The sequence below is a fragment of the Mixophyes fleayi genome, chromosome 5, assembly GCF_038048845.1.
Source record: "Mixophyes fleayi isolate aMixFle1 chromosome 5, aMixFle1.hap1, whole genome shotgun sequence".
In the NCBI taxonomy this organism is placed as follows: domain Eukaryota; kingdom Metazoa; phylum Chordata; class Amphibia; order Anura; family Limnodynastidae; genus Mixophyes; species Mixophyes fleayi.
Genome location: NC_134406.1, coordinates 217,689,972 through 217,834,150, shown reverse-complemented (window position 1 = coordinate 217,834,150; position 144,179 = coordinate 217,689,972). Strand labels below are relative to the sequence as shown.

Sequence of the window (144,179 nt, the reverse complement as noted above, 5' to 3'; positions counted from 1 at the left end):
TTTAGGGATGGATTAGTGGTGCTGCCAACAATCTACCAAATATTATCCTGCACTGATTTCATGTGTTATTCTGAAGTCATTTCTTTCACATTAGTGTTTCAATGAATCTGTTTACTGTGCTGGACAGATTCACCTAGATCACCATTAGAATACACACAGATTTGTTATTCTGTAATATTATGATCCATTACTTTTTGTTAAACTTTTTAATGGAAGTAAGAAATTGCTACCTCAAAGAAATACTAATAGTCTATGTTATATATCTGGTTGGATGAATAACCATATAGAATGGACCTCTATATTACTGTTCAACTGAATCTCAGCTCACATGTCATAATACAATCCTTGGGATGTTGGAGCCAGCACTGTGGGTAGAAATAATGAGGTGCATTTCTGAATAAACACTCAGAAAAATGCTGCTCACTCATGATGTATTAGATAGATATACAAACATCCAATGCAGGAAGGTGGGTGTAGGACTCCAAGGTTTGTACTTACCAGTGGCAGATCTGTGGCCAGTGGGGCCTGGCAATGATGGTCCACCCCCATGGGGCCCCCATTCTGCTCCAAGAAGAGCAGAGCAGGGGCATCTTCTAAGCATAAACCGTGAAGCCCCAAACAAGGTCCCACATGCTGCAATATCACATGTGATATCAGTAAAAAAAAATTATAAGGTATAAAATATGACATATGCACTTGAATGCATTATAAAATACATACATATTTTCACAATTCTTTTACAATCCAATGATTAATCATCATTCCATGTCCATTTTCTCCAAAAATCCTACTTTAAACAGGACCTAACTATTAGAAGGTGGTGATAGATTAATTGGGGGATCTGCAGAGACCATTCTTAGCTTGAACCATTCAGTATTATGGAAACTGTTCCAAAGTTGTGTTCTTATAATGTGGGGTAAAAGAGCCATAAAACTCTCCAATGTGTCAAAGATTTGTTTTACTCTAATCTCTTTCTGCAAAGACGTCTCTATCCAGTCCATTCGAAATATATGATAGAGTTTTTCTTTGAAAAGGGAAAACATAGGAGGGGAATTCTGGGGCCAGACTTGGAGTATGCTTTTTCTGGCCGCAGCGGAGATTGCCAATAATAGTTTTCTACATCCTTTACTGACTTTGCAGCTACCTGGGAGTATTCCAAATATCTCCCATTTCGGAGACAGGGGTACAATTTACCAGGTGTGTATTAGAGAATCTCCAAATCTGAGTCCAAAATCGTTTAATTAGGGGACATTCCCAAAAGCAATGTGTCAAGTCCGCCCTTGGAGACCCACACTTCAGACAACAATGAAACTCTGATAGTCCTATCTGAAACCGGCGAGATGGAGATAGATATGCTCTATGATAAATATTAAGAACCATTTTTGCATAGATCATGGCCGGTAATATTTTAATTGAGTTGGTCAGTGCTTTTAAGAGAACCTCTGGTGTCAAATGAGGGAACCATTCCTGCCATAATGAGAGGCCAGTTTTAGAATGGTTGTAATCAAATTGAGTTCGTAACAAGGAATAATGTTGTGAGATGGCTTGGTGAGTTAAGGGAGGTTTTGAGAGCATAGCCTCCAAGGGGTTATCCCAGTCCAAGGGAGAAATTTTGCGTAGTACTGTGTTGATGTAATGTTAGCATTGAAATAGAGCTAGGTGGTAAGGAGCCAGCTGCGGATAAGTAGTAGAACTAATCTGAGCATAAGTCATAGGTTTAAGCTTGTTTGTATCAATAAGTGATCTTATTTTAGTAATTCCCAACTTCGCCCAATTTGTAAATGGGAAGGAAGCTGATCCATTTTGAAAGTTCGGCTTATTTAGCAAGGGAAGGTACATTGAAGTATAGGGCCTTAAATGGAACATGTGACAGAGTTTATGCCAAAGTTTACGTATGGTATATAAGATAGGATTATGTATGGTCTGGATTGGTAGTTCTTGCTCGTGTAGGTGAATAAAGGCCAATAAACTAAGATTAGGAATAAAGCTCTGATCCTATGTAGTATTAGTATAGATATCTGTCTTATGCAACCAGTCTCTAAGGTGTCGTAATTGGGCTGGTGACATTTGGCATATTTGGCATATTCAGGCCCCCCTCTTGTTCCACTACACTTATCACCTTAGAGATATTGAGATCATATAAAGAGTGAATATTTCTTGGTAGTCGGATGCCCAGGTCTGACATGGTAGATTTTGTCCAAGTAATGGGAATATCCCGTGCCCAGGCTGGGGTTATGACTTCTTTACCCAGATATATAGCAGTGGACTTCTCAAAATTGACAGAGAACCCTGAGACAGATCCAGACTCAACTATTCGGTTCATCAGAGGTCTAAGCAAGGCCTCAGGGTTAGATATGTATATAATTACATCATCAGCAAAGGCTGTAATTTTGATTTCCTGATCTCCAATTTTTATCCCTTCCAGTAGTCTCCAATTTTGAAAAACTCTAAGCATAGGGTCTATTACCAAATTAAAGAGTAATGGAGAGAGTGGACATCCTTGACAAGTGCCTCTAGACATTTCCAGTGGGGAACTGGTGATTCCATTGACCAATAGGCATTTCTTGGGAGGGGTGTATAGAAAAGCTATCAAGGCGCTAAAATCAGTGTCAAAACGTCTATATGACAGAATTTCATTCAAGAATGGCCATGCAACAGAATCAAAAGCCTTTTGGGCATCTAGACTAAGGTGCATGTTAGAGGTAGGTCTCATATTTGAGGCCACAATTGCTGAAAGGGCGGTTCTAATACCCTTACCCGAATGACGTCCTGCTACAAATCCCAACTGATGAGATGTTAACAGCCCAGGAAGGATAGTTTGAAAACGGTCTGCCATGATTTTTGCTAAAAGTTTGGACTGTATGGGCCATGTTAAATGAAGGGTATAATGGGCGCTCTCTATATATCTTTGACAACAGATCTGCTAAAATATGTGCCAGGTCTCCCTCAAGAACCTTGTATTATTCTGCCGTAAAGCCATTTGGGCCTGGTCTTTTATTGAGTTTCAAGTAACTGAGGATTTGGTGCAGAACCACTATATAAGGTCGAATAGTAAGTTTGAAAGGATTCCAAAATCTCTTCCGATTTAGTGAGGATCTTAGAAGAGTTGGGGGCTCTAAGGGCAACTATGTGGCTCTTAGGTTTCTGAGGATTGGTTATGTTTGCAAGTAATTTTCCAGCTTTATTTCCCCACCTGAAAAATTTATTTTTTGAAAAATCAATTTGTTGCTTTGCTTGAGAAGTTAGAAAACCTTCTAAGAGTTGTAGCGCCTTACGGTAGGCCGTCCATGACTGATCCGATTGATCAGAGGTAAATTTAGTATATGCCTCAACTGATAATCTGTGCAAATTGTCATAGACTTCTTTCGCCTTTTTACGATGTCTAGACACATATGCAATTATATGGTCCCGCATAACCACTTTTGAGGCGTCCAAGAAAATAATCTTGTCATCCCAATGGTCAATGTTATCATCTAAGTTTTCAGCCCATCTGTGTCTTAGAAATTGTTGAAAATGGTCTGAATTATATAGACAAGCAGGAAATCTCCAGTGTCTAGATCTGTGGCTCGAGCTTGGACTCTGAATCTTAAGAGAAATCATTGCATGGTCTGAGATAATTATGTCAGCAATGTCTGCCTTACGAACCCACAGCATTAGAGTATCCGCGACCAACAAATAATCTATTTGTGAAAAAAATCCATGATCCACTAGAATAAAAAGAATATGACCTGTCTGTTGGATTTAAGAGGCGCCATGGGTCAACCATGCCACACCTGGACATCAAACCAAAAAAGCACTCAGAGTCCCCTGAGCTAGTTGTGAAAGATGCACTTGACCTATCATATTTTGGATCAATGACTGAGTTAAAGTCCCCTGCAATCACAGGGTTAGGGGTATCTCGTTGCAGGACCAGCTGGATCAGAGACTGGTAGAAATCCCGCTGTGATCCATTGGGGGCATAAATGTTCAAAAAAGTACATTTCTCATCATTGATTTGTAGATGGATTAATAAATATCGTCCCTCAGGGTCTATGACTGTAACCAAAATTGTGTATTGAAGATGCCTAGCAATTATTATGGCCACTCCCCTGGATTTTGTTTTATATGAGGCCGAGATATAATCTCCAATCCAACCAGCCCGCAGAGCAAAACCATAATCCTTTCTCCAATTTGTCCGTATGGGCTCGCTTAAGGTGGGTAAGGACCTTTTTATGTGTAATGGGAGAATTGAGACCACCCACATTCCAGGATGATAAATTAAGGGTCTGCGGAGTATCAGGCCAGTGAAAACCTGATTGTGTAGGCTGCATTTCTAACCTATCCACACACTGGTACGACTAGTCAAATCAAAGGTATGTAAGAGGAGAGTATAAAGAGACTCCTTCAAAACCATCAATGAATAAACTTGGCATAAGTAGTGGGCTCATTGTCTCGTGCTTGTAGAGTAGGACATGGTATGTTTAGCAACTTTGTGAAAATTAAAAACAGAACACATGATGCATTACAATTTTTGTACCGCAAACCTTTTCTTAACATTCCTAACCAAACTTTGTGTTTGATCTCTGCGAATATTTCCAGAGATCATAGAACCTTTAACCATAAACATTTGTAATAGACCTGAGTCTATACGTGTATACATATATACATATATAGAGTTCACATATTCATAATGAGCAAATATCACATAGTCATCATGCGTTTTATTAACCTTTTAATATCTTGCTAACTGAATTTAGAGTGTTATATCATTCAAGTTGGTGCCCTAGAAGGCAGGCTAGTACTAGCTGGTGACCCTGAATGTGGAGTCAGCACCCGAACGTGATTTTTAGCTGCCTCCGGCTTATCAAAGATTAGTGTTTGACCATTCTCCACCACCCTAAGCTTAGCTGGCTACATAAGGGCAAAGCTTTTATTGTTGTCCGCAAGGAATTTGCAAACCGGAGCAAACTCCTTTCTTTTCTGTGATAACATAGCCGATTAATCCTGAAATATTAGTATTCTATTGCCCTCAATCTCCAATTGTTTCTTTCGCCTGAACGATATCAATATTTTTTCTTTATCTCTCAAGTCTAGGAATTTAGCCAAAACCGGTTGTAGTCTAGCAGAATTGCCCTCTTTAAGTGGGCCTAGATGATGGGATTGTTCTATATGTGGATTGTCTATTTCGTCATGCAAATTAAGGGCAACTATTAGGTCTTGACTAAGATAAGAGAACAAGTCAAGTCCCTTCACCGACTCTGGAATACCAATAAATCTTAGATTATTCCTTTGGCTACGATTTTCCAGGTTATCCATTTTTTTCTTGCATTTGTGACCATTTTCGTAAATCCTGTTCAGAACCATTTTGCAAAGCTAGAATGTACCACTGATCTTCCACATCATTGGTACGTTGTTCCAGCGTGTTTATTCTGGCCTTATTTTCTGCTATTTTAACAACAGCTGCATCAAAGGTGTCCTGAACAGCTCCAAATTTTTTATCTATGGTGGGAAGGAAGATATCTAGAATAGTTTGAGCCGTATCTGTATTTGTAGTATTTGCGGGTCTAGTAAGAAGAGTTTGGTCCCCCTCCTCCACGTCCCCCGTAGAGAGGGGCGAGGAAGGAGGGGAAGCACCCCTACCCATTCCAGGTTTGTTTCTACCCGGTTTAGCCTGGTCTGGCTTACTATTTGCACGTTTGATGAATTTTTACTTCAATACTTCACCATGTTCTAGCCAACCAGATGCTAATGTAAGACACCAATCTATAGGTCTGTTAAAGATTGTTATATCGGGATTTCAGTAACATGTGACTGTAGTTATATTGTGAACTCTCTCATCTTACATTGAATTGATCACATACTAAAGAGAAAAGTGTTAGAAAACAGAAATAACAAAATAATTTTCTAACCTTAATTAACTACCCCAACAGCATCAAAATTATACCAGAATGTAAGTATATCTGTATGAATTATCAATTTAAACGCTTATATCGCTAATTCAATGCTAGTAAGGAATATATGGAAGTAAGCAACGTAGCTTATATAATTATACGTTTCCAACTTCAGGAATGCTGTAGTATTTGTCTATGTTCCGTAGGCCCGCTTATGTGGCCGGACTCTGGGGGTAAAAGGATAGGAGGAACTCCTCTTAGCATGCAATCGTCTTTCCAGTTGAGATGATTCACGTTTCCATCCCAACACCAACTGTTAAAAGGAATATGTTTTATATCTTCCAAAGTTAAAGCTGATAATGGAAATGAATTGCTTGAAGAGATTTGTTAAAACGCAGTCATCCAGGTGTACCGTCCGCCGGAAGTCCCTGTATTAAATTTTTAGTCAGTCATCTGAGCAGGACGAGTCTCCAAGGCTCTATTTGTTGTCATCTTAGATGAATGGACTGATGAAAATGCGGAGTTAGATCTAGCAATCTTGTCTAGTACAAACTGACCAGTCTCTGTTTTGCTCAGTATATGTTGCTGTTAATAATGTCAACATCAGCATCAACATCAGTATTATTAATGAGGAGATTTGATAATAGTGGATGATGGAGAATGAAGCCTGTGTCTCAAGAAGGAATCTGTGTGCACAGCCTCAGTGCATACAAAAGAGTCGTCTTATTAAGCCACAGTGATTACTGTAACATCCACCAGATGGCATCAGTCCACCTTTCAAAATAGTAATAAACAATAATGTGTATAAAATCCAATACAATGGAATATAATGGCTTGAAGGCAATTAGCTATTTTCATCAGAATAACCATCAGAATAAAGGGAGTATATAGATAGAATCTAAGCAGTGTGTTATAGACTTGCCTTTTAAGTGTCATATGGCGGCATGACTCTCTCTTTCAGGTCCTCTATTTCAGGTCCCCCACAAGTGAACCCAGCCAGGTCTTGTTCCACCTGTAGCATTGAGCACTTCTTTTTATCCCCGGAGATCCACGAACTCCCGGCGTTCAACCGGAAGTCGGGTTGGCCAGTCTTCTGTTTTACTGGGGGCTTGCGGCTATAGATCTAATTGTAGCTTCGGAAGCGCTGTTGGAGGGTCTGGAACCAAGGACGGATCTAGCGACTCCAGTAGCAAAGAGTTTACAGGCAGCACCAGGTATCAGATGTACAATTAGGCCAGCACAGGCCGGAGGTCGAGTGGAGTAGATATGCAGTCACCGGGCCACTTGCGCATCTGGATGGTAGGTTTCAGGGGTATCCGCAGACGTCAGGAGTACTTAGGTCTTGGTATAGATTTCTGGTGCTGGGATTCGATCCCTCGGGTTAGCTTTAATGCAAGGCTTTGCGGTGTCTCGCCTGCTTCCTTAGCCCAGCAACGTGGGTGCGGCCGCTGCGATGGAGTTGAGCCTGTGATGTCCATGGAGGGGAACCCCCGGTATACACTGCTTTCCGGAGTCCTGTGCAGAGCGTAAGTGGCTTTGTCACCCAAAAATAGGTCTGCTGACTGGGCCTGGTCGAGACCGTGATATCAGTAATTTAAGATCTCCATATATCTTAGATATGCTCATAAATTCAGGAGCAGGTGACTTCAATCTGCCTATGTGGTATCAACTGCTGACCACAGAAGACACCATGTGATTGAGGGATAAGACCGGACATTAAGTGACCAACTTAATCTACTGTTGGCTTGCAAGTAGCATGGCACTTTGGAATAAGACACATCTGTTGTATCAAATCCCTTTAGAGATAACACTGGGAAATGGGAGCTAAAGTTAAGTCCAACAATAACATAAATGCTTCTTTTGTGTAGTTACTCATGAAAAGAATTTATGCAATACAGGGAACCTATATGTATTTGTGGTATTATGATGTGTGTATCGTCGGAGCATGACTTTTAATCTACTCTTAATCTTATTTACTATGGTTGGGTGTTTTGATGTGACCATCATAAGTGCATCTCCTCTCTCACTATACTGGATGTTGGTGCTTGACACTACCCATTGTGGTATGAAAGAATTGACAACTAATGTATCACCTGCTCTGTGAGACAGGACAGTAGATAAAGGCTAAATGTGCGAGTACTTTGCCTTTATCTCATATTGAACATACAGTCACCAAAAGTGGACTTTGACCACTTGGATACAAGATAAAAAATACTGTTGCAACAAAGACACTTTATTAAACAAAATAACAATTTTCAGCAAGAGAGCAGAACTGAATGAAATAAGTAATAGCAAGGACACATAGGAATTGAGCGAACAATTATTTTAAAAAGCTTAAAATGTTTTTGTGGGGTAAAAATTGTAGTTTTGTTAAAGCTAAGTATTAATACAAACATTATGTGATATTGTGATTATTGTTGCACTTATTTTTTTTTACTTGTTCATCATACTGTATCTAAAGTATTAATGTTTATCTGAAGTCATACAGTGTTCATAAGGGTGATTGTGAACAAGGCAACAAGTAGTGAAGATAAAGAAGACATTGTCCACACGTGGCCTTTACTAGGGACTCTCTTCTCACATCTATCGCCCACATACCACCAATCTCCGGAGGTTATGCACCTGTAGAATACAAATGTTCAAACATAGATATATAAATGTTTTAAAGGCATTTAATTATGAAAGTTTCTCACCACCACATAAACATATAACTCTAATTAGGACAATTTATAGGGCATGTCAATAAGTTAGTAAGGGTTCCCCAACATTGCTCTCCCTTTTCCCCCACTGTAGGACAATGAAGGTATCTCAGAGTTTGCCTCACTCCGTAAAGCACTGTGACGGGGATGTTTTGACATCACCACCCTTGGTTTGGATACAGTAAAAATATTGTAATATTTTGTCAGCTGTAATCAAGTTTTTTCAATCCACGTTATAATGATTTTACTTTAGGTGACAAATTTAAAAATTCATTAAGAGAACCCGTCACTTTCTTATTTATATAATACTACAGAATTATTAAATATAAGCAAATAAATGTTTTACAGCTCCATTCCAGAGCTCTTATCCATGTCGCAAATTACTTATGAATTCACACTTGGAAGATTGTTTCCTAAATGAGGAAACAGGAAAGATGATTACTTACTATCTGCACACAATCTAGCCTCTCCTATCTGGTGAGCTGTTTAACTGACTATTTGACCTCAAGTACAGTGTATTTGTAACCACCATTTGATAAGCACAATCTACTATTCTTCGCATTGCATGCCTTGAAGTTGGAAATATGGAGCACACAGACTAATTCTTTTTATTAACCTAACAATTGCTGGAGAAAACTGGAAGTTTTCTGCAGCTGATTGACCTAGAAGGATACTGTTACCTAATTAGCTAGAATGGTGACATACCTGAGTGGAGGAGAAGAAACAGGTTGGTTATTAGGGTTTCAATAGTTAAAAACAATTAAAAATAAAGTTGGAGCTCATGAGTTTGTATCTGTGCAGAGTGTGTATTTTCTCTCTGTGTTTGAGTGGGTTTTCTCTGGCTGCTCCACAGTCCAAAAATGAGCCTGGACTAGTATCCACTAATTTTGTTGTAGAAGTTACAAACTGGAAAGCAATCAGACCTTGGTGCTTGACTGCCGCTGTCCTGAAGAGGTTGGACGTGGTGAAGAAGAGGAGGAGAGTGACATTTTCATTATTCGAGAGGTTAGCTTCCAGCCCACTGGAGACACAGACTGGAAAGAGAACAACTACACTTTTGGCCCTTTCTGCTCCATGGGAGGTTTCTGTCCTCTCTGAGCTCGCCTTAGGACACCTGTGTTATGGTTTGACAGATGTACCACTCCAGTCAAACTCCCCACCTTCCACTGTCCTCGGAGCAGGTCAATTGACTAGGTTAATTGACTGATGACTAAAACGGACATAGTGTGTGTGCGCTTGTGTGCTAGGAAATTTAGACTGTAAGCTCCAAAGGAGCTCTGTACAGTGCCACATGATGTGGTGGCACTATATAAATAAACAATAATAAATGAATACAAATATTTTTAGAGATATCAGGTTCACTCAACAAATAACACACAGAAATTATACTATTTTACTTTTGTTGAAAACATTGTTTGTCTTTGTTGGTTAGTAGTATGGGATCCTCTAAGATAATAAGCTCTATTGAGCTGTTCATTTGAATTATATGTCCTAATGTGTAACTTATTTTAATTATTACCTGCATACTGATTTCCAATTCTCCACAACACAGAGTCCATTATTTTCACAAATATTTTCTTTGCAAAGTACTGGAACAATGGGTGGCGGGATGGGCGATTGAGGCAATGGCTGAGGCTGTTTTAGTTGTGAAATATCTGTAGAAATATCAAAAGCAGTTAGTGAATAACAAATTCCATGCTATTTAATTATTTATTTACTACCATGACAGGTATTCTTCTTATTATTATTATCCTTTATTTGTTAGGCGCCACAAGATTTCTGCAGCACCGTACACCATACAAACAGTACACTATACAGGGTGAAACAGTACAAAACAATAAACAGAGATACCAGTACTTCAGGAGCTCCAGGCAGGTTAAAGCAATAAACACGGAGCCGAAGAACAGGTGAGGAGACAGGAGGAAAGAGGGCCCTGCTCAAGTGAGCTTACATCCTAAGGGAGGGAAAACAGAACAGGCACAAGGGGAGCCAGATGAGGCAAGGGAGAGAGCGAGTGGAGGAGATGAAGGGGTTATGCGGATGGTTGGTAGGCTTTAAGGAAGAGGTGGGTTTTCAGCGCACGTTTGAAGGAGCACAGAGTAGGAGAGAGGCGGATGGAACGAGGGAGGTCATTCCAGTGAAGGGGGGCTGCATAGGAAAAGTCTTGGATTCTGGAGTGTGAAGAAGTGATAAGAGAGGAGGAGAGGCGGCGATCATTGGCTGAGCGCAGGGAGCGGGCAGGAGTGTGTATGGAGAGGTGGTTAGAGATGTAGGGGGCAGTAGAGTGGGAGAGAGCCTTGTATGTGGTGGTGAGGAGTTTGAAGAGGATTCTATAGGGGAAGGGAAGCCAGTGTAGGGTGAGGCAGAGAGGGGAGGCAGAGGAGGAGCGGCGTGAGAGGAAGATGAGTCTTGCGGCCGCATTGAGTACAGATCGGAGGGGGGAGAGATGCGAGTGGGAGAGGCCAGTGAGGAGGAGGTTGCAGTAATCCAGGCAGGAGATGATGAGTGCATGGATGATAGTCTTGGCAGCATCCTGAGAGAGAAAGGGACGGATGCAGGTGATGTTGCGAAGTTGGAAGCAACAGGCTTGGGCAAGGGAGTGAATATGGGGGGCAAAAGAGAGAGAGGAGTCGAGGGTGACACCCAGACAGCGGAGTTGGGTGACAGAGGAGATGGTGGTGCCGTTGACGACAAAAGAGAGGTTATCGTGGGATGGGAGTCTGGACGGAGGAAAGACAATGAGTTCCGTTTTAGAGATATTGATTTTGAGAAAATGCGCGGACATCCAGGAGGAGATGGCGGAGAGGCAGTCAGATACACGAGAGAGGAGGGTGGAAGAAAGAAAGAAAGGTATATTGTATACCGACTATATGTGGCTTTATTCCATTTTGAAATGTATTAATATACATCTATAAAGCACATTGCACGCACCGCATTTATATATTTAGTGTGTGCAAGTAGACAGTACTATCTCAGTGCAGTCCAGTGAGTATTTCCCACACTGTCATATGCAACATTGTTCAGAGTGTATTAATTAACAGTACCCATTAATAAAAGTGACTTGGTCATGGCTTCATGTACAATTTGTATTACAAGTTTCAATCAAATGTTAAGGTTGACTTGTGAAGTTGCAAAACTACTGTGGGTGCAGACGATGAGATAACGATGGGCCTGGCTAGGCTGGTGTCCCCCCTTCTAGTCTCCTGCATGAGGCACCACACACCCTTGGGTCCCAATATAAAACCAGAGGCTACCAGTCTCACACATGCTCAGTAGAGGCCCCATCTTTGGTCTTTTCAAAGTAGGCCCCTTCCCAAACTGTGCTATGAGTCCCGGTGATGCACTGTTCCGGCCCTGACTGTGTATTTGTATAAATGTATGTTTTCTCTTTTAATGTAAGCACAATTATTTTTCGTTCTTTCTACAGAATCTCACACATTTTACATTAAGGACAAGTTTGTTTTCACCTATCATGTATTAGCTGGCCGTGGAAGGCCAAGTGACGGTATGAGCGTATTAGGGTGGCTTGATCCTTTAATGACCCTGCAACTACTGTATTACATTTGCTATTGCCCACCAACATTATTCATCCTGCTGTGCCAGGTGACTTTTCCCCAATTGGGTGAGTAAATACTGTCCATGAGTCAGGTAGGGATTGCCAGAGTAAAAACCCGGTAGGAATCAGATGATACTACCACTCAGAGGGCCGCAAGCAAGATTTTGAAGGAGGCGCTACATCTATCAGCATACAGTCATGCACTGGGATGTGCTGATTGGTGAGACATTTCATAGTAACAAAACTTCTCAGCACTTACAAAAATATTATAAGTCTAGGTAATCAGGGGCTGGGTTTCAGACGTTTACCAGCTCCGGGGGGACAGAGATTAAAATATTCACATTCCTCTGAGTAAATCTGTATACAACAGAGAGCGCGAAATTACAAAAGGGGTCTGTTTAATTTGAAAAATATTAGATTTTACTTTTAATATCCTTTATGGGTTACAAATGGGATAGGGTTACACCTGGATAGACAGTAGAGAAATTAACTAAAGTTAATGGAGTGGGAGTGTTATATGTTTTAATGAAAAACGATATTTAAGAAATGCATACTGCATTCAGATTGTTTGATCTCAACATCCAGAACCCATATTGCTGTCTATATATTCTTCTTATTATTTATTATGAAGTCAAATGGTAAAGTGAGGTAAGAATAGATTTATGTAACAACTGTTCAGGAGCCTTGCAGAATTTTGCACTTTTACCTGTTCCCGAACTAGTCTACCTGTTTGGAATTTAGTTGTCCCCAAAAACTAGTTGCAATTATATATTATATTGCTGGTGCAGCACCAGACGCGGGCTGGGAGAGGCGTGGCCGGGGGGCACACAGGCGGCCGCATCTCATGAAAAGGGATACGGCCGCGTCATTGATGACGCGGCCGCATCCCCTGTCATGTGATGTGGCCGCCTGTGAGCTGACGCGGCCGCATCTGGGGGGAAAGAATTGTATTTTGCAGCCGGGGGGCGGCCGGTTGGCCTATTCCCCGGCCCTAATAGCGGCCTGACCGAGCGGCCCGGGGGGGGCGATGCCCCCCTGCCCCCCGGGCCAGCCCGACACTGTGCAGCACCCTGGCTCGGTGGTTAGCATGTCTAATCTCACAGTGCTGGGGTCATGAGTTGGTTTAGGGCCTTGTTTGTGTGGAATTTGTATGTTCTCCCTGTGTTGCATGGGTTTCTTCCAGGTGCTCACACCCCAATCCCACTTAATTGGCTGCTGAAAAAATTAACACTTGTGTATGTGTTAGAGAATTTAGACTGTAAGACTCAATGGGCAGAGACTGATGTAAATGACAAATATTCTCTGTACAGCACTGTGGATTAGTGGTGCTATATAAGTAATTAGTGATGATGAGTGATACTATGTGACATACCTTCCATGGATATGAGAATAAATGCATCTCCTCCTTTCAAAAAGTCTCTTCTGTAGAGCCATTCTTCAGATGTAAATAGAAACATCCCAGACCCTCCAGACCGCATATACAAGGTTCCATTGGGGAATTGGTTCAGGCTTCCAACTATTGAAGGATTATCCCACAAGTAGGTATTATCTGTTAATGAACATTTGTGATATAAATAAGTTATTAACTTAAGTAACAGACATGAACATCTAATACTGAAGTGGAAGCTGCTCAATCAATTTATAGGTTCATAGCAGGTGCTTGAAAGGGTGGGGTTATCCTAAAAGGAAGAAATACAGAGAAAATCCCCCAGCACACTGCTTTAACCAGCAAAGGAGCTGTCATTTCTACTTGTACATAAAAATGCAGAAGTCTCAGTTGCACACACTTGCAAATATATGGAAACCCACCAGCTACTCCACGGCGCTTCTGCTAATAGGGTGGTCCTAATAGTGAGAGTCCCTATATTGGGCCATACATATATATGTTTTTAAATTGAGAGATAACTTATGAAGAGGTACCCAAAAGCCTCCAAATGACAACACAGCACCAGGACGCCCCATCAGCTACTGATACAAACATGCCTCTCAAACAAACAATACAGAAAAGGAAGTTGCTCAATCAATTTATATGTTCATAGCAGGCGCTTGAAAGGGTGGGGTTATCCTGAAAGAACAAATATAGAGACAATCCCCCAGCACACTGCTATAACCAGCAAAGGAGCTGTCATTTCTACTTGTACATAAAAATTCAGAAATCTCAGTTGCACACATTTGCAAATGTATGGAAAACCACCCGGCACTCCACGGTGCTTCTGTTAATAGGGCGGTGCTCTTTTCTATTTATTTGTTCCTTTCATGGATGAACATCTGCCAAATTGCATGGTCTAACAGTATTATGAGCTGAATTGTCCCAGGAAGAGAACTCCAAACTCTAAACAAATATAATATATATAAAGCATTAATTGTTTGAACGCATATCTCAGATATAGGAAAACCAATGTTGTATTCATCAAGTCAGATTGTACAAAAAAATTTGTTCTTTTTAAAAGAATTAATGATTTCTTATATTATTACTTTAGATAGAAAAGAACAAGAAAAGGGTAATAATACTGAATTTTAGTGATTAAAATAACTACACTATATCTTAGAATGCAAGTTATAAATTGCCTATCAGGACTGATTTATAGAGTCTAACCTGATGCACGTTGACTTGGATCTGTTGTAATACTCTTCATACTTGAGGTGCGCTGTTGTGCATTTGGATGTTTGTCCAGGAACTCTATTGTAGCTTGTCTCCATGGGCAGGGCCATTGGAGGGCATAGTCATTAGCTCCAGATGTCAGATGCAGATATGTTGCAATGTTGAATGATAAGTCTGCCATTGGATATTTCAGTAATGCGATCTGATATGCATAGCCATCTTTAGAGTAATAGGGGGGGCTGTAAATTGCTGTTTCCTTCAAATTCTCCATGAAGTTTCTGATGTGCCAAACATTTTGTGGACATTCTGTTTCCGACAAGTTGATGTCATCAATTGAAAAACCACCATTGGATATTCCATCTCCTTTTATTCCTTCAAATACAAATCTAAACTTTTGTGTTGCATTTAATGATGAGTGATGGAGCTGCCAGTAATCAGCTGGTTTACCTGCAATAAATATAAAAAACCCTGAATAACAATGGCATGATATTTTCACTGTGTTAAATACATGAATGAAGTTGGTAATTGCTTATCATTAATTCACATTGCAGACTAACTATTGTTACCAAGAAATGAGTTATCACTGTCATCAGTATTTATGGAGCAGGAAATTTGAAAAGGAGCTTCATCATCATCATCATCATCATCATCATCATCATCATCACCATTTATTTATATAGCGCCACTGATTCCGCAGCGCTGTACAGAGAACTCACTCACATCAGTCCCTGCCCCAATGGAGCTTACAGTCTAAATTCCCTAACATACACACACAGCCAGAGAGACTAGGGTCAATTTTGATAGCAGCCAATTAACCTATTAGTATGTTTTTGGAGTGTGGGAGGAAACCGGAGCACTCAGTTAGAAGGCGGCACATGATTTTACCGCAAATACATCTAGCCAGTAATGTGCCACCTTTTCCATACAATGGTATCTGCCGTTTGATTGTACCATAGACACTGGGAGGATAGAGTTAACTGTATAGTTAACTCTATCCTCCCAGTGTCTATGGTACGATCAAACAGAGAATACAATCAAAAGGAGAATTTCACCAAAAACGAAAAACTTAGTATTGGGTGAAAGTCGGTGTGATATGTAAAATACTGATATGCCAATTACATGCAATATCCTGATCATCCAATCAAGTGGTCTCTGTTATGCTTCTAATGGCCAGAGCAGGAGACCATCTCTCCAACCTGGGGCTGAATTTTTTAAACTCATAGCACTATTGTCAAAGCGCCTCCCTTGTGGGATTGCTGTGATGAATAAGAAACTCACTGGGGAATGTCTAGACAATGCAGCTAGTAAAATGGAAAAAGGATGGTCCGAGCAGGTGAGAGGATATTGTGCTCTGACCATTGGAGATATTGTGGGACAGCCGGATAAATCAGTGGAGAGCAGGTAAGTGAGATTTTTTTATAGTAATATTTTGTTGAGAAAAGGTAAAAATGCAGACATGTAGTAAACATAGTAAAACTGACAATTATATACTGTCTTCACAGAGGATGTTGAAAGCAAAAAAATAAAAATGTAAAGTATTGTATAATATCCATAAGAAAAATAAAAACACATTTGTAAAACACATCTATTAAATTTTTTAATACAAGTGTTTTACAAATGTGTTTTAATTTTTGTTTAAGAAATGTATTTTTAGAAACATTAAGAGTGTCCTATATGGTGGTATGCAAATATCTAGAACGACATTTGGATACCACCAAATGTGCTTCTTATAGTGTATGTGTTTCTTTTGAGATTGTTTTGTTGTGTTGAGACAACAACCGATTAAGAAGCAGCAATAATTTATTTCTAGGCCTTTAAAAGTGTGTTTTATGTAACTGATCTCCTCAAGTGTTTTAAAAGGTCTTAATAAGTCTTTAGTCAGCTCCCATTAAAATTGTTTTTAGGATAAGACATCTTTTGCTATAACAATTGTTTGCAATCAGGAGCAACTGTGAAAATGTATTTTATGTTTATTAGACATCCTAATAAATGAATTTCATGTAAAAAAAATATTTATTTAAAAAACCCACATTGTTTTATCACTAATGCCTATATTATTACTAGGTAACATTCATTAAAAAAGAAAATGTCTGCGTGTTCTTTTGCGAACTTATAATCCAAGTTTCCCATAGGATTCAAATTTTCTCATGATAGGCCAACCCACGTCATCAAACACTTTCTCGGCATCGAGGGCCATCAGTAGGGAGGGAATTTTGGTAGAGTTAATATGATTGACTAAATTAATCTCCTGGTGTTATCCAATACTTGCTGACCAGGGACGAATATAGATTGATTAACTTTGGAAGCAATACATTAAGTCTGTTAGCTAGTAGCTTCTGCAAACATCTGCATTAATGAGATAGATTTGTCTATAACTTAGACATAGCAACAGATCCTTACCCTTTATATGAATTTCAGAGATTGTGGAGGCGGTGGTAGTGGCTGAACCAATGGATATTACTTATTTTATACATACGACATATAGAAAGGTTGAGTTTATACAAATATCACAATTTTACAGTGGCCCAATATTATGAACTGAATGAAAAGATGTTTGCCCATTTCCATTTGTAACCACTGTCATTTTTACAGATTTGCCACTAGGTTCCGATCCACCACCTCCGCCACCGATCTTAGTTCAGATTTTTTATTGTTCTGTTGACTATTCTATTTGGTTCTTATGCTAAGGGAAAAAAATGTCTTGTTATCTTTCTTCAATAAAAGTGCTATACTATAAATCAATGATCATATAATATACTGTATGATTTCAAGGGACTCACGTACAGCCATCGGTCACTTACTGGGGCTTCAAATTACATTTTATAGATAAATATGGATATTTTCATGGCACCAATGCTCCAATCTCTGCTAGAATTGTAGCCATTACTTGGTATTACAGTACCAGGTTTAAATGTTCACAGCTTACACAGGATTTTAATGCATGGCTTACTAGCAGTCCTGATCAATGAGAGTACAGAACAGGTTAGAGAATGCACAATGTTTAGAATACTATCAGAAATGTTACAATTGAGCATCTTGAAGTGTGCTTGAGGGTGATATTGTTTCTAATTCAACCTGGCACATGTCTACTACTGTGAATTAAGTTTCACACCATGGCATGGGATAACTGGCAAAGGCATTCTTTATCTGTCAGCGCCTACCTTGTGAAAGTTGACTACATTTATACTTGGCACTAGGTGTCCTGTAAAGACATATGTATCTCCCTGAGGATCTTACATGAAACTAGGAGTACTACCAGAAGATAGCAGTTAACAGTTCATCTCAGTTACTGCTGAACACCACATTACTTAAACCATTTCTGATTGACTGAAAAAAACATTTATTCTGTATGGGCAGCATGGTGGCTAAGTGGTTAGTACTTCTGCCTCACAGCACTGGGGTCATGAATTCAATTCCCAACCATGGCCTTATCTGTGTGGAGTTTGTATGTTCTCCCCATGTTTGCGTGGGTATCCTCCGGGTGCTCCGGTTTCCACCCACACTCCAAAAACATACTAGAAGGTTAATTGGCTGCTATCAAAATTGACCCTAGTCTGTCTCTCTCTCTCTGTCTGTGTGTGTATGTTAGGGAATTTAGACTGTAAGCTCCAATGAGACAGGGACTGATGTGAATGAGTTCTCTGTACAGCGCTGCAGAATCAGTGGCGCTATATAAATAAATGGTAATGATAATGATGATGTACTGCCACCACTAAAACAAATGGGCAGTTATTCAGTCACCTTTAACAACTTTAGGACACTTTAGGATAGTACCATTTAAGGGCAGTAGGCCGAATTTGATGTTTGATCGTATTCAATGACTTATCTTAGAGCAGTGGTTCACAAACTATGGAGGATATTAGTGTTGCACAAATATACAGCTATGTAAGTATTGTATATGAAATAACTATGTTCTTACCATCTACATGGTCCATTAATTTCAGCGTGCCATTTGGGGAGTCGGCAGTGTATTCCTTGATCCAGATGTTCATCCGGTCGTTCGCATTACCACTGTGATAGTAGAAGAATTCCAGGCACTGAAATCCTCTTACGGGGTAGAATAGTCTGCTTTCAAGTATAGCTTTATCCCCAGTCTTACCTATGCTGGTGTTGAAGTGCATGAAATAGCCGGAATCTGTTCAGTTAGGAGAACAATAAAATGTTTATGTAAAAACTGATATTTAGGTTATATATTGCATTGTACACCTGCATACTATACAATGAGAGAAACTGCTTGTCCTGCACATACCTGTTGTACTGACAAGCTGCTTGGGTGTGGCAGAAAAGGTCAATTGTAAGGTATATGTATACTCAGGGAGTATACCAGTAATGCAGAGAGTTTCTATCTCAAACCCTGGTGTCCTAGTAAGACCACAGGCCCTTTAGAGTGATAATCTCATTTAGAGTTACAAAACAACTAGGCTCAGCTTTATAATGTAAACAATGATACTTATATTGGACAAACATTAGCCTTATTCCTATATCTGATCCTACATTATGATCCAAATAAAGTACTAATGCAAGCCTAACTATACACCTAGCTCAAGTTCTAAAACTACCCTTAATCCTAACAGATCTCTGATTTCTACACTAAAAAAATAACACTGACTACTTTGGCCCAGTGGAAACATTTTTGCTCACATGAAAACTTAATACATTTAATTTTTAGGATAAAGTCGCAAGTGGCCCTATGTATACTACAAAATGTATTATACAGGTGGAATGGATTGTTAATATTAGACAGTACATTAAGGTACACATCCTGTTTAAGAGCTGCCAGTAACAAGGATGTTGAACATCATTTATTTCTGGAGCCAATTTATTATGTATTTTATTTAAGCCAGTGCACTAAAATAATACAAATACAGTCAAACTCTATGATAATGGTATTTTGCAATGCACTCAATAGAACACTCGATTTTACCATTTTCTTTTCCTAAGGTTGTGTGGTCAGAACTTGGTCCATTTGGAACTTTAATAACACGCTGCCAATCATCAGTGTCACCTGAACTCTGCAGCATGCCACAAATGTCATCAAGTTCAAAGCTGCATGAATCCAGGAAAGTTAGAGAAGAACCTATGCAATAAAGATGAGAATAATGGGCATAAATTAAAGAGCCAAAATATTCAATAAAACTCAATTCTATAAATATAAGGGGAAAAAAGCTTTAAATACATTGAACAAATGCATTTTGTTTTAGATTTTAAGGGGTATATTTACTAAGCAGTGGTTCCGACAAACTGCCGATTCTCCAGCCCTTTGCCGTCATTTTTTATAATGGCAATTTTATTAAAGACAAAGCCACTTAGTAAATATACCCCTGAATGTGAAGTAGCAGGAAATTAAGGGTCATTGATTAATTGAGACTTTGTCTTATCACAAGGCCATCAGGTTCAGAAGTTAGTATTTTCTTATTGCAGCTTATAAAAGGACAGTTAATGGTTTCCGTTGGGGCAGTGATGGGAATTCTTTTTTTGGTGCTATTTGTATAGTAACTACTTGTAATGTGAACTGTACAGTAGAGTTGCATACCAACCACTAGAGGGCATCATGATCTACTGTATTTGGGTAAATAGTAAGAAACACTGTAATCATAATCCAATCTTGTACATTACAAGTGTTTGCACATTTACAGTATTTGTGAATGTGACTAAAGCGTGGGCACACATTCTACAGTTTGGTTGATCAGTTTGGCATATTTTTGACCAAATTAGTCTCGCTTAGCAGCGCTATGACCCAGAAACGACCAGTGATCCAATTGCATGATCAAAATCAAATCAGATCTTAAGAGGAGCATGTTACAAACAATGTATATACTACGATATAAAACACAATGTAAAGATGCCCCTTACTAAACAAACTTACAGTCTAAGAAACCGACGTAACCAGTTATAGTGTGATTATTGTGCTATTAACTAATGTACATGTAGGAGGACCCTTTTGTTCCAGTCACTTGCCCCGATCTCCTAACTACCAGATCTGGTGAACTGAGGTGCAGCACAAAATCCTCTATGGTGCATTTTTGCGCTTAGATTTCCACCAAAATAAATGGGATTGCAAAATTGGCATTGGTGGAGCATGCAGAAGCAGGCAGTGCACTGAGTCAATGAGGTCCATGCTGTGTATGACCATCTTAATAGTGATAATTGAACTTCTGTATTTCATTGTGTATATTGGTTTGATGCACTCACCCTGTAGTATTTCTCTGCTCACACCTCCCTGGTCCAACCACAGAACACAATTTCACAACCTGTTTCACATAATCTGCCAATACCTGTAAATGCTCATTGCTCAGTATATACACTTCCCTGATACTGACAAAACAGGAGCTACTGGAAAACTAATAAGCAAAAACTCTAAATTTAGTTGTGAAAAATAATTTGAGACCCCAGAATCACATAAATATTAACGTGATAAATTTGCTTAACTCATTTCTATGTTAATTTTAAAGTTACATTTTATATGGTTGCTTGTATTTTTGGGTAACAAACCTTTTCTAGTTTTGAATTAGAAGTGCACAGACGCTTGGAAAAGCATGTAGGACAGCAGAGGGAGTAACATACCGACCAGCAGTAAAATGAATGAATCAGAACAACTCTGTAACCCCCCTAATGGGGGCATGGTTACATCATCCGGATGTATACCTAGCACTTCTGAAACACCGGTCAGCCTAATATTTATTATGGCCAAAGCTCTGTTGACTGGGGATTGGTAAGACTGTTACAAACATTTACAGTCCAACATAAGTCAGTATATGATATGGAGCCGAAATTGTGCTACATAGGCTGATATATCTCTACAATTATATCAGTATCGGGTGTATGTTACTTTCTGATGCCTGTATCTGTCCCACATGGTGCGGTGTCCGCAAGTCTTTTATTTTGTAATTAGGTGTTTCTAGCGGTAAAGCAATAGCAGGTGTTTATTGCATTAATGCGTACAGCATATGTCTACCAGTTTAATTTGAAACCTTTGTCAGTGTAGTGTTGTAAAAAACAACGTTTCATTTATATGTGTAATGTTTATGTCTGCCTTCTTAATTATAGCTATATGTCACTTTATTGTACACTCAATACACATTAATAAAAATGAGAACGAATGTACACTGTACCCGTGCTAATGAATGTATGAAGAAAACGTGTTACCTTCGCTTTTTTATGAGGTTTGGGATGGGTACTCCCCTTTATTTAAATTTCTTGGGGATATCGTTACATGGACCTCATGTAACATATTTACAATATCTGATAATTTAGTTAAAAATCAACTAAATTATCTGATCAAAGTCCAAGTTTGTGACTAGTACTGGTGTTTAGTCAGGAAGTACGAAATGACATTAGATTAAAATTGTTGCACCTTTGCTTTAGCAATAAAGGAAGTAGCAGTACGAAATGAATAATACCATTTATTACCTTTGCTTATAGAAAAACTCAACATAGTTAGAAACCAATATATTTCGTAATGAAAAGTCAGTTAATATGAACTTACTGCAATTGTAGAGTCGGTTTAGCTTTAAGACATCACTGTCACTTAAATCCATTTGTTTTCCAATGATATTAGTGAATCGAGGCTTCTTGGGTATCACTGTTGAACCTGTTCCATTCTGGAACGCTGTGCTGGTATAGTGCATAAGGGATGTATAATCATACGGGACATTTAGGAAACTTGTTACTTTATCATCATATGATTTGAAATTGTTTTCTTTTCCTATAAAAATTACCACAGAATTATTACTTTAACACTCAGTTATTACTTATCTACAATTATGTTGCATGTATTTTGTAGGTGTGTGTTACATAAATAAGCAATTTACTAGGTTGAACCTTTATAAGAGCAGACTAGCACTAGGAAACAGCCGTGGTAGACAAGACACACCAGGCTGCCCAGAACCAAGATTTTTTTTTATTATTAATTTTTATTTATAGGGCGCCACTAGGTGTCCGTAGCGCCGTACAGGGACAAACAAAATTACAATAATGTCCTCGGTCTTATGATAACACAGAAGGCATGGACTGGACAGTCCACTCATTTGTTTATCGAAACAATGGCTAACAATTTCCAATAGCGGAGTGTGGAGAACACAATGGCTGTGGCCCACAGCAGCTGGTAGCTCATCTAAGAAGAGTCTAACTCAGCCCCACTGACAAATGCAAGAATTGCCAGATTGTTAATGCAGGAGAGCTTTTTCATTAATATTAGAGGGCTCCTGCTCAAGACTTTATCACAAGGACCTTTAAAGATGTAATTAGTATTTATTGTCAACATTGAAAGTAAAAAGTCCCCAAATTATAGCAATTACCATAAGGTTGTAAAGATATATATACAATGTAAGTCCCATGACTCTTGCGCCCCATTTTCTACCTTGTTTACATTTATTAATTCCAACTTGTGTCAGGTGAGTCTCAGGTGTCCCATGGCTGCTAGTGCTTGGGAAAGTCTTGCCTTTAAAAGCTGTGTGCAGGTAAGCCTTAAGCCCAGGTAAAATAGCATAGCATTTGATCATGTTAGGACTGACCAGAATGGGAAGTCTTTGTTGGTCAGCTTAACATATATTGCAATATGTGGAAGTAACATTCCCTGTTTTTAATATGGAACAGTACTTGGTATAGCATTAATTATGTGTTTGGAGAGTGCAGAGTATCCCTGTTTTCATATACCTATATATGTATATATATATATATATATATATAGAGAGAGAGAGAGAGAGAGAGTGAGAGAGAGTGAGAGAGAGAGAGAGATATGTATATAGATATATGTGTGTATATATATATATATATATATATATATATATATATATATATATATATTAGTCCACCCACAATCTAGACCCAATGGCAGATGTGTAGATCGCTATATATTCTCATGGAAATAAATAATGCTAAAGAACTGAGAAAATAGACACCATAACCCTTCTGATGAATGCATCAACGTTTTAATCCCATCTGTATTTTTTTTAAATTAATTTTACAATTAACAACTTAAAATATGCTTGTTTTAAATTGAACCACATATACATTTTTTTATATTTCTTATACTTTTACAGCATTGTATTACATTTTCTTTGCAATTAAAATAGCATTATAAGCAACTTAAATAGATGTATTCCATAACCTATTACATTTTAGAACACCTTATGCTTTTCAATGAATGCCATTCACAGAAATATGTGGAGGCACAATGTATTTTTTATATGCAGTTGTGCTTATTTTGCTTATCCATGCTGCATTTCATAGTCAATCAAAATCTACCTCTCCTCCTCATTGTCATCACTGCTAATTACACAGAGCTGAGCAGTTAGGAGAACACACAAATGGAATATGCTATGGGCCATAGCACCGTTTATTAAATGACAACAAACTAACCAAAAGAGGATATGTAACACTAATCTTTACCATGACTGAATGCAATAAAACTAATTTTGCAAACATTTCTACTTTCCTGTGTTCAGGAGAGGACACCATACTGAATTACATGTCTTTATTTAAATTAGCAATGAGACTAGAAAAAAAAACCACAATTTTTCAGGGTCACAAACTAGTATAACATAATTTTTTAAACTTTTGCTAAACCACTTTCCCAAAGTCACCTCACCAGATAAAAACCATCCACTGAATAATTGAAGATAATGTTAGTTCCAGAAGTTGTAGGAATAACTATATATACATACCGTATATACTCGAGTATAAGTCGACCCGAATATAAGCCGAGGTACCTAATTTTACCACAAAAAACTGGTAAAACTTATTGACTCGAGTATAAGCCTAGGGTGGGAAATGCAGCAGCAGCTACTGGTAATTTTTTTAGATTTATTCATTATTATGTTTTTAATTTACATCTGTATATGCATTTTTATATCATGTGTGTTTTTCAGTTTAATGCTATTTTGTCATTTTGATGTATGCTTTCACCCCCTATGTACATTGTTGTGGAAAATAAGAATATGTATACACATAAAATACAAATAAATTATTAAGTGTGTAAGTTGTGAAATTTGCAAATCTATTACTTGCAGTTTGGTGGGGTTGTCAGTTGTCAGGACTTGAGTTCCAGGGTCACTCTCACACGTTTGCAGCCACTATTAGAAAATATTTTGCACTCAACTGTTTAGCATCAGCAAAATAAATCCCATACACCCTCTGTAGTGTTTCCTGTGTAGGATCCCCCCTCCAAAAGGCTGACGAGTTCTGTTATGAGATGTGATGTGATGAGGCTAGTGATCAGATTAGCGTGTCACAAGTAGGATCTAATTTGTCATTTCAACGTTTCTAAGCACAATCTAAGAGCAGCTTCCTTACCGCTTGTCGTCAAAGCTCCACAGCCGGGTTTAAAGAGTTCTGCCTACAGCCTTATCCTTCCCCCGCAGTGGAACGCATGTGCGTTCCACCAACAGGAAGTTCGGCATTTGGAACGCAAGTTTGCGTTCCAAATGCCGAACTTCCTGTCGGTGGAACGCACATGCGTTCCACTGCGGAACTTAACAACTGAGGAACGGGACACCAGGTAAGTTCACCCGTGTATAAGCCTTTTTCAGCATACAAAAATGTGCTGAAAAACTCGACTTATACACGGGTATATACGGTAATCACTTTTTTTTTTTTTTTTTTTTTTTTAATATACTCACTCAGCGTCCCTTGAACTAAAAAATCAAATCCCCTTTACTTACCATTCAATCGTCTTGTTCTCCGAGTCTGACCCCCTTCTCTTCTTTTCTCTGAATCCTCTCTGAGTCGCTGTCGCTGTTTTCCGCTCTCGCATGTGGCTCCTCTGTACTGCGCTCCTCAATGAAAATGTCGCCCATGATGATGTCATCACGCTCCATATTCACTGCAAGGCAGCACGGAGGAGGGGACCAGGGAGGGAGCCGGAACGCCACTTGACCTGACCAGCTTTGCGGTCACGTGGAGCACATAACCGTTCAGGTTATGTGCTCCACGTGACCGCAAAAGGTACGTTGTTTTTTTTTCTACAGAATTTTTTATTTTCATTGAGAGCCCGGCCTGGGGCCCCCTTGGCCGCGTTGCCCCCTGCCCATCGTGCCCAGTCGGAAAGACGGCCCTGATTTTAGATGTGCCTCTGACATGCCTTGTCTCCTCTCTAATAACCACCTCTCACTTCCATTTACAAGACTTTTACTGTACAGCTATCCACTTATGGAATTCTCTACCAGGCCTAATCAGACCTCTGACTTTATATTTTTAAAAGATCTCTGAAAAACCACCTCTTTAGACATAAATACATAAAATCTACTACATATACAACTCACACTGGTACACCTTAGCTGCTGTCCCATTCTGAGACAGACTAGTTCCTCTTGTCTGAGCTTTGCCCTTTTCCCACTAAATTTTAAGGTCTCATGAACAAGGGTCCTTCCTACACTTTGTTTTAATTTCTACACTTCTTTTGTGTACCTTGTATATTTTATGTATGCTCTGTTTTACCCACTGTCTGGCTCTGTGGAAATAAACATGTTACAGATCTCAGGGTCTTACCACATCATACAAATGCTATAATATAAGGACTTACCAGTCTCAATATTTTCAAACACAATAGTCAGATAATCATCACGGTCGGATCGTGATTGCTCGTGATGGAAACCCAGTGCATGGAGGAATTCGTGTTGTACTGTTTCGACTGTATCACAGCCTGACCCAATGGAAAGCTGCTGTACTCCACGCTGAAGGTTGCCAACATATGAATAACATCTAAAATGTATTATAACATTTCATAAATGTTTTGGATTGACAAAAAGCTGTTTTTACTAGTTTGATTTGTGGGATACAAAAACAGTGTCATTTATAGGAGAACACTTTAAAAAGGCTGCAATGAAACTTAATACAACTGAAAGGTTCATATATATCAGGCATGCAGGAAGAATGTTTATTGGAGAATAGATTGAAAAACAAGTGCAAAAGGTGTATATGGTCCAATGAGTATTTTTCCTGGAATGTCCTGAACTGCTGCCATGGGTATCCTAGCTCAGGCTGAAGGCTATTCTGACTGACCGCTTTGTATGAATGCGCCGTCAATCATCTATTTATACCACTAGATTGGCAAATACTACAATACGGTCAATCTTAAGATTTTGAAGTTACATTGTAGAATTCATCAATCTTTTGGACAAAGCTTGTATGAGATGGAATGTGTGATGTTTGGAAACTCTGCCTGTATAAAAAGGTATGCAAAATTATTATTATTACTATTATTGTTATCTGTTATTTATAAGGGTTGTAGTGCCATAAAGAGAGCATACAGCCAAACAGTAGAATACAATATAAACAAAAGTGAACAATACACAGCAATAAATAGCTGAGCCAGCATATCAATGAGGTGCAAGCCTCTCACTATAACTTAAGGAGAGGGATATGAGGAGAGGGAACAAGATAAGGTGAAAATCAGTAAAAGATGATTCTGTGCCCAGGTGGATGGACAGACTGATTTAGGAAAGGATGGAATACACAGGTGTGCTGATGTCATAGGTCAGTGGATCCCAAACTTTTTTAGTTAAAGGCACCCTTAGACATTCCATAATTTTTTCAAGGCACCCCATAGCCAAAATAATTACCAAGTAGTCCTCGCCTTGCTTACCACCAGCCCTGGCCGAGGCACCCCTGTTAGATCGCCGAGGCACCCCAAGGAGCCTAGGCGCACAGTTTGGGAACCACTGTCATAGGTAATGAAACAGGAGGACACGAGGGAAGAGGACCCTGCTCATGAGAGTTTATAATCTAGAGTGGTGGGTGCACAAACGGGCGTGGTACAGAGTAGGTGGGAGCTTTCTTTACTTGACCATGTACAGTAAACAGTGCACAACTGGAGTATAAGCCAGTCTCTACTTGTACAGTACTTCTACCAACTCATTCTCCAGTGTCTACAACTCCTCTTTTATTTCAATTAAACCTACTTTGATTGTTTGTATTTTCTTCAATTACCAACAAGTATGCAGTTTTTTTTGATAAATCCACCCATTGTGCCATAGTCAGGTGCATCAATAGCATCTCGTCTACAGGCAACAACTGTGTTCATTTGGCCTTTCTCAATATGATACTAAATGCATGTTAGATCTATGTTGTGGACTAGACTAGCCTTAGATGTTTCACTCTTTAAGTGACTGCTATCAATTGGAAGTAAGGAAGGAAGTTTAGAAGCTAGGAAGCAGGTCAGCAAATGCATCAAACCCCATAATTAAATGTTTAACTCTAAAATGAAAATAAAAAAAAGAGTAAAAAAATCTAAATATATTTTTACTTACCCATTATCTTTAAATACTGAAATATAGTTTCTTTCACCATTCCATGGGGTAAAATTGATACATGTTTTCAGTCTGTAGCGTTCAAATGCTTTCAGTATAACACCTTTGGCATTCATTTCTTTGAAGGATAAAAATAGACTTTTAAAAGTAGTTGTGATGTAAAGATCCACAACAGAAAAAACATAGCCAGTGTTAATGCACATTCTTTATTAATCACATTATATTTTACACAAGCAATTAAGTACAAAATTTTTATGTATAGGCCAATGCTGCACAGGATTATTCATGTAAGTATATAGGTAGTCTTATACTGCTGTATATAATGGGCAGTGCCACTGTTTTCAGTATCTAGTTGAACTATCCTTTTGAAGAACATGGTTTCTATAACAATGGTTGTCCCACTGATCAAATGCACATTGTGATTGCCAAGTCTATTTAACTTCACAGAGTATTAGTAACTGGCAAACGTGACCTATTTGTTTCTCGTGGCATAGCAGTTTGGGGATTGAGAGTGGGTTTAGACAGCTACATGATGGTGGAAGAGAGGCAGCAGGACTTCAAAAGACTGTTGATTTTCACATGGCGTAGTGCAGCTGGTGATGGGCTTATACATAGAGGAATCACCTTTGTTCGTATTGAAACCTTAATTTTACTATAAGCTGAGTTTGAATTTATGACATTTTCATAAGAAACACTGACCAAAATAAGACATTCAATTTTTCTCTGCTTTTTCCGAGTTCTATCTGCGCCAGGGTTGGTATCTTACGTCTACAGTTACTCCTTTGTAGAACAGATGCACTATAACTGAATAAAATATGAGGCTATTTGCCCATGTCCGACTGTAATGCAATGTATCATTCCCGGCATTGGTCTTTTATTTCTTTGCATTCACCTGTGTCTCACTTGCTATTAATACAGAGGAAAGAAATATTGTAGTTCATACCAAGGCTATCCTCTAAGTAGTATGGGACCGTGAGAGGCCATCTGTATTGGTCTCCAGTTACTGTGTTTCTTGCCTTTTGCTGTGGAGGGAAAACAATGAAGTTAATGTTGTAATATAATTGTTATTACTTATTTATAGAACACCATTATATTACACAGTGCAATATAGAGAATATTTAATGAACCACTGTGCCACTATGCGGCCCATGAATGTTACACAACAATATAAGCAAAAACACCATTAAAATAAATTTATTCTGGACAAATATGCTTCAATAAATGTCTTTTATTCAGGAAAAAAATGTGCTTTACAATGTTCCTGACCATAAAGGTTCCAGATCATTAGAACATTTTAGAAACCTATTGAAAAACTACCTCTTACCTATTGCCATTTTGCAGCCTGAATTTAGAATGCAGACCTGAGTGAACCAGTGATAGTTCCTAATAAATTGTTAGATTAAATATTAATTTAGCCCACAAAATGGCTGCATACACTGAGAGCAAGTGACAGATGCACTTAAATAATTATCAATGGTTGTTGTAACCTGAAGACTCATTATGTAGACTATAAAGATGTCTGCTTCAGGAGTAGTAGATCCCTATATTTTGGAGAGCCTATAAATAAGATAATGAGTGGTATTCTTTCAGATTTGGGAGATTTCAAGGACCTTGAATCAATATGCAAATGAAGCATCGTGATTATCATTGTTTTATAAGGCATCAGAAAACTCTGCAAAGCCAAACAGTCGGTGCAACAAATCATAGAAAAAAAAAACAATCATGCACAGAGACAGAACAAGGACATAAGAGTTTGTTGGAGAATGAAACAAAGCGTAGAGGAGCCCATGCTCATTAGAGCTCACGGTCTAGAGGGAGATGGTAATGCTGAGACAATAGCAGCAAGAGGGACATGATGGTAGCTGGTAGTGCACAGAGGGAGTATTATCAGGTGGGGATAGGCTATAGTGAATAGGTGAGTCTTGAGAGAGTGCTTGTAATATTGAAGGCTGTGGAAAAGTCTGGTAGGGATTTCCATAAGAGGGGAGCAGCATGGAGAACTCATGGAAGCAGGAGTTAGAGATAAAATAAAAGAGGGGGTGAGGCATAAGTCAGAGGCAGTTCTAAGAGGGTGTGAGGGAGTAAATATCATGGCAAGGTGAATGATGTATGAGAGGAAGCTGTTGGTGAGGGCTTTGAAGGTGAGGGTGAGCAGGTTGAATAAGTTGAATTGGATTCTGCAGGTTATGGGGAGGGGATCCAGATATGCAGAGTTGTACAGTGGATGTGGAACAGTGAGAAAGGAAGATCAGCGTCGCTGTGATATTGAGAACGCATTGGAGCAGGGATAGACATTTGTGGTAATGTGCTGAGTGAGAAATGGGCATATTTAGGCAATGTTTTGAAGGAGAAGGCGACATGACAGTGTAAGGGACTGAAAGTGAACCTGAGGAAGTATTGCAGATGTTAGAATTTACCTTTAATTTTTGTGCCTTGTCTAACAGCCAAAACAGAAGTGGAAGTTGCTCAATCAATTTATAGGTTCATAGCAGGTGCTTTAAACTGAGGGGTTATCCTGAAAGGGACAATCACAGAGAAAAATCTCTCAGCACACTGCTATAACCAGCAAAGGAGCTGCTATTTCTATTTGAACATAAAAATGCAGAAATCTCAGCTGCACAGATTTGCAATGATGGCTCACCATACATTTGCAAATGTGTGCAAATGAGATTTCTTCATGTTCTGTACAAATAAAAATAGCAACTCTTTTGCTGGTTATAGCAGTGTGTGGGGGATTTTTCTCTGTCCTTGTCTAACAGCACCTGGCTTTCACACAACTCCTCTGTCCTTCTAATATCCATATTATTAACATAAAGCAGTGCATTATCCTAAATATTATGCTCAGGTTGTGTTTTAGGTGTCAAATGGTGAATCTGGTAACAGCTTCAATGACACAAACTTTCTCAGTGGAGAATCTTTGAGTTATTTCAACATGGATATTACCAACAAGTAGATTTTCTCACTGTAATGTGCAGAAAATGTTGTGTCCAATACAGAAAATGAGGGTTCCTATGTACTTTATTACTTTTATAATGTTTTCATAGAACTGAAGTTTGGCACAGGTCAGACCAGTTTTCCTGAGCTGAAAATGTTACTGGCCTCAGGTCAGTGGTCAAATTTGAGAAAAAGAACATGAGGATTTACATATAATAATCTACTACAATTTCCTCTGGGAACAGGAAAACCTCAAATTCTCTGCCTATATGCCTCTTGGTAACCCCAGGCTAAAATAACAACCAAACCTAATGCCATTAGATGAGCACTGTAGACTTGGCTCAGAATCTCGCCTTGACTAAAGACGCTAGGATACTACTTTCCAGGGCATTTATTCTTCTTCCAGATGTATCTTCTTCTTAAGATTATCTGCCAAGATATGTTAAACAATAGAGAAATACCCATCTCTTGTTGGACATAAAACAGCATATCAATATCCCAGGTGTTGCAATCATTAATATACTCATGGCTGAAATCAAAAACCCTAATGCAAACACAATTATGTAGAAAAATAAATTGCCTGTTAAAGATGAGCTGCACACAAATGCCAGTCAGGAATGGCTGCTGTAATATTGGTAGCTGATTATGCTCATGCTTTACAGTAGACACACACACAAACACACACACACACACACACACACACACACACACTTTACCTGCCACCACCTACAATTTTTATTCTACTACTTTGTGTACCAACTCCCTACACCTCCTAGATTTTATCTGGGCAGGGCAATCTTTACCTTCTGTTTCATGTCATTGTAAATTATTTATTTGTATTATTATCCTCTCAATGTACAGCACCGAATAATAAGTTGGTGCTTTATAAATAAATAATAATAATAATTTACTCTCTTATTGTGTCTCTGCAGCAACCAAAAATGAATGGTATCTCTTGCTCAGTTCTCTACACTTTTACTTATTTAGTAATCTGGCTCTCAAATACCATTTTGTTCATGCATGGTTGTCCTGTGCTATGTCCAAAAAAATGTGCCTGGCCAATTACACCCATAGCCGACCATGACCTGCCCATTGACCTGCCTAGTACAGTGCATGTATGCAAAGCCTCCATGGAGAATTTTGTAAGGCTAGTTCAAGAGACATTGAATATTTTTCAATAGTCCTGTTTTGGGATAATAGATCAGATTTTTGGACCCGTAATGCAAGTGGCCTATCACAACTGAGGTGTAGTTTACTAAAGCGGGCAATTTGTCAACAGCATGGCTTTTAGATTGGGGTGGGGTTTATTGGTCCCAATTTTTTATTTTCAAATATTACCAGGTATGCATTGGCTCAGGATGAGTTCCATGCACACTATTATTTTAAAATTCTTTGGCCTTTTATGTGATTAGGGAAGGGTTAACAATAAAAAGTTGATATCTAAACAGAACATTAACATTACATAGATTATAATAACACTGTTGGTACAAATGTAACAGCTAAATAATGTGCTTATTTCAGGACTATGACTGTATCGAAGGGGTCTGGGTTGATCAAGAATGTACTTGTCTATGTAAGGCACCAAATGGAGCTGCACTCCACTGCATATCGGTCACAGAGGGCCTTATTACAACAATGCAGATTGCCGAATGAGGAGCCTCCTCTTCAGTTATTATCAGACCCTCGATGTGGTGCTACAAAAGGTCCACAGGAAGGAGCAGAAGAAGTCTGCTAATTTGTAGGTTTAACCTTAGGGAATGAGGTGAGACATTGACTGAGATGAGTGGCAGTGAGTGACCCTGTGGAAGGATGCAAACAGAGCATGTTGGTATGGGCTCTGGGACCTAATAGAATTGTGTAGTAATTGAAGCCAAGTGTGTTTATTGAATTCAGAGAACTTCTGTCTGAGGTTTTACCCAGGTGGGTAACCCAAAATTGGAGATATTTGAATTGTAATCTCTCCTCCCCAGGGCATGATGGAAGTGCAGTCATTCAGCTTCAGTGCTAAACTATGCTCCCTCCCCCTCAAAGTATTTTAGATGCATTGAATAATCTAATGAGAGCGGTCATTGGTGAATGTCATGAGGAAGCTAATTTCTATAAATATAAATCTGCAAATATGTGTTTGTGAATTAATTCCTAGAAATAGTGTAACATGTCTCAGAGGAGCTGTTTAAATCAATGTTTTTGATTATATTAAACTCCCCAGAGGGTGCTGGTAGATAAGAGACTAAATCCATTGTAGCACCTTGTAAAATTCAGGGCAGGTCATAAAAGTGAAAGTTTTTGAAAATATCTCTTTCAGGACAATGAAACCTAACACACCTCTGGGAAGCTTCAGACATGCCGACTGCAGAGACAGGGTTATATGTGAATGACAAATTCAAGTTCAATAGGGTCACAGGAAAATATCATATAATTTTCTCCAATATCATACTTACCAGGGGCAAGTGTGGTATGTAGATGAAGGGGAACTTATGACATGTTGTGTGGAGGTAAAATGATGTTTGTACGCCATACTGGTGAAGAGTTAGGATAGGGTTACATAAACCTGGCTTAGAAGGTATTATCACTCCAACAGAGTCATAAAACCTTAATTTGCATTGACACAGACCTTTCAGTTCGGACATCACAGAAAGGGGGGGTGTGGGTCCTGCAGCTTGGTTTTAAAACTACACTGTGACTACACTGTTTTTGTTCACTTTTGGGAGTCAATCTGATATTGAAGAATGTCCCATTTTTCTGCTTCTCCCAGCACCAGAAAGTTGATTATACGTGATATCAATTCTGTGTTTTATCCTTTTTATTTTATATGTATTTCCCATATTAAATTACACTTAATAAGTTCAAGAATCTGTGTTCTTACGAATTCACACAACAGTTTGGTCAAAATGCTACATAATTAAAAACCAGGGGGAACATTGTGGTCAATGTTAACAAGAGACATGTTTTTAGTAAAGTTCCATTATTGCACAATATCTGGATATGGCCAAAGAAATATTGGCTCCTTTAAAGGTCAAGATGACTGTCCAGTGAACATGTAATTTAATTATATAGACTTAGATTGCCAGCAGTGATGTAAGCTGGGAAGGTGTGTTTTAAACTAAGGAGTAACATATTCTGTAAAAGAATGAGTTAATCAAATATAGAGGGTCAATTGGCATTTGAGACCCTGGGCGTATGTCTGCTACGTCCAGTATGGCTGTATCTATGTATAATATCATTTTAATAATAAACTATAGAAATATTATATTTTGGAAACCTGCTCATCTCATTTATTATTTAAAGAGACGGAAAGAGAAAATCTTATACAGTTCTAAGGGAGAACCAAAGGTTTCCTAAATAAGAGTGTCAGCTCTTCAGAAAAAACCTTGATAGTGGCATAGTTAATACAGCAAAGCTAGATAGGGAAGGATTTAATAATTTTAACTCTTTGTCACACACAAGTCACGCAAGCCCAGTTGAGTGCTATTCGTGACAGTGAAGTTAACAATTCACCTTCCATATCAAACTAACATAACAAAGTAGCATATGTACCTATTGTTCAAGAACCTGTAGTAGATAAATGGGACAGGTACTGTTAATCATTTTAAGCAGATGAAGATGATATCTAGCACATGCTGCATATCCTCAAAAAATGAATGCTAACTTGATAGGATTCCAAAGATCTCACACCTTATTTTGTAAGGATTTACAATATTTCATGGTATGGAATGTCTGTTTTATGCTGGGTTGGACATAGGTGGCCCTAGGGTAAAGATCTCAATAGTGGGCCCTCATAATCTGAATAATACAACTGTATCACAAACGTTTATTGTGTATTTTCTATAGAGCAATACAAGACAAAATATTTTTTCTGTATATTTACACTGGGACAAGTTATGCTTTGTCTTGGGATCTTCCTAACAAAGCAAATTGCCTATGTATATGGTGACAAAGAGGGTTATTTGCCACATCTCTCCGGCATAGGGACAGGAGAGATTCCAAAGTGTCTGCAGGTACAAGCTGCAGACAGGGTTAAATTCTTGCAGAGTGAGACTTCTAGGTTTAATATACTCAGATGGAGGACAAGTTCTGATGAAATAATTAGACTAAAGGGAGGGGTTTATTGCATTTAAACCTGTATTGTTCTATTGTACGGCGTGACTGGTGCCAGCTAGTTGGCCAGTAACTAGGCAGAAGGACTTTGTCTAGCCAGAAGAGATAGGGTTGTCTGGTGTCCAGACGAAAGTGTGCTTATGTTCTCAATAGCACATAATATTATTATCATAGTTTTGCCTACGTAACTGCAAGACTTTCAAAGCTAAAATACTTGCAATAATGGTACTCACTTTTCCTGTTATTTGCATCCTATCAGTCAAAAATGGCAATGAGAAAGATAGTGAATGATTGTGTAGGTCCTAGTGAACAAAGGACTTGATTGCTATATCAGTTTTATTAAGATTGATATTGTTACAGCTAATTTTCTCTACATTACTGTTCATATTACTGTTTGCTGTATTGCACATTATGGGGTAGATTTACTAAAGGTTCTAAAAAGGAATGTGGAAGTTTTGCCCATAGCAACCAATCAGATTGCAGCTATCATTTTCTAGAAAGTACTAGATAAATGACAGCTTGAATCTCATTGGTTGCTATGGGCAACACTTCCTCTTTTTCTTTTAGAAGTGTTAGTAAATCTACCCCATGTCTTAGGTAACCATTTGACATGCACTAACTCTAACATCCAGTAGATGCAACAATTCTATATTTATTAATAAATGCACATACACAGGATATATACAATATTATTAAGACAATCTATAGGCGCTTATAAATATTCGCTATAAAGTAGGTAGTATAGAATAGGGGAATACTTAAATTGTGTGATGGTAATCCTCCAATTCTTACTTCTCACAAGTTGTTCATGTGGTCATAGAACAAAGAGAAAAGAGCAACATAGTGTAATACAATCAAAAATTATACATAGATATATACATAGAACAATTAGACTATGTTATATTATATTGAAACTGAAGATCTTCTTTTATATGTAGACACCACCTTGAGGTGCATAGACTATGCACCTTGAGAAAGACCAGTTCAGGTCGAAACATGTTGGAGCTTGTTTACTGATGATTTTATTATATCTCCTCCATTGAATGGATGTTTATTTCTGGCTGTTCTACACTGTGACCAATTTGGAAGCTCTGTGGACTTGTACCAACTGCCTGAATACTCTGTTTATCTGGTAGGAGTAGATATACTTTGTTTTATTGTTTTATTTGATATCTTTGTGATTATATGAATAAATTTTACCAAAGCAATATCACACTAGATATATTTTTTTAATTTTTTTCTGCTGGCGAAACACATATGATGAATGTCAATGGAATTGACTCGCGGACTAAGATCCTGTAAAAAGAAAAGAAAAACCACAATTTGATGGGCCTATATTTCATCTAACTCTTGTGAGTACCCCACCAAAGGGGGTGTCTACATATAAAAGAAGATCTTCAGTTTCAATATATTATAACATAGTCTAATTGTTCTATGTATAATTTTTGATTGTATTACACTATGTTGCTCTTTTCTCTTTGTTCTATGACCACATGAACAAGTTGTGAGAAGTAAGAATTGGAGGATTACCATCAAACAATTTAAGTATTCCCCTATTCTATACTACCTACTTTATAGAGAATATTGATAAGCGCCTGTAGGTTTTCTTAATACTATTGTATATATTCTGTGATTTGTTGGGAATTTGTGTATATTCCCTTTGAATTCCAGCAGGTAGCTGTTAAAAGTGAAGCGCTGTTTTGGATCTCACTATTTATCTAATACTTTAAATACACACTTTAAAGTAATCTATTAGCATAAGCTTTGGCATTAAACACAATAAAATTATAACTTTTTGTATGAGGGTCATAGCATTGCTTTCAGTTTTTCTAATGGATTTATGGCTTCCTCAATAATATCTTGATCCATAACACATAACTAATAAACCGTTAAATTAGTTATTTTCATTTAGATTTTATTTGGTCTTAGTTTATATTCATAATTGTGGGTTTCCAAGTGACAGTGCATATCGTCTATTTATATTTTTTGGGCTAAAAAATGAATGTTTAGTGCAGGAAATGTATACAAAGTAGCTCAAATAAAAGACAATACAACTGGAACTTGCTCACCTCAAGCTTAATGTCTCCTTCAAACAGATCCAACTCTGAAGCTGAAATATGTAGAAAGCGCAAAGAATATATTTGTTTTTTTAAACAAATGTTTGCATGGACTTACTATAGACACATATATTTGGGATATATATGAAAACAAATTTGATTAGACACCTTTGATTAGACAAATTAGACACCTTTGATCCACCATGCCAGATTCACTAATGCAATGGCCATTTCTCACAAGGCCAGCAGGACATGACCTTTTAGACCTCTGAAATGTGAGATACTATACCCATCCCTGGGTGTTACCTTCCTTCACCCCCCTGATCATGAGCATTTATGGGGCTGAGGTACTGTGATGTAGGAAGGCAGTGCCCTGGGGTGAGTATAGTGCAGAATGAGCCCTTGAGGGGGGAACAACAAAAAACAAGCTTTTGTTTTTTTTAACACTTACTAAGGGGGGTATTCAATTGTTTCTTCTAACGCGCTAAAACAAAAAAAAACGAGCGCTCTAAAAATATTACCGTTAATACGGTAATTACTCGCTAAATTTCATCTCGCAGCTCCCTGAGCAGCGAGCTGAAATTCAGCCCGCTGGCAGCGAGTAAGTACCGTATTAACTGTTTACGCGCGCAAAATTACCGTATAATATGAAGTTTTTTTAGAGCGCTCGTTTTTTTTTGTTTTAGCGCATTAAAAGAAACAATTGAATACCCCCCTAAGGGTCTTAGGCACTACATAAAAAAATGTTATATTACATGTTATCTAAACATAACAGGCTCTATAATAAAGTGTTGCTTTGCGTCAGTCTTGTCACTACCATTGGTGTCCTGTGGGATGAATCCATTTGCATAACATGCTTTCAACTACACAACAATATCCTGACGATATTTGTGATGATACTTACTGAACGGTGAATGCAATTTTTTATGCTAAAATAAACAAAGCCTTCACTCAATGTATGTCTGTAACTTTGACAAAATCACTATATTACTGATGTCAATGTTTTGCCTGTAAAGTAAGATTATATGGTGTGAAAAATTGCCCACCTTGGTTTATGCTGATGATATCCACATATTTTGGAAGAAGGTTGTTATATCCTGTTGGGGGAAAAGGGAAAATATGCGATTTAACCAGAGATAAAAATATTAAATCATGTACATGTTTGTGGTATGTGTTGCTCACACAGAAATCTAACATTTAAAATCTTATATAATTGCAACCTATATTAATTATACCAAACTTCTTTCAACCTACACATTATTTATAAATGTCAATATTTCTCTAATAATATAGTTAAAATCAGGTTTGACATACCAGATCTGACTTTGAGAATTTGCACCTGTACAAGCCATGTTGCAAATTAAATTATTTTGCATGCAGGGAAAATGCTGCCTGATTTTACATGTTGTAGCCCTCACGTAGTTATACATCAAAACGTATGATGCGTTATGAAATATCTGACAATCTATTGATAAGCCAATAACTCCAATAAAATGGGGGGGGGCAGGAAACAGTGAAATAATAATATTGATATTCAGACCAGGGCAGATGGCAAGATTGAAGTTATTTAATCTGATGGTGGCAGTGCACATAATGACAGTGTACAAAATATGTCATAGTAGCATTTAAAACATTCAAGACAATCATTATTTCATAGACTGGAGAAGTCTGTGTATGTGATCAGATGTGTGCAATAAGCCAACCGTCAGACTGTGTGTGATCTGTGATCAACTCAGCAAGTTACAATACTATCGGGGCATATTCAATTGTCGGTGGAAACGGCGAAAAATCTTGCGGTCCGTGCACTATTACCATTATTACGGTAGTAATGCGTGGAAAAACCGTTACTACGGTAGTTTTCTCTCTGGATTTCAGCTCGCGGCTCAGGGAGCTACAAGCTGAAATCCAGCTAACTACTACCGTAATAACGGTAGTAGTTTTACCGTTATTACGGTAGTAGTTAGCTGGATTTCAGCTCGCGGCTCCCTGAGCCACGAGCTGATATCCAGCGAGAAAACTACCGTAATGTTTTACAGATTTAGGGGAATATTTACTAAACTGAGGGTTTGAAAAAGTGGAGATGTTGCCTATAGCAACCAATCAGATTCTAGCTGTTATTTTGAAGAACGCACTAAATAAATGAAAGCTAGAATCTGATTGGTTGCTAAAGGCAACATCTCCACTTTTCCAAACTCGCAGTTTAGTAAATCTAGCCCTTAGAGTTCATCAAAAGACAAGAAGAAAGGGTACTATTGTTGGAGGCACATTATTTTAAACTGCTAGTTCTAAGACTCCTAATTACTTTACAAGGTAATTACATTTTGAGATATTAAAAATTAATTTTATTTCTGGAGTTCTTAAATTGTATATTCAATATACAGTATATAGTGTCCTGTGATCTCCAACGAAATATTAAAGTAAAACTGTGATATTGTGAGATGTAGAAACAGAATTCTCTGCGTGGAACAGATTAAAACCAAAGAGGAGAAGAGACTTCTAAGAGATATCTGGCATTCCATTTGTATTTTTTTGTGTATAATATAATATACCTGACTGTGACTCACTCCTAATATATATATAGGAGTCAGTCACATATAGTGCCCCCAGGACACTTTGGTTCACCAACAAGAACTGATGACACAATTAAAATGCTGAAGAGAAAATGGCTTTGCTACACAAATCACTGATGCGTCGGCTATAATGTCATTAGTTTGGTTAAAATTACAATAAATAATAATAAAAAAAACCTTAGTAAACAAAATATAGCCAAATCTCAGCAGATTGACATATGTCTAATACTTTGCAAGTATGGGGGTAAATGTATGAACATGTGGGTTCTTCAACACCTGCGTGTTCAGCGTGTTCGGCGATTAAATTTCAAGCGGCGCTGCATTGTAAAGGGAAGTTTCCCTTTACAATGCAGCGCCGCTTGAAATTTAATCGCCGAACACGCTGAACACGCGGGTGTTGAAGAACCCGCATGTTCATACATTTACCCCATGGTCTGATTTCAGATGGTGTGCCATTGCCTGAACATTTTAATATTTTAGAATTTGTGTAAACAGTAAATGATTTTAAATTCATTGTTACTGATGCCAAAATGTCATTATCAGCTAGCTAGGTTTGTGTCTATAAAATTGTTCTTGAACTCCAGGCTATCTGCTGTTTCATCATCAGTAAGACATTTATAACAAGTTACTGTTTAACTTTGCCTTTAATAAAAAAATCTTCTCTGCTTTTTGAGCAATTCTCTGCTACCTAGGTAAGTGGAGATCTGTCATCTATGGCAAAGTTAACAAACGGGAAAGCTGTGATTCTGTGAAAACAATTGAGGAATAGAAGTGGCATAAGGCTATATTACATAATCTCATATGCCTTCATATACTATATATATCAGTGGTTCCTAAATTCATTCAAGCCACCCCAATGTTTCAGGTTTTGAGGCTATCCATGTTTGTGCACAGATGATTAAATCAAAATGATTTTGGCACTCATTAAATCAACTGTATTTAACCATGAATATCCTTACAACCTGGACTATGAGGGGGCCCTGAGGACTTGAATTGGGAAACACTGCTGTATAGCTTATATGTTAAAGAGACAGCATTTTATTGTATCACAATGTTTATGAGTTAGGATTATACCTTGCGTTACCATGTTGTTAGCACAAGAATTAATTGCGTTAGAATTGTAGAACCAATACTAGCTGCTTGGTGGACTCTTACAGCACATTGTGACATTATATTTATTTGTAATATTTAATTTCCAGCTATTTGGATGGTGCCTAGTTCAGTAAAAATAAATGTAAATGGACAGCATATCCTTCCCTTAAATCCTTAACCAGCATGAGCGCTAGACAGTCCAGGCTGTTTTCACTAAAATAGAGAGAATAAAGATCAGGGACCCGCTGCTATAATGGAAGCCAATACCAAACTAGATGGGCAGGTTACAGAGAAGCCCCTGTTATAGTGTGAACCAGTCCCAGGCTGACCAGCACAGGGCTGGACCCTCTCCCTCCCACAGACTACCAGCCATGGCCGGATTAAGTGGGGGGCACAGGGGGCACGTGCCCCGGGCCCCCCTCTCTCTGAGGGCCCCCCGCCGCCGGCCACCAGCTGATCGGATCACCTGTCAGTTGGTGATCTGATTCTGCTGCTTGTGCATGTGCTCATCTTCCCCCATGTGTGGCTGCTATTGGTGTCACATGGGACGTGCACCACATGACAGGTGCCGTCCCATTTGTGAAGAGAAACAAGGTCATACAGCGAGCGGATAAAACAAAGTTAGTGGGGGTAGTACGTTAATATAATGTGTGTGTGAGAGGGGTAGTATGTTAATATATTGTGTGTGTGAGGGGGGTAGTATGTTAATATATTGTGTGTGTGAGGGGGGTAGTATGTTAATATAATGTGTGTGTGAGGGGGGTAGTATGTTAATATATTGTGTGTGTGAGGGGGGTAGTATGTTAATATAATGTGTGTGTGAGGGGGGTAGTATGTTAATATATTGTGTGTGTGAGGGGGGTAGTATGTTAATATAATGTGTGTGTGTGAGGGGGGTAGTATGTTAATATAATGTGTGTGTGTGAGGGGGGAAGTATGTTAATATAATGTGGGAGGGAAGGGGGGTTCTTAATTTAACTTGGTTGCAGGTGGATGCTAATTATTTAATGGGTGATCTTTTATTTGTGGAGTGAAGGTGGGGCAATTTAATATAATAGTGTTGGCTATCAATTTAAGATGGGGTGATTGGACCTTTAAATTTGATGCTGGGGTGGTTTGGAAGCTCATAAATAAATGTGTCGTGTTTTGGGGAAAATTAGGTCTGTTTATTAAATGTGAATATGAATTATTTAATGCCGTAGATGATTGTGGAAAATGGTTATATATTTTAAACATAAATGCCATTTAATTTATTGATAGGGCTTTTTCGAGGGAGGGAAATATGTTTATATATTAAATGGGAATACTATTGATTTAACATCGGGGTTGGTTGGAATTTTCTAATTTTCATGTACCCATTTTTTTTTACCAAATAGGGCCCACAACATTCCAAGATCCAGACAAGCAGCAACTGAGCTAAAGACACCAGCAGCCACAGGTGGAGAAAGTGACAAAAACAGGTAGGAGAGAACAGGACAGTCTTCCAACTGTTCTGAATCTGGTCCGGCAGTCCTGAATTTGGGTGACTGTCTCGTGTAGTCAGAATTGGGTCCAACTACAGGAACAGTTGGAAGGTATGTCCTGCTTCACCCTGTACTGGTCGTGAAGGCAGAGCTGCGTGCACCTAACAGTAGTGCACACAGCATTGCCTGTGTGTTTGTCTAAAATGATAACCATGTTACATCATAGGGGCCCCCCTGCCTAAAGTGCCCCGGGCCCCCCAGAGCCTTAATCCAGCTCTGCTACCAGCCCCACCTTGGAAAGCTCAGGGCTCTTCCCAGCACCCCCAAGCTGTGAGTGCCAGGGTTATGGGGTAAAAAGTAGAGAAAGAAAACAGTTTTCCCATTAATTTCCATGGGGTTTCCAATGTGCACACAAAGATCTATTACTTCAATTTGACACCTGGTGGTAGAAAAAGGGCACTGAATAGAAAAACAGGTAGTTGAACGCTTTAGCAAACACACTTGACACCATGGGATGTAATTAAGTGCTACAGTGTGTTATATGAATAGCAAGTGCCCTATAACAGTAACTACCAGGGCCGGATTTACCGCTAGGCAACCTAGGCACCTGCCTAGGGCCTAGCGGCTCTCTGGGGGCCCAGATGGGGGGGACAATTGAGGAAAAAAAAATCGGCCCCTCCCCCCGCGAGGCTGCTTGATGTCTATGGCAGCTGTGCAGGAGCTTCCATCATTTCTGTTCCTGTAAAAAAAAAAAAGGTAAGAACAAGAAGGGTTGTGTGTGGCTGCGTGTAGCTGCAGGGCACAGGGGGGGCGGGGGGGGGGGCATGTGTGTGTGTGTAGCTGCAGGGCTCAGGGGGGGCATGTGTGTGTGTGAAGCTGCAGGGCACAGGGGTGCATGTGTGTGTGTGTGTGTGTGTATGTGTGAAGCTGCAGGGCACAAGGGTGCATGTGTGTGTGTGAAGCTGCAGGGCACAGGGGGGGCATGTGTGTGTGTGTGTGAAGCTGCAGGGCACAGGGGGGCATGTGTGTGAAGCTGCAGGGCACAGGGGGGGCATGTGTAGCTGCAGGGCACAGGGGGGGCATGTGTGTGTGTGAAGCTGCAGGGCACAGGGGGGGCATGTGTGTGTGTGTGAAGCTGCAGGGCACAGGGGTGCATGTGTGTGTGTGAAGCTGCTGGGCACAGGGGGGGCATGTGTGTGTGAAGCTGCAGGGCACAGGGGGGGCATGTGTGTGTGTGAAGCTGCTCTGGCACAGGGGGGGCATGTGTGTGTATGTGTGTGAAGCTGCAGGACACAGGGGGGGCATGTGTGTGTGAAGCTGCAGGGCACAGGGGGGGCATGTGTGTGTGTGAAGCTGCAGGGCACAGGGGGTGCATGTGTGTGTGAAGCTGCAGGGCACAGGGGGGGCATGTGTGTGTGAAGCTGCAGGGCACAGATGGGGGGCATGTGTGTGTGAAGCTGCAGGGCACGGGGGGGGGCATGTGTGATGGAAGCTGCTCTGGCACAGGGGAGGCATGTGTGATGGAAGCTGCTCTGGCACAGGGGGGGCATGTGTGATGGAAGCTGCTCTGGCACAGGGTCGGCATGTGTAATGGAAGCTGCTCTGGCACAGGGGGGGGCATATGTGATAGAAGCTGCAGGGCACAAAGGGGGCAAGTGTGTCTAAAGGTGCTGGGCAGAGGGGGGGCATGTGAGTTAGAAGTCTGTTCCCCACACGGCCCCTCCTCAGCCAACAATATCCTTACAACACTCACCAGATTTTCTTTGATATTCCCCATGACACGTGCTCATTATTTATTCCCTCACATGACCCGCTGCCTCAATCCTGACACCTCTCTTACCTCAAAATTAAAAGAGGCACCCTTTATATTAATATAATATGTGTGTGTGAGGGGCCAGTGTATTTATATTATGTGGGTGTATGAGGGGCTGTTTGTGGGAGGGAAATAGGTTTATTTTTTAAATGGGAACACTATTAATTTAATGTTGGAGCTGGTTGGAGGGAAATAGGTCTATTAAATGTGTATGCTATTAATTTAATGTTTTGGTTGGAGGGAGGTCTACTTATAAAATGTGGGTGCTATATTGATTTAACACTGGGGCTGGTTGGAGTTTACTAAATTTCGTGTACCCATTTTTTTTTCCAAATAGGGCCTCCAACATTCCAGGATCCAGACAAGCAGCAGCTGATCTAAAGACACCAGCAGTCACAAGCCGTGAAAGTAATGAGAACAGGTAGGAGAGAGCAGGGCAGTCTGCCAACTATCCAGAATCTGGTGGGATTTATATTATGAGGAGGTGTGACTTGTTTAAATGTTGCACTATGGGATTCATGCAGAAGACTGACATATTAACATGATTATTGCATTCCAGCGCTTTTTCATGTTTCTGTAGGTAGAGGGCTGCAGTCAGTAACTGTAGTGGCAGACGGTCTGTGACGTGGTAGTGATAGGAGACTGCTGTTTTTTTATTACTGGGCTTGCTAACCATGAACTGCAGTTTCTTGACATGTTAATTATGATTAATACCTAAGTTTAGTTAAAGATAAAGTACAATTTGTGTGAATTGAAAGGTAAGCAGTGGTGGAAGTGGGGTGTATATGGTAGTATGCCATACTGCTACTTCTCATACTGCCTTCATTGTAAAATAACAAAATTCCATTCACTTGATTACATTCTCATTACATTTTTCATACCGCCACTTTTAAATTTCCACTTCGACCACTAAGCTTAATATTCATCGTATGGAGCATATGACCAACATAATTCAAAATTCTGGTAGATCATTTGACAAAATATGGGGTCCATGGACATTATTTTTTAACTGCTGGGACCACAGTGTGATGCAGTGTAATGATAAAGGAGGGCACAGTGTGATGAGAGGGACAATAATGAGGGGCCGCATGGTGATGTAGGAGGAGCAGCGTGATGTGCGGTGGCACATAGCTTACCCTTCTACTTAACTATAGGAGTATATGCTATGCTAAAAAAAATATAATGCTATGGATTGTTTCAGGGAGGCGGGGGGTGTTGGGGGGCTGGGGGGAGCGTGGGGGAGCGTGGGGGGCTGCGTAGGGGGGCGGGGTCGGCCTGGGGGTCGGGGGGGCGTAGGGGGGGCTGGGGGCAATATCTTGCCTAGGGCACCATGAGGTCTAAATTCAGCTCTGGTAACTACATATGTAGTAACATGTGAGGCTATTTATAGGTAGAATAATTTTGGCTATATGCGCCTATTGGCTATGTGGTTGCTTGTGAGGCTATATGGAGGTATACTGGCTATGTATACAATTACAAGTGATTACAAATGAATCTTCTATGTCTTCAAAAACAACAGATTTGTCTCTCCTGTACCTGTGCTTTAACAGCCTAGTGACACAAAAGGTTAAAGTTTATGGCCCTTTAGATTAGGGATGTGCACCGGCCACTTTTGGTGTCTCGTACCCAATTTGGTACCTGGGCCACAATACCTCCTCCAACTTTCAAGTGTAGTGTTTATAATTTATAAAAACTACAGTAGTTATAGCACGTCAATAACTCTTGTTTTAGACGACCATGGTACAGAGCATTCATCATTGAGATCCCATCAAGTATGTGAAAGACAGACAGCGTCGAAGTGTTATTTGTTGACTTTGTTAACAAAAAACTGTCCCTATTGCAAATATTCGTGCAATGAAGAGTGACTTTTTCATTTAAAGGCTCAAGCTTTCAAGTGTAGTGTTTATAAGTTATAAACACTACAGTAGTTATAGCACGTCAATACCTCTTGTTTTAGACGACCATGGTACAGAGCATTCATCATTGAGATCCCATCAAGTATGTGAAAGACAGACAGGGTCGAAGTGTTATTTGTTGACTTTGTTAACAAAAAACTGTCCCTGTTGCAAATATTCGTGCAATGAAGAGTGACTTTTTCATTTAAAGGCTCAAGCTTTCAAGTGTAGTGTTTATAACTTATAAACACCACAGTAGTTCAAGCACGTTAATACCTCTTGTTTTAGACGACCATGGTACAGAGCATTCATCATTGAGATCCCATCAAATATGTGAAAGACAGACAGGGTCGAAGTGTTATTTGTTGACTTTGTTAACAAAAAACTGTCCCTGTTGCAAATATTCGTGCAATGAAGAGTGACTTTTTCATTTAAAGGCTCAAGCTTTCAAGTGTAGTGTTTATAACTTATAAACACCACAGTAGTTCAAGCACGTTAATACCTCTTGTTTTAGACGACCATGGTACAGAGCATTCATCATTGAGATCCCATCAAATATGTGAAAGACAGACAGGGTCGAAGTGTTATTTGTTGACTTTGTTAACAAAAAAACTGTCCCTGTTGCAAATATTCGTGCAATGAAGAGTGACTTTTTCATTTAAAGGCTCAAGCTTTCAAGTGTAGTGTTTATAACTTATAAACACTACAGTAGTTCTAGCACATCAATACCTCTTGTTTTTGATTATGACAGGGCATTTTACTTTTGGTTTAATTTGTTATAATCCTTACCCCTGCTTATTTGAGCTTTACATAAGCTACATATGGCCATACATTGGTTGTCCGGATTTGGATAAAAATAACTCCAGACCGAAGAGGTGCATTTTTTGGTCTTCTGACCAGGCATGACGATGGGCTTTTTCATCCCATGGACATCAGCTGTTTCCCCCCCTGGTGCCTCATTTACAATAACCACATCACCATCCTCATCATCAAGTTCCTCCACAGCGCCAGCTACATCAATAGCCTCCTCCCGGTGTGCAACATTGACACCTTGATTATCCAAATCTGGATCTACACTGTGGGTGATCCTTCCAACATATGCAGAGGGTGTGCTGCAAATGCTGGATGGAGTCACCTCTTCCCGTACAGTGATGGGAAGGTCAGGCCTCACAACCACCAACACCCTTGGACTCGCCTTGGGGATTTGTGATGTCATCTGTTTAGAAGGCAGAGTTCTTTGCTGTTTTGTTGTTGTTGCTGACAGCATAACTCTCTTAAATTTTTTGTAGGGGGGGAGGAGGAGGGCTTAGATCCTTGGGTGAAGCTGGACCACTAGTCATGAACACGGGCCAGGGCCTAAGCCGTTCCTTGCCACTACGTGTCGTAAATGGCATATTGCCAACTTTACGTTTCTCCTCAGATGATTTTAAGTTTCTCTTTTTGCTACTTTTTGAGAACTTGGGCTTTTTGGATTTTACATGCCCTGTACTAGGAGATTGGGCATCGGGCTTGCCAGACGACGTTGATGGCATTTCATCGTCTATGTCATGACTAGTGGCAGCAGCTTCAGCATTAGGAGGAAGTGGGACTTGATCTTTCCCTACTTTATCCTCCAAATTTTTGTTTTCCATTATATGTAGCACAAGAGAACGTACCCCTAAGCCACACACACTCGGCAAAGCCTTTAAAAATTATATGCGGCACAGGAGAGTACCACTTGTTATGTGCGTATTGTCGCTAACCAATAACGATTGTCGAACCTCGATTTGTGTTTCCAACGCATAAAGATTTATTTCGCAACAAGTAGAATAATATGCTCAAGCGAAGTAATAATAAATACAGCCGTTACTTATCGCAGGCGCTCTGGATCCAATGTGCAGTCATTCAATCCTGAAGTCTGGGGACAAGATGTCTGAACACTAGATGTGAAGCTGCTCCTTATATACACACAGAAATACAGTAATACAATGAAGGTTGTATAGCTTGCATCTATTGGTCCAGGTCTCAGGAAGGTCCAAGGGGTTGTCAATCATTGGCTAGTTCATCCTAAGGAATCCAAAGGAGGGGGTCACCTGTCCAGGGGGTATGCTCGGCTCTTCCCGCCAAGATTCCTTAGTCTTAAGTAGTTCATAATTCCCTATCATTCATAACTTGCGTATGCACTCTGCGATTCCCTCGCAGAGTGAACCAAACAGTAGGATATGTAAAGAGGTTTATTATGATACCACTCATGATATGATTCCTTCAGCCTGTTCCGTGTATCTCACTAATGTGCATGTAACTCTAATATAACATATAAGTACTACTATATTTCGACATAACTGACTATGTGTTGTAACTACCATTAATGTGTACTATTTTATAAGTATGCGTGTTTGTGCGAATGCATGGTAAAAGACCAATTACTGTTGCTGCCACGTGTAGTGGATGCGTACGCCCTTTCACGCCGTAGCGTGCCCTTGTATGTCGTAGCGTACCGTACGCATCTTTTCAGACAAAGACAACCAAGTTTGCTCGACTTTAATTGAAATTACTTTATCCAATTTGCTGACTTCGACACACTGGACTTATACTGCTGAATCAGTGAACTTTGTAATATAGCAGTACCACTGGACTTATACTGCTGAATCAGTGAACTTTGTAATATAGCAGTACCAATGGACTTATACTGCAGAATCAGTGAACTTTGTAATATAGCAGTACCACTGGACTTATACTGCTGAATCAGTGAACTCTGTAATATAGCAGTACCACTGGACTTATACTGCTGAATCAGTGAACTTTGTAATATAGCAGTACCAATGGACTTATACTGCAGAATCAGTGAACTTTATGATATAGCAGTACCACTGGACTTATACTGCTGAATCAGTGAACTTTGTAATATAGCAGTACCAATGTACTTATACTGCAGAATCAGTGAACTTTGTAATATAGCAGTACCACTGGACTTATACTGCAGAATCAGTGAACTTTGTAATATAGCAGTACCACTGGACTTATACTGCAGAATCAGTGAACTTTGTAATATTGCAGTACCAATGGACTTATACTGCAGGATTGTTTTTGGATATTTTTTTTTTTTTTTTTTAGAATTTTTTTTTTTTTTTATATAACTTTTTTTAAAATTTTTTATAACTTGGGAATAATGGGTAAATAACAATGCCCTTAGAAGGACAGAGCACAGGACACAGCACCACTGGACTGAACAGGACACAGCACAGGACCCAGCAGCACCACTGAACTCAGAAGGACAGAGCACAGGACACAGCACCACTGGACTGAGCAGAACACAGCACAGAACTGAACAGCACAGCACAGCACGAGATATAGCAGGACAGAGGACCACCTAACACAACCTCCCTCTACCCTGATCAATGCCCGAGTGAAGATGGCGGCGGCTAGCGGGGAATTTATAGCATACGAGTATCGCGAGATCCGCCAGCGGGATTATGACTCAGAGCCTCGGTTTCAGTTTTGCAATTGGCGGGAATACCCGGATCTGTCTCGGATCCGGCTCGGATCGGCAACGTTCGGGTCGGATCGGATTCCAGATATCCGAACCCGCTCATCTCTACTTTAGATAAATGGTCTGGTCATTTTAGTAATGATTAAAGCATATAATTGAGATGTGACCTTTTTACGTCATTATGTAGTCAAAGGTTACATTGAATTAGAATAACAAAAGAGCGCTTTAGTATAAGAATAAACAATTACTTCTGGGTGTGGTTAAATTTAGTCTTATGTACCCCTAAAGGGGCCTGACCATCTGTTAAAAAAATATTTTGATAGAAAAGTGCTGTTTCTACTCCCCACTATTATTGTGACTGTTGTAAGAGGAAGCTGTGCTTAAAGCAGAAGAATTCCTTACATAGAGATCATTGTAAGAACCATTATTGGAGTGCCACCTAATATATATAAATATATTTATGTCCAAACAACGTGTTCACTTAACTGTTTTGTTTTAACATAATAAATTGCTATTATGAAGTGTCACTCTGCCACTATCCAGTATAGTTCCCCTGTACATTATAAGTTATCCTATCATTTAGTCACTATTACTCTCACACCCATCTTACTCATTAGGGAATGATTTACTCTATGTTATATCAGTCACTTCCTGTATGCTGTCATATAAAAGGGTGTGTTTTTATAACCTGCCATCACCTGCTCTTTTCTCTTTTTTTTTTTTTTTTGTAGGATGTAAGGTTAATGTTTATCTCCAAAAAATGGAAAGGTGATTAGTGGGAAAAGTAATATAATGTAATTCCTAAGACCTGTCTACTAACACTGTTGAACCAATTCGTTAATTGCATTATTAATTTTTTCTCCCAAAAGTCTGTTTGGTCGAGCCTAATTAATGTCTTAAATAAATTATGAGAGCAAGGGGACAGTAAGAATGTCTGTATTACAGGTGTCACATTTATACATTTGAATGTGTCTATCATCATCATCAGCTATTTATATAACGCCACTAATTCTGCAGCGCTGTACAGAGAACTCATTCACATCAGTCCCTGCCCCGCTGGAGCTTACAGTCTAAATTCCCTAACACACACACACACACACACACACACACACACACACACACAAAGAGACTAGGGTCAATTGTGATAGCAGCCAATTACTACATTCATATATATATATATATAGGGTTTCCAAGAGAGGGAGGGCCCAGTGGTGGTGGATTATAATGGGACAGTTAGGGCCTATTCACCACCCTGTCATACTTTAATACTGGTTATAATGTAAAGCCCCCCCCCCCCCTCTAGGCTTGGGTGGTCAAGAATCAGCACAGTACAGGCTCCTAAAATGACTCTTATCAGCCCTGGATATATGTGAACAAAATCAATTGCATTCTCCAATCAAATGTGCCTGGTTATGCAAAAGGCATCCAATTGGCACCACTTTCCTTGCAACATGGTCAGGTCCAGTATGTCAAACTTGACTTGAAGTTTAATATTAGAGAAAGAATGACATTAAGCTTAGTCCTACTTGCAGGGGAAAGAAGGCTAAAGTCCCTGAGTGAAGACATGACAGTGTGGAAAAACTATCAAGCAAGTTAAATAGATTACATAAGATTTCATCATATTCACCGGAGAAAGAAGGATTTTATTAGTCTAAAAACAAAGTCTAAACTTGATCCCATTTTTGTGGAAACAAATGTCTTAGCTGGTTCTGACTGCTTGAGACCTATTGCAAAGGCAAACAGGAGGGGAGACATCTGGGGCCTGATTCATTAAAAAACATAAACAAAAAAAGAGAAAAAGAAAGTTTTGATGTTGGAGGCACTATAACTCATAGTTGCCAACTCCAGAGGGGGCGAGACTGGAGGGCGGGAGTGGGCGGGACGAGGCCAATCACGTCATTTTGCCCCCCCCCCCCCGCGAAAACGTAACTTGCGTCGCTGGGGGCGGGGCCAAAATGACGCGATTGGCCTCGTCCCCTCCCGCCCTCCATAATGGCGTGATTCACCGAGAATCGCGTCAAATGACGCGATTCTCTGTGAAATCCGGGATGCGGGAGAAATGCCCTTTCACCATCACCTCTGTGCTCATCACCATCACCAACTCTGTGCCAATCACCATCACCACCTCTGTGCCAATTACCACCTCTGTGCCCTTCACCATCACCACCTCTGTGCCCTTCACCATCACCACTTCTGTGCCAATCACCATCACTACCTCTGTGCCCTTCACCATCACCACCTCTGTGCCCTTCACCATCACCACTTCTGTGCCAATCACCATCACCACCTCTGTGCCTCTTCACCATCACCACCTCTGTGCCCATCACCACCTCTGTGCTCATCACCATCACCACTTCTGTGCCCCTTCACCATCACCACCTCTGTCCCTCCGTTGTTTTACTTACCTTTCTATTGCCTTTCTTCTCCGGCGCGCTGCTCCTCCTCGGTCAGTCCTAACAGATTAAAAAAAAGAGTCATGTGATCGCTCGTCGGGTCCCGGCAGCATCTCCTCCTCTCTCTATCACTGAGACACTGAGAGGAGAAGAGGCTGCCGGGACCCGACGAGCGATCACATGACTCTTTTTTTTAATCTGTTAGGACTGACCGAGGAGGCACCCGACCCCCCCCTTCCCCGATTCGCCCCGGGGGGGGGGGGGGGGGGGGTGCCGCGAGTCGGGGGAGGGGCCGGATTTTTTATTTTTTTATTTTAAATTGCTCCTGTCCCCCCCAGCTGTGCACCCGAGAGCCTCTAGGCCCTAGGCAGGTGCCTAGGTTGCCTAGCGGTAAATCCGGCCCTGGCTTTCTATATCCCTCATTCACCCTGAATGCTATTTTCGGAGCACAGCACCACAGCTAACCTCCTTCCTACAAGCTGTCTGTTCCAAAATAGCACTATATATATATATATATATATATATATATATATATATATATGTAAGAAAACAGGGATACTCTGCACTCTCCAAACACATAATTAATGCTATATCAAGTACTGTTCTATATTAAAAACAGGGAATGTTAGTTCCACATATTGCAATATATGTTTAAGCTGACCAACTCACGCCAAAGTATATATATATATATATATATATATATTGTGGGAATAGGGGCAGTTTTCACATACCAATAGAGGAAAGACTGCTGGTGGTTTCCCTGGGAATCTGCAGGCTGAAGATGCAGACAGGGTTAACTTTGTACACTTTCACACACACATGGCACAGGAATACAGGTGAAAGGTGGAGAACCTGGGCCTAATCAATTAAGGAATCAGCTAGTGTGATGCTTTGACAGGAAGCTTAAATAGCTGGGTTTGTGCTGTGGTTGGAAGATTGGTGCCAACAAGTGTCCAGTGAGGGAACTAACTATAATAGCCAGTGTTAGGGCTATGGGACTGTAAATATTTTGAATATGTTTGGTGTGATTGCTGAAGACACTGCAGAGGTTGTATTATCAATCCTGACAAGAAAATAAGCAGCAAAGTGGTTCAGAAAAAACTGTGTGAGGAGCAGTTTGTTTGGCATGCTTTTCACTATATATATATATATATATATATATATATATATATATATATATATATATATACAGGGCCATCTTAACAACATTATGGGCCCCCGGGCAAAGCAGTGCACCGGGGCCCATAGATATATAGATGTATACAGATACAGATATAGATATATAGAGATAGAGATAGATAGATGCACTTGCTCAGTGACCCTTGTAGTTTATTTTTGCAGGTTTTTTTCTTTTGCAGGATTATTTATTCTCATTAAGAGCCGTGCCTATGAGGCCCCCTTGCCCGTGGGGCCCCTGGGCAGCTGCCCATCGTGCCCAATGGAAAAGATGGCCCTGTATATATATGTGAAACAGATTTAAAATAAAGGGATTCAATTCTGAGTATAACTTACAGACCAGTGGTATATTCTGTGCTAAGGGAAATTGGCTTGAAGATGAACAGCTTATCAATGACTGATTTCCCAAAAGACTGACAGTTTGTCCCTTCACAACACAGGTTTTTAAGCAAAATCAAATGGGACGGCATTCACAGGGGCAGTGTGGATGCTAATGTGGGGGCGATAATGTCCTTTGGGTGTAACCTAGGGTTTGTTCAAGACTATTTCTAAATTTTGCCCTGTCTTAACTTTTCTCAGATATGTGTCCTGTAATATCAGTATAGATACTAAACTATGTATTGAACTTAAATGTAAGTACTGAAGTACTGATATGCACAACGATTTTAGAAACTAGTGTGTCTGAATACTAATTGGATACAGTTTCTTTATATATTTTAAAATTGTATGGATAGTTTTTAATAAAGTTTTTTTTAAAATAAAAACCATAGGATGAGAAGCCTTAAAAAGGCGCTCCTAATTAACAAATTATACTCTTTGAAAAATTCCTTGCGATCAAACACGTTACAGGAAGCACATTGCCTATTTTGCCTCATTTTAACACCATACAGGAACTCTGCGTTCTAGCATAACCGCGATCACAGACTGCTGGAGAAAGACGATGAAATTGGGCACCGAAAGACTACAAGCAAGTTCCTTGGAATGTGACAGAGTAAGATTTATAGTCAGATAGCCTAATAGGGAAAGTGGGCCTGCACACTATGGGCCTGATTCATCAAGGTACGTATCTAGCGATTTTGAGTGTATCATACGCGAAATCACTCTGTGCATGCCGCAAACCAGGACATACGCAAGTAAACACAGCACTGTCCTCTTAATCTTTGTTGGCAAAGGACACTTACTAAAGCCTAAGAATCCGTGAGTAAACGGGGCAGGGAAGGGGCGTTTTAACGTAGTCAGTGTACAGCCAAAATCAAGCTCTGGCCATTTCAAATTTACTTGTTTTTCTGCCATATTTCTTGCTTCAGCCACAGTGCAAGTCTAGGTCCTTGTCAGTAGTGATGACAGGTCCTTGTCAGTAGTGATGACAGGTCCTTGTCAGTAGTGATGACAGTCTAGTACACATACTATAACATATGTTTGCAATCACAAGCAATTGTAAAAATGTATTTTATGTACAGTAAACATGAATTACATCCTAATAAATGTATTTCATGGGCAAAAAAATAAATTAAATAAAAAACATTTCTTTTTAACTGTTTTATCATTAATATCTATATTAACAGTTGAAATTCATTTTTTATTTTTTTTTCTGTGTCTTTTATTGCAAATTTATAATCCACATAGGTATTGGATGTATCCTGCAGTGTCTTCTATAGTAGAACACAGCAGACCTAGACCTGAATTAAACAGCGCATATATCTAGAGACTGTGCCTTGATCATTTTGGGCGTCCGCAAATTCGAAATATGTGCATTTAAACCAAAAGCAGATGTGTTCAGTATGCATACCTTGATGAACCACCAACTATAAGTCTCACTGTTATAGTGTGCCCAGCCTGGCATAGCCAGGTGATGGTTGCCATTGTTATGAGAGGACCCCACACTCTTTGTGTCCCCTCTCATTAGCAGAGATAAGCCTAGTCTATAGCATTGGTGTAGCGTAATTATTTTAAGGCTGGGTACAGATTTTTAACCATTTAATATTTTATATACAATAAAAATACATGCTTCTTGCACAGTTAAAAAAAAGTATATTTTTGCAGGCCACAGTTGGATTTACACAAAACTCTAAATCAGGTTCTTAAATGTTCATTTGAACTGGCCATCTGGCTGTACTGTGTGTGTTGTGCATGTGTGTGTGTGTCTTCTTTTTTTAAGACAACCGTGATAAAAATACATTATAACACAACTTACCTATTTGATCACTGACAGGCTGAAAAACAAAGCAATAGAAAATTATTACAGGAACATTATACAGCTGGCTAGTGTGCTTATGTGTATTGGGGGTCCCCCATAAGAGACTAATGGGATATGTTCATGGCCAAACTGGACACAGGTCCAGCAGTTTGGAGTTCAGGTTGAATGTCCAGATCAGAGCTTTGAGTGATCGGAGTCGATATTTAAAGGAAAAGTTCTTTTTTTAGGGGGGAGCTTAAATGTGCAAAATAGAGCCAGAGAGCAGGTTGGCTCATGATACATAATCTGCCAATAACTGTATCTAGGATGTAGATTGGATGTAGGATGGGAGTTTTATATGCAAAATAGACTCTGGGTGATTTTATTTTTAGCATTTAACTGCAGGAATTTTACAAGAGCTTGGGAGGGTTGTGAAGCAAGCTATGTTCATTGTCTTGTAAAAAGAAGTGTCAGATGCCTGCTAGACTAAGGTGGCCATTTTCCAAAATCTAAGAGAGGTCTAAAGAGGCACAGCAATTAAATTGGACTCTAAAATTGTCAGAATCATTTACAAGAGTGCAGCAAAATGAGAAAGCTTCATAAGTTGTTCAATGTACTCAGCTGTACTGTGTAACCATAACCATGTATCAAAGAACCATTCACAACTGCTATGTCCCTGGATTCCTGGGCTGTTATTGGAATATTTAGATGCCATAAATTTACATGAGGTCATAATGGAGGATACACCGCAGGTGAGCTCTCAGACTCATCTTGGCCTTTCAGCATGCTTTTAATAATTTGTGCCTTCCAACCGCCTTCAGGGGAGACTAGACAGAGGATTATTGTGTTGAGAGATAGAAGGGAAGTTTTAAAGGAAGGAAAGCCTAAATTAGGAGTTGTTCCATAGTGATGGGCATGGAAATGTCGTTTTTGGGGCTATAGGTTTAAAAGCCAGGTTTCTAGGTAAGAGTCTCATTTATTTCAATCCTATTTACCATCCCAACCCCCCTCATTTTCTGACTTTTCTATGATTCAGGTGTGAATGGCTGAATTTCACCTTAAAGCCACAGGAAGGGAATCTGCTCAATTTTAGGGAAAGGACACAACAAGCATGGTCTATAGCCACAAAATGGGAATGAAAACTGACTGTGCACTTTGACTCTCGTACATCATGTGGAGATAAAATCAGGGTAAGATTTCAGGTTGTACAATGCCTACTCTTATCCTGCTAAGGTGCTGAGGGCATTTGGGCTCAGCTAGAGTCTGTTTTAGCAGACTGGTAAGCTCATGAGTCAGGCAAGACTCAGTTGGAATCTGTCTTTACAATATCCTATGAAGAGGTTTGTTGTTAAGCAGCTGCAGACAGATGGTTCTCAGCTGGAGTTAAGGAGAAGAAATACCACAATCAGGGAGGTCTCTTCCTATAGTCTGTTTAATTAGAGTCATTTCACATATTCATTTATCTTATTTTGCTATGAAAGTACAGATGATGATAACATGCAATAACTTTTTCATAGGTTTGAGGTGTCAGCCTCTTGGAAGCTCCTGTTGTTTGTAGGTGCTAGATCTAGGATAATTATTACTATTAATGGTACAAGAATAATGCATACTTGCCAACATTTTTTTTTTTTCTTCCGGGAGATGCCGGCTGGGACGTGGGCGTGCAGGGGGCGGGGCTGCGAAATTGCGTCATTTTGGCCCCGCCCCCGTGACGGAATGACGCAAATCGCGTCATTTTACAGTGGGGGCGGGGCTAAACGCCGCGATTCCGGGTGAATCGCGGCGTTTAAACTAAATTTTTCCCCCTTCCTATCAGGGAGATTGCCACACTCGTCCGGGAGACTCTCGCAAAATGCGGGAGTCTCCCGGACAATGCGGGAGAGTTGGCAAGTATGGAATAATGCAGTATGCTAGTATATAGTTCAATTGGCAATAGTATAGTGGATGACTTTAGTGGAGGGTTTTATACCCATAGAATAGTATAAGTAGCCTATCCTGTATCAATGTGACTCCTTCTCCTTATGTATATGTAACCCTGTTATATGGAAATGATATTTCTCAACAATGAGCAGCACAATGGACTGAGAGCAAGGAAAGCAATTAAAGTGTAGTAGCAGTAGTTTAATAAACAGCAAGTAATAATCATACATAATAGATCATCTGAAGTAGATCATAAACTAAACTTGCTGTCCCTTACAGATAAGGAAGGCTGAAGCCCTCAGTGATAAGCCTTGGCAAGAGAATGGCAATACGTTTAGAAGACCGATATTTCACTGAAGAGAACCTTTTGCTCAGTCTCAAAGTTTATTACTATTCCTTTGATACGAAGCCACTCAGTATAGTATTGCTGTTTGGACTAGATACTAACATATTACACTATTTTTGCAATATCTGTTGCATCATATATCATAATGTGTTATTATAATTGTCCCTTATTACATTTTTTTTCTTTTTAATCTTTGTAATATTACATTCTTTTCCTTTTAATTTCTTTGTCGTCTGTGTATATGTCTGTGCTTTCTCTGGGTTCATTTTCATTGGTCATGTATGATAAATATATATATATATATATATATATATATATATATATATATGTATATATATATCAGGGGCGCACGCAGGGGGGGTTTCTGGTTCTCCAGAAACCCTTCCCCTCCGTGAATGAACGGGCACTAAACATTGCCCCTACACTGCAGCACTGTACTATACAGCAGCCGCGGCGCTGTCACAGAAGCGTCCGCGGCGGTGCTGTATTGTACAACAATACAGCACTCCCGCGGACGCTTCTCTGACAGCGCCGCGGCTGCTGTATAGTACAGCATCGCCAAAATGAAGCTGCTGTGAATGCGCGGCCGCATGCTCAGCCTCTCTCTCTCTATATATATATATTTTTTTTGGGGGGGGGGAGGAAACCCCTCCTTAAAAATCCTGCCTTTGCCCCTGTATATATATATATGTGTTATATATATATATATATATATATATATATATATATATATATATATGTATATAAATGTATCATCATCAACATTTCATTTGGGAACAAACATTAATAAGACAATACTGGGTAATACATACAGACAGAGAGGTAAGAGAACCCTGCTCGCAAGCTTACAATCTATAGGAGATATATATATATATATATATATATATATATATATATATATATATATATTAGAATGCACTTACCAGGCCATGGGCGCGCTGGAAGAAAAGTAACAGCAGCAGGGGAAAAGCCATTGTCCTGTCTTGGTAATAATTGGAAGACAATGAACCGGATTGTCTTTTATACACAGCTTTGGACTTTGCCCATTGGGAAATTTATATATGTTTACTGTTCATAAAAAAGTAGTAGACTTGAAAGTAACTCATTGTGGTGAAGTGAATCACGATTACATCAAGGTTGGTAGAAGGAGTGGAAGATAGTGTAAAACTATTTAGTACTTGCAATGAAATATATGTGATATGGACAGGAGAAAGGAAGACATGCATATATATTAAGCAGTAGCTGTAATATTTATTATAAGGCGGCACAGTTCTGTAATATTTATTATAAGGCGGCACAGTTCTGTAATATTTATTGTAAGGCGGCACAGTTCTGTAATATTTATTATAAGGCGGCACAGTTCTGTAATATTTATTATAAGGCGGCACAGTTCTGTAATATTTATTATAAGGCGGCGTAGTTCTGTAATATTTATTATAAGGCGGCGCAGTTCTGTAATATTTATTGTAAGGCGGCACAGTTCTGTAATATTTATTGTAAGGCGGCACAGTTCTGTAATATTTATTGTAAGGCGGCACAGTTCTGTAATATTTATTATAAGGCGGCACAGTTCTGTAATATTTATTATAAGGCGGCACAGTTCTGTAATATTTATTGTAAGACGGCACAGTTCTGTAATATTTATTATAAGGCGGCACAGTTCTGTAATATTTATTGTAAGGCGGCACAGTTCTGTAATATTTATTGTAAGGCGGCACAGTTCTGTAATATTTATTTTAAGGCGGCACAGTTCTGTAATATTTATTATAAGGCGGCACAGTTCTGTAATATTTATTATAAGGGGACACATTTCTGTAATATTTATTGTAAGGCGGCACCGTCCTGGATTGTTTATTATAAGGCGGCACAGTTCTTAAATGTTTATTATAAGGCGGCACAGTTCTTAAATGTTTATTATAAGGAGGCACATTTCCGATATATATAACACTTGCAGTGACTGCTCTTGTTGGATCCCTCCTTCCTAGAGGAATGGGCTGTTGAGCAGCACAATGGGAGAGATTTTTTTAAAAAAATGTATTTTCTACACATAGCTAATGGTGCTTTTCCTTAAACCGCATGTGATTTATGGGTTTTGAAACCTACACACTTTGCCAGTGGTTTGAGTTTTCACTCTCCAAACTGCTGGATAGTATATCCTGCGTCTGGGAGGTGAAAAGTGGCAAAAAATGAAACATTAGTAAATCTCCCCCAGGTTTCCCTTGTAGAAACTAGAGATGCTCAGGCTAGGTTCCCCGAGAACCGAACACACCCGAACTTAGCATATCCGAGGTCTTTCACGCTTTTTCGGAATAGAAAACGATGCAAAACGTCAGTGTTACATCGTCAGATCTCTGATCTTGCAAGTTTTGAAATCTATAAGTACCGCCCTCCACGGCGATCTAGCGCCATTTTAAAGAGGAACATAGAAGGGGTAGCACAGTCTGTAGAGCAGTTCTGCAGCAACATAGATAGAACTGAAAGAGGAGGAGGTAGTGGTGTTCAACAAAGTCTACAGTGACATTCAGGAGAGCTCCATTGCAAATACTAGTGCTGGCAGGCTTGGTGTAATTCTGCAGTCCTATTCTACTGTGTTATGTAGGTAACACACAATGAAGAGAGCTCCATTGCTAATTCTCATTGCTGAAAAATACAAATACAAATATAAATACTCCCTCCAATCTTTGCTCTCTATAAGCAGCATAGAACGCATTGCTATACCCTTGGCAAACTCTAGCCTAAAAAACATCTGACAGCCACTGAACTCTGTCTGCATTCTTTAAAATTCTAGAAGCCCAAACTCCAGTCTCACTGACCTAGTTAGTGGTCACTTATCAATTAAAGATTGCATATGTCTATAGTGACATTGTATAAACAGCCAGCTTTGAATTCTCACAACTCCAGAGTTTAATCCACCATATTATCAATTCCTCCTCTATTGTCACTACGCCTCCAAAAAATGTCTAAGTAACCAAACTGCATCCTTCAATACATTTTGCGCACGCTCAGCAATTAGAGAAGAGGATTCTTAAAATTCCAAATACAAGGGAAAACAGGACACCAAAATCCAGAGTCCCTACACCACTGAAGGATCTATGCACCAAATGCTCACCGCTGTTAGAGTGCATTTATCATCTTTGATGAGAGTGTTAATTAGAGAGCTTAAAGCAGAAATCAGTAATTAGTTTCCTCACACAATGATCTCAGTAACAGCTCACCACAACTTCCAAACTGAGATCTAAGCTCACTGCGATAAAATGGCTGATCTAGAGGACTGCTCCAGCACAACAACATAAAAATCCAGGCATTCCATACTCGGTCTCTAACTCGGAGCTACTGGACTAATAGTAGCTCAATATCAAGCCTGTTCCACAAGCTCATTCCTAGGGCAAATGACAGGGATCTGCTAATAGATCAGATCCACCGGCTTCCTAAATCAAGTACTGCTGCATGGAACTCTTCTATTGGTTCACTTTTAACACATCAAAGAAAGCTTACTGAAAGCGGCACGTATGGCGGAGGAATCTACGATATTAGGAGATCTTCAACTCTTCCTTGACTTTTCCGCAAGCACTACGGCCAAAGGGAGGTCATTTCACCTCATAACTTCAACCTTGAGATCCTGTGAAATCTAATACATATGGGTCTCATTAATTTTAAATGCTCCACATATGTGATTTCTACATTGGATGCAATTACATTGTTCTACTTCTGATCATGTGGAACATTCCAGTCACCACCAACACCTTGAAACCAATAGGCCCCCTGCACAAGAATGGTCTTAGTCTGCTTGACATGGACTATAGATAATAATCTTGAAGTAATTTGTATCTGTCTCAATTGTTTGGTATTTTCAAAGGTGAGAGTTAAAAGACAATCTGGTCAGGACCTAGACGGATGGCACCTCCTTTTAGAAGGGACTAGTAAGTTTATTTGGCTAATTTTTTTATCCATGCTATTCCATCAATCTCTTTATGTTATCCGCTATATCACTTTAAGGTGGCAGACTATGTTAGGAATTGAGTTGAGATGAGAGGAAGCGGATAGGTGTTTTTAACCGTAATCATATTCAGTCCCCGATAATCGATACATGGTCTGAGTCCACCGTCCTTCTTGGACACAAAGAAGCACCCAGCCCCTACTGGAGACTTAGATGGCCTGATGAAGCCTTTCTCCAGATTTTCATCAATGTACTCCTGCATGGATTTGGTCTCTGGACCGGAGAGAGAATACAAACGTCCCTTGGGTAGTTTAGTACCTGGAATTAACTCGATGGCACAGTCGAACTCCCGGTGCGGTGGTAGAATATCAGCAGCCTTTTTAGAGAAGACATCCCAGAAGTCATGATACTGGGAGGGAAGCTGCTCCGGAATGGACTGAACCACATGTAGAGGTACTGTCAAACAGGACTGTGAACAATGAGAACTCCACTGGACAATCTCTCCTTTTGCCCAATCTATGACAGGGTTATGACAGGATAGCCAAGGATGACCTAGAATCAAAGGCACTGACGGGCATTCAATGAGACGAAAGACTATAGATTCGGAGTGGAGAGCCCCAATCCTCAATTGTAGTAGCGGGGTCTCCCAGGTAACCTTACCGCCTGGCAATGGAGCACCATCTAAGCCACATACCGTGATGGCGGATTTGAGTTTAACCCGCGGAATTCCAGCAGAGCGGGCAAACTCGAAGTCCAAGAAGTTACCTGCAGCTCCACTATCAATGAAGGCCGCCAGACCCACAGAACAAGCACTGAACTTGAGCTGTGCAGGAACCAATACCGCATTTTTTTGGGAGACAATTTGTAGACCTAAGTGAACTCTCCCCTCGTTCCTTAGGCATGCTCGTTTCCCGACTTGTTTGGGCAAGAACGGGAGAAGTGGCCTCTTGCGCCACAATATAAACATAAGCCTTGTGACCGTCTCCTGTCTCTTTCCTCAGAGGAAAGACGGTATGCTCCCAATTGCATTGGTTCCTCACCATCCTGGGAGAAAGGAACGAAGGTGGATGGAGGTGATGACGTTTCCTTTTCAGTTTTCCGCTCTTTATATCTCCTGTCAATTTTAATGGAGAGGTGCATTAGATCCTCCAGAGAGCTAGGAGACGGGTATTGCACCAGCGAATCTTTAATCTGTTCAGATAGGCCGACACGGAACTGACTACGTAAGGCAGGGTCATTCCATCCACTGTCAGGTGACCATCTACGGAATTCCGCGCAGTATTCTTCTGCCGACCGTCTGCCTTGTTTCAAGGACCGTAGGTGAGCTTCCGCGGAGGCCACTCGATCCGGGTCATCATACAGTAAACCCAATGCCTCAAAGAAGGAGTCTACGGACTGCATGGCCGGACTGGTCTGTGGCAAAGAAAACGCCCAGGACTGGGGGTCACCCTGTAGAAGGGAAATAATAATCCCAACTCGTTGCTGCTCTGAACCGGAGGAGCGGGGTCTCATCCGAAAATAGAGCTTGCAGCTCTCCCTGAAGTTCCGAAACAAGGTTCTATTTCCGGAGAACCGATCCGGTAAATTCATTTTGGGCTCACAGATGGGATCTGGAGGAGATTATGAAGCTTTTGTGGCTTCTTCTTGAACAGACATACGCTCAGCCAATCCCTGCATCATCTGATACAAAGACTCAACATGGCCTGCTAGGGTTTGTGCCGGAGACGGTGTGGATCCACTTGCATCCATCCTAATCTTGTCTCCGTGAGTGGGCCGGTTATAATGTTAGGAACTCTTCCAGCCGGCACAACACAACCCGGAGTCTACTCTGTCAGTCAGGTGTTCGCTGGAGCCCCTGATGGTGGGGACAGACTGGGCTGCAGACTGACAGAGGGTCGTGAAGTGTGTACCGGCTGGGGAGAACCCAGGCAAGAAGAGTCAGGTCCACGCAGAGGTCAAAAGGCCGGCAGCAGGTATCAGTATCGATGAACAAGCTGAGGTCAGAGGTCACAGGCAGAGAAGCGGAACGGGTAAACGAGCCAAGGATCAGGGTCACAGGAAACACAAGCGAAGTCCAATACAAAGCCAAGGGTCAAACACGGGTAGTCAAAAACGTAGGTAACAGGATACAGGAACTGGAACAAGCAGGTCAGCAGACTGGAGCACAGAAGCTATAACCGGCAATGAGGCAGCAGACCTCATTGCCTTAAATACAGACACAGACCAATCAGCAGTAGAACACACTCCTGCAGGCTAATTTACTAGTATCCAGCAGAGCCAATCAGGGCTTGCCCCTGACCTACACAGTTGCAGGCTAATGCCTGTTAAGCCTAATCAGCCCACAGGCTGCCTGCTATGCGCATGCGCCCGGCTACCAGCACCGCCGGGACGCAGCGCTAGTGTACTAGCGTCTGGCCGTTGCCCTGGTAACGGCCGGACAGGAAGAGGAAATGACGTCCCGGTCATCAAGGTGACGGCCGGGACGCTGGGGCGCATGAGAAGCGAGCCGCGGCGGCTGTGAGTACCGTCGCGGCTCGTGACACAAGGTATGAATAAGATATCATCTTATCACAAGGCAAAGAAGCTCTCTTTGCTGTTGCTCCCACTCTGATAAGACACAGCTCCCAGCTGAACATGATGGAAACTGTAAATTGAATGGAATGGAGGTATGTGCATGTGAGAGGTGGCTTGGTAAGCCATTTATATTAGAGGTTGGCTAGTATAGAAATAGATTATAGTGTGTTTGGAGTTTGAATGGAAGTGTCATTGAGTGCATAGACACTCAAAGACAATCCCATTGTCTGAGGCTGTGTTGATGGAAAAGGCTTGTGTAAGTTTGCAAAAGTTAGATTGAGTAAGACAATGTGATGTTGTAGTTTTGATAATGCAGATTGAATATTAATATGTGACTGTGTGTAATATGTTTGTTACATAGTTTTGTGTTACATTGATGGTAATGTGTATGGTAAGGTTTTGCATAGACTGTTGGTTTTTACTAGTTTGATATTGTTAGTGTACTTACAAAGTGAATTGGAAATATTCTGACTTGGAAGCTTAAAATGTTTGTTTTAGAAAGTGATATAGTTGAAGTATTGCAGTTTAAGTGTTTGAAGTTAATAGGAGTTTCATTGTGCCTTTACTACTAAAACTGTGCTGCATGCAGTTTAGGGTAAATGACAGTAATGTGCATTGGAAGGTTTACATCAGGGGTCGGGAACCTTTTTGACTAAGAGAGCCATGAAAGCAAAATATTTGGAAATTTATTTCAGTGAGAGCCATATAATATATTTTAAAAGTGAATTCAACTAAATGTCAGTATAAAACGCCTCTGAATTTATTCTTTTAAATAATGTTGTTATAATACTCACCATTAATGCGACTTCTGGTGCTGCATGGATTTGCTGATGTCTTTGTAGTCTGGTTGGTACTTGGTGAGGTTAAGCTTCATGCAAGCGTTGAGACTTTCATCCGTTAAACGTGATCGCAGATTGGACTTGATGTTTTTAAGATGTGAGAATGACTGCTCACATGCATACGTAGATCCAAACATGGTCAACACAGCAATACTCACACGCTGCAGTGTGTGGTATGTGACAGGAAGCGCGTTCCAAGTTTTGAGAATCAGCTGGTCTTCGGGTTGAAGTTTTTTCATTTCTGTCCACATGTGCTTGCTCGCCAACTCCGCTTTCTGTCGTGTGATTCTTTCCAAATCTTCATTCAGTGACTTGAACTTATTCACCCACATGTCTGAGGCCTTCAGGTCAGCCACTTCTGCTTCAAAATCTCTGACGGAGACACCAGCAATGTAACTCAGGTCGGCTGTGTTCAGTGAACACTCGGTTGGATGGGTGATGAACTTAAAAAGACGAGCGTGCTCACGAAATTCTGTAAAGCGTGCTTTGAAGGACTGTAGGAGACTGGATGTGAAGCCAGCTAGCTGGTGGAGATCAAAGTTTTGAATGGGCTCACTTGCTGTGCATGCATCTTTAAACTGGCTCAGTTTTTCAAAATGTAGTAAACGACCTGTTTCAAGATCCATAATGAAGAGCTCTAGCTTGTTTTCAAAAGCAAACACAGCTTGTTGAAGGGATAACACTGTATTTCCAATGCCTTGCATTTTCACGTTGAGCTGGTTCAGATGTTCAGTCATATCTACAAGATAGTAAAACTTGAGGAGCCACTCAGTTTCGGCTAGCTCAGGATGCTCGATGCCTTTCATTTCAAGAAAAGTCTGGATTTCATTCAGGCAAGCCGCAAAACGGCTAAGCACCTTCCCTCTTGACAACCAACGCACATTGCTGTGCAAAAGCAGACCAGGATAGTTATTTCCAACTTCATCCAGCAGTGTTTTAAACTGGCGATCATTTAAGGCTCGGGCAGCAATAAAGTTGATCACACGAATGACCAGCGACATCACTTCGCCAAACTGCCCGTCACACATCTGAGCACAAAGTGCCTCCTGGTGTAGAATGCAATGGAAACTTAGGATGGGTCTATTTTCATGTTCACGAAGAAGCGCCACAAATCCTTTGTTTTTCCCCACCATACACGGAGCACCATCAGTACACACTGAGAGAAGTTTATCCATACGTAGATTTTTTTCTTGAGCAAACTCCATGAAAGACTTGAATAAATCCTCACCTCTTGTGGGCCCTTTTATTGCCAGAACAGCAAGACTTTCTTCGCGCAGTGTGTCATCAACAGCATATCTTGCAATCACGCAGAACTGCGACAAATGGCTCACGTCTGTTGACTCATCCAAAGCCAGGGAAAAGAACGGCGCTGCATTTATGTCCTTCACTTGCGTTTCCTCCACTTTGTTTGCCATCATGATGGTACGATCATGAACAGTTCTTGCCGACAGAGGCATGTCTTGTATCCGTTTGATTATCTTGTCTTTGTTCGGAAGATCATCAAAAAGTTCATTGGCTACATCCAGCATGAACGTTTTAGCATACTCGCCATCTGTGAATGGTTTTCCGTTCCTCACTATTGCTAAAGATCCAGCAAAGCTAGCGGAATTATAGTCACCTTGCCGGGTCCATACGCGGAGTTGCTGCTGGCTAGCTTGCACCCTGCTCAGTAGCTCTTGGGCCGCTTTCTTTCTGCTGTCTCCCGCAGGGTATTTTGATGCAAAGGTAGCATGGCGCGTGTCGAAGTGCCGCTTTACATTCGACCGTTTCATCGATGCAATTTTGTCATTGCAAATTAGACACACCGCAGAACCTGCTCTCTCCACAAAGGCGAATTCTTCGGTCCATTCGTCCCGAAATATACGATACTCATCATCTTTTTTTCTTTTCGCCATCTTCTTTGTCGAAGGGTTAGCTTTGAGCTAATGACCAGGGTTGCCAACTATAAAATACAGAATAAGCAACCAATTCGTAAAAAACAAGCCCAAAACAAGCCAAACACAATCCTAAAAAGCCCAAAAACAAGCCCAATATATATTATATATATATATATATATACACATATACACACACACACATATATATATATATATATATATATATATATATATATATATATATATACTTAGGATTTATTGATTAAGATTATTTTTTTTTAAATATGCTTTACAATGACCCTCCTCCTTAGTGTCCATTATCCCCTCTGCTCTATTTCACACCCCCGTTCACACTCCATTCATACTTCATTCACACCCCCATTCATACTCTACTCTAGTTCACACCTTTTATACTTTACCTACACTCGATCTTCTCCCCTGCAGAGTACTCCTCCCCGGCTGTCCAGCAGATGAGGAAAAAAAAAAAGCCCAAAAAACCGCGACCCGCGGCAGACAAAAAAAAGCCGCGACAATTGGCAACACTGCTAATGACCGAGCAGACTGATTCAAAAGGGGGCGTTTACCTGTTTACCCAGCAACGGCCAACGTAGGCCAGTATCATCCAATTAAAATAATGGAAAATTGCTCCTACAGCAAACTGCAGCCCTGAACAGGACATGAGCAGTGAAAAATCGATCTGCGAGCCAGATGCAATCATCAAAAGAGCCACACCTGGCTCGCGAGCCATTGGTTCCCGACCCCTGGTTTACATGGTACTTGTAAAGACTGTTGGATAGCGTACTTGTAACTTGAAGAAAAGGATTGTTACATAGTAAGTGATAGAATTGTAGGAAAATGGGGCATGCTTTGCAGATTGCATGGAAGATCGTAACTTAGATTGGATAGACTGTTAAACATAGAAAATGAGAGGGAAACAGTTGAGATAAAGGAGTTTTGTACTAAGTGCAGTATATGCAGTTTAGTACTGGATAAATGGAGTGGACAAAATAGCTCCTGTGTGAACCATGTGTGTTCTGCATTGTTCAGAGTATGAGCCATGATGTCTGGTCTCCATTTTGTAATGGCTTTTTCTGCTCACCATGTTTTTATGCAATGTGATTTATCCTCCATTGTACACGCTCTTTCTTTTGTGCACACTCTTTCTCTCGTGCACATACTGTCTTACAATTAACAGATATACACACACAATATCAGAGCAAATCATACACACCCTTCAGCAATAGGCACTGATTTATACTTTGCCCTCCCAACACACAGTACAAGCTTATTCACATACCTTTAACAATAGGTAAAACACACACACACACACACACACACACACACACACACACACACACACACACAATAACTTGTACAGTATATTTATAAACTAAACAATGAATTTAATGTATTGTATGAACATCTATGCTATACCACCCATCTTAATAGAGCAAATGAAACCTAATGAGTTTGTATAATATACTCTGTTTTAAAGTTTTATAATATATATGAGTATTACAATTCGGATGTTAATTAAGAATACAAAATATAAATTAAGTTACAACTAAATCAGAACTACATTTGTGAGAAGTTGGTTGATGAAAATATGACCCATACCCCAGTAGCACCCTTTTACAACTCCTAATTCACATATGAATGCACATGTATGCAATTCCTTAATTATCCCAATTCACCTTATTCCTCCTAATCACTCATGTTTCATAGCAATTACTGTATATTAACCCTTTATGTGCATCATCTCATCAACCTGCACTATTCCATGATAGCAAAAACCCCTTTATAATATACTTTATTCACAAAAATGGCTCATTATTACTCATTTGCATTGAAAAAATTAGCAATTAGCAAAACTATATAAATTATATATTGTTTTTATCATCTTCAGATTATTACATGTCAGAAATATATCTTTGGGTGTGTTTTTTTCCCCCACATTTTTCTAGCTCTGCAGAGTTCAGAGGCACTACATTAATAGAAATTCAAATAAAGATTCATTTTAGTATGAACACAGTACTAGACAGAGGACTGAATGTTGGAGGCACATGCAGATATATTGAGCTCTGCAACAAACATTTAGTAGGCAAATTAAGCCAGACACCTCTGGAATAGCAATCTCTGCCTAGCACTAGTAAAGAAATTATTTCTGAGGCCTATATTTTTATGCTGCAAAAAATGTATTAACATAATCCAGAATTATAAAATCAAGATACTTACATTCTTCTTCATGGGCCTGGGATGTGCTCACTGCCTCCTCCTTCTGGGGGTCCTCCATGGCCTCCTCCAGTGATGAGTGGTCAGTCCCAGGAGTCCTTCTGGTCTTCTTCCTGAAGGTGCTCCTCATGGGTTTCCTCTGGAGGTGGGGAAACGGGTTGTTCCATGGAATCATCTCTGTCTGCCTGTTGGCGACGAAACCTGTTCAGTGTCACTCACCGCTCTCCGGGTATCTCCACCCGAGCATCAGCTCACCTGGCCTCATCTTATTTCTCTTCATTATGCATGCTGTCAGCAGCAGTCTGTACTTGTGCTATGCTTCACCTTTGTTGTCTGACCTATCTAGCCATTGGTCAGTAATCCTTTATAAGGCTCCTCCCCTCACCTTTTCAGTGCTGGTTCTTTGAGTCTTTACCTGGCCTGAAACAGCTCCCTCCTCTCTGTTGTATCTACCCCTGCTATCTACTCTGCGTGCACCGCTGACTTCTGCTGATCTGTTCCACCTCCAAGTGGTAATAGCTGTGGTTCACCGTCTGCTGCATAACCTGGATACCACTGATTTCTGCTCACCTGTTGCACTTGTTAGTGGTAATCGCTGTGATCAACGCCTGCTATCTACTCTGCGTGCACCGCTGACCTCCGCTGATCCATTCCACCTCCAAGTGGTAATAGCCATGGCTCACTGTCTGCTGCATACCATGTAAACAGCTGATCTCTGCCTACCTGTTCCACTCGGTAGTGGTAATCGCTGTGATCAACGCCCGCTATCATCTCTGCATGCACTGCTGACCTCCGCTGATCCAGTCCAACTTCAAGTGGTAATAGCCGTAGCTCACTGTCTGCTGCATACCCTGTATACCGCTGATCTCTGTCTACCTGTTCCACTCGTTAGTGGTAAGTGCTGTGATCACTGCCCACTACTTACTGTGCATGTGCCGCTGATCTCCACTGATCCATTCCACCTCCAAGTGGTAATAGTCCTGGTTCATTGTCTGCTGCATACACAGTATACCGCTGATCTCTGCTGAACCCTGCCTAGTTACCTCATCGTGAATTGTTCAGTCCGGGCTCATCATCTCCTCCTCTCCAGTGTTCTACTAGGACTCATATATCTGCACTTCATTGGGTTTTACTCCTCAGTGTCAAGTTGCTTCTTAAAGTCACTTCTCTGTCCTGTCTCACTGGTGTCGAAGTCAGCAAATTGGATAAAGTCATTTCAATTAAAGTCTAGCAAACTTGGTTGTCTTTGTCTGAAAAGATGCGTACGGTACGCTACGGCGTACAAGGGCACGCTACGGCGTGAAAGGGCGAACGCATCCACTACACGTGGCAGCAACAGTAATCGGTCTTTTACCATACATTCGCACAAACACGCATACTTATAAAATAGTACACATTAATGGTAGTTGCAACACATAGTCAGTTATGTCGAAATATAGTAGTATTTATATGTTATATCAGAGTTACATGCATATTAGTGAAATACACGGAACGGGTTGAAGGAATAACATCATGAGTGGTATCATAATGAACTTTGTCACATATCCTACTGTTTGGTTCACTCTGCGAGGGAATTGCAGAGTGCATACGCAAGTTATGAATGATAGGGAATTATGAACTACTTAAGACTAAGGAATCTTGGCGGGAAGAGCAGAGCATACCCCCTGCAGAGATGACCCCCTCCTTTGGATTCCTTTGTATGAACTGGCCAATGATGACGACCCCTTGGACCTTCCTGAGACCTGGACCAATAGATGCAAGCTATTCCATCTTCATTGTATTACTGTATGTGATTGTGTATATAAGCAGCAGCTTGTGATCCAGTGTGCAGACATCTTGTCCCCAGACTTCAGGATTGAATGACTGCACTGGATCCAGAGCACCTGCGATAAGTAACGACTGTATTTACTATTACTGCGCTTAAGCATATATATATATTCTATTATTTGCGAATAAATCTCTGTGCTTTGGAAACACAACTCGAGGTTCGACAATCGTTATTGGTTAGCGACAATACGCACATAACACTGAGAACTTCCCTAGAGGGCTTGCAACCTACAGGGTGGAAGTCACTAAGCCCAAATGTCCTTGCGGGGATCCCTGGTGAATACCTTCCACCCTGTTAGACTCTGCACCTCTGGGTGAGTCTAGCAAATACCAGCTGAGACAGTAGGATCTCACTCATCCTTCGTGTACAAACCTGACATATAGTTTGTATAATATAAACTGTCTACTATTTTATAATATATGTTTTACAATTAGAATGTTAATTAATAATATACCACATATTAAATGAAACTACACCTTGTGTGCAGTTTTTCTTGAAGATATAAGCATAAGCTATTATATATAAATTGTCCTGTGGATTTAAGGGAAAATAAGAACAATATTTCTTAGGTTTAATCAGAATTACCTTTGCGAGGTGTTGGTTGACAGTGATAGTCATAAATTTCGCTATTACATGGGTTTCAACACATTTGTCAGACTATTAAGGATATTAGAACCTCATACCTCTACAATGTCATGGTTTTTTTTTTCACAATCTCTCATTTGTTATGTATTATTTGCAAAATGTTGTAAGTATAGTTGCAAGTTTGAGCCTGAGATAGTTAATACAGTTTGATTACCATGGGCAGAGATTGACATATATTGGGACTTGGGCCATATAGAATACTGTAGCTGCTTTTATTACATTTGTCTTGTGGTTTCTGTCCCTCAGTGAAGTGGGTTGCATAATATTAGTATGGCCAAATAGAAATTAATTAGTTTGTTCAATACTTACTTTGGGTTTAAAATAAATTTCTGGGAGAGGTCCATGACTTTAGCGTTACTAATCAGTTGCTTTAACTTGTTAGGGTGCCTGGTTAGTTAGGGCTAGATGGCAAGAGTTTAATTTGGGTGATTAATTGAATTGCTTGGGATTAAGGCATATCATAGTTGTGGGTGGATTTACAGGATGGAAATTATAAGGAGAGTTGGGGAATTTTGCTATTAGTATTAGGTAATGTGTCATGTACTGTTGAGATTTTGTTTATATTGTACAGAAAATATACATTGTTTAATCTGTTTGAATTGGTGATGGGTGAATGGGTGCCTGTATGGGAATTAACTGGGTGTGGTTTAAATAATAATTTTTGTTATGCTAAATGTTTTCTGTGCTTGGAGGATAGGTCAACTATGAGTAAGCCAATTCGTTGTCTGATGTGGAATATCAGGGGCCGCAATAATAATTTCAAAAGTATATTGGTATTGAGTCTGCTTTGTAAAAATGATGTTGCAGCCAAAGATCCCCTATGTCCTTCAGCAGGCACCAATCCATATACCACATTATATCTTTCACAAAATATATCATTAGATTTTTCGTTAGAGTGGGTGGATAAGAGGGTCTGTATTAAGAGCACAACACTGTACAAGTCCAGGAAAACAGGAAGACTAGTTCTCCTGAACCTTTGGCTTTACTACTATGCATCCCAGCTGGCACATATCAGGTCATGGGTGTTGACAAGCAGACATAATAATCTCCATGATTATTTAGTAAGAGAAATAGGCCCCATGCACTACAGAATGCAATTTCTTTTGGCTGGTAGAAGGTCCACTACTGACACCCCCCTTAGTATTACTAGCAATTAAAGTGTATAATTTCTTGATTAAGATTCCTGGTGAATCTGGGTATGACCCCGAGACTCCACTCTGGCCTAATATTATTCTGGGAGAGCTGCTACAGGTGGTTTGGGACACTGCCTAGTGTAGGTTTAGGGTTAGTCAGATTGGACAATCGTAAAAGGAGGCATCTTTTGATCAAATTACGGAGAAATATGGAGTTCCACAAGGGTATTTCTATGGGTACCTACAATTTAGGCATGCTTTAGACACAATTTTCTCATGAAATGCCCTGCACAGTAGATGACTCTCTCAAAACAATGTTACTTCAGCTTGGACCTAGGCACTATATATATCATCAATATATTCACCCCTTCTGAATTGTATGGGTGCAAATATTCTTTCATGGTTGAGGGCTTCCTGTGAAATAGACAGGGTCCTATTAGGAGACAAGGATTGGGGAACTATACTAAAAGCATATAAAGCTACTACGTCTGCAAAATTCAGACAGATTCGAACCTTTCTTATTCATAAGGCATATTTAACTCCTATCCAGGTATTTAAATTTCATGGTTGAATCTAAAGCCAATAATGTGAGGGGAGGGGCAGTGTCCTATCTGTACTAGCAAATGGCCAAAAAGCAGGGTGCTGTGTTTACCAGCCAACCCCGCCCCCCAGACACACACACATTCACACACAAAAAAACTACTTTTTTTTTAACAAGCCAATAGTATTAATTTCAATGATATTGTCAAGCAGTGTCTGAATTGCAAGGTAACAGTCCCTCCTTTCCCTATATCAATGGGCGTTAACTTGGTGTGGTGGCAGCTACAAATAGTTTTCAACTTCAAGTAGCTTTACTCCAATTGTCAGTCATGGATCAGCATCCCAGTATTAGTATCAGTGTTAGTACTTTTTAACCTCTGCTAGTAGAAAAAGGTCATGTGGGAAGAAAGTTTAAGAAAGGGTCCTACAAATCCAAACAATGTTTGTCAATATCAAAGAAAACATCAGCTCTTGAAAAATAGCTAACATTCCATACACTAGTGACAAGGAAAGGCTCAGACCATGCCCACTTGTTGCTAGTAGTGGTCCTGCTACTGCTCTTACATGTACTAAAATGCCCATTTCAAAAGCGAGTGCCTTCTTCTGTGTAGATCTATCACTTTCAAAATAGCACATGAGTGCATGAAAAGAACACTGAGGCTCACAGAATCCTGAGGAGAATGTGTTGTGAGTCTGCTATGTGTTAATCTGACATTTCAGATTCTGACACTGTCATTTTAGAGCAGCCTCTTTACAAAATGTGTCATCTATTTGGAAATGTGAGGATGAGCGTTAATGAAAATGATTTAGACCTAGGAATTGAGGATGCTAATTTGAAAGGTGATATGGGCAGCACAGTGGCCTAGTGGTTAGCACTTCTGCCTCACAGCACTGGGGTCATGAGTTCAATTCCTGACCATGCCCTTATCTGTGTGGAGTTTGTATGTTCTCCCTGTGTTTGCGTGGGTTTCCTCCGGGTGCTCCGGTTTCCTCCCACTCTACAAAAACATACTGGTAGGTTAATTGGCTGCTATCAAAATTGACCTTAGTCTCTTGTCTGTCTGTGTGTGTGTTTGTGTCTGTGTGTATATTAGGGAATTTAGACTGTAAGCTCCAATGGGGCAGGGACTGATGTGAATGAGTTCTCTGTACAGCGCTGCGGAATTAGTGGCGCTATATAAATAAATGATGATGATGATGATGAACAGGATGAGGGGGATAACTCTGGTTCTGAAAATGATGAATGCGTTGAACTTGAGCAAGATAATGAGGAGGTTTGTTGTGTCCAAGTAAGGCGCTCAGGATAAGCGCCTTGTCATGCATGGGCAAAAGACCCACCTCTTGCACGTGGAAATATTTTTAACCCAAGTCAGACACCATTTGTCAACAAGGCATCTGTGGCCTTTTGTGATGCCAAAATAAGTAGAGATATTGATGTTAACCCTCTAGGCACATCCTCCCTGCTACATCATTTGCAAAAGGTTAATTCAAATGGTTTATCAAAAGCAGGAAAATAATGTATAACAACATGCAGTCAAGCACCCATACCAGCAGAATGATAGATACCTCATGCAATCTTCACACATTCATCATCATCAATCTCCTCAATTATTAGTACATAGTGCGCAAGCTATCAGCTCAAAGGGCACATGACATGCACCCTGCTATAGCTTCTCCTGAACATGCTATTGCCAAATAAAAACTTGCCTTTTCTAAGAGTCACACTGCTGATGATTCAACATAGTGTACTAACATGAAAGATTATTATGACGTCTGACCAGGCTTAGAAGAAATGCCCAAATATTTTGACACCTCTACCACATCGCAATTTAATACACTTTGTATTAGTAGAATGGTGTAATATTACTTTAATGATAATGTACAAATTAGCATCTCAGACAGTCTGTTTGAATTCTGGGAGTAAAACAATGCAATTTGGATCCCCTTGTGCAAGCTAGCTATGGTGTATGTGATAAGTGCATACTTGCCAACTCTCCCGGAAATTCCGGGAGACTCCCGAAATTCGAGTCGGGCTCCCGGGCTCCCGGGGGAGATGGCATTTCTCCCGCATCCCGGATTTCACAGAGAATCGCGTCATTTGACGCGATTCTCAGTGAATCACGCCATTTTGGAGCGCAGGAGGGGGCGGGACGAGGCCAATTGCGTCATTTTGGCACCGCCCCGCGACGCAAATTACGTTTTCGCGAAGGGCGGGGCCAAAATGACGCGATTGGCCTCGTCCCGCCCCCTCCCGCCCTCCAGTCTCGCCCTTCCGAGAGTTGGCAACTATGGTTAAGTGGCCTACTTTCCAGTGTGTATTCTTCCAGAGTGTTTAGCACAGCAGGGAACATTGAGAGAGAGCGTCGTAGGTTACTGCGAAAAAATATTGGAAAAACTGACGTTCATCAAATTGTATGAAGAATACAGTTGTTGCTACCAATTATAAACAGAATTTCTGGTTTCCAGTGAGGATGAACTAATATTGTGTGATGATGATGATAGTGGCATCAGTAATGAGAATGGTGATGACATTGTCAACATTAAGAAAGATGACCACTGTTCGGCTAAAGACCATTAGTAAATTGTTAAAATCCCTATCAATTCTACATTTCAACAAGGAACCACCAAAATTTTTGTTTTGTGGGGACCCAAACAAATCAAGCACTTCAGCCACAAAAGTAGCATTCCCTATCATTAAGTGCTTGGCTTGTTAACCTATGCTTTATAATATGGAACATAAGGGTGAGTGGGAGGGCCCAAGTACAATTTTATCTTGCACTCTTTTAAATATGGACTTTGGCCACCTTGTTATATCATCTTTTCTAAAATTACATTTTATTGTTGCCGCTACTATCCCTATCCTCTGTTCTAAAATGACCTTTAACTACTGCTGCTCTCCCTCTATAAGGTGTCACATTTTATAGCACATTGAGAATAAAGTACTATGAATTTTTTCTCAAACCATTTCACTTGTGGGATGGGTCAAACTCGGTGTATCCACTTGTCGAAAATTACAATTTATTACTTCTGGTGCTCTCCGTTTCCAATGTCTCACACATGCTGTATAATGTTGAGAATAAAATAGGATTATTTTCTCCAAGCATATAACTTGTGGGCTGGGCCCACCTTGAGATATCTTATTCTCTAAAATGACCATTCTATCAGCCAGTGATTATTATTATTATTATTATTAATATTTATTTATAAGGCGCCACAAGGCATCCGCAGCGCCGTACAGAGACAAACAAAATCACAATACAATGGGAGACAGCACAGTACAGTAAACACAGCAACTCAGTACGCTCAATGCACAGCTAGAGAGGGCGGGGAAGGGGGAGGGAGGATCCGCAAACGACGGGGCCCAAGAAGGAGGGCGTGGAAGACAGGGAGACCCCCAGGGGGGAGGAGAAAGCGAGAGTGGACGTGGGGTGGAGGACCCTCGAGGAGGAGGGCTAAGTAGCTGGAGAGCAGAGTTAGAAGTGGTGGAAACAGGAGGAGAGATGGCCCTGCTCAGAGGAGCGTACAATCTAAGGGGAGGGGTGGACAGACAGAGAGACGCAGGGGAGAGAGGGAGAGTAGGGGGACAGAGGCAGAAGATAAGGTAGGAAGTTATGTGGGAGACAGAAAGGCTTTAAGAAAAAGGTGGGTTTTTAGGGCCCGTTTGAAGCTGGACAGATTAGGGGAAGTTCTGATGGAGGGAGGGAGCTTGTTCCAGTGGAGGGGGACAGCGCGGGCGAAGTTTTGGATACGCGCGTGGGAGGAGGTTATAAGGGGGGAAGAGAGGCGACGGTCAGAGGCAGAACGGAGAGGGCGGGATGGAGCATGAATAGAGAGGAGGGTGGAGATGTAGGGCGCAGTGGAGTTGGCGAGGGCCTTGTAGGTGAACAAGCAGTGATCTGCTTATATGTTTTAAGGTGCCCTTTTCTTTATTAAACTGCCATCCTACCGTGTTTTCCCCAGAAAATGTTGCCAGCCAAGTGGCATTAAGAAGTAGCCGGGTGGGGGCAGTTGAAATACTTTGCAATAATATTGTAAAATTTTGTAGGTTATTGCCCACACCTGCCTGGACTGGTCAGACTGGTGATCAGTCGTCTAACACACACTGCTGGCTGTACTGCTCACATAGGGCCTGTTCTAATAGGAGAAACAACAGTTTACTCTATTATAATGGAACTCTGTTGGACAACAAAGGCCCGTGTGGCAAGTAAAAACAGCTGGGTGGACCACCTGGGAAATAAGTACTGGGGAGAACACTGTCCTATCTGCCACTGCTGTGCCACTATGTTTCATAGGTATTGTACATATTTTTTAAACTGCAATGTGTTTTTGCCACTGCTCTGTCACTATTTTTAGCCAGCCAGCTTGTTGCAGCCTTTGGCCAATATTGGTGAAAATACTGACAATTGTGAGGTGGTCATTAGCAAAAAATAGCCTAACTAAATGAATGTTAATGAAATTTGAATTAGATTTTAATGAAATACACATTCAAAATCAATTAAGTAGTTTTGCCAAAACCAAAACACAAACATGGTTTTAGAACCAAAACATGCCTCAATATGCATAATCAGAGCTGTAACTAGTAATGTTATTAACACCTGTGGCGAGAAGGAAATGTGACGGCCCCCAAACCCTATATTACAACCAAATAAATGTCAAATATTCATCCCTTGTTCCCTTCCCCCTTCATATTTTTGTCCAGAGCGGCTGCCCCTCTCCCACAGCCCTAGTTATGGCTCTGCCCTTAATGCCATACTATAAAGGCTTATTATTCCATAGAAAATGAAAATTGTTCTTACAAAATGATTTGTGAAACTTTGTAAGGATTGCTGTACAGTATTTTCTCATAGTGAAGAGTCCTAAAAAAAAATTAAAAAATCATGAAGTGGATCTAAAACAAACATCCTGGAAAATCTCTGCTGAGCTAAACTCATCTTTCCACTGTAGTTCATTTCCAAGTGCAAACAGATGAAAATACTGCATTTTACAACCAAGCCAGTTTTCACTCCAACCCTCCAGTCACTTGAAGCCCGTGTAGTACTCTCACTAAACTTCAGTGTCTAGTCCTAGGCTCTACTCTTCTCCAGACTGCAGCTGCTTTTTGGTGGTCATTAGGGCTCCTTCCAGCTCCTCTACAGTGGTAGCAATGCAATGTCACTAGCTCCACCCCAGTGGGCCAGTCAGACACAGTAAAGCGCCAATTCCATCTAAGAAGTGGTGTCCCTCTCAAATATTTCCCCCTGCAAAACTGCATTAAATAGAGAGTGTTAGAGGCAATTTATGTTATTATGTTATGTTACAAAGGATGACTGAAGATGTTTAAAGTTGCAATATAATTTGGTACCACTAGATGGCATGTATGGTTGTATGACTGTATGAGTTCAATTTAAAGATTGTGTTGGTAAGATGTTTGCAATATTCTCTAAAATCTAACAAAGATAAAAAACTGAATTCTATACTGTATTGTAACTTGGGAGCCATGCTATAACATCAGCAAATATTCCATTTACGCTTCAAGATCAAAATTATGTGGACACCCGAACAACCATATGCCTTAATATGGAGTTGATCCCCCGTTTGCTGCTATAACAGTCTTCTCTCTTCTGGGAATGTTTTCCACTAGATTTTGGAACATAGATGTGGGGATTCGCATCCATTGAACAATGGAGGTTGAATGGAGGTCGGGTACTGATGTTGGGCAATAAGGCCTGGTTTTCTGTTGGCATTCCAATTCATCCTAAATATGTTTGATGGGTCGAGGTCAGGCCTCAGCCAGCCAATTTCTTCCACACCAAACTCGGGAAACAATTTGTTGATGGGGTTTGCTTTGTGCAAGGGGGCATTGTCAAACTGAAACAGGAAAGGGTCTTGTTAGGAACTTACCTTGTTCCCGTTCCGCTGCGCTGTCAGCGGGAGCTGACAGCGGTGTCCATCTCTTCAGCGCTTCTTCTGTTAGCGCTGCCGCACTTCCGGGTTCTCTCTGCTGCTGATCATGTGACTCCTGGGCGGGGAATTCAAACTCTTATATCTCCCCTGCTCTGACACGCTGCCTGTGTCAGAGCAATGTGTTTCCTGTTCCTGGCTACAGTTCCTGTGTCCTGACTCCTGTGAACCTGCTCCCTGTTAACCCCTCTATTCCTCCTACTCCTGTGTACCTACCTGGCTGTGACCTGACTATTCTTTGGCTTATCCCTGGCACTACGCAACTGGACTATCTTCTGTGTACCGACTCGGCTGTGTTACCAACTATTCTCTGGATCTCCCTCTGGCACCGCATACCTGATACCTTCTGTGTACTGACTCGGCTGTGTTACCAACTATTCTCTGGATCTCCCTCTGGCACCGTATACCTGATACCTTCTGTGTACCAACCCGGCTGTGTTACCAACTATTCTCTGGATCTCCCTCTGGCACCGTATACCTGATACCTTCTGTGTACCGACCCGGCTGTGTTACCAACTATTCTCTGGATCCTGCCACGCACCCATTGCCTCTGTGCATCTACCGGTTACTGTTCCAGACCTACTACGCCTGGAATTAACGGTTAGTGCCTGTACTTGCACCGCATTGTCTATTTTCTTGTCTGCCTGCCATCACTTAGAACTTTCTCCCTTACGTCAGTAGGCTAATCTGGGGGCCGCGACCTGCGGTTCTTCGGCAGCTAAGCCCACACTACCTTGCGGTGGTTCTTGGTGAAGACCGGAAGGCCGTTAGACTCCGCGCCCTAGGTAAGCCTGTGCTAATACTGACTAAGGCATCAAAATCGTAACAGTTTGCTCTGACCCTTATCTAACTGATGGAAGCGACAGGGAATCCCACTGCGAGAGTACTACTGGATAACTTAGCGGCTCAGGTTGAGGAACAGGGGAAAAATCAAGAACAGTTATTACAGATTCTGCAGACTCTGTCTAACAGGTTGGATACGCTCCAAGCAGCTCAGGTGGCAGCTCCTAATCCTCCACCTGCTCCGGCCCCACAGCCTGCCCCCGCTCCAAGCGGTTCAGCTGTATCTGCTCCCACCACCTCTCAACTCCGCATACCTAACCCACCCAAGTTCAATGGGGATCCTAAGGAATGCCGAGGCTTCTTGAACCAGTGTGCTATTCAATTCGAACTTTTGCCCGGAAACTTTCCCACACAGAAAACTAAAGTCGCTTATATTATCTGGTCAAGCGCTTGCCTGGGCTTCTCCTCTCTGGGAACATGATGACCCCATTCTCCATAATTGTGCCACTTTCTTGGAAACCTTCAGACGCATCTTTGATGAACCCGGACGAGTCTCCAGTGCAGCTTCTGGACTCCTCCGTCTGCGCCAGGGTACCCTTACTCTGGGCCAGTATGCCCTTCAATTTCGCACTATGGCGGCCGAACTTCGTTGGAACAATGAAGCTTTAGTGGACACATTTTGGCAAGGCTTGTCCGATCGTATTAAGGACGAGCTAGCAGCCCGAGAGTTACCCACTACCCTGGATGCTTTGATCTCTCTCTGTAACCAGATTGATATACGTTTCCGTGAACGCACTCAGGAGAGAGAGAGTTCCCGTCGATCTACTTTCCGTTTGGCTCCTCGCTTCCAAAGTCCTATTACACCGGAGGAAGAGCCTATGCAGTTGGGAAGAGCACGTTTATCCCAGGAGGAAAGAGAGAGGCGGTTCAAGAATCGTTTATGCCTTTATTGCGGGGAACCCGGTCATGTCCTGAGTCAATGTGGGAAGCGCCCGGGAAACGATCGGACCTAACTGATGACGGAGAGACTAAGTTAGGTATGAACATTCTCTCTCCTATGGATTCTAGTTTTTCTATCCAAGTTATTCTGCAATATACTGATAAACAATTGTCTCTTCCAGCGCTTATTGACTCTGGTGCAGCAGGGAACTTTTTACGAGCTGACATTGTAGAGCGGTTATCATTGCCTAGGCAACCCTTAGATCCACCTATTGCCATTACAGCTATAGATGGCAGTCGTATCATTGGAGGATCCATTAAGAACAGAACTGTCAACATGTCTCTACGCATTGGAGCCTTACACACTGAGGAAATCTCCTTCTTAGTCATTCCAAAGGCTATCAACCCGTTGATCTTAGGCCTACCTTGGCTCAGACTTCACTCCCCCACTTTAGATTGGCAGAAACCAGAAGTTCTTGCATGGGGTTCAGAGTGTCATTCCCGATGTCTTCCCAGGATTCATAGACCCGCTATGGGCTGTCTTCCAACACCCTCCGGTATTCCTCCTCAATATCATTCGTTTTCTGATGTCTTTTGTGAAAAGGAGGCTTCCAAGTTACCCCCTCATAGACCTTGGGATTGCTCCATTGAATTGTTGCCGGATAAGATACCACCTAGAGGACGGGTATTTCCATTATCTCTACCCGAATCAGAGGCCATGTCCCTATATATTAAGGAGAATTTAAACAGGGGTTTTATCCGGAAATCCTCGTCACCAGCAGGAGCAGGTTTCTTTTTCATAAAAAAGAAGGACGGCGGATTGCGTCCTTGCATAGACTACCGTGGCCTCAACGCCATAACGAAAAAGAATAGGTACCCCTTACCATTAATCTCTGAATTCTTTGATAGGATCAAGGGAGCTTCAATTTTTTCGAAACTGGATTTGAAAGGGGCCTACAACCTTATCCGTATTAAACAAGGGGATGAATGGAAGACGGCGTTCAATACGCACGATGGGCATTTTGAGTATCTTGTCATGCCATTTGGACTTTGTAACGCTCCTGCGGTTTTTCAAAATTTCATTAACGAAGTTTTTCAGGATTTCCTGTATCAATTTGTTGTCATCTACCTAGACGATATTCTTATTTTTTCACCTGATATTATTACTCATCGCCATCATGTCTCCTTGATTCTTCAACAGCCAGATTCTTCCTTCCCCTTTTTTCTCGAAGTTGACGCATGCTCCACTGGAGTAGGAGCTATTTTGTCTCAGAAGAATTCTACTGGAAAGTTTTCTCCCTGTGGCTTCTTTTCTCGTAAATTCTCATTCACCGAAAAAAACTACGGCATTGGAGACAGAGAACTACTTGCTATCAAATTGGCCTTGGAGGCCTGGAGACATCATTTGGAGGGAGCCAGATTTCCTGTTACTATTTTTACGGATCACAAGAACCTGCTTTATCTACAAACTGCATCCTGCCTCAATCCCCGTCAGGCCAGATGGTCTTTATTTTTTTCACGATTCAATATGATCATTACCTTCAGACCAGGGTCCAAGAACAAGAAGGCTGATGCTCTCTCTCGTTCCTTTAATGCTATGGATACCGAAGAAGAGAGTGTTAGGTCTATTCTAGATCCAGAATGTATTTTGGCTACTACTCCTAAACGGGTGATCATTCCTCACGGGAAGACTTTGGTTCCTCCACATCTCCAAACTAAACTCCTTAAATGGGCTCATGCCTCCCGTTTTTCTGGTCATGCCGGTATAAAGAAGACCTTGAAATTTATCTCCCGTAGTTATTGGTGGCCGGCTATCCGTTCGGACGTTCGACAGTTTGTGACGGCGTGTTCCACTTGCGCTCAGAATAAAGTTCCTCGTCAAGCTCCATACGGTCTGCTGCAGCCTCTGCCAATTCCGGATCGACCTTGGAGTCATCTCTCCATGGATTTTATCACAGATTTACCCTCCTCCAGAGGGTTCTCAGTAGTGTGGGTGGTCACCGATCGCCTTTCCCGAGCCGCTCATTTTGTGGCATTAAAAGGTCTCCCTTCTGCTCCTATTCTGGCTCAACTCTTCATTAAAGAAATTTTCCGCCTACATGGCTGTCCAGATATTATCGTTTCTGATCGAGGAACTCAGTTCGTGGCAAGATTTTGGAGGGCCTTTTCTCGTCTTTGTGGAATTAAGTTAAATTTCTCTTCTGCATATCATCCGCAAAGTAATGGTCTCACGGAAAGGACGAATCAAGAATTGGAGAAATTCCTCAGATGTTTCATTTCAGCTAAACATGATGATTGGGTTGATTTATTACCTTGGGCAGAATTCGCCCACAATAATAATTCACACGACTCTACCTCCATTTCTCCCTTTTTTGCTCTTCAGGGATTTCATCCTAAAGTTCCACCCTTCAAAGAGTTAACCGCTTCTGGGGTTCCTGCAGTGGATTCCCTTCTATCGGACTTCTCGTCTAGGTGGGATCTTATCAAATGCAAATTACTTCACACCTCTGCCATCAGTAAAAAAGCATTTGACAAAAGAAGAAGACCGTCTCCACTACTTACTCCTGGTGACAAAGTGTGGTTGTATACAAAGAATCTTCGCTTGTTGGTTCCTTCTAGGAAATTCGCTCCCCGATTTATCGGTCCCTTCAAGATCATTGAGGTCATTAATCCGGTGGCCTTTAGATTAAAATTACCCCCTACCTTGAGGATTCCCAATGTCTTCCACATTTCCCTTCTCAAACCACTTGTTGTTAACAAATTCTTCTCTTCAAGAAGACCTCCTGCTGCTATTTCTGCACCAGATCAGGAATTTGAGGTGAAGGAGATTCTAGATTCTCGGATTTCCAGAGGTTCCTTGCAGTTCCTGGTTGACTGGAAAGGTTACGGTCCTGAAGAGCGTTCTTGGATTCCTGCACGAGACCTTCATGCTCCGAGTTTCTTGAAGAAATTCCATACCAAGTTCCCTCTAAAGCCTTATAGGTTGTCCGGAGGCCACCCCTGAAGGGGGGGTACTGTTAGGAACTTACCTTGTTCCCGTTCCGCTGCGCTGTCAGCGGGAGCTGACAGCGGTGTCCATCTCTTCAGCGCTTCTTCTGTTAGCGCTGCCGCACTTCCGGGTTCTCTCTGCTGCTGATCATGTGACTCCTGGGCGGGGAATTCAAACTCCTATATCTCCCCTGCTCTGACACGCTGCCTGTGTCAGAGCAATGTGTTTCCTGTTCCTGGCTACAGTTCCTGTGTCCTGACTCCTGTGAACCTGCTCCCTGTTAACCCCTCTATTCCTCCTACTCCTGTGTACCTACCTGGCTGTGACCTGACTATTCTTTGGCTTATCCCTGGCACTACGCAACTGGACTATCTTCTGTGTACCGACTCGGCTGTGTTACCAACTATTCTCTGGATCTCCCTCTGGCACCGCATACCTGATACCTTCTGTGTACCGACTCGGCTGTGTTACCAACTATTCTCTGGATCTCCCTCTGGCACCGTATACCTGATACCTTCTGTGTACCGACCCGGCTGTGTTACCAACTATTCTCTGGATCTCCCTCTGGCACCGTATACCTGATACCTTCTGTGTACCGACCCGGCTGTGTTACCAACTATTCTCTGGATCCTGCCACGCACCCATTGCCTCCGTGCATCTACCGGTTACTGTTCCAGACCTACTACGCCTGGAATTAACGGTTAGTGCCTGTACTTGCACCCCATTGTCTATTTTCTTGTCTGCCTGCCATCACTTAGAACTTTCTCCCTTACGTCAGTAGGCTAATCTGGGGGCCGCGACCTGTGGTTCTTCGGCAGCTAAGCCCACACTACCTTGCGGTGGTTCTTGGTGAAGACCGGAAGGCCGTTAGACTCCGCGCCCTAGTTAAGCCTGTGCTAATACTGACTAAGGCATCAAAATCGTAACAGGTCTTCTCCAAACTTGTAAGCATACAATCCTCTAGAATGTCATTGTATGCTGTAGAATTAAGAATTCCCTTCATTGAAATTAATGGGCCCAGGCCAAACCATATAAAATAACCCAAGCCATTGTTCCACCTCCACCAAACTTTACAGATGGCAGTACACATCTAGGTAGGAAGAATTCTTCAGGCATCTATCAAAAGTCTTTAGACTGCCAGATTGTAAAGTGTGGTTGGTCGCTCGAGAAAAATTATTTCTACTGCTCCAGAGTCCATTGACAGTGTGCTTTACACCACTCTAGTCAATGGTCGGCATTGCACAAGGTATTCTGAGGCTTGCATACGGCTGCTTGGCAATGCAAACCCAATCAATGAAGCTCCTGGTGAACAGTTCTTATGCTGAGGTTGTCTCCAGAAGCAATTTGGAACTTGGTTGTAAGTGTTGCGACCAAGGAGAGATAATTTTTGCACACTGCATGCATCAGCACTCAGCAGTCCTGTTCTCAGCTTGTGTGGCCTACTGCTTCAATACTTCACAATAACAGCATTTACAGTTGACTGGGGCAGCTCTAGCAGGGCATCAATTTGATGAACTGATTTGTTAAAAAATTGACATCCTATGACAGTACCTTGTTAAAAGTCACAGAGCTCTTCAGTATGACCCATTCTACTACTAATGTTAGACTATGGAGATTGCATTGGTGTGTGCTTCATTTTTTGCACCTGTTGGCAATGGGTGTGGCTAATATGGGCAAACACACTAATTAGAAGGGGTGTCCACATACTTTTGGCCTTGTATTGTACATCATTGTATCCTACTTTCCCCACTTGTACCTGCATTTTTAGGATTGAAACTGTAAAGACTTTTATGATTATAGATGCTGGAGTATCTCATATTTAGGTAAAGTAGAAATGCTGAAACGTACAGAGAGAGATGCACCAGCATCAAAACTCTAGCAATTTTTTTCATAATAAACGACTGTGGGCCCATCAGGGCCTAAAACAAGAACATATCAAAATACTCTCACTTTTGCGCACATAGATCTAGCTCTGACCTGCACCTTGTCTCATCTCTTATAACCACCTGTCATTCCCACTTACAAAACTTTTCCTTTGCTGCTTCCTACTTATGGAATTCCTACCACGCCCAATCAGACTTTCCCAAAGCCTTCAAATCTTTAGACGCTCACTGAAAACCGATCTCTTTTTTAGAGCTTAACTTAGCCCCAATAATACTGTTCACACTAGTGCACCCTCACAACGGTCCCAATCTCCACTCTGAACCACATTTCTTCCTTTTGTTTCAGCTGTGATCTCTTCCACTTAGAATGTAAGATCTATAATGAGCAGCGTCCTCCATACCCTTTGCTTTCATGTCTGCATTTTTTTCGTCTACCTTATATGTCCCTCTTTTATGTATGTTCTCCCTTCTGTACTTCACAAAAGGGGGGCATGGTTGGACTAGGAAATGGGAAGGATATCAATGGAGATAATATTTTGTAGGAACCACTTGTCTGTCATAACTAACTCAATGCAGGAGTAGGAACCATGATTGTGGGAAAGAAGGTATAATCCCAAACAGCAGGATGTTTCTCTAGGTGTCATGTAGGTCATATTCCGCAAGGATTTGGGAGAAGGGAATTGGGAAGGAGCTGGGGCAGTGTGGAAGAGGGTCCTATTCAATTTCGGTCCATGAGCAAAATTAAAATCACCCATGAAAAACAGGGTACCAGGCTTAACTTTCTGAATCTAAAGACAGAGTTTCCTTAGAAAAGTCAATTGATTGGAGTTAGGGGCATATAGGGAGAATAGGGTAAGTATTTTATTTCCCAGGGAACCAAGGAATATCAAATACCTACCGTTCTCCAAATCTGTAAGTTTCTCCTTGATAGCCAAACTGTTCTCTTGGAGACCGTCTTGAAGAGATAAGATCATAAATTTATTTAATATAATTTAATATAATGTAATGTAATATGATATATAATTTATTGTAATTTATTTCTTTAATGGTCAATCGAATTCAGAGGTGATGTTTGCTTTCAAGGAAGTCAGTAAAATTTGGAAAAAACGTAGAGTAACAGGCTCATCCAACTCCTGAGGAGGTATGACAGCTTTGGGGGAAAGTAGAGCTGGCCCAGGCACAGTTGAGGGTTGATCATTCACCAGGTGCAGACATTTAGCAGAATTTGTGGACTGTGTAGCTCCAGATGTGGAGGAGGCAGCTGCAGGGCTGTAGAAATGAAATGGCAGCACTGACTTGGATGAAGGCTTGAGCTTTTTTGGGCCCAAATGGATAAGGAAAATGCAGAAGGAAAAAGGTGGACAATCTCCGGTACTTTCAGCACACAAGGTTATACACAAAGGACAGAGCATGAGATTTAGAGGCTGTCAGTGGAGGGCCATAAACCCAGTCAAATAAACATATTTAGGCCATCATCACAGAAAAATCTGAGCATGACTGAGCTGTTCCAGCACAGCACCTTTGGAGGCATAGAGAACAACAAAGTTACTTCCAGGTCTGATAAAAAGGTAGTGTTATACAGTATGTACTGGGTGGACTTGGTGCACCAACAGCAAGACACAATAGGAGCTGATCCTAAGGATGCCTGATATATAGTCCTTTGGAGCACAGTGTCAACAAGCAGGCAGAGGGCAGAAAAATTAGGAGCTTCCAGTGACTATTTCACCCAGGAAAAACTAAAGATGGTGAGTGCAATCTATGTGGAAAATGCAGGCCACACTGCTGGGTTAATGGCCGGGGCCCAAGGGATAACGCTAGGCAGACCAGACCTATGCAACAGTCTCACAATATAAAGGAAGCAACTCACCTGTCACCTTGCTGACAGATCTGGCACTCACCATACTCCAGACTAGTTTCCACCACGCCACGTAACCACTTGCTATGAGTGTCATGCCGAGCATAATTGCTAGCGTGTGTTACGAGCTGCGGCAGTGCCTTAAGCTGCCGCGATTCACTGTTACAGACTGACTGCATCCAGGCCGTCTCCATGATGACCAGGATGTCACTTCCAGTTTTGGCCACTAAGGCAAAGGCCGGGATGCCTTACTGTCAAGACGCCATGCCCCGGCATGAGGGGCAGCTGGGTGCGTGCGCAAACTGTCAAAATTAATTAACAGCCTTCTGAGGCTGCTTTATCCCGCTCTGCCCCCTGGTTCATGATTGGCCCTTCTGTGTATATAAGGCAGGGAGGGCTTAGCATTCACTACCTGTATAGTTGCTGACTTGCTTTGTCTTCTGACCTTGTGATTGTTCTCCTGTTGTGACCTTCCCCTGAACTTTTGGACCTTTCCTCATTGCTTGTAGCCCCAACCTTTTCTTGGATTCTGACTTCGCCATTTTGCTTGTAACCATGACCTTTGCTTGTTTACTGGTCTTGCTTGTTCGCTGCCAGCCCTGACCCTTTGGCCTGTCCCTTTCTACTCTGCCTGCTTGGGACCCTAGACCCTGAATTAGTTTGACAATCCTCTCCTATTTTTGTTACCGCCTCCAATTCACACCCAGTAGCCGTAACAGGGTGTAGGAAAATTTTCTAAATACCGAATTGTAATGTTACTGCAGTATGTTAATCTCAACTTACTGCATTCCTTCTTTTGATGGGTTAGTGAGGGTCCCAAAAATGCTGAAAGTGACTTGTTGGTAAAACACTATTATTGACATTAGAGTTTGGGTGAATCTGTCAACTATGATGAACAGATTCTCCCAGATCACCATTAGACTATACGCAGATTTGTTACTCTGTAATCTTATGATGCATTACTACTTTATTAAATTTTGTAATGGGAATAAGAAATTGCTACCCCAAAGAAATACTACCAGTCTGTTTTCTATTTGTGATTGGATAACTAACCATACAGAATGTTCAACTGAACTCATGAAAAGAAGTTATGCAATACAGAGCACCAGTATCTGTTAGGGGTCTTGTGTTAGTATTATCATTTGACATGCCCAATATAATGCATATCATCAGGGGCATGGCTTTTAATGTCCTTCCTGTTTACTATGGTTGGGTGGATTTATGTGGAGACCATCATAAGTGCTTGTCCTGTGTCACTATACTAGGTGTTGATGAGCGATACTGCACATTGTGGGATAGGAGAATTAACAAATAATATTTTTACCATCAATAGTTTTTATTCAAGGTTTAAGGGTATAGGGAGGAGTTACAGAAAAAGAAGGGGGGAAGGGAGTAGTACATAGTGGGGAGCAGACAAAACATACAATATCAAATTACGATAAACACTAATTTTTTTATTGACATAGCCACACAATCAGGATTGAGGATCTGGGGTAGCTGGTTTGTGAAGACTTAACTGGGCATCATTGGGGTTAGAGACGTGCTAGGGGTTGCTGAGTCGGAAAGCTCTTGTGGGCATATGAGATTGGAGCCTTCACCATCAGTTGTGAACTCACGCCAGGGCATCCATTTGATAACAAATAATATTTTTGCCAATCCCACACTCATTGATTTCTGTCACCAGCTCTCTGAGACAGGACAGTATACATAGGCTAAATGTGCTAGGAGTAGAGCTAACTTTGGAAAAAGTTGAGTACTTTGCCTATGTCTCATACATGTACATAATGAACTGTTTTATAAGTGACTACTTGGGTACAAGACAAGGAATAATCCATTGTTAATTTTACAACCCAGAGCAATGCGTTTTATCTTTAGCTAAGCATAGGTAGAAAAATAAGGAAGTTAAAGTTTTGCAACAAACACACTTTATTAAAAAAATAACAAGTTTCAGCCAGAGAGCAAAACTACATAAAGCAAATTATAGCAAGGACTTACTAAACAAGGGATGAAGCGAACAATTATTTGAAAAAAAGTTAAAATCTTTTTGTGGGTCATAATTGTAGTTTTGCTAATCGTGTGTGTGTTTTCTTTTTTACATGTTTAACATACTGTATCATGAATATTTATCTGAAGTCATACAGAGTTCATAAGGGTGAATAAAGCAACAATTGGTGGAGATAAAGCAGTCATTGTCCACACGTGACCTTTACTGGGAACTCTTCTCTCACATCTATCACCCACATACCACCAATCACCAGAGGTTATGCACCTGTAGAATACAAACAGCATGTTGAAAAATATATATATATATATAAATACTTTAAAAAAAATAAAATGCAAGTTCCTCACCTCTACATAAACATACTACACTATCAGGGACATATTAGAGGGCATGAAGGAACGTTTATAAGTTAGTATGGGGTCACTGACATTACTTGCTTTTACCCCACTATGGGGCAATGAAGGCCTCTCAGAGTTAGCCTCACTCCCTAAAGGACTGTGGTGGGAACATTCGGGCATCACTAGAGACAGGGATATGGACTCACATGAAGAACTTACAATTGTATTTGTGGTACTCCCTGGGGACCTTTGCAATATAACAGGTTAGCAATGCATTGAAAACACTGTAAAAAATGTGGTCCCTATGTCACAAACGTCTAGATTAACGTGAATGACAATTGTACTCTGTACAGCGCTGCATAATATGGTGGTGCTATATAAACAAATAATAATGAGTAATAAATTAATATGAATATTTTTACAGTTGCCAGGTCCACATTTAACAAATAACACACATAAATTGTACTCTTTTATTGATAACATTTGTTCTAACATTATTTGTCTTGTTGGTTAATAGCATGGGAACCTCTAACATAACCAGCCCTATCGAGGGGTTAAAATGAATTATATGTACTAAGCAACTCACTGATAATCAGGTGCGAGTATAAGGGTCTATTTGCTTTGAAAGAAACAAAAACTTTCACCATCAGAGTGTACAACTCTTGCAATAGGTGTTTAGAAGTGAATTATTCCATGTCAGACAACAGACATTAAGAGCATTGTACCCGACTACAAAGTAAATGTGGAATTGACATCCAAATGACTGAAATTGGGGTATATAAAACATGTAAGCCCACTTATAAGTGGCAACTCGCTGTCAAAGTTTAATCTAGATTTTTTAAAACCATAATAGACCATGTTGTTTTTGATCCCGAAATCAATAAAAAAAAATACATCAGACATGTAACTTATTTTAATTATTACCTGCATACTATTTTAAAATCTTCTACAAGACAAAGTCCATTATTCTCACAAATATTTTCTTTGCAAAGTACTGGAACTGGCGGGATGGTCGACTGAGGCAATGGTTGAGACTGGTTTAGGTGTGAAATATCTGTTGAAATATCATGAGCATCATCATCATCATCATCATTTATTTATATAGCGCCAACATATTCCGTAGCGCTTTACAATTGGGGACAAACATAATAAACTAATAAACAAACTTGGTAAAACAGACAAAGAGGTGAGAAGGCCCTGCTCGCAATCTTACAATCTATGTGACAATGGGAGATTGACACATGAGGTTAAGTCTACATTTTGCATTTTGGCCCAGCCAGGCTGCAAAGGTAAAAGTGACTCATAGGCTAAATGATCCTGTCACACAACAATGTTGGTCAGGGGGTAGTTGTCTTGTGTGAAATTGTGTAATAGGGTAAGGTAGTGAGGTTAAGAGGGTGGTTGATGAATATTATAAGCTTGTCTGAAGAGATATGTTTTCAGAGAACGCTTGAAAGTTTGTAGACCAGAGGAGAGTCTCATTGTGTGAGGGAGAGAATTCCATAAAGTGGGTGCAGCACTAAAAAAAGTCCTGTAACGGGGAATGGGAGGATGTAATGAGGGTGGATGAAAGACGCAGATCTTGTGTAGAATGGAGTTGCCGAGTTGGGAGATATTTTGAGACAAGAGAGGAGATGTATGTTGGTGCAGCTTTGTTGATGGCCTTGTAGGTTAGTAAGAGTATTTTATATTGGATTCGGTAGAAAACAGGCAGCCAGTGTAGAGACATACAGAGTGATTCAACAGAGGAATAATGATTTGCAAGGAAAATCAGTCTTATCGCAGCGTGCAAAATAGATTGTAGGGGTTTGAGTCTGTTTTTGGGAAGACCAGTAACGAGATGATAAGTGCATGAATTAAGGTTTTTGCAGTGTCTTGCGTGAGATATGTGCGAATTCTGGAAATGTTCTTTAGATGTATGTAACATGATTTAGATATAGAGTCAATGTGGGGAACAAAGGATAGGTGTCAGTTAAGGATTACACCTAGGCAGCGAGCTTGTGGGGTGGGATTTATGGTCATGTTATCAACAGAGATAGAAATGTCAGGTATGCTCTTGTTGGTGGGTGGGAATATTATTAACTCTGTTTTAGAAAGATTAAGTTTGAGTTGGCGAGAGGACATCCAAGATGATATGGCAGAAAGACAGTCAGTTACACGGGACAACACAGATGTCGAGATATCAGGAGAGGATAGATAGATTTGGGTATCATCCATATAGAGATGATACTGAAAGCCAAAGGAACTTATTAGATTTCCAAGAGAAGCACTTAGATAGTGAACAGCAGAGGACCTAGCACTGAGCCTTGTGGTACTCCAACTGATAGAGGAAGCGGAGCAGAGGTGGCTCCAGAAAAATTAACAGTGAAAGAGCGATTAGAAAGGTAGGATGAGAACCAGGATAGAACAGTGTCTTGAAGACCTAGGGATTGCAGCGTTTGTATGAGAAGAGAGTGGTCAATGGTGTCAAATGCAGCCGAGAGATCCAGGAGAATTAGGAGAGAGTAATGGCGTTTAGTTTTAGCAGTGATCAGATCATTGACAACCTTAGTCAATGCAGTCTCTGTGGAGTGTTGAGAACGAAAGCCAGACTGAAGAGGATTCAACAGGTTGTTTGCGGAAAGAAAGTGTGTGAGGCGAGTGTAGGCAAGTCTCTCTAGAAGCTTGGAGGGGCATGGGAGCTGAGAGATGGGATGGTAATTTGGGAGACAGTTTGGGTTGGAATTTTGTTTTTTTAGAATAGGAGTAATCACTGCGTGCTTGTATAGTGATGGAAAATATGCCAGTAGAGAGTGACAGGTTACAGATTTGAGTTAGAGGTTAAATGAGCACAGGAGACAGGGATCTACCAATTTGCGAGGGAATAGGATCAAGAGGACAGCTCTCGTTTCCAGTTTTAACTATTCTACCTTCAGCTCTCTTCACCCTCAACTTCCTACCCTATCTCCATTTTCTCACTCTGCATCTTTTCTTTATCCAGCTCTCTGTGCTTTTTATTTTCTTCTGTAAGTTGTAGCTTGTCTTCCCAGAGATCTATTTTCTCTGCCAGCTCTTTGTTGTCATCAACTAGCTCATCCTCCTCTCACGGCTCGGCAAACATTTACCGCTAGGAGTGAGGGAACAGGGAGAACGAGGGTCTCTGGTTGAAAAATGTAAGCTCTATTTTGAATGGGAGGTATGTCTATCATAAATTGCAAAACATCGATCTGAAAGCTCTTTGATGTGGCCTATTGGGAAGGTGCTGATAAACATAAAGCACAGACCCCATATGTGGCCAAATTTTATGAATTTTATTATTAGATAGGCAGTAATCTTCTCCAGGACTGCTATATGTCAAAGTTTGCTTTGAAGTAATTTAACTTGGCGTACCATATCCTCAATGCTGCCGTCTTATTCTTACTTGTCCAGACTGCGAAGCTCAGGATGTATGTCTAAGGTTCTTCTTGAATGGGACATCTAAAAATGTTAGTTAAGAACCAGGGGCCTGATTCTAAGGATTTTTAAGGATCTTAATTTGAGAAACTTCTTATTTCAGTCTCCTGGACAAAACCATGTTTCAATGCAAGGGGTGCAAATTAGCATTGTGTTTTGCACATAAGTTAAATACTGACTGTTTTTCCATGTAGCACACAAATACTTGATAGCTTATTTGTACACTGAAATTTAAAGTTGATATTTGTGTGCTACACGAAAAAACAATCAGTATTTAACTTATGTGCAAAACAGAATGCTAATTTGTACCCCTTGCATTGTAACATGGTTTTGTCCAGGAGACTAAAATAAGAAGTTTCTCAAGTTAAGATCCTTAATGAATTAGGCCCTAGGACACTTTGAATCAGAAGTCAAAATTTGGGGCAAGTCCAACAGATGTGGAGGAAGGATTCAATGATCAGAGTTCCTCCAGAACAAATGAGAAACCAACCTGTATATATTTTTGGAAGCCTAGCAGGCATCACATAATCTGTAATAAATTTGATATGAGTTCTTCTTTATCAGAGGCGAAAATGATGACTTAGCAACTCTTCCCTTATTGCAGGAATGCCCAAAGCAGCATCCAGTGATTTAGTTTTGTATTATTTTCACCTCCTCTTTTTTTCCCAATAAAACTGAATGTTTTCTTTCTAGGCTCATTTATTTATCTGCTGTTTCTTTAGCAGTTATTTTAACTACTTTACACTCTTTTTCACACACTACCACATATTCCTCAACTTTTCTATTTTTCTCCCTTTTCATTGGCTCTCTACACTCTACTACTGTGGTCTCCCTCTTCAACCACCTGGGGCTGGCAGACAAGGAGTAGAGGTGGTACTTCTGGATCAGAGTTGGCTAACCAGAAATTGGATATATTACTTTCATTCCCACTGACTCAGAGAAATTAAAAAATATTACATTTTACTTTTAACATTTATGGGTTACAAATGGGTTAGGGTTATAGCTGAACATACAGCAGAGAAATTCACTACTGTTAAGGGAGAGGTGGCATTAGACTTTTAGAAGTTATCCTGAAATATTTAAGGACTGAATACTCTATTACTATTTTTATAATTATGATTATTTTTATTATTATTATGTTAGAGCAAATGTGTAATGCAAGTGTATCCATTCTGAGCTATGAGCATTGTACAACAAATACCAAAATGGACCAAAAATGACTCCTCAAAGCCACCAAAACTCCAATGTCTTAAAATTTAAATGTGATCCTTGAAGGCAACCAGTAAATCGAGGTAAGAATAGAGTTGTGTAACATAACTGTTGAGGAGCCTTGCAGGGGTTGGCAGCTGTTGCTGAACTGCTCCATCTGCCTGGAATCTAGTTGTCCTCAAAAAGTATTTGCAACCACATATTGTTGAGTGATACTTAGGGTTGCCAAAAGGAATTTAGGGGCCCCTTCCATAGCCACTGAAGCGGACGGGCCACACCAAGCTGTTGACTCCACCCACTACACAGGCAGACCAGTGCTCTGCCCCTCCCCCTGGCACCTCTATTGATACTTTGTGACATACCTTCCATAGATACAAGAATAAACGCATCTCCTCCTTTCAGAAAGTCTCTTCTGTAGAGCCAATCTTCAGATCTAAATAGAAACTTTCCATACCCTCCAGACTGCTTGTACACTGTTCCATTTGGGAAATTTTTGATTTTTCCAACTACTGAAGGATTATCCCACTTGTAGGTATTATCTTAAAATAGACACATTTGTTAATAATTAAATGCAATATACATATGTTATTCATATAAGGGACAAACATGGATGTATATCTGCCATGTTGCATGTTCTAACTTCCTTACAAGCTGAATATAGATTTGTGCCCCATGATCTGTGTGTAACAAATCACATTGTCCCAGGAAGAGAACCTCAAACTCTAAAGAAATATAATAATGTTCATTCAATATGTTTAAAAGAAAAATAATATATTCTAATATGTGATTAAAGACTATACATTAAAAGCATACAACATGCATGTTACAGTAAAAGCTTTTCATGCCAAATAGCTGTCATGTTAATTTTTCTGAAAAATAAGCAATGAAGACATACTCTACATTCTCCAAACATTACTGCTTTGCTCTAATGTACAGGAGGGCAGGATTTTATGTCACTAGGTGGGGAGAAAGCTATTGATGTATAATATTATGAGGGAGCCAATACCATCCATTTATGGTGCTTATTTATCATTCGCTATGTGAAAACTGGGGTTTGATCCAATCACTCTGCCTAGGACAGCTACTCATCTTCTCATCCCTTATACAAATTATTAAACACATAAAAAAATATATTGTCGCTGTAATCATTATTATACCGAACAACAAGATAAAAAAACAGCTAAATAAGACTAACAGCAAGAAAATAGAAAAAAAAGGTTTTAAAATTATTTCTTACAAATTGTTGCCCCACTTTTCCCTACTAACATGTTGCATAAGACCTCACTGGAGTGCCACCTGAGTGGGAGATGATATATTATCTGTAACCTTCCCGTGGTCATGAAAATAGTAACATACTTAAAGTTTTAACAAGCAATATTGTTTATGAATGGCCATGTTGTAATAATCAACACAGATTGCACTATATCTATTATTTTTAAATAATTAATAATTCATTATATTACCACTTTAGGTGAATAATAATAATGCAATAATGCTGAATTTTAGTGATTAAATAGTTTCTGTACATCTCAGAATGCAAGTCTAAAGTTGCCTATCTTGACCAATTTATAGACATCTAACCTTTTGAACGTTGACTTGGATCTGTTGTAATACTCTTCATATTGGAGGTGCGCTGTTGTGCATTTGGATGTTTGTCCAGGAACTCTATTGTAGCTTGTCTCCATGGGCAGGGCCATTGGAGGGCATAGTCATTAGCTCCAGATGTCAGATACAGATATGTTGCAATGCTGAATGATAAGTTTGCCTTTGCATATTTCCGTAATGCGATCTGATATGCATAGCCATCTTTAGAGTAATAGGGGGGGCTGAATATTTCTCCTTCATTCCAATTCTCTGTGAAGTTTCTGATGTGCCAAACATTTTGTGGACATTCAGTTTCTGACAAGTTGATGTCATCAATTGAAAAACCACCATTGGAATTTCCATCTCCTTTTATTCCTTGAAGTATAAATCTAAACTTATGTGTTGCATTTAGTGATGAATGATGTAGCTGCCAGTAATCAGCTGGTTCACCTGCAACAAATAAAATATTATACCACCGCACTGGATATTTTTAATGTTGTGATAAAATCTATATTTGCTGTTAATTCCCAATTCATAGTATTCCGTTTTGTAATGATAGTTAAATTGATATTTTTTTAGAGTTCTTACCACATCCCTGACATTTATATACTAGTCTGTCTATCACCTAACCAATACAGATCATATGGAAAAAGACCAGGGGATAAATGTATCAAGGTGCGATTTTGCAAATCCAACGATTTTCTTGGGAGAGTTGAAACTCGCAGATGTATGAAGCTGAGATTTCATGTAAAATTGCCAGAGTTGTGCTTCTGTCAAAATCGCTATTTGCAAATTCATGAGATCAAACTCCCGACTGTTTGCCACTCCAGCTATACAAGTCTCAAATGTATGAAGCTGCGATTAAGCAAACTCAGGAGAGTTTGCTTTAAAACACGCTAGATACAACACGCTGCTGCTAGCAGTGTGTTGTATAAACACATCACTGTTAACACTGTCTGTCATACTGCTGGAGCTCCGGCAGCTATCAAAATTGTAAAGAATAGATCAAAAGTTTTTTTTAAAAAAAAGTGGGATTCCCCCTCTATTCAGTCTTAACCCTGGTGCTGCCAGACTACTGCTGGTTCCGTGAAAAATCATGGAAAAAATTTGAGTGGGGTCCCCCCTATTTTCACGGAACCAGCACTAGGCAAACCAGCCAGGGTTGGTGGCACTATAGCAGGGGGAAACGGGGCAGGGGTCCCCCTGCATAATGACTAACCAACCCCAGGCTGTTCAGCACTGGGCTAGCTTTCCTAGGGAGTGGGGTCCGCCAAAAAAAACGAGCGGGCCCATCCCCTAGGGACACCCAGCCCAGTGCTGATAGCAATAGGGCTTTTCCTACACCCCTGGGCAGTGGGTGTAGGGTAATAACGGTGAATAATGTATAAAAAAACAAACAGATGCTATCTTGTTTTGTGGAACTACAAGTCCCAGCCAACCCGGGTGCCATAAATAGTGTGGGCATGCTGCTACTTGTATAACTACAAGCACCAGCATACCCATGATAGCCAGGGCATGTTGGTACTTGGAGAACCACAAGTGCCAACATGCCCTGACACCCACGGCTGGCTGGGACCTTTAGTTCCACAAACCAATATGTTTACAAAAGCACAACTCCCTCATTAAAACCACTAACATTTATTAAAAATAATAAAACCACAATAAAGACAGTAAAAACCCTCAGTTACACCATATATTTTTATTAAAAATAATAAATCCTCAATATACTCACCACTGAAGTTTTCTTCTGTTGTCAGCCGCTTTCAATCCAAAAATGACTGGATACAAATTTATTTTGGACTTTGGTGACAAAGTCCGGCTTGTACAAGAACTAAATAAATTTGTAATTCCCAAAGTCCATGCTTGAAATCTCTTCAGTTCTTCTTGGACCCAAAGCCCCCCTTGTTGATTTAAGTCTTCAGCCAGGAGGGCCCCTTGTTGATTGAAGTCTTCTTGGGATTTTCTCTCGCAGCTTGATACATTTGAGAAAATTTTTACTAAAATCGTGGGTTATCACCCGCGATTTGCCGTGATTTTAACACGCTGAAATAATCGGACCTTGATACATTTACCCCCAGGGGGTATACTTACTAAACTGTGGGTTTGAAAAAGTGGAGATGTTGCTATAGCAACCAATCAGATTATATCTGGCATTTTGTAGAATGTGCTAAATAAATGATAACTAGAATTTGATTGGTTGTTATAGGCAACATCTGCACTTTTTCAAACCTGCAGCTTAGTAAATATATCCCCAAATGTTATTGTGTGGTGCACAAACAGAAAAGGTAATTTTACGTATTTAATATGAACTCAGTATTACATAAAAACACAATTTTATTTAGAATTCATTAAAATGTAATTTCAATTGTGTGAGGTATAATGAATTAAAAAATATAACATGGGAGTTATTCTAATATAGATTATACTTGTTGTTAATAGTTTATTTATTCTACGTGCACATAGTATCAAAACAATTAATGTATGGGTGATGAGATACACAATACCGATTATATCTACTAGCAATCACTTATCGAGATATTATCGATCTGCAGGATTTCTTTTGTTAGTTAGCTATCTGATACAAGTCACTGATATAAATGACCTACAAGATTTTTAGCAGTAGGCAAAATTCCCCTTATATTGATACACCTGATAACTGATTACAGTACTCCCGATAGGAAGAAAATGTAGACTTACTGTAAAAAATACAAACAACATCCCTGACAAGGCTCCTATACTTTCCGAATGGAGAAAACACTGCACTTGCAAATGATGTCAATCAAAATAGCTTTAGGATAGGGTTATAAATACTATTAGTAGAAAGGATACACGATAGAGGCGCCGGGTCCTGGCATTGCCGCCTTAAATCCGAAAATGTTACTATCGCAATTTTAATTGGTGTAATTTGCAAGTGCCTGGAGTTTCTGCATTCGGAAAGTATGACAGCCTTGTCGGGGATGTTATTTGTCTTTTTTACAGTAAGTCTACATTTCCTGCCTAGCCGTATTATTATTATTGTAATCGTCATTCTTTAGTTGCGATTGCCATTGTCGCAAGTTATAATCGCTAAAACCTACCCCACCCCTGATAACCTATATGTAAAGGTTAAATAGTTATGGTATATCCATATAAGTGTATATTATTTACCCATAAAATGGCTATATACTCCTATGTATAAGCTATCCCTCACAGACACGAGGGACAGCTTATACACCCTAATTAATAATAATAATAAATATATTCTATGGTATACGCTGCGGGTTTATTGCCTTATAGCTAGAAGATATTTATTATTATCTAATAGTGTGATACAGGCAGTGTCGGACTGGGGCATGAAGGGCCCACTGGGGGGACTGCGGGCCCACCAGAGGGGGTGTGTGCCAGCCATCATAGAGGCAAGACCAGAAACTAGAGTGGGAGTGGTCAGCCCACGAAGGACAGCTAGCACCATAGTGTAGTATATAAAGAATGCAGTGTGTATATATAAAGAGTACACAGTCTTGACCTGCCCCTTAGATTGGGCAGAAGAATCACCAAAAATCGGGATTGTCCCACTAGACCAGACTTGGCTAACCTGTGGCACTCCAGGTGTTGTGAAACTACAAGCCCCAGCATGCTTTGCCAATATATAGCAGATTATTTCTGGAAGGGTATGCTGGAACTTGTAGTTTCACAACACCTGGAGTGCCACAGGTTAGTCAAGTTTGCAAGACTCAGAACATTTGACAGACTGTTCTACCTGTTCTTGTCACTTTTACCACCTGTGGCTGATGCTTTCTTTAGTTGCGGCTTGTCTGGATCCTGGAATGTTGGGGGCTTTATTTGGAAAAAATAATGGGTACATTTAGAAAATTCCAAACAGCCCTGGTGTTAAATCAATAGGACCCACAATTAATACTTAGGCCTTCCTCCAGCCCCAACATTAAAGAAATAGTATTTCTATTTAATAAACCTATTTCCCTCCAGACAGCCCCTGCAATAAATTAATTGCATTTACGTATAATAAATATACCTTTTTCCCGCAACCATCACTGCCATTACAAAATTCATATTCACAAACTCCAACATTCAATTAATAGCCCCCAAACCACCCCATGTTAAATTAATAGTCCCCACTATAAAATGAAATTGCTCCACCTTCACCCTACAAACAAAATAGCACCCATTATTTAGGCACCACATACCACACACACACACATTACATTGCCACAAGCCCGCTGTGCCATCACGCAGATTACTGTGCTCCTTAATCACCATGCTGTGCCTCCTTATGATCACACTGCGCCCTCCATGCTGCTTTTGCCCCCCCCCCTTCATCACCCTGTGCCATGCTGCTTTGGCACCCCTTCACACTCTGCCATGCTGCTTTGGCTCCCCTTCACACTCTGCCATGCTGTCTTTGCCCCTTTTCATTCTCTGCCATGCTGTCTGTGCTCCCCCTTCACTCTGCCATGCTGCCTGTGCTCCCCCTTCACTGTGCCATGCTCCCCCTTCACACTGCCATGCTGTCTGTGCTCCCCCTTCACTCTGTCATGCTCCCTCTTCACTCTGCCATGCTGTGTGTGCTCACCCTTCACTCTGCCATGCTCCCCCTTCACTCTGTCATGCTGTCTGTGCTCCCCCTTCACTCTGTCCTGCTCCCCCTTCACACTGCCATGCTCTCCCCTTGCTTCCATTCCTTCACTTACCTTTTCTATCGGCTCCTTTCTTCTCTTCTTCTGTCTGTGCTCCCCCCTTCACTGTGCCATGCTCCCCCTTTACTCTGCCATGCTGTCTGTGCTCCCCCTACACTCTGCCATGCTCCCCCTTCACTCTGTCATGCTGTCTGTGCCCCCCCTTCACTCTGCCATGCTGTCTGTGCCCCCCCTTCACTCTGCCATGCTACTCCTTCATTCTGCCATGCTGTCTGTGCTCCCCATTCACTCGGTCCTACTCCACCATCACTCTGCCATGCTCCCCTTCACTCTGCCATGCTCCCCCTTCACTCTGCCATGCTGTCTGTGCTCCCCCTTCACTCTGTCATGCTCCCCCTTCACTCTGTCATGCTGTCTGTGCTCCCCCTTCACTCTGCCATGCTGTCTGTGCTCCCCCTTCACTCTGCCATGCTCCCCCTTCATTCTGCCATACTGTCTGTGCTCCTCCTTCACTCTGCCATGCTCCCCCTTCACTCTGTCATGCTGTCTGTGCTCCCCATTCACTCTGTCCTGCTCCACCATCACTCTGCCATGCTTCCCCTTGCTTCCATTCCATCACTTACCTTTTCTATCGGCTTCTTTCTTCTCTCTTCTTCCCGAGTCCTCTCTGCAGCGCTCCTCACATTCAGTGAGAACGGAGCAGAGAGGAGTCGAGCGTTGCGGTCACGTGAGTATTATTTTATTTTGTTTATTTTTTAAGATCAGGATTGTGGCCTACCGGGGGATAGCTCAGTCCCCCGGGAGGCCAGTCCGACCCTGGATACAGACAATTTAAATGGTGCATACAGGTATGCAGGTTCAGAATGCGGCACTGTGTCCTTGAGGGATAGCTAATACATTGGAGGATACAGCCATTCAAGCAATTGGCATTTAGGCAATAATAAATTGGAAAGAGAGCTTTGACTTGGTAGAAGGTGACACATGATTTTATTAAAGATGCAGCAAGACAGTAATCTGTCAGCTTTTCCATAAGTTTGCATGTGTCATTTTTCAAATGTTCAGTTGTACTTTTTGGGCTTTAGACACAAGGAGGGTGGAATAAACCCTTTTGGAAAATTTTTCCAAAACTAAAAACTTAATTTTGGGTAAAATTATGATATATATGGAACCTGAAACACCCTTCTCATAAATATGAGCACAAGTAATGATAATGAGTAAATAAATTGGGATTTGGGGATCAGAACATTTTGTATTGGGGGAATGGGTGATGCTGAAATGTCTGACAACTGTACCTTTATAATCCCCAGTGCTCCCCTTTTAATGTAGTGTACAGATCTCTTGTTTTACAAAAAACACTTGCATGTATATTGATGTCTATCAATGTGCTATTACTTACTAATTTATAAGACACAAGACATTAAGAAGTTGAGTTTCTATAAATATCCCAATTTTATAGTAGCCCAATATTATGAACTGAACCAAGAGGTTCATCTCCAGAGGTAACAGTCATAATTTGCCACCAATCATAGTTCCAATTTTTTTTTTTCTGGTGATTGTTCTATTTGGTTGTGATTTATGTTAAGAAAAAATAAAAGATCATGTTATTTTATGGTAATAAAAGAACCTTAATACAAGACAATGTGTGGTCAGTGTAGTTTCAAATGACATTTTATAGAAAAATAAGGAGCTTTTAATGGAACCAATCCACCAACTTGCTTTGTTTGTAGCCAATAATGATATTACAGTACTAGGGTTAAATATTCATAGCAGAAGCAGATTTTAAATGCTTTAATATTGATGGCTGATAATGATTCACTGCTACACAAATATACAGCTATATACGAATTAGATCTGAAATAACTGTGTTTATGGGCAGCGTGATGACTTAGTGGTTAGCACTTCTGCCTCACAGCACTGGGGTCATGAGTTCAATTCCTAACCATGGCCTTATTTATCTGTGTGAAGTTTATGTGGGTTTTCTCCAGGTGCTCCGGTTTCCTCCTACACTCCAAAAAAACATACTAGTAGGTTAATTGGCTACTATCACATTGTCCCTAGTCTCTCTCTCTCTCTCTCTCTGTGTATGTTAGGGAATTTAGACTGTAAGCTCCAATGGGGCAGGGACTGAGGTGAGTGAGTTATCTGTACAGCGCTGCGGAATTAGTGGAACTATATAAATAGATGATGATAATGTTCTTACCATTTACAGAGTCTATAAATGTCAGAGCACCATTGGGGGATTCATCTGTGTATTCAGCGATCCAGATGTTCATCCGGTCATTCGCATTACCACTAAGATAGTAGAAGAATTCCAAGCACTGAAATCCTCTTACAGGGTAGAATAGCCTGCTTCCAAGTATAGCTTTATCCCCAGTCTTACCTGTGCTGGTGCTGAAGTGCATAAAATAGCCGTAATCTGTTCAGTTAGGAGAACAATAAAAAAAAAGTAAATGCTGAATTGGACATTCATACTTTACAATGAGAGAAGATTCTTGTTCTGCACATTCTTGCATGTACTAACAATCAGCTTGGGAGCTGCAGGAAAGGGTAATTGTTAGTTATATACATTTTCTATCTTAAACCCATGGTGTCCTAAGAAGACAACAAGACCCCTTGTTTTAAAGGGGATAATTCACCATCTCAAATATCATAAAAAATAGGCTCAACTTTATCATCTATATATTGACTCTTTCATTGACATAACATTAGCCCAAGTCTTAGAGCTGTTCCTACATTTCAGTTTAACCCAACTCAATTACAAACTCAAGTCCTATTCCAAGTCTAATTATTAACTTAGGTTTAACCTAAATTCTAAAACTTCACTTAATCTTAACAGATATGTGATCTCCCTCCACCTATTCTAAAAATGTAATAACAGGGATGTGGCTTGTAGGCCATTAAAAGCGGTCAGGCTTCTATACAGCTTTGATCCTGGCCGTCCTAAAATCCACCATAATCTGAGCAATCTACACTCAAAACTGATCTGGCCCTGCTGAAGAGGTGTCCTTCTATCACAGAGGACCGGCTGGAGTAGTTTGGGAGCCCTGGACGCCAGGCACCAGTTCAGGCCTGCCTCATGCCTGGAATCTGCTGAGCCATGGCTTTTCCTTATGCGCCCTCTCTCCCTGATCAGGTTCCACAAATATGTGTTCTCCAACAAAGGGCAACGGCTGCCCCTCGTGCAGTTTATTAAATTGTGCGCCTTCATATGGTCCCCTGTGACTCTGGGCTCTGAAAAAGAATATGAAGTTTGACATTTTACTTTACACACAAAATAATTCACAAGAGAGCTGGATTCTTTCCACCCCCCACTATACTAGCCTTTGTCTCTGTTAGGCAAGCACATTTACATTTCAAAAGAATAGCTTCCAATCAAGTATATCACCTCCTCCCACAGAAGTTCTGTAATTAACCTTTGTGAAGACTAAAGTCTCCTGTTAACTGGATTTAGAAGCAGACACATATGCTGGATTTCTCTCCCCATTTGGACTCCGAAAAACAGTCAAGTATATATGAGCCCGTGACATTCTAAACAGTAGTAAATAAACTTAAATATGAGTAAAATGTACACTGTATATTGTTAGTAGTTCAATGGTAAATGATATTGAAATACATGGATCAGCATGGAGTGTTGATATCGGATTCATGACCAGATCACATCAGGTTACTAATGATGTCATGTTTGAAATTGTATTCTTTGGTTTCTAGAAAGGTTTGTAACTATGTAATTGTAAATGCATTGGTAGATTTTGTGATTTAGGACATTAAGGTTTTTTTGAAATTAGTATAGGAACTGAGGGCTGTATTTAAGCTTGAGGGATATTAAAAGCTGAGGCTGTATTGGAATGTATTGGTACTCTGGGGGTTAAAATGTTTTGTCTGTGGAAGGACACCCATATGAGTAATGGGGAGGGGTTGCGGAGATTATATCAGGAATGCGTGGAGAAGAATCAGTCCCCTGTGCAGCTGGACATTGGACGGATAAGTATCGCTCTCCTTGCTTTCTTGCTGTCCCCCTTTTGCATATTTCTAGTGTTTTCCTTTTACTTTATTTCTGGCCTGTTCCTTTCTATTCTCCTCTGGTTCCAACTATTGATTGTATATATTACTTTATTGTCTTTCTGCTTCATTTTGCTAACCCCTACTCCCCCCCCCCCCTCTTTAGGTATCCCTCCTTCTCATTTTTCCCTTCTCCTGTGTTCCCCTAGTCCATCCACTCCTGTGTTCCCCTTCCCTTTCCATACTATTTTCCTCTCCGTTTGCCCTCTTTTTTCTACTTACTGTTAGCATGGAGGTCCCGTCCGGATCCTCGCGGTTTCCCCCGGAACTTCCGGGTCACTCTCAGCTCCTATTACTGTTCCCCGCTCCCGGGCCACCAGAGTCAGCGGGTGCCTGTGGTATTCCAGCGGCCACCATGGTCGCTGGCGAACCGGAAGTGACGGACATCACTTCTGGTCTCGCGGCCGTCTCCATGATGAATCCCCAAGCGGCGGATGCCCTCGGGGAACGTCAGTTCAGTCCTCTGGCGTAGTCATTCCAACCCCTGGGTCCCGGTCAGCGGTGGGTGGGGGGTATTAGGGGGGTAGCATTCATAGAAGTGTGTCTTACCAGCGGCAGGCCCAGCATGATATTCCCTCTCCCTCCTCTGCTCATGTCAGTAGGGTCAGTTTCCGGGGGTCGGGCGCCTGCAGGACCTCACGCGTCGCGATCCAGAAGTAGGTTGATGCATGGTAGTGTACGGTCCAACAGGTGTGAGGGTTGGTAGGGTGTCGCGCGATGTGCTGGGGACAGCTAGTCATGATCGACAGTCTATGGCTGTGGGTTCTGTATCTCAGGCTTTGTGCAGTAACATGTCTCTCCCAGCAGATGGCGGGATTTCCGGTGACGGTTGAAGTTCCAGGCCGGTGGCTCGGGAGCGTCTGGACGCAGCCGGGGCAGAGATGGAAGACGCCAGGCTAAGATGGAAGGTCAGTGGGGAGGCTCCGAAGGCGGCTCCATGGGGCAAGGTGAGATGAGTGTATATAATATGTATGATGAACAACCTTTGTGGTCCGGTAGTAGCCGTTCTAGCATGTCATCGTCAGAAACACAAGGTAGTAAAGCACTTGCACAAACATTTTGTTCCTTGCCAGGCTGAGCGTGCTGTGGTGGGAAGGTATGGCCATTTCGGGGGTTCCAGGCTCACAGGGGACAAAAATGGTGCGCTGCGCGAGCACAGGCGTATTTCAAGGGGTCAGGAAGTAAGTTCGGAGTAAGATCGATAGGGGGCGGTTTGTCAATATGTTTGAAGTGTCGAAGCAGGACAAGAAAGCGGTGGCAGTGGCGATGGCCTGGGGAGGCGGGGGCGAAGCCAGTTATAAGTCCTATAAAAACTGGCTGTCTGGCGCATATATGTTTGCCGCCTGTTATTTGGAGACATACCCTGGGGAATGGATGGACATGTTAAAATATTTGCACATGGTGCACGACATGTACGTGTCTTCTCACCCCGGGGTCTAGCTGGCCGATGAGGTGTTTAGGAAATTGAATAGAAATATGACGGGCATGCCAGCCTGATGCTAGGGTATAAGGATGTGTAAACATGGCTGAAAGTGTCCCAGGATGGTTGGGGGCAGGGGCTGCAGCCCCAACGTGGCGGCGGCAGCCAGGGCGAATGAGGGGCTGCTACCTGTTCAATCGGTCAAGTTGCCCTCACGGACAGGGATGTAGATTTGCTGACGCATGCATTAAGTGTGGGGGAGGTCACTCAGCTAAGGCATGTGATAAGCAGCATAGAATAGGTGGCGCAAGTACCCAGACCGGCACTGATGCTGGGGAAGGCAGGATCGTCGATTAATTTGGTTAGCCTGAGCCGATGGCTTAGACGCTATCTGCGCAGGTATGAGGCAGAGTTTTTTGAGAGAGGGTGTTGACGAGGGGATTCGAGTTCCTATCGTAGGGGCCGGTTCAGTCGGGTAAAGGGGGGAATTTGAAACCGGACAGTTTGTTCCCAGAAGTGTTGTTAGCGAAAGTCCAGAGAGAGGTGGTGCTGGGGCGCATGAGTGGACCTTTATGGAACCCACCGTAGCGGGACGTGGTGGTGTCCCCGGTAGGGGTGGTTCCTAAGAAGGTGACAGGGAAATTTTGACTCATTCAGCACCTCACATTTCCCCATGGTTCTTTGGTGAACGATGCAATCTCGGAGAAATTTTGTAGGGTCATGTACCAGTCCTTTGAGTCTGCCCTGGACATGGTACGGGGATTCGGCAGAGGGGCCTTGCTGGGGAAAGTCGACGTTGAGTCGGCTTTTTGTTTGTTGCCTCTTCATCCAGATTCTTTTATGGGATGCACGGTGTCCTGTGCATTCTTCGAATGCTTCAGTTCGTTCTTACACTGGTGTATCTGCGTGGGCACGGGCCACCAAGGAGTCGCCCACTATTTGGACGATTTCTTGGTGATAGGGCCCCGGGGGGATGAGACTTGCAAGGATATGCTGTTTGCAGTGAAGGCCCTTTTACATTCTCTGGGTGTGCCAGTTGCCGGCGAGAAAACTGAAGACCCCACCACCCGGCTATCGTACCTGGGAATTGAGATAGATACTGTCCGGGGCCTCTGTTGTTTACCGCTTGACAAAGTGAATAAGCTGCGGGGAGTGATAGGGGAGGTGTTAGGGCAGGAAGGAGAGACATTGCGCCAGGCTCAGGCGCTATTGGGGCATTTTAATTTCGCCTGCCGGGTGATAAACATGGGATGGGTATTTTTTCGGAAGCTTGAGAGGGCAACGGCTGGGAACAAGCGCCCGCGTGGCCGAATCTCACTCTCGTAGGAAATTTTGGGGCATATTTTGCCGGGGAGTGGTGTGCTGCTCCATGGCCCGAGGAATGGGTGCTCTCCAGCTGGACGGCTAATCTGACACTACTTGAGATTTTCCCCGTGATTGTGGCAGTGGAGCTGTGGTCAGGCAGGTTGGTTGGGAAACAAGTAGTCTTCTGGTGAGACAACCTCGGGGTAGTGCAGGCAATCAATAGGCAAAGGGCCACGTCTCCTCCAGTGATTACGCTCATGCGTAGGATGGTTTGGCGCTGTCTGGCCTGCAACATCTGCTTTCAAGCTCGGCGTGTGCCTGGAGTGGAGAATGAGTTGGCGGATGCGTTGTCCAGGGGGCAGATGGAGAGGTTTAGGATGTTGGCTCCTGGGGCATCCCTAACGGGTTCACCCTGTCCCTCTTATGTATGGCAGATTGTCAAGCCAACATAGAGGGGTTTGCCGAATCCACCCTGGCTTCTTCGACTCGGAAGAAGTATCGAGATGCCTGGACGGAGTGGTGCTCTTTCTGAAGCCAAGGCCTTGGCGATAATGAAGGTGGGGACAAGTGCATGCTTGCGTCGGTCTGGGAAGGTTATCGATCAGGCAAGTCTAGGGCGCCTATGGTGGGAGCATTGGCGAGTATATCATTTTTGCCAGGATGAAAGGTGGGACAGACTATACAAAAAGTTTCTTGATTTCTAAGGCCCTAAGGGGTTGGGGAGAGAGCTACTGGTTCCTCTGGACCAGAGAAGGCCTATTAGTGACTCTTTGTTAGGCAGTATGCTGGCCGCGATCCCGGGTGTTGCTCGGGACAGCTATGAGGTTGCTTTGTTCACGCCTCCTTTGTGATGTTATATTTTGGCGCTCTGCGGGTGAGCAAGCTAGTGGCTTCCTCTTAGACTTCCCCCTGTCAGGCATGCTTGGGCAACAGGTGGTGATCTCATCTATCAGCTCGGTGTGTTGTAAGGTGAGAAAACCTAAATCTGACCAGTTGGGGCAGGGGTGCTGGATAACAATGGTCCCAAGGGTTGGTAGCTCTGTTTCTTTTCTTTTTCCTTTCCAGCTGCTGGAAGTGTTTTTTGGTATGTTGTTGCTAACTTTTGTTTGTTTTCACTGCCTCTTACAGAAAACAATAACCCTCGGCTGATCTGGGTGTTTGGACACTCGTATGTGCATTGTGCTGCATTACATAGGGCAGCGGGGGATATATCAGCTATTCCGTGGTCGGTGGTGGTTCTGTGGATTGGTCAAAGGGGTTTAAAGTGGATAGGTTTTAGGAAGCTGTTGGTAGGCGAGATTGCTAAAAGTGGTGTGCCTCATGTGTTGGTTGTTCATCTTGGAGGAAATAACTTGGGTAGAGGTAGGTCTGTGGATTTGGAGTTGGATTTGGCCTGACCTGATTATATGCTGGTCGAATATAGGGACTAGGTTGACTTGGCGATACTTTAAGGAAGGCAGAGTGGCTGATGAGGTACGAAAAAAGGTGAACTCAGTGATTGCTCGTTTCACTCACTCATTAGGTGGGGTACGTATAGAGTATCCGTTTATCCGTTTTCAGAATCCTGGTCTTTATCGGTCTGATGGTGTTCATTTGAATGAGGAAGGTATGCATTTATTTATAGGGGATGTTTATAGGGGCATAGCGGAAATTTTTGTAGGTGTGGTGGCTTAAGGATCCGGGTGTGGCCGGAAATCGCAGTACAGTCGACGGCCAGTGGTAAGGGCATATTAAGGTAACGGGCATACTTAACCCACCTTTTTTCAAATGGAATGGGCTATTAGTCTTGGTCCAAGTTTTTCCCGATCGGGTTGGTTTGTGGTTGCTTCCGTTAGCCTAAAAAAGGGGAGGGTTCTGTAGTGCTCGGGCGGTGGCCCCATTGAGGTAGATATGTGCACCTTGGGGTGTGTGGTTGTCCCCTGTTTGCAGATGTCCCATGGAAAAGACTGGGGCATCCCGGTTTGCCTGGCGGAAGTCAACTCTGACTGCTCTCTTTCTCCACCACCATACCTTACAATAAAATCCCTTTGCTTTCAGCACATTTAAGTTGTGTGTATTTTATTTATGGTTATAATTAAACGGTAAGAGTATAAGGTAAGGAAAGGTTATCAGCCGTTAGGCATTTTAATATCTTAGGAGTTGGATTGTGTCATAAAATAGACCTCATATCCCTGCTGGATATGGCAGCAAAGTGATATTTGCAAAGGTTGCTAGTGGTTAAATGATAAAACTATAGGCCAGGGGTGTCCAACCTTTTAGCTTCCCTGGGACACATTGGAAGGCAACAAGTTGTTTTGGGCCGCACATAAAATACACTAGCACTAACGATAGCTGATCATCCAAAAAAACCATACAAAACATTGCTAATGCTCCTTGTTGTTGATCAGTGCTTCAATGACATGCTAATGGCTGCTGTCAAACATCAAGTGATATTGTTACAACATTTTATGAAGGGCTTCAATACAGCAGTCATTAAGACAGGAAGATAAGGTCCGTGATGCTCCGGACCAGGTGAGTTTATGCACTAGTCAGCGTCCCTTGAAATAATAAAAAAAAACAAAAAAAGAAAACCCTTGACTTACCATTTAATCGGCTTGTTCTCTGATCCTCTTCTCTTGTTTTTTGTTGGTTCGCGAGGGTGACTCCTATGTGCTGTGCTCCACAATGGATGTCGGACGTGATGATGTCACGCCTGATATTAACTGCAAGCGCCACATGGAGGAGGAGACCAGGGAGGGACCGCGTGACCACAAGGTAAGTATTTTCTTATCTTTTTCTTTTTTGCAGGATTTATTTTTTCATTAACAGCGCTGCCCCCTTGCCACAACCAAAACTCCTGCTGGGCCACATTTACAGGCATGCTGGGCCGCATGCGGCCCGCAGGCCGCGGGTTGGACAACCCTGTTTTAAGGCATGGTCTACCGGTAAGGCAGTAAGTGGTCAGTTGGTGGTCAATGGACATGTATATGCCTTTTCTCTCTTACAGGATAAACTGGGCCTTCCCTATCAGAGTTCTGGCTGTATTTAGAAGCCAGACATAACATCCAGACGAAGGCCGTTCTGGAGGGATCGAGTAGGAGCCTGTTTGCTTTGAGGAGCTGTGCTGCATCTCCCCAGAACCTCAACATACCATTTTAAGCATTTACCAATTACTCATTGTTAATCTCTACCCCTCCCTCCCTGGCTATGCTGGTTCCTGGGATAGAGAATTGGGGAGGCCAAATTCCAACCAATTTTGGGCTAGCGCATTTCAGTATACTCTGGCGAGCTCTACTAGCCTCTCTGTGGTGAAGACGCAGTACAAGCTTTTCTCTCACTGGTATAGGTGCCCAGTCCAATTATGTAAGATGCACCCAGGGGTCTCAGAGTCGTGCTGGAAATGTGGGTTGGGAACAGAAAGCTCCCTTCACATATGGTGGTCGTGTCCTGTAATAGCGCAATACTGGCATAGTGTGAGAGCCGTTGCAGAGGAAATCTTGGGCGGCCCGTTTCCTGATGGCCCATATTTTTCGCTATTCAACCTCCTTGATGTCCCTGTCTCTCAAAATAAAAAAAAATCACTATTCCAACACCTAAATAACGCCACTATTGTGGTCATCCCAATACATTAGAGGCCACAGCCTCCTCCACCATGCAGAAATGGTTTAGTCAGATAGATTATTATAGACTCATCATCATTTATTTATATAGCACCAACATATTACGTAACGCTTGACAATTGAGGACAAACATAGTAAACTAATAAACAAACTGGGTAAAACAGACAAAGAGGTGTGAAGGCCCTGCTCGCAAGCTTACAATCTATGGGACTCATGGACAACTTCACCAGGTCCAGCCAAAAGAAAGTTACTGAAAACAAAGCAAAGTGGCTTTACTAGCTTGAATTTAAGGATTATTCGTCTTACTGTTTACTCATGGACTGTGGATAGGCATTTGTCACTATGGGAACACCTGGACTGGCACCTGGGAGGTTCTGTACATTACTCATACTTTTATTAGACATTCTCTTTCTCATAGAGCTGTTGTGACACCATGAGGAGTCTGCTCTTTTCCTACTCCTACCTTCCTGGCCACTGTCCCCCCACCTCCTTCCTTTTCTCTCTTGTTCTTCTCCCTCTTCTTTCTTGTTCGCTCCTGTTTACCTCTTGTTTGGCATGCATTGTTCAACCTTTACAGTTTCTGTTACTTACTATTGGTTGATGGACTGTAATGACCCAAATGGCTTTATCTTTGTATTATGTTCAATCTGCTTTTTTTAATAAAAATAGATTACACCAAAAAAAATTGTAATAACCTCTTACACAGACTAATATGTAATATTCTTGCTCTTATGAAAAATGTATACATTGCTTTTGGGATTAAGTCGCAAGTATACCCTCATGTTTTGCAAAAAGGATTTTTGACCCACTAATGTTGACTATGCCCTGGGACCTCTAATTAAGCTGTCCTGTGTAGACTACAAAATGTATTATACAGGTAGAATGGGTTGCATAATATTAGGCAATATATGAAAGTGCTGCCAGTAACAATGATGTTGAAAGTCACTTAGCTATGTAGCCAAATTGTTATGCCTACTATTTAAACCAGTGCATCAAAAATAAAAATACAGTTAAATTCTATGCTAATGGTTTTTGCCATGTACTAAATAGTTCACTAAATATTACCTTTTACTTTTCCTAACGTTGTGTGGTCAGAACTTGGGCCATTTGTAACTTCAAAAAGGCGTTGCCAGTTAGCATCATCTGATTTCTGCAGCATGCCACAAATGTCATCTAGTTCAAAGCTGCATGATTCCAGAAAAGTTAGCGAAGAACCTGTGCAAGAGAAATGAGAATAATGCCCATAAATTAGCAGAAGGTTAGCTCCACAATGAAAAAGAAGAACAGCTTTATTTTTTATATATATATATATATATATATATATATATATATATATTGTTGAAGTCGTATAATTGGATGAACGAAAGTATATTGGTTTAATATTGTTTAGCCATGTGAATGCGACTCGTACGCACGGTAAAATACGCACGCACACTCTCGCATTACAACATTTAGTTATTTATACAATTCATTTTGGTTCCGTTACACTGTAATTTATGAGCAGATAGCATTTGGTTTATTATTAGTTTATATAATATGATTATATGTACATTTTAGTGTTATTAAAGGTTTAGGTTATAGGAAAGGTGTCATGTCTGATATCATATTGAAGCCCTATTCATCAGTAGCTGTCCGGTGCAGTCGGCGAAGTGATCGCACATTGCATACTTTAGTTATTGATATTAGGGAATAAACCTTTTGTATGATGCTGGCTATGAAAGGAGCAGACCCCCTGGAGAGACGACCCCCTCCTTTGGATTCCTTAGATTGAATCAGCCTATGAACTGTTTGCCCTGGAGATACCCTTTGTCTGGACCTATGGAAGCAAGCTACGTCATTTGCATTGTTCTCTGTAACACTGAATGAATATATATGATCACAGCTGCAGCTTCTAGCCAGTCTACTCTGACCACAGTTATCTAAAAGATATACTGTTCCATTGGGACCCATGGAAGCACAGCGATTGCAGCAGTATGTATGTATTTATCTTTTGGTATTGGCTGTGCTGTACTGTACTTTATCATAATATAATAATGTATTGAATTGTTGACTATTTACATCTGCTAAAATAAACCACCATGTGCTTTGGACACACATACAATTGATTGGGCAATGCTTATTTTAAAACGATAGAATTACTTTAATAATATATATATATATATATATATATATATATATATATATATATATATATATATATATATATATATATATAAAATATTAGTGTATGTGAGAAGAGAAGTGTCCAGGTTAGTATTTTCTCATTGCAGCTTATACAATGACAGTTGATGCTCTCTGTTGGGGCAATGATGGGGATTGATATTACTTCTTATTTGTATGATAACTGTTTCTAGTGTAAGCTGTGCAGTAGAGCTGCATGCATACCAACCACTAATGGGCATTAATATCTATCGTATTATTGCCTGATTCATCTTGGAACGCAGCTTGCGTTAAAAAAATCGGATATAACTTGCACGCAGTACACTCTTGCTATACTTAACTTGCTGTATGCAGACAGAACAGACTGCAGGATATGAAAATGTGTAATATGAAGTGCCATCAGATTGCATGCAAAAAAAAGAAAATATTAATAACTCTTAATACTGTAGTCATTAATAAAAATACATTTTAAAAAAATTTGTTTTTTTTACATGAAATACATAATTCAGGATGTTCTTAATGCGTACTGTACATAAAATTTATTTTTATAGTTTCTCTTACTTGCGAACGCATTCTGGTATACATATGTGTCAGTCATCACTATCAGTCGGCACTTAAACCTGTCCTGTAGCTGGTGCAAGTTATACACCTAAGAACAAGTGCCTCAGAGTTACCTAGAGTTTGAATTCGACGAATGTGTGTTCGCTCGACTTTGGCTCGCCCTTAGTGTACATTGTCTGCGTGCATACGCCCCTTCCCTCCCCTTATCCTTAAATTTCACGCAAGATACAGCGCACAATGGAACTAATGTCCAAAGATGAATCAGGCACTTTATGTACCAGTTTCTTACTATAAAAAATATGCATTTTGTAATATTTACATTTTTGTATTTGTCCACATAATTAAGGAACTTTTGTTTGAAACTGCATATACATTTGTATGTAAATGAATGCAAGCCATTCAATAGACTTATGGTTCCCATGCATGCTACTATGCCAGAGTTTGAAGATATGGACTTTGAGTTCAGTCTCTAAATGTGGTGCAGTGTTGCTCACATGGGTAGTCTCTCCTTGGCTACTATGTGTATTTCAACAACATTTTCACCTTGCCATGCTTATATGTATAATTTATGACATTTGGTAAGTATAATTGTGATAAGTGGTTCCCAAATCACTCAGACACGGTATTAGAGGAAAAATAGAAGGATGATTTATTCTGCAGAACAGGATTAAATACAGCATGGCCCCCTTAATGATAGCAGGTCCAACAAGTGAGGAAAGGAGTTCAAATAAATCCAGTGGGATATTTTCCAGAGCGAATCTCTGGCAGAGCATCACCCTTTGGCCAAAAGTCAGTCACTCACATGTCCAGTTCTCAGGATAGTCTGTTCAATCACTTCATAATCCCACCTTAGGAACTGTCTGCCCAGGAGAATTGCAATGGGTCTTGATTGGTGGGCTTCTCACCCTATCCAGCCCCCTCCACTACCGCCACCAGCCGGACCCCTGCTGGGTTCGGCTCCTGGATATTTGTAGAGCTTACTAGTGGACAATAGGGAGCAAACAGAAGGAACAATGGTACCTTAATTCACTCAAATCCTGAGTGTTTCCTGTGGAGGTGGAATTTAACCCCTGAAATGCTTTTTCAAGGAGTTGTTACATTTCCATCACTGGTATTTCCTGAGAACAACAGGGCTAAAATGTGCTGCCCATGTATGGATAAGAATAAGGAGTTGTAAGACTGGTTCCATACACACAGTGCTCGTTTCTTTACAGTAATGTACACATTTTTAAGAGTTATCACTTATCTCTCTGGGAGGTGTATATGACCCCTCTTCATCAGGTACTCGATGAGTCTCATGGAATGCCTTGTTCCTGTTGCACCTCTGTGTAGTTTTCTTAACTTGTTTATTAATTTAATGGATTTGTGCCTCGTTAATTATCATCTGTCATTGCAAGGACGACAGGTGACTTTGGGGCTCCATTTTTTAAAAAAATCACCCCGGGACACCGCTTCCGATAGGAGGCTGTCCTAGCGATGACTTTAATCGCCTGTCAACTCTAGGGAGAACAGGAAGGCTGCGGAGAGGGATCCGAATATCCCTCTATCACAATACTCTTCCCATAGGATTCAATTATGCAATCTTAATATGAAAAGCTAAGCTTTTTGGAACTTGATCAAATTGCCTAGACCACAGTCCCTATGGGGACTGCGTTTAATGCAGTAATTTGCCTAATGCAGGAGATTGTGTAACACATTGTGCAATTGCCCCCTAATTTAGTTTAAAACACAACAACCTAACTATTTGATCAAATCTACCTGGGGCTACAGCTGCTGTTTAGATCAGACAGGACATTATGGCATAAAACTAAAAGGTTGTGAAATTTACTTTAGCAATATAAGAAGTAGCAGTACAAAATGAATAGTTATATTTTTGCTTATAGAAAAATGTGACATATTTAAAACCCAACATATGTAGTAATAAAAAGTCAATTTATGTGAACTTACTACAATTGTAGAGTCGGTTTAGCTTTAAGACATCACTGTCACTTAAATCCATTTGTCTGCCCATTATATTAATGAATTGAGGATTTTTGGGTATCATTGTTAAATCTCTTCCATTCCCGAATATTGTCTTGGCATAGTGCATAATGGATGTATAATCATATGGAACATTTAGAAAGCTTGTTATCTTATCATCTCTTAATTTAAAATTGTCTTCTTTTCCTAAATATTATTACAGAATTATTACATTAACACTCAGTTATTACATATCTACAATTATGTTGTATGAATTATGTGAGGTATATGTTTGACATATTTCTAGAATATGCCCTTTTCTTACACAAATTGCAGGCAAAATCTGTATCCATTTTCTCATCATCTTCTGCCTCAACTACTATTTCCTCCTCATGTCTGCATTCCCCTCATTCATCTGTCCCTGGTTCAATCCATCCTAAACTCCGTGACTAGATAGATCTTCCTCACTCGATGCTCCTCTTAGCAAATGTCTGCCCTGAATCCCCATATCCTCCAGAATCCAACTCTAACCTAAAAAGTCCTCAACAGTCCCACACCTTTAAACATCTCAATCCTCACCTCAAAATACTCATGCAGCCATAGATTTGTCTCTATCATGCGTTGCCTCCTCTCTAGTAACCACCTCTCACTACCATCTACTTACCACCCTGTACAGTAACTCACTTGTAAATTTCCCTACCTTGCCTCATCAGACTACCTCTGGTCTTCACACTTTTAATGCTCTCTGAAAACCCACCTTTGTATTAGAGCCTAACCTAATACTACCCACACAACTCCTACTGGTACACTTTACCTGCTGTTCCAATCTCTACTATGAGGCAGATTCACTCTTTTTGTCTCAGCTCTGCCTTTTTCCAGTAGATTGCAAACTGATTTTAGCTCTACACTTATTTTATCTACCTTGTATGACACTCTTTCATGAATGCTCTGCTTTCCGTAATGTCTGGCTTTGTGGAGCATTGTGGTTAGGAATAACACTGACATAAAAGATTTGTAATGTTAAATCAACATGCTATAGATCTCAAGGCCCTTATAGCACATTATAAAAATAATAAAATATAGTGACTTACCAGGCTGAATATTCTCCCACACAACACTCAGATAGTCATCACGGTCAGATCGCGAATGTTCGTGATCAAAACCCAGTGCATGGAGGAATTCATGTTGTACTATTTCTACTGTATCACAGTCTAACCCAATGGAAAGTTGCTGTTTTCCACACTGACGATTCCCAACAGAAGAATAACATCTATAATGTATTATAATGACATAATATTTAACAATGGTTACATTGATGAAAAACTTGTTTTACTGTAAAAATATGGAATTTTGTGAACATTTTCTTTAAAAAGGGATCAGTGACCCCTAATACAATTGCAAGGGCCATTCATGTCAGGCATGCAGAAAGAATGAAGAATAAGCTGAAAAATATAGCGAAAGATGTGTCTATGGTAATTGTAGCAGGGTAAAAAGCTGCCAAGTGTGAGGAAGGATTTAAGTCTTCATGGTAGTGTGATAGCTGGGCCTGTTTTTGTCCTTTTTAAGTCATGATAGCCCAGTGTGATATTGGTCTATCAGAGGGAAATTGCGTACCTGTCTGGAAGCTCTGTGAAAACTTTGCCAGACATACTGCTAACTAGGTCTCAGCTCCCAGAGTCATATCATATAAGGATTTGTTTGCTGTATAATGTGCACCTGCTGTGTATGATTTACCTGCAATCTTGACAATAAAATGGCACAAGATTGGATCTTGCCTACATTCTCTTTCCTGCCCCGACAGTGCCGCTGCAACTCCTATTAATATTTTCTTTGCATTGTCCCTAATGGCTGTGTGAATGACCCTTGCAAATGTTAGAGGATCCCACCACAGGCTGCAGGGCATTCTGACTGACCGCCTGCGTGAATACATCGTTAAACATTATTCATACCACCAGTCTGCAAAATAATACAATAGGATCAAATTTAAGATTTTAGTGTTGCACTGCAGAATTCATCCATACTTTGGATAAAGTTGTATAAGATGAAATGAGTGACATTTGGACAGTCTACGTGTATGTACCTGATGTGACCTGAGATGAGTCTTTTGCAAGCGCCACTAGAAGTAGGGACATTCTGAATTCCTTGCAGGGAGCATCGCTCAAGCAAATGGTGAGGGAGCCCACTCGCAAAGACGCAATATTAGACGAAATATTAGAATTAATACTTAAAAATGGTGACAGATGTAAATGGGGGAGAGAACCTAGGATCCAGTGACCATCAAGCAATATGGTTTATTATAAAGACAAAGACCAATTCATACCCAAGTCCGCCGAAAGGGGGGGGGGGGTGGCGGAACTAATTACCTGGGCCCGGACATGCCAGGGGGCCCTGTTTGGGCCCTCACTGCCTACTGTTATTTGTTTTTTTTTGTTGTTTTTTTAAACTATTTTTTTTTTTCTTTCGTCTTTTTTTTGCTTGTTTTCTTCTTTCTTCGTTGATGGGGGAGCAGGTTACTAAAAAAACATAACAAACATGCTCACATGAACACGGCGCCAGTCCCTCCTTCCTCTCTACTCCGTTAGCACTGAATGTCGGGCGTGATGTCATCACGTCACGCCCAACATTCAGTGAGGAGCGGCGCAGAGAGGACCCAGCAAGAAGAGAGAAGACAAAAGAGAGAAGAGAAGAGACGAAAGAAGCCAATACAAAGATAAGAAAAGGAATGGAGGAAAGCAGAAAGGCACAGATGAAGAAGGGGGGGGGGCAGCATGGCACAGTGATGAAGGAGAGAGGGGGCAGGATGGCACAGTGTGATGAAGGTGGGGGGGGGCAGCATGGCACAGAGTGATGAAGGGGGCAGAATGGCACAGAGTGATGGAGGGGAGCAGCATGGCACAGTGATGATGGAGAGGGGGGTAGGATGGCACAGTGTGATGAAGGGGGGGAGCAGCATGGCACAATGTGATGAAGGGGGAGGGGCAGCAGGTCACAGAGTGATGAAGGGGAGGGGGCAGCAGGGCACAGAGTGATGAAGGGGGGAGCAGCATTGCACAGTGTGATGAAGGGGGGGGGATCAGCTTGGCACAGTGTGATGAAGGGGGGTCAGGTGAAGGGGGGAAAAGCAACATGGAGGGCGCATGGTGTTCAGAAGGGGACACAGCATGGTGATGATGAAGGGACACAGTAATGTGTGTGTGATGGCACAGGGGGCTTGTGGTAGTGTGTGTGTGTGTGTGTGATGGCACAGGAGGCTTGTGGTAATGTATGTGTTTGTGATGGCACAGGGGGCTTGTGGCAATGTAGTGTGAGGTAGGTGGTGGCTAATTAATGGGTGCAATTTTGTTTGTGGGGTGATGGTGGGGCAATTTAACAGTGGGGACTATTAATATAAGATGGGGTGGTTTGGCCACTATTGAATGTGGAGGTGAGTTTGGGGAGAATGAGGCATCTTTATTAAATGTGACTATGAATTATTTAATGGCAGTGATGGTTGCGGGAAATAGGTACATTTATGAATTGTAAATACTATTAATTTATTGCTGGGGCTGTTTGGAGGAAGGGAAATAGGTTTATTTATTAAATGGGAATACTATTATTTTAATGTTGGGGCTGGAGGAAGGCCTAATTATTAATCATTGGTGCTATTGATTTAACCCTGGGGCTGGTTGGAATTTTCTAAATGTGCCCATTTTTTTTTCCAAATAGGGCACCCAACATTCCAAGATCCAGACAAGCAGCAACTAAAGAAACCTGTAGCCACAGGTGGTGAAAGTGACAAGAACAGGTAGGAGAGAGCAGGACAGTCTGTAAAATGTTCTGATTTTAATGGGACAATCCCAATATTTGGTGACTGTTCTGCCCAATATAAGGGGCAGGCCAAGACTGTAAACTCTTTATGTATTGTGCTCTGGGAAAAATTATTTCCCAGAGCACTTCAATATATCACAGCAGCCCAAATCACATCAATAGGAGACCAGCCTCTTAAATATACATACAACAAAAAGATGGATCACCTGGCGCTAGATATATGTCACACAGAATATGACAGTCCAAATAAATATCAACAGTCCAAATAGATGTTTTCCATCTATTTGAACTGTTGATATTTTTTTGAACTGTCACAGTCAGATAATTCTGTTGTCATTAAAAAGTTAAGTCTGGATTTTTTTAATGTCGTTAAAGTCACTTTCAGACATATTTTGTCCATAAAGTCGTTGTCGATGTTATCTACATCGTTAATATAATTACCACCGCTCAAATCAAAGGAACTTACAAGATCCCAAACAGCATGGATTTACTGAGGGGAGATCATGTCAAACAAATCTTATTGACTTTTAACTGGGTGACTAAAGAAATATATCAAGGGGGAGGGGTGCATAGATGTTGTGTAACGGGCACTAGGAGTCTTTACCCAGGGATCACCAGGTGATAGGCTTACCAGAGCAGTATAGATGGTAATATGGTACTCTGGTAGCAGGGTGATCACGGAACAGGAGATAGCAGATGATAGAGATGCTCAGGAAAGTCTATGACTAGCAGCACTGGTAATATAGATGTAGTAATACACGAGGAACTGTATGGACAAAGGACACGTGAGGGTAGTCAGTGGTCTGCGGTAGCAAGTTGTACCACTGCTATAGTGAGGAGTTATGTCCAACAGAAACGAGGAGGTGATGAGAGTCAGCGGTCTGCGGATAGCAAGTTGTACCGCTGTCGGTGTGAAGGAATGGAATCCAAGTGGAGGTATCCGGGGAGTCAGTGGTCTGCGTTAGCAAGTTGTACCACTGCTATGTGAGAGGATACTGGAACAGGTGACACAGAAAACAGGGATCAGTGGTCTGCCTCTAGCAAGTTGTACTACTGAATATATATGTGAGGAGGAGCACGGGGAGAGACTGCAATACAGAGGATACACGGGCACCTTGAACTTGATCCACAATAACATGCACAATATAGTAATGACTGAACAGCACTGCAATAATAGAAAGTCACTGAAACAATCCGGGCAAAAGATAACACAGTCAATGATGGCAATAGTCTCAGCGGATAGTAAACTCCAGAGGAGAACAAACTCAGTCCAGCAAGATATGCAATACACCAGCACAGTCAATGAGAAGTATGCATACCGTGATTCAGGAGCAGGCTGTCAGACAGGAGTGCAGAGATACCTGAACGGCTGGAGGCCGGCATGATGCAAAGTCCCTGGAGGGTGAAGCGGTAATCAAGTAGGTGCAGCGCACAGGTAGGTAGACCAGCAGGGGAACAAATACTCAGGAAGCAGTAGTATGTAGAACTGGACTCCTGGAGGACCCTGAAGAGTAGCGATGGTCTCGACGAGATGAAAGCAGTGAGGCGCAGATCCGATGCAGACTGGCGAGTAGAGACCAGCAGGAACACTGAGAAGCACGGAGAGCGGATCAGCTGTTGTAGACACGAGTAGAACTGAGGAGTAGCAGCCAGCAGGACTCTGCAGGTACACGGAGGTAGCGGATAGCAACCAGCAGGTGCAGCCACGATGAAACACGGGAGAGCAGAGCTGAGCTGTACTGTTGAGCACGGAGAGCAGCGGATAGGAATCAGTTGTAGCAGTCTCGAGGAAAACACGGGAGAGTTGAAGTAGATTGAAGACTGTAGTGCACGGAGGCAGCGGATAGGAATCAGCTAACAGTCATGATAAAACACAGCAGAGTTGAAGTGGTCTGAAGACTGTAGTGCACGGAGGCAGCGGATAGGAATCAGCTAACAGTCACGATGAAACACAGCAGAGTTGAAGTGGTCTGAAGACTGTAGTGCACGGAGGCAGCGGATAGGAATCAGCTAACAGTCACGATGAAACACAGCAGAGTTGAAGTGGTCTGAAGACTGTAGTGCACGGAGGCAGCGGATAGGAATCAGCTAACAGTCACGATGAAACACAGCAGAGTTGAAGTGGTCTGAAGACTGTAGTGCACGGAGGCAGCGGATAGGAATCAGCTAACAGTCACGATGAAACACAGGAGGGTTGAAGTGGTCTGGAAACCACAGGAGTAGAAGTGGTCTGGAAACCACAGAAATCAGCAGCGCTGAATACACGAGGAAACACAGGAACACCTTCAGAGGCTCATGGGGAATGAGACTCCAAGATCAGGCAACGTGGTATTGACCACAGGTGCTTAATATAGGGAGTGTTGCCTGATCTGCCAATTAAGTTAAAGGAACAGGTACTGAAGGGTTTGAAAGGGCTGCGCATGCGCAGACCCTCAGGATGGTGGACGGCCACGGTTCCTAAACATACGGGAAGAAGCACTCACAGTCCGGTGAGTGACAGTACCCCCCCTTTTAAAGGTGGGCACAGAACGCCTGGAACCGGGCTTGTCCGGATTTTTGGAATAAAACTTCTTAAGAAGAGCTGGGGCGTTGAGATCTTCAGCTTTGATCCATGAACGTTCCTCAGGACCAAAGCCCTTCCAATGAACGAGGAAACGGAGAACTCCTCGCGAAATTTTTGCGTCTAATACATGAGTAATCTCGAAATCTTCCTCCTGATGAACTTGAACTGGCTGAGGTGCTGAAGGAGGAGCCGAGAAACGGTTGATGATGAGAGGTTTGAGCAAGGACACATGGAAGGCATTGGAAATACGAAGGTTCTTAGGAAGTAGAAGTTTGACACAAACTGGATTTATCACTTGAATGATCCTATATGGACCAATAAAACGAGGAGCGAATTTCATAGATGGGACCTTCAAACGAATATTTTTGGTAGATAACCAGACACGATCTCCAATTTTTAGTGGTGGAATAGCCCGCCTCTTCTTATCTGCGAAAGACTTATATTTGGCAGATGTCTTCTTTAAACAGGTTTTGACCTGAGACCAGATATTTTTGAAGGTCTGACAAACAGTCTCTACAGCAGGAACTTGGGTGGGAGGGAGGGCAGGAAATTCCAGAAAAGACGGATGGTGACCGTAAACCACAAAGAATGGAGTTTTGGACGATGACTCATGGTACATGTTGTTATGGGCGAATTCAGCCCAAGGAAGCAATTCTACCCAGTTGTCTTGATTGGCTGATGAGAACATCCTTATAAAGGTCTCGAGATCTTGATTGACCCGTTCAGTTTGTCCGTTTGATTGCGGATGGTAAGAAGATGAGAGTGCTAATCGTATGCCCAAGGTTTTACAAAGGGCCCGCCAGAATCTGGAAACGAATTGTACTCCTCTATCTGACACAATCTCAGACGGACATCCATGGATACGAAAGATTTCTTTAACGAAATGTTCAGCCAGAGTAGACGAGGAAGGCAAACCAGACAAAGGGACAAAATGAGCCATCTTCGAAAATCTGTCTACCACTACCCAAATAGTATTACAATTTTTACTAGATGGCAGATCAGTAACAAAGTCGATACTAATATGGGTCCAGGGCTTGGACGGAATGGGTAGTGGTTGCAGCAACCCTGCTGGAGTTCTGCGGGAGGATATAAACTGAGAACATAATTCACAAGAAGCAACAAACTCTTTGACGTCTCTCCTCATCGAGGGCCACCAATAACTTCGAGCGAGAATCTCAAAGGTCTTGCGTTCACCAGCATGTCCAGAAAAACGAGAAGAATGGAACCACGAAAGGATTTTCCTCCTAAGAGTAGGAGGCACGAGGGTCTTCCCAAATGGTAGCACTTTGGTGGAAGAAGCAGCCAGCGAGATACATTTGGGGTCTAGTATAGAATGGTTGGAAACCTCTTCAACGTCAGAGGACGTCACAAAAGCTCGAGATAGAGCGTCAGCTTTCTTGTTCTTGGCAGCTGGTTTGAAGGTTATGATTAATTCGAAACGGGAAAAGAAAAGAGACCATCTTGCTTGACGAGGATTCAAGCATTGGGCAGACTGTAGGTATGACAGGTTCTTATGGTCCGTGAAAATCGTCACAGCGTGACGAGCTCCTTCCAATAAGTATCTCCACTCCTCTAATGCAACTTTGATAGCCAGCAACTCCTTGTCCCCGATCGTGTAATTTTTCTCTGCAGGCAGGAGACCCCGAGAGTAAAAGGCACAAGGATGGAATGTTTGTTGCTCCGAACGTTGGGAGAGAATGGCTCCTAAGCCCACATTAGAGGCATCTACTTCTAGGAAGAAGGGACGTGTCACATCAGGCTGTCGAAGAATGGGAGCAGAGGAGAAGGACTCTTTATGAATTTGAAAGGCTTGGAGGGCCTCGGATGACCATTGCTTAGTATTGGCCCCTTTACGAGTCAGGGCCACAATAGGAGATGCAATGGATGAGAAATCTTGAATGAAGCGTCTATAGTAATTGGCAAAACCTAAAAAACGCTGGATAGCACGAAGAGTAGTTGGCTGGGGCCAATGTAATACAGCATTCACCTTTTCTGGATCCATTTTTAGGCCAACTCCGGAAACAATATACCCCAAAAATGGAATCTGGGGCAATTCGAATGAACATTTTTCTAGTTTGCAGAATAATGAATTTTTCCGGAGTCTGGAAAGGACCTCTGCCACATGTTGGTGATGAGAAGGCAGGTCCTGTGAAAAGATCAATATGTCGTCCAGGTAGACAACGACACATACATTTAACAAGTCCCGAAAGATCTCATTAACGAAACCTTGGAAAACAGCGGGGGCATTGCACAACCCGAAAGGCATTACTAGATATTCATAATGCCCATCTCTGGTGTTGAACGCTGTCTTCCATTCGTCACCGGACCGGATTCTCATTAAATTATAGGCACCACGAAGATCCAACTTGGTAAAGATCCGAGCTCCCTTGATGCGATCAAATAACTCAGTGATCAACGGAATGGGATACCGATTCTTAATAGTAATGGCATTGAGTCCACGAAAATCTATGCAGGGGCGTAGTGATCCATCCTTCTTTTTTACGAAGAAGAACCCGGCTCCAGCGGGAGAGGTGGAAGGTCGAATAAACCCTCGCTGGAGATTCTCCTGGATGTACTCAGATGTAGCTTGAGTTTCAGGTAACGAGAGTGGATAGACCCGACCCCTAGGAGGAGTCTTGCCAGGTAGAAGATCGATCGGACAATCCCAAGAACGATGAGGAGGAAGACGTTCAGACTGAGCTTTATCAAAAACATCGGCAAATGAAGCATACTGAGGGGGGAGCCCCGGTGAGGAAGATGAGATGGAAGATTGCTGTACTTTAAGAGGAATGACTTGCGAAAGACAACGATGATGACATTCAGCTCCCCAAGACGTAACTTGAGGAGTGCGCCAGTCAATCTGGGGAGAATGACATTGAAGCCATGGAAGGCCTAAGACAATCGGACTTGTCGTAACAGGAAGAATTAAAAACGAAATCTCTTCATGGTGTAGCACACCAATCTGAAGCGTTACTGGAGACGTACTCTGGGTGATGAGACCATTGATGAGACGTGATCCATCTATAGCAGTCACAGTAATCGGTGTTTTCAAAGTAATCACTGGTAGGGACCATTGATTCACTAGGGATTTAGAAATGAAATTTCCTGCTGCTCCAGAATCAATCAGTGCCTGAGACTCAAAGGATTTGGTAGCAAAGGAAATCGTAACATCAAAAGCGCAGACTTTTAGTTTCGTAGAAGATGGAGAGGACTCCAGGGACCCTAACTTCACCTCTCCAGAACTAGTTAGGGCCTGGCATTTCCCGATTTCTTAGGGCAAGAACTGAGCATATGTGTGGAATCAGCACAATAGATACAAAGTCTATTCTTTACTCTTCGTTTCCTCTCTTCTAAAGATAATTTGGAAAGTCCTATCTCCATGGGAATCACAGAAGGTGAAGCTGGACGAAATTGAGGGGTTGAGCGAAGAGGTGCTTTAACTGAAGTTGTTTTCTCAGATTCTCTTTCACGAAACCTCATGTCTACACGATGGCAAAGAGAGATCAAATCTTCTAATGACGTAGGAAGCTCTTGGGTAGTCAGTGCATCTTTAATTTTATCGGAGAGCCCCGCCAGAAGGCGGCAATTAATGCTTCAGTGTTCCACTGAAGTTCAGAGGCTAATATCCTAAATTGAATGACGTACTGGCCTACTGTATGAGAACCCTGACGTAAATGAAGAATGCTGGAAGCAGCGGAGGTCACACGACCTGGTTCATCGAACACACTTCGGAACGTAGAGATGAATTTGGCACTATCTTGTAATATAGGATCGTTTCTCTCCCACAGAGGGGAGGCCCAAGCCAGAGCTTGTCCAGAGAACAATGAGATAAGATAGGCCACTCTGGAACGATGGGTAGAAAAATTTTGAGGTTGGAGCTCAAAATGAACTGAGCATTGGTTGAGAAAACCCCTACAAGTTTTGGGGTCTCCATCGTACTTTGACGGAGTAGGCAGGTGAAGCGTGGGAGCTGTAGACACCTGGGATGGCACTGGGGAAACGGAGGAAAGCACAGGAGCTTCAACATTAGCTGTAACAGGCTGTCCAGATGGTCCTTGGGAGGCTAACGACTGGTAACATTGAAGTAACAGCTGTTGGCGAGCATCCTGTTGCTCCACACGGGTGACCAGATGCTGCAGCATCTCTTTGGCTGTAGGTTCCGTATCTGGGTCTGTCATGGCCTGATCTTACTGTCACGGGCACTAGGAGTCTTTACCCAGGGATCACCAGGTGATAGGCTTACCAGAGCAGTATAGATGGTAATATGGTACTCTGGTAGCAGGGTGATCACGGAACAGGAGATAGCAGATGATAGAGATGCTCAGGAAAGTCTATGACTAGCAGCACTGGTAATATAGATGTAGTAATACACAAGGAACTGTATGGACAAAGGACACGTGAGGGTAGTCAGTGGTCTGCGGTAGCAAGTTGTACCACTGCTATAGTGAGGAGGAATGTCCAACAGAAATGAGGAGGTGATGAGAGTCAGCGGTCTGCGGATAGCAAGTTGTACCGCTGTCGGTGTGAAGGAATGGAATCCAAGTGGAGGTATCCGGGGAGTCAGTGGTCTGCGTTAGCAAGTTGTACCACTGCTATGTGAGAGGATACTGGAACAGGTGACACAGGAAACAGGGATCAGTGGTCTGCCTCTAGCAAGTTGTACCACTGAATATATATGTGAGGAGGAGCACGGGGAGAGACTGCAATACAGAGGATACACGGGCACCTTGAACTTGATCCACAATAACATGCACAATATAGTAATGACTGAACAGCACTACAATAATAGAAAGTCACTGAAACAATCCGGGCAAAAGATAACACAGTCAATGAAGGCAATAGTCTCAGCGGATAGTAAACTCCAGAGGAGAACAAACTCAGTCCAGCAAGATATGCAATACACCAGCACAGTCAATGAGAAGTATGCATACCGTGATTCAGGAGCAGGCTGTCAGACAGGAGTGCAGAGATACCTGAACGGCTGGAGGCCGGCAGGATGCGAAGTCCCTGGAGGGTAAAGTGGTAATCAAGTAGGTGCAGCGCACAGGTAGGTAGACCAGCAGGGGAACAAATACTCAGGAAGCAGTAGTATGTAGAACTGGACTCCTGGAGGACCCTGAAGAGTAGCGATGGTCTCGACGAGATGAAAGCAGTGAGGCGCAGATCCGATGCAGACTGGCGAGTAGAGACCAGCAGGAACACTGAGAAGCACGGAGAGCGGATCAGCTGTTGTAGACATGAGTAGAACTGAGGAGTAGCAGCCAGCAGGACTCTGCAGGTACACGGAGGTAGCGGATAGCAACCAGCAGGTGCAGCCACGATGAAACACGGGAGAACAGAGCTGAGCTGGAACTGTTGAGCACGGAGAGCAGCGGATAGGAATCAGTTGTAGCAGTCTCGAGGAAAACACGGGAGAGTTGATATGAACTGAAGACTGAAGCGCACGGAGGCAGCGGATAGGAATCAGCCAAACAGTCACGATGAAACACAGGAGAGTTGAAGTAGATTGAAGACTGTAGTGCACGGAGGCAGCGGATAGGAATCAGCTAACAGTCACGATGAAACACAGGAGAGTTGAAGTGGTCTGAAGACTGTAGTGCACGTAGGCAGCGGATAGGAATCAGCTAACAGTCACGATGAAACACAGCAGAGTTGAAGTGGTCTGAAGACTGTAGTGCACGGAGGCAGCGGATAGGAATCAGCTAACAGTCACGATGAAACACAGCAGAGTTGAAGTGGTCTGAAGACTGTAGTGCACGGAGGCAGCGGATAGGAATCAGCTAACAGTCACGATGAAACACAGCAGAGTTGAAGTGGTCTGAAGACTGTAGTGCACGGAGGCAGCGGATAGGAATCAGCTAACAGTCACGATGAAACACAGGAGGGTTGAAGTGGTCTGGAAACCACAGGAGTAGAAGTGGTCTGGAAACCACAGGAATCAGCAGCGCTGAATACACGAGGAAACACAGGAACACCTTCAGAGGCTCATGGGGAATAGGACTCCAAGATCAGGCAACGTGGTATTGACCACAGGTGCTTAATATAGGGAGTGTTGCCTGATCTGCCAATTAAGTTAAAGGAACAGGTACTGAAGGGTTTGAAAGGGCTGCGCATGCGCAGACCCTCAGGATGGTGGACGGCCACGGTTCCTAAACATACGGGAAGAAGCACTCATAGTCCGGTGAGTGACATGTTGCTTATTTAGATTTTAGTAAGGCTTCCCTCACTGTCCCACATCGCAGACTGTTAAATAATAAACTCGAATGCTTGGGATTGGATCTAAGATAGTTGAATGGCTAAGATCTTGGTTGCAGGATAGAAAACAGAGATTTATAGTAACTATCAGGTGACTTAAAGACAGGTAAGCATTGTAACAAAGCAATGAGAAATGCAAGTCAGATGCTTGGTTACATAGGGAGAGGAATCAGTAGCAGAAATAAAGTACTAATAAGGCCACTCTTATTATTATGGCCTCATCTAGAATACTGTGTTCAATTCTGGAGGGGAGAGAGAGAGAGAAAAAGAGAAAGAGAAAGAGAGAATTTGATAGCAGCCAATTAACCTACTAGTATGTTTTTGGAGTGTGGAAGGAAACCGGAGCACCCGGAGGAAACCCATGCAAAGACGGGGACAACATACAAACTCAACACAGATAAGGTCATGGTCAGGAATTGAACTCATGACCCCAGTGCTGTGAGGCAGAAGTGCTAACCACTTAGCCACTGTGCTGCCATGATAGAAACTTTCAAATATATCAAGGGTCTTAACAAGGAACAGGAGGGAAACATTCTTCAAAGAAAGTGTCAGAATCACTGTGATGATCGGATCCTTGAGGCCTGTCTGGCTAGGTGTTACCCAGCCCAGAGGTGCGGCGTCTAACGAGGCAGATGGTTTTTGCCAGGGATATCCACTAAAAGGTATGGATTTTTGGCCTAATCCCAACAGGTCACAGTCCTCTGAGTGAGTGACAAGACCAATAGAGAAAACCCAGAGACTGGGAATAGGTGATGATCCAACTTAGACAGGAGAAGTCCCAGTAAGATAGTCTGTGGTAGGTATGGAAACCACTGAGGACAGCTGCGGAGTAGCTAGAATCAAGGAGCTATAAACTGCAGTGGATCTGGAGACCACTGTGAATTGCTGCAGTTGCTAGAGACAGGAGCGATAGTCTGCGGCTGATGTGAAGACCACTGTGGATAGCTACAGAGTTGCTGGAGATAGGAGTGATAGTCTCCGGAAGATATAGGGATCACTGTGAATAGCTGCAGAGTTGCTGGAGGCAGAAGTGATAATCTGCGATCCAAGGAGCAGGAGAGCAGAGGGAGCCATGTCTAAGCGCTGGGGAGAGCTGACTCAAAGAACAGGCACCTTACCTGCGGAACAGGTGCCTTAAATATCCTGTGAAATAATTAGTCTCCCAATGAATGGGAAGAGGAGGGGATAAAAGCCAGGTCTAATCAAAAAAGTCAGGAATCTCAGGAAGCGTGAGCAGGTAAGTGCGCTGGACCCCGAGCAGTGGCTCCGTGGGTCCAACATGTGACAGGAAGAGAAATATTAGAAGACGAGGACATGCACTGAAACTGCAGGGAAGTAGGTTCAAAGTAAATTTGAGGAAAAACTACTTCACAGAAAGGGTAGTGGATAAGTTGAATAGCCTCCCATCAGAGGTGGTAGAGACTAATACAGTAGAGCAATTTAAACATGCTTGGGGTAGACATAAGGATATCCATACAAAGCACTAAGGATCTAACATGGTTTAAGGCAGGCCTGTCCAACCTGCGGCCCTCCAGATGTTGTGAAACTACAAGTCCCAGCATGCCCTTCCAGCTATCAACAGGTTGTCTACTGGCAAAGCATGCCAGGGGGCTTGTAGTTTCACAACACCTGGAGGGCCGCAGGTTGGACAGGTCTGGTTTAAGGTATTGGATAAAAAATAGGCAGACAAGTGGTTCTTATCTGCCATCAAATTCTATGTTTCTATGTTTCTATGAGGTGTACTTGTAAGAAAATGTTACTTGTTTGTAAACAGCTTTATCTACTTGACCATTTACAGTAAACAATGCACTTCCATAGGCAATTGGAGGATAAGCCTGTATCATCAAGTACACTACTTCTAACTCATTCACCTTAACTTGTTTTGGTATATAGTCTGCAATTTCTATCTTAGTGGCATGGCCAGGGGCACCAGTAGTGTCTCCTCTAGAGGCAACAACATGTTAAACTTGCTTTGCTCAAGATGATACTGAATGCACGTCAGTACTACACCTTTGGGGCAGGATAGCATATAACCTAGGACATTTCACTCTTTAAGTAACTGCAACAGACTGGGAGTAATCAGGTTTAGAAGATAGGAGGCAGGTCAGCATAATCACACATAATTTCATTTTAGCACTAAGATGAAAATTACAAAATAAAATATGTAGGTATATATGTGTATATAATAGTACTTACCCTTTATCTTTAAATACTGATATATAGTGTTGTTCACCATTCCATGGAGTAAAATTGATACATGTTTTTAGCCTATACCGTTCAAATGCTTTCAGTATAATACCTTTGGCATTCATTTCTTTGAGGGATAAAACAGACTTTTAAAAGCAGTTTCAATGTAAAAAATACCATAACAGGAAAGCTTAAACAATGTGGATGAAACTTCTAAGCAAATTAGTAAACCAAATACATCAGTATTGCATTGGCCATACAGCCAACCTAGGAGTGTAGTTTAGTAAATTGCAATTATATATGTGATATACTGTTTTCCCCAGATCTATAGAAACAAACACAATGTTGCAAGCAAAAACAATGCTCCATTCAGAATGTTGGAACACCTCTGATTTGTTAATGACTATAAAGTGTTGATGCACACTAAGGGCTAGATTTACTAAGCTGCGGGTTTGAAAAAGTGGGGATGTTGCCTATAGCAACCAATCAGATTCTAGCTTTCATTTATTTAGTACCTTCTACAAAATGACAGCTAGAATCTGATTGGTTGCTATAGGCAACATCCCCACTTTTTCAAACCCGCAGCTTAGTAAATCTAGCCCTAACTCTTAATCGCATGAAATACTACATATACACACAAACACACGTGTGTATGCACATTACTACAAAATGAAGTACAACATATTTATATATAGCCCATTGCTGCACAGAACTATTAATGTAAATCTGCAGTTAGTCTGAAGCTGCTATACATGATGTGCAGTGCAGCTTTTCACAGTTCTTGGTTGAAATATTGTTTTGTAGAAAACGATTTCCATAATGAAGGATCACCCACTAAACAAATACCCATTATGATAGCCAAACCTATTTAAGATCAACAAATATTATTAACTAGCAAAAGTGACCCATTTTGTTCCTTTTGACAGAGCAGTTTGATGTTGAAAGTGTGTGTGTATGGTAGAGATGCTCACTGACCCCCATATTTTGATTTTGGTTTTGGATCTGGATTACCGTCGTGTTTTGGTTTTGATTTTGGTTTTGCCAAACCGTGATTGCGTGTTTTGGTTTTGGTTTTGTTTGGTTTTGTTTTGCTATTTTGTTTAAAAATCAATGTTTTTGGGCCTAAAATTACCAAATTTAGTGCTACACCTGTTTCTTGGATAAGTAATGTAATTGTAAAGCTAATAAATTATCCAAAAAACTGTTTAATTCCTAGTAGGCCTTCATTAATTCTACACACAGACCAGATTGTCTTCCTCTCCATCTATGAATATTGGCAATGCAGCCATCGTCTTTGGATGTATATTACACCCTACACTTACACTTAAATATGTAAAGAAATGGACAAAGCCAGTTTGGTTTCTGTCTCTTTAGGCCCCCCTCCATTTGTAGAAAATACAAAAAAATGCAGCCGTTATAGACTGTACAATATTAATTGAAATGGAGAAAGCCAGTTTGGTTTCGGTCTCTCTAGGCCCCCCTCCACTTGTATAAAAAACCAAAAAATTCACCCATTATAGACTGTACAATATTAATTGAAATGGAGAAAGCCAGTTTGGTTTCGGTCTCTCTAGGCCCCCCTCCACTTGTATAAAAAACCAAAAAATTCACCCATTATAGACTGTACAATATTAATTGAAATGGAGAAAGCCAGTTTGGTTTCGGTCTCTCTAGGCCCCCCTCCACTTGTATAAAATACAAAAAAATTCAGCCGTTATAGACTGTACAATATTAAGAGAAATGGACAAAGACAGTTTGGGGTCACTCTGTGTATGACACCCTACCCTTAAGGATAAATTGCCCAAACAGAAGCCTTTCAAGACGGTACGTGATATGGAAATGCCCCAAGTCCCTTTCCTCTTTGGGGGTAGATTGCACCCTACACTTACATAGAAAGTTTTAAAAAGATGTTATCGTCATCATCTTCAGCTTCATCCTCACCCTCATCAGTGTGTACGTCATCATCACAGACTATCAATTCATCGCCGCTTGAATCCGCCATTAGAGAACAGTCAGTGCTTGGATGTTTTGGATGGTGAAGGCCTTCCTCGTGGAAGATGTAGTTCATTTTTATAAACATCATTTTCTCCACATTTTTGGGAAGTATCCTTCTACGGCAATCACTGACTAAGTTCCCTGCTGTGCTGAACACTCATTCAGAATACACACTGGAGGGTGGGCAGCTTAAGTATTGCAAAGCAAGTTTGTACATGGGTTTCCAAATGGCCTGCTTTTCTTCCCAGTAAGGAAAGGGACTGTCTGACATTTCCATATCAATTACCCCTTGAAAGTAATCCTCCACCATCCTTTGTATGTTAATACTCATATTGGATAGAGTTATGGGCAAGGTCACACATTTTTTTGAAAAATCCTTCAAACCAGCCCAGGGGGTATATGTATGAATCTCCGGATTCTTCATCTCCGGCGTGTTCAGCCTCTTCAGCGCTTAAATTTAAAGCGGCGCAGCATTGTAAAGGGAAACTTCCCTTTACAATGCAGCGCAGCTTTAAATTTAAGCGCTGAAGAGGCTGAACACGCCGGAGATGAAGAATCCGGAGATTCATACATTTACCCCCAGATGTTAAACTGTTCTGGTCTGCCTTCTGCGTCCTCCCTGCTTTTTTTTGGAAAATTAAATTTTTTACAAGCAGCAGCTGCTTGAGAAACTGAAGGAGGACATGTCGTCAAACCAGGACCCAGTTCAGCGGACAACTTGCTGAGCAATAGCTCCTTGCAAAAGTTCACATCTTGTTCATTTTGAAGCAAAGACTCAATGTAGGTCTTAAAAATTGGATCAAGCACAGTGGCCAAAACGTACTGATCCGAGCTCAAGATCTTAATAACTCGAGGATCATTGTGAAGCGAATTAAGTACTTGATCGACAAGGCCAACATACTTTGCGGAATTGCTTGCTTTCATCTCCTCCTTCAGTTTCTCAAGCTGCTTTTCCAATAGTCTAATTAAATGAATTACTTGGCTTAAACTAGCAGAATCTGCACTCACTTCACAACTTCAAATGGTTTCAGCACCTTGCACAGCACTGAAAGGATTCCCCACTGTGCAAGAGTGAAATACATGCCCCCTCCTTTACCAATGTCATGACATGTGCAATACACTTGGATGGCTTTGCGCTGTTCCCCCATCCTCTGCAGCATGTACAGGGTGGAATTCCACCTAGTTACCACCTCCTGCTTAAGTTGGTGGCAGGGCAAGTTAAACTGCTCTTGGAGCTGCTGCAATCTCCTACATGCTGTGGCCGAATGCCTGAAATGGCCTGAAATCTTACGGGCCACCGAAAGCATCTCCTGCACCTTACGGTTATTTCGTAGGAAGCTCTGCACCACCAAGTTGATGGTGTGAGCAAAGCAGGGAATGTGCTGGAAATCACCCAGCTGTAATGCTCGCACTATATTGTTGGCGTTATCAGAAATGACATATCCTGGGGAGAGTCCAAGTGGTATAAGCCATGTATCAATCACATCAAATGTTACGTAGTGGTGTACATGCTGCTGCTGTTCCTGCTGGTGAAGGTGAATGACCAACCCAATGGGCTGTCACAGTCATAAAGTCTTTGGTTTGACCACTTCCACTTGTCCACATATCTGTGGTTAAGTGGACAGTGGGCAGAATGGCATTTTTCAGCGCAATCTCTACATTTCTACACACTTTTACGTATACTTGTGGAATAGCTTTACGGGAAAAATGGTGTCGCAATGGAATTCTGTAACGTGGACACAAAACCTCAATTAACTGTGAAAAATCAGCTGCGTTTATTGTGGAGATTGGACGCAGATCTAACACTAACAGGAATCAATAATAGTGCAGGAGTCATCCAGCCTTAATAAGTGGGATGCAGGGCTAACTCTGAGCGCTACTGAGGATATTGATGAGGATAGTGTTGTGGGTGTATTTTGTAGCCGTCGGGATGTCGGTGAGCGGAGGGTCCTAGCTGATGATGGAGTGCTTGTAATTTTTTTGGAAGAACTTTCAGCTTTTCCCAACACTCTGCCATGAACACTTGTCAAATGGCGTAACATAGATGAGGTTCCAAGATGGTTAAGGTCCCTCCCTCGACTGACTGTGGCTTGACATACACTACAAATGGCTATACAGTTGTTGTCTGGATTGGGGTAGAAATAATTCCACACATTAGAAGTGGATTTTTTTGTTTTATGGCCTGGCATGACAATGGCCTTTTTCTTGTCACGTGCCAGAACTGCTGCCACTGGTGCAGGACTGACACAAACAACCTCATCCTCATCAACATCCTCATTAGCGCCCTCGTCGCCTACACAAATCTCCCCCTCATCCTCTTCTATTTCCAAAGTGGCATCCTCAATTTGTGTATACACTCGGGCTGTTCAGGCACACATCAGCAGAACTGCTGAAAGGGTCCCTCTTTATACACTAACAGAATGCTCACGATTAGACATCCCACTGTTGGATGGACTCTCCACAGGGATTGGTGTCATTTGTGATTCAGAACAAACATTATCCTCTAATGCCTTACTGTTATCTTGCAGCTCGGCTTTGACGCATAACAGTAGTTGTGCACCACTTGTAGGCTCGGTAAAATTTTTTGATCTGCCACTAATAGACAAAGGTGAAAGCCTCATTCTCTCTTAGCCACTGCGTGTGTAGAATGGCATGTTGGCAATTTTTTTTTTATCGCCACTTAACTTTTCCTCAGTTACACTTCTTTTTCGCTTCAACACGGTAAAAAAATTTTGGGTGTGTGTTTTTTTGACTGATTTCAAAAGACTGTGTAGTTTGACATCGCCTTTCCCAGATGACGTACTGGGAACACTACCATCAGGACTGGTGACAGAACCTGGTTGCTCATTCTGCTCATATGTGGACTGCTTTGAATCCATTATGAGCCCAAAGCACTTGTAGTGCTACAAATTGTTTTAGATACTGCTGACAAATATGACTTTTGACAGCCAGAAATATTAATGCAAAAGAATGGGGGACACCCCAAAAGCACTTGGAGTGCTAAATATTATTTTTTGAGACTGCTGACAAACAGGACTTTTGACAGCCAGAAATATTAATGCAAAAGAATGGGGGACACCCCAAAAGCACTTGGAGTGCTAAATATTATTTTTTTAGACTGCTGAAAAATAGTACTATTGACAGCCAGAAATATTAATGCAAAAGAATGGGGGACACCCCAAAGCACTTGGAGTGCCAAATATTGAAAAAAAAGACTCCTCTATCCTCCTCTCTTTTCTATCAATTGTTATCAGAATAGCTATTAGAATTTGATGAAGAATAAGGTATATTCTCTGTCCCTGCTCTGATCAGCCTGTAACTACACCCTGCTCTATCCCTCTGTCAAATGGCGATGGATTGTTGTGGAGGCGGGTATTTATGGATTTCAATTATCGCGAGAACCGAGCGCAGAGATCCGACGATGTCACGATGACGTTCAGCCTCGATTTGGATTCCGAGCGGGCGTGAGAGTACCGAGCCTGCTCGGTACTCGGATAGGCAAAGTTCGGGTGGGTTCGGTTCTCGGGGAACCGAGCCCGTCCATCTCTAGTGTATGAGGGGGGTAATTTAATATTAGTGATATTAGTGCAGAGAGTGGGTGACAGAGTCTAATGTGTGTAGGGTGGGTAGTGGTGTGTGTATAGAGATTTTAATGTAAACAGTTTACAGTTTTAGGTTTAGTAGAATGTGTAGACAGCATAAATACATAGTGTAATATGTGGGGTTGTCATTATTATTATGCTTTATTTATGTGCCACAAAGAGTCCACAGTGCCATAGAGAGAGCATACAACAATACAGAACATAGCATTACAGGACAATACAATATAGATATGCAGTACAATACACAACACGGCTATGAATAGCCCCACAAGACAATGAGGTGCAAAGTGGGGTATAGCAACTCTCTATAACTAGAAGAAGAAAGCAGGAGAGGTGGGAGAAGGTTGCATTAATCAAGCGGAGAAATGATTAGAGAATGAATGAGAATTTTGGTGGCATCATGTAAGAGGAAGATAGAAGCGATAGGATTGAGCAGGAGATTGAATGTGGGGGACAGAAGAGTTTGTAGGGTTGTCAACAGTGATGAAGGGGTGGGGAGGAGAGAGAAGGAGACTCAGTTGTATTTGGAACAAGTAACACTGACCATATCACAAGAGTGTTTGGTGCACCCATGAGTGAATGGTGCTTAGTTGGTAAGCTAATTGCGTTGTGTACAGCTCACCACTATAAGGTGAGCAATATTCCCACTATACAGAGTTTGAACCATTGTTTTCTCAATATACACTATGGAGCTCATGTAGAGTTGGATGCATGTCTGTTTTATTTTGCATAAAATATGCATTTTCTTACTGCACATGTATACATAGGAAGCTTTTGACACATCTTATACTTACAACTTTTTTTGACTGGAGAGGCAGCATATCTAATGTGGGTGCTGAAAGGTTGTTGCACAGTAGTGATGATGATTAGCATTAGCACTCGAACATTGTGCATATTCTGGTGACAGGTGCAACACTTCAATTTGTGCTCTTTTTTATGTGATATCAAGATTCCCTTTAGATGTCTTGGAGCTTGTACTGAATACAGCAGGCAGAATGTTACAATAGTAATCAGCAAGGGGACAACGGAGCCAGCGGAATAAAATAAAGCTAGTAGTACCTATCAGAAATACACAGAACGCTAGAGGGGCAGCACTGTGGCTAAGTGGTTAGAACTTCTGCCTTACAGCACTAGGGTCATGAGTTCAAATCCTGACCATGACCTTATCTGTGTGGAGTTTGTATGTTCTCCCTGTGTTTGCGTGGGTTTCCTCTGGGTGCTTCGGTGTCCTCCCACCCTTCCCAGACCTGAGTACGGACCTCTTTCATGAATTTAACCCTTGATTTACTTTTCTACCTAGCGGTCATCACCTGTATGCTAAAGACCCTTAGAGGTCTCGGCTTTAAGCTAAAGTTTTTCAACACCAGAACATTTGCTTTTTACCAGCATATTTGCCATACAATATTGTGTTTTGCCATTTCATACCATGTGATCAGTTTTCAATACATAGAAGTTTATATTAATATTACCCTGTCTCATTCCTGTTTTCCTGCTTACAGCCAAGGTCAGCATTACGACAAACTCTACATGAAGACCCATATGTATTTCTCTTTTCTAATGTCTGCAGTCCTATACAAAGGAAGTTTTTTTTTTACAGAAAGAAATCACTTTGTTCGTATTGAAACTTCAATTTCACTATAAGGTGATGTTAAATTTATAAAGTTTTATAAGAAACACTGACCGTCCAGTCAACTGCTCTATTTGTTCTCTGCTGTAGCGTTCTACCTGTGCCAGGGTTTGCATCTTTCAGAAATTCTGTTTGGGAAAATTCTGGGATCTCCAACAGCACCATGCTGAGATTCATAAACTTTATTACATAATCAGGATACTTTTGTATAATGACGCTTGTCCTAATCACGACATATTATGCCCAAACTAGGTTGGTGCCACACAAGCACTCGTCTGTTTGCCAAGTGATTGTCAGGTGATTAGATCATACTTGCCAACTCTCCCGGATTGTCCGGGAGACTCCCGCATTTTGCGAGAGTCTCCCGGACGAGTGTGGCAATCTCCCTGATAGGAAGGGGGAAAAATTTAGTTTAAACGCCGCGATTCACCCGGAATCGCGGCGTTTAGCCCCGCCCCCACTGTAAAATGACGCGATTTGCGTCATTCCGTCACGGGGGCGGGGCCAAAATGACGCGATTTCACAGCCCCGCCCCCTACACGCCCACGTCCCAGCCGGCATCTCCCGGAAAAAGAAAAAAAAATGTTGGCAAGTATGGATTAGATGAAGGATGATTCACTGACCATATAAGCCTCCTCATTTGCTCAGTAGTCTAATGTCTGATTTTTGCAGTACTGACATATCAAATGTGCATATCTATTCACTGTTGCTTATGCTTTTTCCCTCAGCTATCTATACTAACATCACTCACCTTAGACATCATTGGTGATGAAACACTAGCAAGTTCATCTGTCTTGGCTGTAACGGGTGCTAGGGGAGAAAGAGTCACACAAACTGCAATCCCCTTCCCGACACCCCAGGTACTCACACGCTTCTGAGGGACCACTACGAGATGCACCGTACTTTTCTTCTCCTCGAACGGAATCAGCTCGAACTCAGACATTCCGCTCGCGGCCTGAACCCCGGCTGTTAAGTCCGCCTTGTCTTGGGGCTCAGGACTTTAGATGCCCTTTCGGACAGGTAGAGGGGCCTTAAATGCCACTCACAGCAACTTAAACATTTAACTATCAAGGGACCAAGTGTCCCCTACACCACCAAGGACCTAGCGCCATGCTAAACCAAGGCCTATCACCTACTATTAACTATAAGGGCCTACTGCCCTGCTAACAACTGGGACATACGGTCCCTCTAACCACAAGGGTCTAATGCCCTTCTACCTTGTCAGGGTCTAGAGCCATCCTAACAATACAGGACCTAGCATATGTTTTTTTCTGTTTTTTCATGGAATTTATGTGACAGCTTATTTTAAATGATTAAGAGGGCCTCTTAGGTACTGGGGGTGCAGATTGAAGTAAATGAGGTGTGAATTGGTATGGCAGGTAGACGTTTACTGCCAGAACACACACAGGTATAGTTAACGCATTATAAGTAATGATTGATTCACTTAGGTGTAAATAGAGGAAGTGGTCACAACCCTGACAGCCTTGACAAAGATCTTAGTGTCGAAACGCGTTGGAGGGGTATCACACCCACTCTGTAGAATCTCTTCCCCCGTAATCTGGGCCAGTGGAGTGACGGCTCTCTACTATGATATTACAGACGCTTATACCATCTGGTGCGGGGTAAGAGGCCACCCACAGCGGGATGTGCTGAGATTTATTTATGGGTGTATGTTTAAATACTTTTTGTATTTTATATATTTTACTTTTGTTGTAATAAAAACTTTTGCATAGAAAAGGTAATGCACCATTAGCATATTTTTTCTCCTCACATACTTGCATAACTATATGTGAACTATATGTATGCACTGGAAGAGAGAGGACTGATACGAATGAAGGATGAGGAAAAAAAGATCATACTATATGCTGAATACCGTCTAAGCGTGTGTAAGTGCATATCCTAATGGGGACATTTTGGAGTTTTCACTTAAGACACTGTGGTGTTGCATGCTAAATTTACAGGGAAAACGGAACATAGCAATTTGTCCAAATGAGATTGCATTATGATTGTTTTTTCTCTTTTATAATTTTTCATACACTACTTTGAGGACATACAAGGAACTTTGTGACATCTGAGTTTGTTGGTCTGAACTAGTTCATCTGCTGGGGAATGTTAAAACACACATGAAAGACGCTTTCAATTGATGCTGAGCACTATATGAATGAACTTTTTTCATTCATCATCATCATCATTTATTTATATAGCGCCAACATATTCCGTAGCGCTTTACAATTGGGGACAAACATAATAAACTAATAAACAAACTGGGTAAAACAGACAAAGAGGTGACTGATATAAATAACTTTGGTTATTTATATCAGTTACTAGCGCCAGTCCTATTTTCATTCTATCAATACAGGACCTAGCGTCCTCTCTGCTAAGGGCCTTCTGCCCTAAACTGACTAAGGGCCTTGTGCCCTATGAACTAAAAGGCGTTATGCCCTGAAACTAATGGGCCTTATGCCCAGAGCTAAATAAGAGCCTTGTGCCATAAACTGACTAGGGGCCTTGTGCCCTGCCTCACTCTAAGGGCCTTGTGCCTAGTCTAATCTAAGGGTCTTGTGCCCTCTTACCTAACTATGGACTTAGAGTGCAGCTACTTATGAGGCCTAGTGACCAGATAATCCCTACCGATACCCTAACTGTGCCAGGGCCTTATGTCCACTATGGTACCACGGGCCTTGTGCTTGAATGACGTCCACGGGCCTTGTGCCCGACCTAAGAGTATTCTATCCTCACCTGCTACGTGCAGGATACTCCACTTGCTCCGGCTTCGGGTCTTCCAGGCCCTTCAACCGGTGGCGCCTCTTCTCTTCTTTTTTGCGTGCTGCTCCCTGCTGACTTCTTGGCTGGCGCTCTTAGCCCTTACATGGGCTCCCCGCCAATTACCTCTTCTTTTCCTTGATGTCGGCATCTTCTGACTTGCATGCTGTCTTATTCTCTTGCCGCGCCATCTTCTCAATCGTCTTCTCATGGCAGGGTAGCTCCTAGCCCTTACAAGGGCTCTCTGCCACTTCTGCCGGTGTCCAAGACTTCTTTGCTTCTGGACGTTCCACAACGTCCTTTTTCGTCAGCTCAGCCGCCGTACTGAACTGAAAATGGTAGCCCCCGGCAGCTTAAATGGCTGCCAGCGTGCTGACGACACTCTGCGTCGCCGCAAGCCCTGATTGGCTTGACGCGGTGCCAACAATTCAAACGGCCAGAGGTGAGCCAGGATTGGCTCACTTATCTGCCCGCCGAGATGTTAATTGCTTAATTAATGCATGAACCACGCATGTGTAGAAGCACTTGCTTTCAATATGCTGGGTTTTTCTCTTTTACCGAGTGTACCTGTATGTGTGTGTATGTTTTTATTGTTAATGCTGTGTGAGTTTCTTTATATGAATGCAATATCTGTGTGTTAGTTAATGAGCAGGTCACATATAGCAGATATTTACCATACAGAAATGTAATCATTTATAGAGCAGATACTCCCTAACTAGATAAAATTTGAGAGCAATGTCCTAATATAATGCACACGTCTCGTTCCCTGCAGTGGCCTTTCTTCTTTTTCTTTGCAAAATACTTCTCAGGGTTAGTAATATAGATCATTTATTCTAAGATGCCCAAGAAACACAAAGGAAAGAAATACTGTAGTTCATACCAAGACTATCTTCTAAGTAGTATGGGACTGTGAGAGGCCATCTGTATTTGTCTCCATTTATTGAATTTCTTGCATTTTTCTGTTGGGAGAAAACAATATAGTTATATATACAGATTTAATGTTGTAAGATAATCAAATAATATTAACAAATATAAGCAAAAACAATAAATTACATTTTAAAAACGGAATGTGAAATCCAAATAGCGCTTCACTTTTAACAGCCGCTCGCTGGAATTCAAAGGGAATATACACAACTTCCCAACAATTCATAGACAAATTACAATAATATGAAGACCTACAGGTGCTTATAAATATTCTTTCTAAATAAATAATAAAGATAATACTTAAATTTGGTGATGATCACCCTCCGATTCTTATTTCTCATAAGTATTCATGTGATCATGGAACAGAGAAAAAAAGGACAATATAGTGTAATACAGTCCAATTAATATATATAACAAAAAATAAAAAATAAAAAATAAATAAATAGTTCAATAGACACAGAAGATCTTCTCTTATATGTAGACACCCCCTATGGTGGGGTACTCACAAGAGTCAGATGAAATATGGGCTCATCAAAAGATAACTTGTCTTTTCTTTTCACGCCGAAAATCTCGCTCTCAGCGTACTATTACCGTTATTACGGTTATAGTGCACAGAAAAAACATTATTACGGTAGTTTTCTCGCTGGATTTCAGCCCGCAGCTCCCTGAGCCGCAAGCTGATATCCAGCTAACTAACGGTAGTAGTTTTAACGCTGCGGAAACCTGCGACAATTGAATATGCCCCTTAGTGTAGAAAAGTGCCCCCACATACATCTCCCCCAGACTAAATGCTAAGATATAGTGAGGCCGATTTCAAGATACACTACATGTGTGCTAATTGGTTAGTTAATCAGAGAGAAAAATTGTGCAGTAATTTAAAAATCAGTGTATTAGTAAATAAGTATTTTTTTTTTAATATTAATGTGTCCCAGAATTGCTGTCCAGTTGTTCTACTGAATTCATGGATTCCTCAAGCTAAATATATTATTTCACAGTTAGTGCACATATGGAATTGCATAGACTAGTGAGTAAGTAATCATCCGCCAAACAAGTTAATTTACATCATATTTGGTCTTATTTTCTATTCATAATTGTAAGTTTTCAAGAGGCAGTTTTCTTTAAGACTGTTTATATCTTTTTAGACTAAAATATGAATGTTTAGTGCAGGAAATGAATACAAAGTAACTATAAAAAGGAAATAGAACTGGAACTTGCTCACCTCATTAATCTTAATGTCTCCTTCAAATAGATCCAAACCCGAAGCTGAAATATGTAAAAACTAAGAATAAGGTATTTGGTTTTTAATGGTTTTTTTGCCAATCAAATGTATACATGGGGTTTCTGTGTATAAATTTGTGTCATTTTATTAAATAAATTGGGACAAATGAGTCACCTCCCCGATAAACTGAAACCAATGCCAGATCCACTCATGCTATGTTCCATTCTCACAAGACCAACACTCATTTTCCAGCAGGACATACCCCTTTTGACCTCTGAAAAACAAGACATTCTATACTATACCACCTTCTCAGCTTTACCTTCGGTCATCCTCCTGCCTCATAAGCGTTAGTGGGGGAAGAGCAACTGTGATGTAGGAAGACAGTGCCCTGTAGTGAGTATACTGCAGAATGCATAATGGCCCTTGAGCAGAAATCCAGTATTTGTGGAGGGAACATAGAAAAACAGTTTGTTTTTTTACTTAAATAGGGTATTAGGCACTGCATAAAATCATACACATGACAGGATAAAGTATGGCCTTGTAGCTTCCTTTTCCCTGCATTTGGTGTTCTTACTGCAAGATTCCATGTTCACAATGAGCTCTCAATTACACAACTCCTTGAATATCTAACATTGACAACAAGGGGCAGATTCAATTCCCTACGTTCTATTACAGTCAGGGCTGGATTAACCATAGGGCTAACTGGGCTACAGCCCAGGGGCCTTGGGCATCCAGGTGGCCCTTGAAAGTGCTCAGCAGCAGTATTGATTGGTCGGGGGCGGGGACGCCCACTGCGTGATCAATGCTGCTGAGCACTTTCACTCGGTCCTTCCCCGACACGCTGTAGTCTCCTTACTGAGGAGATCTCGTGAGTCTCACTCTTACGAGATCTCCTCAGTAAAGAGTGTACAGCGCACCAGGGAAGGACTGCAATGTCAGCAGAAGGAGGTAAGTGCCTTGGGGGCGGCTCTGCTCACCGGGGGGGGGGCGGCTCGGGTCACGAGGGGGCCCTCCCGGGGGAATGGAGGCCCCCTTAGCCCAGGGGCCTCCATTCCCTTAATCCAGCCCTGATTACAGTTACTATGGTAATTTCAACGCAGATTTATGCTTGTGGCTCAGAGAGCAGAGAAATTACTGTAGTAAATGCACAGCTATTACCATAGTAACGGTAATAGTGCGCAGGCCGCATTGTTCTAAAGAACAACATGGTTAATTGAATCTACCCCCAAGACTGTATTACTGATGAAAATGTTTTTGGCTGTAAAGTAAGATTATATGATGCTAAAAATTACCCACCTTGGTTTATGCTAATTATATCATCATACTTTGGAAGACTGTTATTGTATCCTGTTATGGGGGGAAAAGAGAAAATATGCCATTTATTCAGAGATTACAATCTAAAAACCATGTACATATTTGTGATATCTATTGCTCACAAAGTAAATTTATTATTATTATTATTATTATTATTATTTGAAACTTATAACTGCAACTTAGTTATTTCAAAACCTCAAGTCTACAAAAAGGTATGTGCAATTTGCACATGGACATGCCATGTTGTGATGCAAGGGGAGCAAATTATTATGTTTTGATTGCAGGGAAGAT

The 144,179-nt window shown here is 41.5% G+C and overlaps 3 protein-coding genes across 4 annotated transcripts; all 3 read right to left on the bottom strand.

Annotated features, from left to right (window-relative positions):
- Positions 1-8,133: 8,133 nt before the first annotated feature.
- Positions 8,134-58,364, bottom strand: LOC142158986 (meprin A subunit beta-like). 2 transcript variants are annotated; one of them, XM_075213469.1, is made up of 14 exons: positions 58,300-58,364; positions 55,129-55,147; positions 38,110-38,160; positions 37,076-37,116; positions 28,918-28,996; positions 27,975-28,092; positions 26,249-26,427; positions 22,214-22,432; positions 19,652-19,804; positions 18,647-18,862; positions 14,722-15,174; positions 13,498-13,674; positions 10,089-10,224; positions 8,134-8,492 (listed from the first exon to the last, which is right to left on the bottom strand). In XM_075213469.1, exons 1-14 carry the CDS (start codon positions 58,348-58,350, stop codon positions 8,351-8,353), a joined length of 2,034 nt encoding a protein of 677 aa, XP_075069570.1. In that variant the 5' UTR covers positions 58,351-58,364; the 3' UTR covers positions 8,134-8,350. The 2 variants fall into 2 exon arrangements, 1 of the variants encoding a protein (XP_075069570.1); XR_012692891.1 differs by lacking the exon at positions 8,134-8,492 and adding an exon at positions 12,385-12,482 and having other exon boundaries at positions 10,139-10,224.
- A 6,319-nt stretch (positions 58,365-64,683) lies between these two features.
- LOC142159518 (protein FAM200C-like) lies at positions 64,684-66,621 on the bottom strand. Its single transcript, XM_075214413.1, has one exon. It carries the CDS (start codon positions 66,619-66,621, stop codon positions 64,684-64,686), a length of 1,938 nt encoding a protein of 645 aa, XP_075070514.1.
- Positions 66,622-89,426: 22,805 nt separating this feature from the next.
- LOC142159517 (meprin A subunit beta-like) lies at positions 89,427-142,903 on the bottom strand. Its single transcript, XM_075214412.1, has 12 exons — positions 142,894-142,903; positions 142,575-142,618; positions 141,312-141,390; positions 130,454-130,571; positions 116,724-116,902; positions 115,621-115,839; positions 112,018-112,167; positions 102,770-102,985; positions 95,933-96,385; positions 94,714-94,890; positions 90,635-90,764; positions 89,427-89,639 (listed from the first exon to the last, which is right to left on the bottom strand). The coding sequence occupies exons 1-12, from the start codon at positions 142,901-142,903 to the stop codon at positions 89,504-89,506; spliced, it is 1,911 nt and encodes a 636-aa protein (XP_075070513.1). The 3' UTR covers positions 89,427-89,503.
- Positions 142,904-144,179: the final 1,276 nt, after the last annotated feature.

Coding starts and splice junctions, on each gene's coding strand:
- LOC142158986 (XM_075213469.1), bottom strand. CDS start 58,350: ATGGCTTTTCCCCTGCTGCTGTTACTTTTCTTCCAGCGCGCCCATGGC. Junction 28,093..28,917: donor CTACTTAGAGGATAGCCTTG/GTATGAACTACA, acceptor TATCCTTCAAAG/AAATGAATGCCAAAGGTGTT. Junction 8,493..10,088: donor AATTGGAAATCAGTATGCAG/GTAATAATTAAA, acceptor TGTATTCTACAG/GTGCATAACCTCCGGAGATT.
- LOC142159518 (XM_075214413.1), bottom strand. CDS start 66,621: ATGGCGAAAAGAAAAAAAGATGATGAGTATCGTATATTTCGGGACGAA.
- LOC142159517 (XM_075214412.1), bottom strand. Junction 141,391..142,574: donor GAGACATTAAGATTAATGAG/GTGAGCAAGTTC, acceptor TTCTCCCAACAG/AAAAATGCAAGAAATTCAAT. Junction 115,840..116,723: donor GTGGGAGAATATTCAGCCTG/GTAAGTCACTAT, acceptor AATAATATTTAG/GAAAAGAAGACAATTTTAAA.